General features: G+C 45.9%; 2 protein-coding genes across 2 annotated transcripts; both read left to right on the forward strand.

Annotated features, from left to right (window-relative positions):
- Positions 1 to 13,163: 13,163 nt before the first annotated feature.
- SOS2 (SOS Ras/Rho guanine nucleotide exchange factor 2) lies at positions 13,164 to 57,534 on the forward strand. The gene is made up of 23 exons (XM_063118240.1): positions 13,164 to 13,435; positions 20,367 to 20,492; positions 21,239 to 21,370; positions 21,917 to 22,081; positions 22,403 to 22,606; positions 24,380 to 24,523; positions 26,466 to 26,576; positions 27,696 to 27,794; positions 31,713 to 31,840; positions 32,713 to 33,368; positions 33,513 to 33,594; positions 37,238 to 37,360; positions 38,683 to 38,786; positions 39,773 to 39,989; positions 41,482 to 41,601; positions 42,782 to 42,944; positions 43,883 to 44,000; positions 46,381 to 46,553; positions 48,168 to 48,284; positions 49,920 to 50,181; positions 53,046 to 53,090; positions 54,924 to 55,033; positions 56,434 to 57,534. The coding sequence occupies exons 1-23, from the start codon at positions 13,355 to 13,357 to the stop codon at positions 56,932 to 56,934; spliced, it is 3,981 nt and encodes a 1,326-aa protein (XP_062974310.1). The 5' UTR covers positions 13,164 to 13,354; the 3' UTR covers positions 56,935 to 57,534.
- A 6,997-nt stretch (positions 57,535 to 64,531) lies between these two features.
- VCPKMT (valosin containing protein lysine methyltransferase) lies at positions 64,532 to 72,104 on the forward strand. Its single transcript, XM_063118507.1, has 6 exons — positions 64,532 to 64,800; positions 66,456 to 66,566; positions 67,405 to 67,477; positions 70,148 to 70,267; positions 70,428 to 70,532; positions 71,694 to 72,104. The coding sequence occupies exons 1-6, from the start codon at positions 64,532 to 64,534 to the stop codon at positions 71,706 to 71,708; spliced, it is 693 nt and encodes a 230-aa protein (XP_062974577.1). The 3' UTR covers positions 71,709 to 72,104.
- Positions 72,105 to 108,838: the final 36,734 nt, after the last annotated feature.

Genomic DNA, 108,838 nt, shown 5'->3' on the forward strand with positions numbered 1-108,838 from the left:
CTTCCGGGATTCTGGAGGAGCAGGCTGTTCACTGCCCTTCCGAGACTCAGGCACAGCAGGTAGTTGGCTGTCACTTTGGGATTCTGGAAGAGCAGACTGTTTGCTGCCCTTCCGGGATTCCAGCACGACAGGAGGTTCACTCGCCCGTCGAGACTCAGGCAAGGTGGGTTGTTTGCTGCCTCTTCGTGATTCTGGAATGGCAGGTTGTTCACTCTCCTTTCGGGATACAGCTGCAGCAGACTCTTGGCTGACTCTTCGAGATTCATGTCCGGCAGGCTGCTGCACCTTTACTTCTTTTTCATATTTAGGACAGGTTGATTCTTGAAGCTCAGGTTCGCCACTCCTTGACAATATTTCTGTACTGGTGAGCTTCTGTTTTTTCTCCCTATAATTCTGAAGCCAACTCTCATCAGTCTGTTGGCTTTGGTTTCTTAGTAATCTGCCGTTTCTTCTGTTTAACCAGGTGGCTTCCTCTAATGAAATGAAGCTACACGTCTGTTGAGAAAATGAAGCTTTTTGTCTCAGAAGTATCTTACTATCAGAAGCAGTCGTTCCCTGGGGCTCGTTTTTATTGTCCATCTTGTATTCTGCTCCTAGAGGCTTCTGGCTGCCACGTGAAGAGTCCTGCTCCATAGCCTGTTGATTAAGGTGGTGGCATTCTTGTAATTCAAGTGACAGGCTGCTCTGGTGGGATTTTTCTTCAAGCTGATGACTATTACCTTCAGAATCTCTGAACCGAGGCAGGGCGCTGTCATGGTGGAGTTGTTGAAAGTCAGTCTGCTTGCTTCCATGATTGGAATCTTTTAATTCAAGAGGGAGGCTACTCCGGTGAAATTCTTGTAGCTTGTATTGCTGGCTTTCAGGGTGAGAATCCTGCAAATGAGCTGGAAGACTACCACGGTAGACGTCTTGAATATTGCTCCTACGGTGGGAATCTTGAAATTCATGTGGCAGTCCACCACTGCAGATTTCAGGTTCCTGAAGGGGCTGTCTGCCAAAACAAGGTTCCTGCAACTGAACTGGAAGACTGCCTTGATCATCTCGTTGCAGGCCAAGCTGCTGGCTGCCACTGTGGGAATCCTGCAATTTAACTGCTGCATTACTTTTGGCACTGCTAATGGTATCTGTCTGTAAACTTCTTTCAAACAATTGTTTCCTCAGACTCTGTGCACTGTCTGTTTGCTGAGCCTGGTCAACCTTATTTTTGCGTACCTTTCTACGTCGCTTTATTTGTTGTTCCTCTGACCTGGTTTTTTCTGCTGCCAGTACTTGGCTACTTTGGTAGGACTCCTGGCCCAGCCTGGAGTCTTGCCTCTCCAGATGTTGAATACTGCGTCGAGATTCTTGTACTGTAGGCTCCTGACTAGCTCGCCTTGATCCCTTTCCCTCTGGCTGCTGAATGCTGTGGCGAGATTCTTGCCCTGCTGGCTGTTGACTGGTGCGTGATCCCTTTCCCTCTGGCTGCTGAATGCTGTGGCGAGATTCTTGCCCTGCTGGCTGTTGACTGGTGCGTGATCCCTTTCCCTCTGGCTGCTGAATGCTGTGGCGAGATTCTTGCCCTGCTGGCTGTTGACTGGTGCGTGATCCCTTTCCCTCTGGCTGCTGAATGCTGTGGCGAGATTCTTGCACTGCTGGCTGTTGACTGGTGCGTGATTCCTTTCCCTCTGGCTGCTGAATGCTGTGGCGAGATTCTTGCACTGCTGGCTGTTGACTGGTGCGTGATTCTTTCCCCTCTGGCTGGATACTGATTTGAGATTCTTGTGCTTTAGGCTCCTGACTAGCTCGCCTTGATTCCTTCCCCTCTGGCTGCTGAATGCTGTGGCGAGATTCTTGCCCTGCTGGCTGTTGACTGGTGCGTGATTCTTTCCCCTCTGGCTGGATACTGATTTGAGATTCTTGTGCTTTAGGCTCCTGACTAGCTCGCCTTGATTCCTTCCCCTCTGGCTGCTGAATGCTGTGGCGAGATTCTTGCCCTGCTGGCTGTTGACTGGTGCGTGATTCTTTCCCCTCTGGCTGGATACTGATTTGAGATTCTTGTGCTTTAGGCTCCTGACTAGCTCGCCTTGATTCCTTCCCCTCTGGCTGCTGAATGCTGTGGCGAGATTCTTGCCCTGCTGGCTGTTGACTGGTACGTGATTCTTTCCCCTCTGGCTGGATACTGATTTGAGATTCTTGTGCTTTAGGCTCCTGACTAGCTCGCCTTGATTCCTTCCCCTCTGGCTGCTGAATGCTGTGGCGAGATTCTTGCCCTGCTGGCTGTTGACTGGTACGTGATTCCTTTCCCTCTGGCTGCTGAATACTCTGGCGAGATTCTTGCCCTGCTGGCTGTTGACTGGTACGTGATTCCTTTCCCTCTGGCTGCTGAATACTCTGGCGAGATTCTTGCCCTGCTGGCTGTTGACTGGTGCGTGATTCCTTTCCCTCTGGCTGCTGAATGCTGTGGCGAGATTCTTGCCCTGCTGGCTGTTGACTGGTGCGTGATTCCTTTCCCTCTGGCTGCTGAATGCTGTGGCGAGATTCTTGCCCTGCTGGCTGTTGACTGGTGCGTGATTCCTTTCCCTCTGGCTGCTGAATGCTGTGGCGAGATTCTTGCACTGCTGGCTGTTGACTGGTGCGTGATTCTTTCCCCTCTGGCTGGATACTGATTTGAGATTCTTGTGCTTTAGGCTCCTGACTAGCTCGCCTTGATTCCTTCCCCTCTGGCTGCTGAATACTCTGGCGAGATTCTTGCCCTGCTGGCTGTTGACTGGTGCGTGATTCCTTTCCCTCTGGCTGCTGAATACTCTGGCGAGATTCTTGTAGTGTGGGCTTTTCCATTTCTGTATCCCCAGAAGAAATTATCACTGCTTCAGCATTATGTATTCCTTTTTCTGAGTTTCTGAGTATCACAGCTTCATGAAAAGGAAGTAGAATTTCTTCAAGTGTTTCTGGGCCCCAAACAATACTTGTTTGCTGAGCACTAGATACCACATATACACCTGTTCTTTCATTAAACCACATTGGTTCCTCTGTTATGCCAGCTTTGTTCAAGGCTTGTGCCTCAGAAGACTTTTGGCACTGTAGGGCCTGGGCACGGATGGATTGCTGACTGCTGTGCTGAGATTCCAGCTTTTCTAGTTGTCGACTACCACGGTGTGAGTCTTGCCTCTGTAGTCGTTGACTACCATGCCAAGATTTCTGACCCTCCACTTGTTCGCTCCCATATCCAGATTCTTGAGCGACAGTTTGTTCTCTTTCTCTGTCTTCAGGAAAAACAATCTCCTGTTCAGAGCACACTCGAGAAGACTTTTGGCTTTGTATAGGCTGTTGAGTGATAGATTGCTGACTGCTGCGACGCGATTCCTGGCCCTGGAGTCGAGGGCTGCTACAGCAGGACTGTATCCTAAAAGATGTTGCACTGCCTTTCACGCTGCCAGAAATGTCTGTCTGCTGGCTTTGGTCCATCAGTTCTTTCTTCTGAAAAATGCTCACTTTGCTGTCTGTCTGCAGAGACTGCTCCAGCACATCTTTGCCTGAAACGCTTCTCTTCACGACTTCTGGCTCCATGACTGGCACAATACCCCCACTTTGCTGGTGTTGGATTATTTCACTGTTATTCTCCTCATTACTTTCATCATTATGTTTCCACTCTTCGACATCTAGCTTGTCCTCATTCCCAGGGATTACCCGGTCAAGTGCGAGTTCAGAATCATCCATTCTTCCATTTACCTACAGGCTACTAAATTAGTTGTTGAGGCCCGGACGCAGCAGCTCTTGCAGATTTGGCAAGCCAAATCTCACCCGCTTGCCTTCTTCCCTTCCTCTGGGCCAATCTCTTTTCTTTTAAAGGGCTACAAATAAAGGAATCGTGAGAGCTACCTTGTCTGATCCAGCTTCATGGGGGTTGTTTTATTCTTTTCATCTGGACTGCGGCTTGTAAATAGGTTGTATCATTGTCTAGATGGTTGGTAGACCTTTCTGTGTTTCTTAATTCTATTTACCGCCAGCTGGAATCATGGCCCTGATGTCAAAGGAATGGCTCTGGATTGGTTGATCCCCCCTCTGGTGCTTTTCCTGTTCTCGCTCCAACTGCCTTTGTTCTAGAAGCTTGAGCGGGTGCTCTATGACATCAATGGACTCAGCTCCAGCTCCACCAATCAGCTCCATCCCTTGATCTTATTATAGCAGAAGAAGGCCAGGTCATAGGTACAGAGTTCTTCATTTTTGCCATTCAAGCACAGAAACTAAAGCCTTAGCTGATCTACCTATTGAGATGTTGTATCATAATCTGACGTCTGCAGAGATGGACTTTATGAGGAGGTAACTAACAACCACTTCAATTAGCAGAACTTTAACGTGTGCTGTTAAGATGGTTCGTTTCTTTAGATATTACTTGAGGTTGGTGGGTTTGCGGAATGAAGGGCTGGTTACCCGTTTATTTATTTATTAGATTTATACCTGCCTTTTTTTTCCTCCTTAAGGAACCTAAGCTGGTGTACATAATCCTCCTTCTTCTCTTTTATCCTCACAACAACAACCATGTGAGATAGGCCGGGTTGCGAGTCTGTGATTGGCTCAAAGTCACCCAGTGAGTTTTTCCTCCTTAAGGAACCCAAGGCAGTATATATAAGCTGCCTCCTCTCCATTTTAGGTGGAACTTCTGCTTCCAGATCTCAGCTTGGTTGGACTGAAGAAAGTTTTTGCAGTCCCAAATGGCATCAAGCAGAGCTCAGAGTCTGAGCCAGTTCCCTCTCCTTGATCTCATTCATGCTTTTTTCCTTATTATCTGGGGGGAACGGACCCACCTCACATAAGGACAACAGGTGTCCCTCTTTATTCTTCTATCGTCCCTTTTTCTTGTATATGTGTATTTTATTTTTAATTTCAGATTTAGACTGCAAACCAGCAGGTAATACTATCTCTAAGAACATAAGAAGAGCCCTGCTAGAACATCTAGTCCAATACTCTGTTCACAAAGTGGCCAACCAGCTGTCGACCAGGGACCAACAGAGCAGGACACGGTGCAACAGCACCCTCCCACCCATGTTCCCTGGCAATTGGTGTATATAGGCTTGAAGCCTCATATACTGGAGGTAGCACATAGCCATCAGGACTATATTTATTTATTTATTTATTTATTTAAAACATCTCTTGGCTGCCTTTCAGGGCAGAAGCCCTCCCAAGATGGCTTACAATACATAAAATACAATGGAATAAATACACAGTAAAATAGCAATTAAAACATAAAAGCTAACTAGTAGCTGTTGATAGCCTTCTCCTCCAGGAATTTATCCACCCCCCTTTTAACGCCACCCAAATCCGTGGCCATCACTACATCTTGTGGTAGCAAGTTCCACAGGTTAACTCTGTGTTGTGTGAAGTACTTCCTTTTATCTGCCTTGAATGACCCCACCCATCAGCTTTAGTTACCTCCTCATGGGGTGATCCTGCTGGCTTCTAGGATTACGAGAGAGGGAGGAAAATGTCCCCCTATTTACATTCTCCAGAGCATGCATCATTTTGTACACCTCTGTCAAGTCTGCCCTTACCTCCTCTTCTCCAAGCTAAACAATCCCAGCTGCTGTAATAAATTACCATAATAACAACGAGGGCACCCAAATAAACAGAAAAAGGGAGGTTGGCTTCATATGAATCCAGAAACACCAGTAAAAAACACCAGAGACAAGCAACAATGCAATTGTTTAAATTAGCTCCAAAATTGGAGCAATAAGTTTTATAATGTACAAGGGATTTGATACACAGGATTATTTAAAAAAATGCATATTACACAAACTCAACCTTAACAATATCTGGTTAATTTGATTCATTGCCAAATTAATAGATCTGGAACTCTACAAAATTAAATGGAAGGCTGAATTCAGTGGGTAGCCTGCAATTGAGGCAAGTCATGCTGACCAGCAATGAAGTTCTAGGCCAGCCCTTGCCCAAACAGGAGCCCTCCAACTGTACAGGACTGCATCTCCCCTAATTCCCAGCCACCATGACCCATGAGAATTTCCAGCCAGCAAGTGGCCTACAGAGGCACACTGCCTCTAATATTGGAGGTGATATATTGCCATCATGCCTTATCTGCCAGTTTACATGGGGTTGCTTCCTACAAGAACTGGGGTCACTCAAAGATCCGTTTTAGAAGCAGTGCTTTTCAACGTCTCATAAATGATCTGGATTTAGAGGTGAGCCATGAAATGGCCAAGTTTACTAAAGTTATTTAATTATCATTGGCAAACCAGGGTGGTAAAAATAAAAAAAGCTTTAAGAGAATATCTCCAAAATTGGTGAACAGGCAATAAAATAGCAAAAGCAATTTGTGTAAGTGTAAAGTGATGCACATCGGAGCAAACATTCCAGCTTCACATATACTTGGAAGGAGCCCGATCTGGCAGTGACTGACTAGGAAAGAGATATTAGGTACTTCCTAATATGTTGGATAGCTTAATGAATCATAGAATCATAGAATAGTAGAGTTGGAAGGGGCCTACAAGGCCATCGAGTCCAACCCCCCCGCTCAATGCAAGAATCCACCCTAAAACATCCCTGACAGATGGTTGTCCAGCTGCCTCTTGAAGGCCTCTAGTGTGGGAAAGCCCACAACCTCCCTAGGGAACTGATTCCATTGTCGTACTGCTCTAACAGTCAGGAAGTTTTTCCTGATGTCCAGCCGGAATCTGGCTTCCTGTAACTTGAGCCCGTTATTCCGTGTCCTGCACTCTGGGAGGATCGAGAAGAGATCCTGGCCCTCCTCTGTGTGACAACCTTTCAAGTATTTGAAGAGTGCTATCATGTCTCCCATCAATCTTCTCTTCTCCAGGCTAAACATGCCCAGTTGTTTCAGTCTCTCTTCATAGGGCTTTGTTTCCAGACCCCGATCATCCTGGTTGCCCTCCTCTGAACATGCTCCAGCTTGTCCTTGAATTGTGAAGCCCAGAACTGGATGCAATACTGTAGATGAGGCCTAACCAGGGCCGAATAGAGAGGAACCAGTACCTCACGGGATTTGGAAGCTATCCTTCTATTAATGCAGCCCAAAATAGCATTTGCCTTTTTTGCAGCCATGTTGCACTGTTGGCTCATATTCAGCTTGTGATCTACAACAATTCCAAGATCCTTCTCGTTTGTAGTATTGCTGAGCCAAGTATCCCCCATCTTGTAACTGTGCATTTGGTTTCTATTTCCTAGGTGTAGAACTTGGCATTTCTCCCTATTCAATTTCATTCTGTTGTTTTCAGCCCAGCACTCCCGCCTATCAAGATCACTGTGAAGTTTGTTTCTGTCTTCCAGGGTATTAGCTTTCCCACCCAATTTTGTGTCATCTGCAAATTTGATAAGCATTCTCTGCACCTCCTCATCCAAATCATTAATAAAAATGTTGAAGAACACTGGGCCCAGGACTGAGCCCTGCGGTACCCCACTCATTACCTCCCCCTAGTTTGAGAAGGTTCCATTGATAAGCACTCTTTGAGTCCGATCCAGTGTAAAACAGCTGTGAAAAGGGAAAATCCATGCAGGGAAAAGACTGAAAATAAAACTTAACATCCTACCCAGGAATGGACTACAACTCCCATCAGCTCTAGCCAGCATAGCCAAAATGATGGAGGTTGCAATACAGTACAAAGTGGTGCTAACCAGCATACAAACTGCAATCCTAAATATGAACCAAAATTAGGGTAATGGATTCAAAGAAACATTTTAAATAACAATAGTGCCACAATTTATTAACAATGTAACAGCATGTAGGTAACAATAGAGTACTGTCATGACACAGGCTCTGAACAATAGACCCGCCCGCGGCTACTCCCTGCTCAAGCCAAGCTTGATACCACCGCTTGATACGCCTGAGGCAAGGGATAAAAACCACCTTCCTCCAAACGATGTGGAGAAAGGGGTTTAAATGGAGAAGGATTTCAATATATAAAATAAAACACTGTGAGTTATATGTGCTGAGGTGAATTATTGTCAGAGTGGGTGCTAAAAGTGTAAACTTCAGATGATAAATGCCAAACAGACACGTGGGATTTTTGTGGTAGTTAAAAACAAAATAATTAAAATTTATTTATAAAAGTTCACAAGCTTTGTTTCAAATAAAACATTTAAAAACCTTTTTTGAAACCTTTCATCCAATCCTTTCACTCATTTGCGTACGCACTTTCCTTTCCCTCACACAATCACTCTTGAGCTTTCTTTATTATCTGTATTGATTAATATACGTCAACTAGGTGCACACCACACTCCAAAGACACCACTCTCTACCCTGAAACTCAATTTCCCAGAACTTAGGTACCCTAAACCCAGAGAGCACTAAAGACTCTAAGACAGCCTTCCTCAACCTGGGGCATTCTGGGAGTTGTAGTCCAACACATCTGGAGCGCCCCAGGTTGAGGAAGGCTGCTCTAAGAGTACCTAACAAGGCCCACTCATTATTATTATTATTATTTATTTATATAGCACCATCAATGTACATGGTGCTGTACAGATTACACAGTAAATACTCAATCCCCTCGTCCTTCCCTTATATATCACTCCTCCCCCTCCCAAGACATTCTAACTCCGCCCACTCAGGCCAACATTCTAAACTCACCACAGACTTACAAACTGCAGACATACATTTGGGAACTGACTTGTGGGGTGTAACGCCACAAGTACGTGTCAGATACTGTAAACTAAACAAGTGTCTTATCAAGCATTTCTCAACTCAAAACATCTTTTGTTTGGTTAAGTCTCTATTGTTAACTACCTGCTGTTACATTGTTAATTGTGGCACTATCGTTATTTAAAATGTTTCTGTGAATCCATTACCCCAATTTTTGGTTCATATTTAGTGTTGCAGTTTATTATTATTATTATTTATTTATTTATATAGCACCATCAATGTACGCTGTTTGTATGCTGGTTAGCACCACTTTGGACTGTTTATTCCAACTGCTGCCTTCTATTTCATATACTGGGGGTTGCAGTACCGCAACATCTGGAGGACCACAACTTTCCCAGCCCCACATTATACGAATCTGTGGTGTGACCACACTTGAAATACTGTGTACAGTTCAGATTGCTGCATCTCAAAAACGGTATTGTAGAGCTGGAGAAGTTGCAGAAACTACCGTGTGAGGAAAGACTACAATGTTTGGGGCTTTTAGTTTAGAAAAAAAAGGGGGGGCAAGAAAAAGGAAACATGGCTGAGGTTTATGAAACTATACATTGTGTGAAGGAAGTTCATAGATTTTTTTCCTTGTCTCAAAATAATAGAACCCCGGGCCATCCAATGAAGCTGAAACAGTGGGAGTCTTGAGATAGACAAAAAAAACACCAAACACATTTTCACACAGGGCTCCATCACACCATTGTTTTTATTGCACTTTCATCATACCTGGTTTGCAGTTTTGCAGCACGGGACTCAGATGATGTAATGCCTGTCCTGCAGACACCCCACCTCTCCCCCTCCCTTTTTCGTGTTTTCCTAGAGAGGGGAAAGTCTGGATTATTTTCCCCAAATGGAATTAAAGCGCCCTTCAGCCCCCCTGTAGTGCCGTGGTCTCACCATTTGCTTTGTTGGGGGGTATGGGCTTTGAAGGGAGAGCTTGCTGACGAAAGGGGAGGGCGGGGTGGTTTTCCTCAACAACCGTGTCGAACGAATGGACTTATGCTGAGCCGGTCCAACATACTTTTGCTGCTCCAACCCCACCCTTCTTGCCCACCGCTCCCTCATTTTTAAATATAGAGATGAAACTTAGGGTTGTGGGAGCTCTTAAGAAGGCCTTTAGGCATGTAAAGTTTGAATCAGATCAGTTCATCCCTTGATTTTTTAGGAATTTTTTATTCTCCCTCCCCTAAATCATTCCTTCCCATTAACACACACACACACTTCTCTCTGATTCTGTGCAGGGTTGGTTTTAAGGCAGAATCGGTGTGTGTGTGTGTGTGTGTTCAATGGAGCTCATTTATTAACTGGGCTTGAGTAGATTTACTCAGGAGCAGATTTCAACTGCATTTTCATCCAAGTCATACTAAAATCTGATGCATGTTTACCTTTGAATAAACCCCATTGAACAGAGAGAGAACTGACTTTTAATAGTGTGCCATTCTGAACTGGAAAGAAGTGCTCTGCAACCCTATGCTTACTTTTGATGTCTTACTTCCGTTTACTCAGAGAGTTCACTGGTATAGCGACTATCGTGAAAGGGAGGAGCACTTGCCCCGCCTATGAAACAGAGGTAAAAAAACGTGCAGGCAAACCAGGGAGAAAAATAGGTGTGATGGAGCTCACAGTGTGCATTCTTAAAACTACAGAATTCGCTAGCACAAGATGTGATGATGAAGGCCACCAATTTAGATGGGGGATCAGAGAAATTCATGGAGGATACGGTTATTCATTGTTGCCTCCAGCGTTAGAGGCGGCTTGCCTCTGAATGCCAGCTACTAGGGAACAGCAGCATGAACAGCCTATTGCCTTCGACTCCTGCTTGCGGGCTTCCCATAGGCCAGGAGTGGGAAGACTTCAGGCTTGTGGGATCTACTTCATTTTGACTGGAACGCACTGCAGTCCACCAACCACAGCCAGGTGCAAAAGCAATGCAGAACTTGGAGGCCAGGAATTTGGTGTGCTGGTTTTTGCTTGTTTGTTCCAGAACTGAACTCATTGTTCTACCACGAAAAGTTCCACTTCTAGTTGAAGAACCATGAGTGGATTTTTTTTTAATGGGAAGTATTAGCAAGGATTTCTCCTGTTTAATAGCAAGAAACAAATTACTCTCCCTCTCTCCCCCAAGTTATATTGCTTGAAATGAAGAAAACTTGAATGGTAGGTAGTTTTCATTTCATTAGTATAAGTTAGGGTAAGAGGGAAGTAATTTTGTTGTTGCTAACGGGAGAAGCCCTCGCTGATCTACTGCAAAACTCCCAAACCTACCAGTAGATTCCGATCTGTTTTCTGTCCACCTGGTTGACTACTGTGGGGAACACTTGGGCCTTTAGTTTGCCCCACCAAGTCTGCTTTTCTTTGTTTCTATCATGTTCTTACGAAGATTTTGAGGAAATGGGTTCACTCAGGTTACAGGCCTACTTATCTATTTATTTTATTACATTTATATACCGCCCCACAGCCGAAGTTCTCTGGGTGGTTCACAAAAGTTAAAAACAGTAAACATTAAAAAGGTATACAAAATTTTAAAAACCAGCAGAAACATACAAACAACAGTATAAAAACAACAATATCCATTTAGGGTCCGTTAAAAAACAAACTTAACGTTGTTAAATGCCTCTGCATTTAAACAGGCTGATTTTTTTCATATGGTGTATCAACAGACTCCCAGAGCTAAAATCTAGGGCTGTGCTCCGCTTCGGGTCAGAGAAGCAGAAGCGGACCAGGGTGCTTCGCCTCCCCTTAAGGCGGAGGCGAAGAGGATTGGGGGTGGGTGGGCAATGAATCAAATTAATCAGGCATTTTCCTATGACTTCATAATATTTGTTTGATTTGTACCTCACCTTTCTACCAAAAAATGGTACCCAGTGCATTTTTATTTTGGAATATCTGGTGGATCAGATCCTTGTACATTTTTAAATGCGGGCTGATCAGTTGCTAACCCTTTGCGCAAATCACGCCTTGAAAAGATTTAAAGGCAGGTTGCAAGCTGGCTCCTTCTGGGTGAGTTTTTAAAACTGCTGAAGCAGCCCCCACCCTGAAGTGGGGGGTGTGGGTGTGGGTGTTTTGCAGTCTTGGGAGCAGATGTGGAGGGGCCTGTTCTCTGAAGGGGTACGAGGCGAGCATGCATGGATGACAGAAACTCGGCTAGCAAGCCTGCGGAAATCACTGAACTAAAGAATTCACTACCACAAGATGTAGCCATGGCCATTAATTCGGATGGCTTTAAAAGGGGGTTAGACAAATTCCTGGAGAAAACTATGCATAGCTACTAGTCCTGATGGTTATGTGCTACCTCTAGGGTGAGAGGCAGCAAGCCTATGTGAACCAGTTGCTGGGGAACATGGGTGGTGGGGTGTTGTCACATTGGGTGACCCTATGAAAAGGAGGACGGGGCTCCTGTATCTTTAACAGTTGTATAGAAAAGGGTATTTCAGCAGGTGTCATTTGAATGCATGCAGCACCTGGTGAAATCCCCTCTTCATCACAGCAGTTAAAGCTGCTGGAACTGTACTACAGGGACCAGGTACAAAAGAGAGCAGGGCTCCTGCAGCTTTAACTGTTGTGATGAAGAGGCAATCTCACCAGGTGCTGCAGGCATACGCACGACACCTGCTGAAATACCCTTTCCAATACAACTCTTAAAGATACAGGAGCCCTGTCCTCCTTTCCATAGTTGCGAAAGCAAGGAAAACCCCGTGGGGGAGTAAAAAAATAGCCAAAGGCAAGGGTGGAAGCAAGTAATCTTCAACAATATTATTAGTAAAAGTTTTATTAAAGTGCCAGGTGCCTACGCGTTTCGAATGCAGTTGCGTTCTTCCTCAGGGCTTTATAACATTCGTGAAGTTGTCTGCAGAAGCGGGTAGGCTAGGCTAGGCTAGGGTGCAGTTGTCTAGCTTCTGCAGACAACCTCACGAATGTTATAAAGCCCTGAGGAAGAACGCAACTGCGTTCGAAACGCGTAGGCACCCGGCACTTTAATAAAACTTTTACTAACAATATTATTGTAGAAGATGACTTGGTTCCACCCTTGCCTTTGGCTATTTTTTACTCCTCCTTCCCATAGGGTCACCTTATTGTCACACCCATGTCCTGCTTTGTGGGTCCCTGGTCGACGGCTGGTGGGCCACTGTGTAAGCAGAGGGCTGGACTGGATGGACGCTTGGTCTGATGCAGAAGGGTTCTGATGCCCCTGCCTGGCTTGCTACATGCATGAACAGGGCTGCTTGCTGCAAGTTGCCCGGGCTGCTCTCTGCAAAGCAAGCCCCCCCCCCCCCCCGGCCCGCATCGGCGTGGGGAGGGCGGGGCTGCAGCGCTAAAACAGAAAGGAACAGGACGCGGGAGGGAGGGAGGAGGCGCTCCCGCGGCCCCGCCCCTCTCCTCCCCAGGCCTGCCTGCCTTCCCCCGCCCGGGCCGCTAGAGGGCGAAGCGACGCCGCGGCCGGCCGGCTCGCCTGCCTGCCTGCCTGCCGAGCGAGGCCGGCCACTGCGCCTGCGCACTGCGCCTGGGACGGAGGCGGCCGCGGCCCAGGCTAGGCGAAGCGGAGCGGCGGCGCCTGCTGCGGCTTGCGGCGGGGCCGGCGGCCTGAGGGACGCGGATGTGACCGCGGCTGGCTGCGCCGGCGGGTAGGGCCGGGGAGGAGGTGAGCGGCGTCGGCGTCCCTCTCCGCCTCTCCCTCATCCACCCCGGGGCTGAGAGGCTGAGGGGACGCGACCCAGGGCTATGCAGCCGCCCCCCTACGAGTTCCTCAGCGAGGAGAACGGGCAGAAATGGCGGGGGCTCCTCGTGCCGGCCCTGCGCAAGGTCAGTCCCGCCTTCCCGGCGGCGGCGGCGGCGGCGGCCCGTCACGGGCGCGCTCCCCACTCGCTCTCCGTCCGTCTGTCTGTCGTGTGCGCGCGCCTCTCCAAAGCGGGGAGGGGGCTCCCTCCTTCCCCCACCCCCACGACGACGGCGGCGTGGACCCCCCCTCCTGCCAATCAGCCAAGTGCTCCCTGCCCCCCCCCGTCCTCATGCCTCAGAGTTTACCTCACGTAAAGGCTCCCCTCCCCCTCCCCCCGCCAGGGAACGCCCCCTTCCTCAGCTTCCTCCAATGGGGCGGCCCCGCCTCAGCCTCCCCTCCCCCACGCCAAGTGCTCCCCATTCTCCCAGGTGACACCTGAGCGGCTCCCATCCCTCCGCCAACCACCTGAGCCCCCTTTCTCCACAGCCAAGGGCCTTCACTCCCCCCAACTCCTCTCTTGGGCGGTTCTGCCCCCCCCCCCAGTCCTTTGAACCCCTCCCAGTTCCTCTGCCAAAGGCCTCCGTAAGCACTTGCGCTTCTTGCTTCAGTTGCGTTTCCCGGCTGCAAGCCCAAGTGCTTCCTGTTCTCCCTCCAGCTCATGCCGGACATCTTCCCCATATCTCCAGTCCCATTGTTGTGCTTGATAGGGTCTGTCTCTCTACCCCATCCCGGTGGCATTCCCACAATCAAACCTGTGTGTGTGTGTGTGTTTACACCATTCCTTTTTTCAGTACAGCAGTCTCCTTATGCATCCTTTCATGCACCCTTTATTCCATCATTATTGAAACATCTCAGATTCTTTTTTTTTTAAAAAAAAGGAGCAAAAGGTGGTTTTTTGGGGGGGTGGGAAGGATGCTAATTACCATATTGGAAAGGTGGTAATCCCTTACTATAACACACGTGTGCGTGCTCCTCTGCCCCCCCCGGACCGTAAATGTGCAAGTTGCCCATTGTTGCCATTACAGATCATAGAATCGCAGAGTTGGAAGGGGCCTACAAGTCCATCAAGTCCAACCCCCTGCTCAATGCAGGAATCCACCCTAAAGCATCCCTGACAGGTGGTTGTCCAGCTGCCTCTTGAAGGCCTCTAGTGTGGGAGAGCCCGCAACCTCCCTAGGTAACAGATTCCATTGTCATACTGCTCTAACAGTCAGGAAGTTTTTCCTGATGTCCAACTGGAATCTGGCTTCCTTTAACTTGAGCCCGTTATTCCGTGTCCTGCACTCTGGGAGTTTCGAGGATCTCAAACACACTATGCCTTCCTGACATTTTGGATTCAACTCTCATCAACTTCAAAGTGATCTTGATAGGCTGGAGTGCTGGGCTGAAAACAACAGAATGAAATATCTAGGAAATAGAAACCAAATGCACAGTTACAAGATGGGGGATACTTGGCTCACCAATATTACAAACGAGAAGGATCTTGGAATTGTTGTAGATCACAAGCTGAATATGAGCCAACAGTGCGATGTGGCTGCAAGAAAGGCCAATGTTATTTTGGGCTGCATTAATAGAAGTATAGCTTCCAAATCACGTGAGGTACTGGTTCCTCTCTGTTCGGCCCTGGTTAGGCCTCATCTACAGTATTGCTTCCATTTCTGGGCACCACAATTCAAGAAGGATGCAGACAAGCTGGAGCATGTTCAGAGGAGGGCAACCACGATGATCAGGGGTCTGGAAACAAAGCCCTATGAAGAGAGACTGAAAGAACTGGGCATGTTTAGCCTGGAGAAGAGAAGATTGAGGGGAGACATGATAGCACTCTTCAAATACTTGAAAGGTTGTCCCACAGAGGAGGGCCAGGATCTCTTCTCGATCCTCCCAGAGTGCAGGACACGGAATAGCAGGCTCAAGTTAAAGGAAGCCAGATTCCAGTTGGACATCAGGAAAAACTTCCTGACTGTTAGAGCAGTACGACAATGGAATCAGTTACCTAGGGAGGTGGTGGGCTCTCCCACACTAGAGGCCTTCAAGAGGCAGCTGGACAACCATCTGTCTGGGATGCTTTAGGGTGGATTCCTGCATTGAGCACGGGGTTAGACTCGATGGCCTTATAGGCCCCTTCCAACTCTGCTATTCTATGATTCTATGCCAGCATGGTCAGGTATCTTGTGAGTTGTGGTCCAAAACACCTGGAGGGCATCAGGTTGGGAAAGGCAGCACTGTGCTCTATATCAGCCTCTGTCTCTATGTTATGGCCTCCATTTTTGAATTTACATGATATTCTGCTTGCCTACGGTTGTAATTACTATTTCCAACACAGACTTTTGGAAAAACGTGCTGTTGCTGCTGTTATGCAGTCACAAGTATGTATTTGTGTCTGTATGCGTGCGTGTGTCTGTCTCCACCATTCCTTGCATGCATAATCCCATTCTCATCACTGCACAGGTGCCTTTTCCCACTTTTCATACCCTTGTTACTTACAATTCTCATTGAAACTTCAGCTGAACGCACACAAACACACACACTCAACATGCTGTTATCAAAACACACCCTCAATCCACATGTGATTTAGATACCATCCTATATGCACTCAAATTATGCCAGGGTGTTGTTCTCGGTTAAACGCACTTCCACTCTCTCCCTTGCATGGGCACCCCTCCCATATCTGTCTCCGCGGTGTATTCATAAACAAACCAATCACCGTGATCTGAACAATGGTTTTCCACATTTCTGTTCTGAGGGTGCTTGAGTAAACTTGTTTTATGTGTGGCAGTCTCTGAATGTATTCTGCAGCCCCCAGCACTCCATAGCAGAGGGGAGCATAACCTCAGTGCCTAAATTCTCTTCTGACTGTGTGTGTATGTGAGAAAGAGAGAGGAGAGGCAGAAATTGAGCTTTACTTGCGTTGCTTGGTGCTGACAGCTGTCGGAAACAAGAGATTGGTCTAGGTGAGGGGCTGCTCAGGACTAGTGTAACCCTTCGTATAGCCCGGTCGTTGACATGGGCCCTTTCTGCCAGTGATGGGGAACGTGTGTGTGAGTGGCCTTCCAGACGTTGTTGCCTTGCAATCATCCCTCATTCTTGGCTATGCTAGCCAGAGCTGATGGGAGTTGAGGGCAGGACCTAGTGCTGTCATTCTGCTGACAGAACTGCTTCCGTCAGTGGAACCAGGGCGGGGGCAATTCCCTCTGTCCCCCTCCACACGTCCTCAAACCTGTTCAGGGAGCCCAGAAGCCCTCCAGAGCATGCTTTCAAGCAGGGTGAAGGGCTATAAGGTGGAGGGAAAGGAAGTCCTGTTGCTACTCACTTTATTTTAAACGAATTCCAAACTCTAGAATATGAATATAATATCCGTGAGAGAAAAATTCCTACAGGAAGCTGGTTTCTACCTCCGTTAATTTTGTGAGGATTAGTTTACACGGACAAATAGAATGGATATCATAGAGCCAAAAATGGCTTCTGCTAGATTAAGTGTGCAAGGTTTCTTCTGCTCTTGCTATGTCCCCAAATCAAGCACAATGCATTTGCACCAATATTTGCAGTTTTCCTTTTCTTTTCTGCACTAATTTACACAAGGTAGTAGCCAACAGTGACCAGCAAAAGCACTAATGACATTGCACAAGCGTAAACCAACACTTGAGCAATGTGCAACAGGAAAAAGTGGTGGTTTGCCACCAACATTGGGTAGAGCGGAAGCAAAAAATAAAATAAAGTGGTAGAGTAGAAGCAAAAAGCTTCCCCCCGCCCACAACAAAGGATGTGCTTCTTCTGAACTTTATTTTAAAGAAAAACTGCCCCTTTTTTGCTACCAAGCCACTGAATTTCAGTAGCAAAGTACCACTTTTTCCCATTGCATTGGCAGATGTTTGGTACATTGTGCAAGCGGTGTCATTAGTGCTGGGAACCAGTTGGATACTACTAATAATATGTTGCTACTTTCCGTTTAAAAGGTGAGTTATATAGGCAAGAGATATTGTGACAGCTACAGCTATTTGTAGGACTGTAAAAGTGTGTGTGACAGGCAGAGTAGAAGATGGGGGGACGTTTAGTACATCATTAAAGATGCGTTCAAAATAAATCAGCAGGTGTTTAAGAAAGTGGAGGGCCAGGATCTCTTCTCTATCCTCCCAGAGTGCAGGACACGGAATAATGGGCTCAAGTGACAGGAAGCCTGATTCCTGCTGGACATCAGGAAAAACTTCCTGACTGTTAGAGCAGTACGACAATGGAACCAGTGACCTAGGGAGGTTGTGGGCTCTCCCACCCTAGAGGCCTTCAAGAGGCAGCTGGACAACCATCTGTCAGGGATGCTTTAGGGTGGATTCCTGCATTGAGCAGAGGGTTGGACTCAATGGCCTTGTAGGCCCCTTCCAACTCTGCTATTCTATGATTCTATGAAAATGTCATTAAAAATTAATCCGTATAATTTCCAAATAAGTTGCCACCTGTAGTTGCTGGGCATGTCTGACTCCTCCATCTGTGTTTTGTTGTATAGTTACTTGAGGGGGAAACACACTGGCTGAGTTCAGACGACATGCTAATCAACGGTTGTTTCCAATTCTGTTCCTATTACCCACCCACCCCAGTTGATTAGCGTGTTGCCTGAACTCAGCCACTGTGTTGAATATTGTAGAGTTGAGCTTTAATTTACACTTGTAGATGGATTTTTAAAGTAACACTTACATCCTGCTTTTCCCTTGGGTATTTCAAAGTAGGTGATGCGAGGCTCCCAGGAAATCTCTAAACCAGGCACTCATCAGACTGAGACATGATTAGCTTTAACAGTAAGCATCATGTGTCCTCAGCCCATCTTGTGGAGAGGTTTAGTAGCGACCTGTTAGCCTTGTGCCAGCTGAAATAATTTCTTTCTTGGTAGAAAGCTCAAGAAACAGAAGGTTGTGTTTCCTTTTGTCACACACACAGCTGCAGTGCCTTTGCCTCAGCTTCGAACTTATACCTGCTCTTTCTCAGGAGGCACAACATTTGGGGTGACATAAGACCCTTCTCAGCAGAGAAGTGCACAGATCACATTGACCCATTAATTGTTTGTCATTATCAAATATCACACAGCATTTTTAAACATGAAAGTGGGGGCTGTGAAGTTCATTTTTTTATTGCATTTCTACACCACCCAATAGCTGAAGCTCTCTAGGCAGTTTTACACACATGCAACTAAAAGCCAAATTGCACCTTTTATTTCTTCTAGGCTAAAATAGCTCAAGAAGTAGCTTTACTAGTTTTTGTGGATGAATTGGCTTTTTACAAGCATGAAGTGCCATATAGGTCTGCAGTTTTAAGGCTGCAGTTTTATGCCCACTTACCTGAGAGTAAAGTCCATTGAACTTCTACTTCTGAGTAAGCTTGCATAGGATTACTCCATCAAAGAGTAGACCAAAAGGATAAGCTGATTTATCAAAATATTTACAAGGTGCAGGTACAATTTAACTAATAACAGACCCTGAGGTGTTTCAGTTCTTCCTCTTCAGATATATGAGAAGTTTCCAGTTCAGTTCCTCAGTTTTGCTTTCTCTTAAGCCTACATTAACTATGTGCTAACTTATTTTTAACCTATCAAACAGTTAAATATTACATTGGAATCTGCTCACACCAGGGAAAAACGTACCCCATGCAGAGCCTTTCATTCCTGAACCCTAAAATCTAATAGCTGCACAAGCTTAGTACTAAGCAGATGGCAAGACTACAGATGGGCGGAGAAGTTCATCAAGGGGAAACCATGCAAATAAGGGAGCATGGGAGAGGCACAATACACTTTCCCAGCACGAAATACAAATCAGTAGCATGTCCTGGGGGAAAGGAAGAAGTTAACAACTTAAGGAAGACGTGGATGTCATTGAAGTTGTTAGAGTAGTAGATAGTAACCTGACTTCCAATTGTGAACAATTTTGGGTTATGTATCTTACGTTCATCATCTAAATTGCTGTTGTGTTCTCCCCAATGGTGTGTTTGAAGGAAAGATCAGGGCTGATTGCTTTAAGACAGGGATGGGGAACATGTCCGTCCCGTCCCCCCAGATTTTGTTGGACTGCAGTTCCCATTTGGAAACAGCATAGCCGAAGGTGTGGGATGATGGGAGCTGCAGTCCAACATCTTCTGAAGTTGAGGGCACACGTTACCCATCCCTGCTTCAAGAGTTTCTCAGAAAAACAACAACTCTTCTTTTTGTTCTAATGTGAGAGCTTTCAAGATAAGAACTCTATGCTCTGGCCAGTGTGTGTTTAAACAGACCTGCTTTGTTGGACCTCTAGATTCCCTGTGTCTCCACAGATATGTACTTGCTCGGATCCTTCGGTCGTCTTTGGAGGCCCTCCTATGGGAGCCCACGCTACAAGAGAGAAGGCCTTCTCAGTGGTGGCACGCCACTTATAGAATGCCCTCCCCCAAGATTTGCCTGGTGCCTGCATTGTTAGTTTTTCAGTGCCATGCAAGGACCATTCTTTTATAGATTTAGTTCTATATTTTTATGGCTGTTTTTCTATTCCTGTGTTGTTTGTTTTGTACTGTGTTTTATTCTTTTGAATATTCATGTTTTATTTTTATATTTATAGCTGTTTGTATGGCATTTTAGTCTTTTAGCTGTTTTGTAATTTCCCCTGAGAACGCTGGTTATTGGGTAGATTAAAATTATAAATAAATATATCTAAAAGAGGAAATTGCTGAATTCATTCCTGTTTTTTAGAACAAGGAAAATAGTGAAAAGTTCCCTGTTAAACATACTTGCTGAATGATGTGCAATTCTTTAGTAGCATTTCTGCATCACTTTCACAAATTAGGGCTTTAGACAGAGATAAGGAAGGAGGTGGGATTAGGCTTTTAGTTAACTGAGTAAAAGTTTGTCTATGTCCCTTTACGTAAGCATTCAGTTCTCATGTTTTATTTGGGGGTATGCAGAAGAAATGGCTCTTGAAATGATGACAAAGACTGTGTTGTCAGTATCTCTGTGTTGTCAGTCTGTCTTCTACTTGAATAAAATAAACAACAATATTTGTTTAGGTTCAACAGCAAGTCCATCCCAACCTTTCAGCCAAGGAAGATTCCCTCTACTACATCGAGGAGCTGATCCTTCAGCTGCTAAACAAGCTATGCATTGCGCAGCCACGGACTTTTCAAGATGTAGAGGTATGAATGGTAATACATGTAAAGGAAAAAAAACAGGTGTTTCCTCACAAAACAATGCTGGTCGAAGAAAGAGGAACTGGAAAACCTCTACTGTCATTTAAGCTGAATCATGGCCAGAGCAAGCCTGCTGGAGAGAGTGTTCTGTTTCCCTAAACAAATAAAATAGATACCAAAACTCACGCTAGTGCAGATATTACAACTCATGGTTGTGCAGTGCAGTTCCAGCCCCAGGGTTTTAAGAGCAGGGCAGCAGTAGCCTTCTATGTCAGCAGCATATTAATCAGCATTGCGAGGTATACGCTATCGGCTACCGTGAGCGTAAAGAGAGTAATGGGAGGGTGTAGCATTTGAGAGCTTCTTTGCTTGGAGAATTAACTGTAAACCTTTGTGTTCAACGTGCTGTATTTAATAACTGTGCTGGGATGAAACATATTGGAGAAACTGCTTTTTTGCTGTCACAAATGAACCTGTGGAAGGTCTGTGATGGGCAGTATGCATTTTCTTGACCTCTCATGATGTGCTCAGTTCACTGCACTGTGCTGCTTCCCACTCAAGCAGGAAAAACGCAGGAAAGAGTTTTGAAAAGCAATTTGAGAGAAGAACAGGCAGTGGGAACTAAAAGCTGTTTGGAGGGGAAGGGTACTGCCTCAAAGAAATAAATCCAACACTGTTGTGGCCATTGAAAGAAATAGCGTGTGTGTGTTTTCTTTGAGAGTGTGGCAACTGTTTTCAACTCCCTTTCGCAGGACCGAGTTCAAAAGACCTTTCCTCACCCAATTGACAAGTGGGCAATTGCAGACGCCCAGTCCGCTATCGAAAAGCGAAAGCGAAGAAACCCTCTCTTGCTGCCTGTGGACAAAATTCATCCTTTGTTAAAGGTATGTTTCACAAAGGGCTACCAACTGGCTGCAATCCTATGCACACTTACCCGGATGTAAGTCCCATTAAACGCCATGGGATTTAATTCCCAATAGACATGCATAGAAATGCACTGTTAATATGTCTATTCCTCAATGAGGAAGCACAATCAGCTCCAGTTGCAATATTTATAAATAGGCTTCCCTCTTGCTCAGTGGTTTCACAACAAACAAACAAACAAAAAAACCTGCCCCATGTTTTGAGAGAAAAAGTGAAACGGGGAAAAAGGATGTTGGAAGGGATGGAAAGGCCATGAAACTCTCTGTCCTACATGCAGAGGCTAAAGGGCTGCAATATCCCCTTCCTGAGCAGGCAGTGGCTGTTCTGCAATATCAGTGGCTGCTATTTCTTTAGGACAGCGTTCATGCTTGGACCCTGCTCCTTTTAAATACATACTCCGAATCTGTGCCACTGTCATCTTTTCCCCCATCCACCTGTCTGCCTTTGCACATATGAAAGCAGAACACATGTAATTTTATGCACATTCTTTTTGTGTTAACTTTCAGGAGGTTCTTGGTTATAAAATAGATTATCACGTGTCTCTTTACATTGTGGCTGTTCTGGAATATATCTCTGCTGACATCTTAAAACTGGCTGGCAATTATGTTTTCAATATACGGCACTTTGAGATCTCCCAGCAAGATATTAAAGTATCAATGTGTGCTGATAAGGTAAGGTGCCATGGGAATTCAGGGCTAATACAAGCACTTCATACGCATCCAGATTAATTACGTGTTTGGATTATTATTCATATTTTGTTACTGCTTAATAATTGGCATCTTGCCATGATTTTAGAAATCATCCCATTTCATTCAGTTGTAAGCACTAAACCAGAATCTACCCCAAAGCTATTGTGAAATCTTTCCCCCACACCCCACAAAATATTAACTTAGCCAAAACAGTGTTGAATTCGGTGGTTATCAATCAGGTTATCAATTCGGTGGTTTTTAATAAGGGGACATTTGATCATGTATAAAATGTGTCTTTCTTAGGTATTGATGGATATGTTTGATCAGGATGACATTGGCTTGGTTTCTCTCTGTGAAGATGAACCCTCTTCTTCTGGTGAACTCAACTATTATGATCTTGTCAGGACTGAAATTGCAGATGAAAGGCAGTATTTACGGGAGCTGAATCTGATCATAAAAGTATTCCGAGAAGCTTTCCTGTCTAACAGAAAGTTGTTTGCACCTAATGTAAGTCAGTCTTACATCTAACTGTTCTGTGTTGAAACCCATGTGCACTTTGAGCTACGATTAGCAAAACTGATAAAGTGGAAAACATTTTCCTCCAGACTTCTTATTCGGAGTATACAGTTTTTAAGGAGGAGAAAATTGAGTTAGGACAAGCTAAGCCTCAGAACTCATGATCTGCCAGTAAATGAATGTGAGTGCGGACCTTCTCATGTAGACCTAAGAGCAATGCCTTGGGTCTTGAAGAAGCCACCTGGTTTGCCTCTTGAAAGAAATGGTTTTAAAAATAACATTTTAAAAAAGGAATCCTTCCTTTCTCCAGTGACCCACAGCAGCTTATGTCATTCTGATACAACAGTAAAAACTAGTAGAGAAAAATTTATGTTTAAAAGCCACAATTGAAACCCAAGCATAAGGTGCCTTTGCAAACAGGAATGAAATCCTCATATACTCCTCAAAAAATAAATAAATCCAATTCCATCAGAGACTGGACAATGGAACCAAAGATACCCAACAGTCCGCGAAACACAACTGGAAGAGATTTAACAAAATCTATATATCCCTAATTTCTACTACGAAATTGGGTTTTTTTTCCACTTAAAAAAGGAAGTGGTATATGAAACAAGGCCCTTAGCTAGACCTATCTGTTAGTCTGTGACGGAGGGGTGAAGATCTCGCAATGCTTTTATCACGAGATCCCCACTCTGTTTACACGCAGCGCGTGACGGCTTCAGAGGAGAGGCGTCGCGCCCACCAATTTTTTTTAAAGGAGAAGATGCGTATGAGCGCTCGTGCGCTCCCCCTACCCCACCCCCGATGGGTGCAGTGCTCCTGAGGAGCGAAGATCTCGCAATGCTTTTATCACGAGATCCCCACTCTGTTTACACGCAGCGCGTGACGGCTTCAGAGGAGAGGCGTCGCGCCCACCAATTTTTTTTTAAAGGGGAAGATGCGTATGAGCGCTCGTGCGCTCCCCTTACCCCACCCCCGATGGGTGGAGTGCTCCTGAGGAGCTCTGCATGGCTCCTCGCGAGGGACCGGGACAAACTGTGACGCCCAGCCACAGCTCGGGCTCAGCCTGGGACCGCGGAAAAAACGGCTCAAAGGGTAGGGTGAGATCCCGTGGCAAGGGAAGGCTCATCCCTCCCTGATCCCGGGATCCCTGTGTGTCATGTGGACGCACAGGGACAATCCCGGGGATCACCCCAAGATTTTGCCCCGTCTAGCTATGGCCAAGGACACATCTTCAGTTCATAATGAACTGGGGCCTCATGGAGAAAGGTATTCTGTGGGATAGTCGTATAGGCGGTATCCAGTGCTCCTACTGTGCCCCCACTTGAACTGTTGCGCAAACAGGATCCACCTCTCACACAAAAGAAAGCGGTTCATAAAGTAACCCCGGAAACAAGTGGAAATGCTTGTTCCCAGATTGGGGTGGGTCAGCAGAATTCCCCTCTGCACTCTCTGCTGAACTGCCCAATCCTGGAAACAAGTGTTTCTGCTCGTTTCTGGTTGCTTTTAAGATCGCTAGCACTCCATTGCGTTAGTGGTTGGTCCCGCTGATGCATGGGCAGACATGGATACTGCACATAGCAGGCTATTAAAATGCTGTGAGTTGCACGGTACTCTTACAGTCTGAAATGACCTACGATGTTTCCCTCAATCTCCTCTCCATTTAGTTGAAATCCCCGCACAGTTTTTGACTCAAACAGCTGAATGTTTAAATGGAAGTAGAGAATGACATGCACACATTTCAGTGGGTTCTCTTTTCCTCAGGACATCGACATGATATTTAGCAACATCTCAGATATCCATGAATTGACAGTGAAGCTCCTGGGATTAATTGAAGACACAGTGGAAATGACAGATGAAAGCAGTCCTCACCCCTTGGCTGGCAGCTGTTTTGAGGATCTCGCAGAGGTGAGTTGGCAAAGCTATTCAGCCTGTTATGCTGGTGCGTGTGGCGACTTCGAAGCTCCTGCCGCATTAGAATGTGTTTCTTCTGCAATGGAGGATCCACGCACACACAATAACATAAGCTTTTCGCCCATTAAATACAGGTGCCTTTGCCTATTTCACGAGACATAAATGGATATATAATTGCGGGTATGTGCTTGAAAAATGTAATATGTAAGCCTTAAAATCCTCTTACTTGGAAAGACTCCAAACTGTTAACTGTCAGCTCCTTCAGTGTTTGTTTGAATTTAAGAAATATAGTAAAATAATAATAATAAAAAGAAATATAGTAAATTATATGTTGTGGTAGATTAACTGGATACATCCTGGACTTCTTTCCATAATGAAGGCATTGGTGATGTGTCCAGATAATGGGCCTTATTCTGTAATGACCTCTTTTTGTCACATTTATCTGCGTTCCACCAAGGCGAGACATACATTATGGTGGGACATGGAAGAGGGCTTTCTCTGTTGTGACACCCTGCTTGTGGAATGCCCTCCCCTTGGAGGCCTGACTGGCGCTGACACTGGCTTCATTTCAGCGCCAAGTTAAAACATGGGTTTTTTCAAAGCCTTCAAGGGCTAAATTCTCCATGGTTACACATAGTTTAAATAGATTTTAATTGTTTTATTGCTTTAAAAAAATTACTGGTTTTAATTTGTTAACGATTTAATACATTTTTAGCTGTGTAAATTATTTATGTTGATATTATTCTGATTTTATCTGTATGCTGCCCTGAGATCCCAGAGATAATAGGGCAGGATACACATGTTTTAATTAATAAATAAATAAAAATACACCCATAGAAAAGTCATTGATTAAACGGTTTGCCTGCTGCTTCTCTAGGTAATTGAGGTTTTTTTGTTTTTGTTTCTGACGCACTGATTAATAGTAAGAGGAGAACATGCAATTTTTGGTCATGATTCCTCTTCCTTTCCCTAGTTTACTAAAGTAAGTCTTGATAAAATAGACTATGGACCTGTTCAGGCGACACGCTAAGCCGTGTTTAGGCCGCTAACTTTTTTGCAGCAAATGTGTAGTGAGTATGTTTAAACCGTGGTTATGTAGCCACCATGGTTAGAAGTGGTTCTCATGGCACACTAAGCCGTAATGTTTAGCTCAAAATGCTTAACCACTGTGGCTTAATGTGTCAGCTGAACAGGGTCAGTGACTCCGTTCAGAAGTTTAGTGGTTGAGAATACCCTCTCTCACACAAGTTTCTTCCCCCGCTTCTTAGTTTTCGCTAACCTTATCAATGACATTCAGTTTAGAAAATCTACAATTTAGTGACTTTCCTTCAAACTATGGTTAGTGTGTTCCAACAGTAGTTTGAGCTTAGTGCTAAGCATGGTTTGCAAGTGTAGACATCTTTGCAAACTATGGTTTATGAAATCATGAAATAGCTGGGAGAATACTTGCATAAAGTCGGAGTAGAGAGGCACGTGAGTTACAGCGACATTCCCAGTCTCCGAAGCATAATTTCCCATTATGGCTGAATTGAGCATATGTAAGCTGGAAGTTCTCAACCATCATCTGTATAATTAACAAATGATGAAGGAGCTGTAATGCCTTGAAGTTATATGTGTCCTGTGCAAATCATGGACAACTTTTTTACATTATCCAATTGTGCTTGGACAATATCCCTATTTGTTAAAGAGGTTTATCCATCTTGCATGTTATTCTACCTGACTTGGATGCTTTTTTTTTTTAAAGACTTTCACATCGTTAAGTAATGTTGACTTTATCCAACCCAGGTGAGCCTTCAAGAGACACTAAGCAAAATAGGCAAAGTGGTGTTTCATTGCCCACATATAAGGAGAATTATTATACTCCGTCCCCTGTGTAGTTGGCATTTTCTCCAGATAATGTGTGTTTTACCTTGGAATCTTTACTTTCTTTTCCTAGGAACAAGCCTTTGACCCATATGAGACCTTGTCTCAGGATATCCTTTCACCCCAATATCACGAGCGTTTTAATAACTTGATGGCCAAACCTGCTGTTGCCCTACACTTCCAGGTAGGAGTGTGTGTATTTATTTATGTAGTATATCCTTCCTGTCTTTCAGTCAAATTATTCTCAAGGCAGTTTATGATAAATTGTAATACAAAAAAACCCAGAATGCACTCACTCACTCACCCCAGCCCTTAGTCCACTGAGTGGAGGGACTTTGGCTCAGTGGTAGGACACATGTTTTGCATGCAGAAGGTCCCAGGTTCAAGTCCAGACATCTCCAGTTAGGGCTGGAGAAATCCTGCCTGAAACCCTGGAGAGCCATTGCTGCCAGTCCGTGTTGACAATACTGAGCGAGATGGACTGATGGTCTGACGCCGTATAAGGCGGCTTCCCATATTTCTATGTCTGATGCAGGGATGGGGAACCTCTGGTCCATTGTGGAGAGGGAGGTCTGGAGAAGGACTGAGCCACAGGGGAAGGCGATGGAGGAGTAAAGCTGGTGCCTTGTGGGTTTCGCTCCGCCCGGGTTTCTCTACCTACTTTCCCTTCCTGACTGTTAGAGCAGTACGACAATGGAACCAGTGACCTAGGGAGGTTGTGGGCTCCCCCACACTAGAGGCCTTCAAGAGGCAGCTGGAAAACCATCTGTCAGGGATGCTGTAGGGTGGATTCCTGCACTGAGCAGGGGGTTGGACTCGATGGCCTTGTAGGCCCCTTCCAACTCTGCTATTCTATCATTCTATGAAAGCCCAGGTAGAACGAAGCCGGCTCCCTAACCCAGGCTCCAGCTGGTGCTTCCGCTAGGTACCTGTTGACTTGCGGGGCACAGAGACGGGGACAGGGGGACTCATTTGGCCCATGGGGGAATCTGGGGGAGGGCAGTTTGGTTCCTGGACTCAAACTGGTTCCCCAACCCTGTTGTAATGGATAGGGTGCTTGTCATGCTTCGTCTTGGTTCTGCAGTGCCAGAGCAACTGGCAGTTGGATTCAAGTGTTCTTTCTCTAGGACGCAGGGAAGCCAGGGAGCTGGTTTAGATGGTCAGAAAGCCACCCTGATTTGCTTTACTACCATGGTAGATTCATTAAGCCTCTCCCAAAGACCAGGAAACAACTTAATACAATTATGAAAATCGACTGAGTTCTTTTCTACCCTCTGAAATAAGTCTTATTTGTTTTATTCAGTCAATCGCTGATGGTTTTAAAGAAGCAGTACAGTACGTCCTTCCACGGCTCATGTTGGTTCCTGTTTATCATTGTTTGCACTACTTTGAATTATTACAGGTAAGAAAATGCTTTGCAAACTGTTATGACTTAACTGTTCAGAGATCTTGCTTTTATCATTTTAAAACACATTAGTGGGCTCCAAGAATTTAGTTTTAAATGAAAACTTTTAAAACGCTTCACCCCTCCAGTCACCCCACTCCTGAGCCAAGCTTTAGTGCATGTTCACTACTGACCTGGTCTGCACGTAATGATGACCCGTTGGTTTTTAAAGGGATGGGTTGTCGTGCATGCGTGGGGATGGCAGCAAGCCCACCTCTTCCACTCCTGTTGCATAACCCATGAATGGCTCCTTCGTAGGTTGTAGAGCATGACATATTTATTTATTTATTTACAATATTTATATACCGCTCCCCATTCAAAATTTCAGAGCGGTGTACAAGATAAAATAAAATAAAAACAGAATAAAACAACTTAAAATAGATTTTAAAAGAAGCAAAATGTACAGTGACCCGTGAACTGGTCACTAAGGAAAGGCTTCCTGGAATAATTATGTTTTCAGAAGGTGCCGGAAGGAATGCAAAGTTGGTTCCATAGGAGGGGGGCTACCACGCTGAAGGCTCTTCCCCTGGTGGACTCCAATCGGAGGATGGGTCTATGTGGAACCATCAGGAGAAGGCCCTTGGATGACCTCAGTGACCGGGCAGGTTGGTAGGCGAGAAGGCACTCTCTCAGGTATCCTGGTTCCAAGTTTAGGGCTTTGTACACAAGTACAAGAACCTTAAACCTGGCCCGGTAGCGAATAGGCAGCCAGTGCAGTTCCCTCAGCAGAGAAGTTACATGCTGGAAAGGGGCAGCTCCAGACATAACTTTGGACCACGGAAGAACACCCCCCTCCCCCAAAAGCTAAAATTCCAGTGCCATGTCCTACAGGAATATAATAAGAATAACATCTACATGAAACCATTGGGAGAGGTTATCCAGAGATGTGGGCTGAGGTGTCATCAATACGCGGATGACACCCAGCTCTACCTCTCCTTTTCACCAAACCCAGGTGAGGCAGTGGCTGTTCTGAATCAATGCCTGGGTCCGGTAATGGACTGGATGAGGGCCAACAAACTGTGACGCAATCCAGACAAGACGGAGGTACTGTTAGCGGGTGGCTCGTCTGTCTGGCTAGGCGATGTTCAACCTCTTCTGGAGGGGGTTGCACTCCCCTTAAAGGATCGGGTCTGTAGTTTGGGTTTGCTCTTGGATCCAGAACTGTCACTTGAAGCACAGGTGAATTCAGTGGCAAAGAGCACCTTTTATCAGCTTAGGCTGATATACCAACTGCGCCCTTATCTGGATAGAGATAGCCTAGCTACAGTTATAAAAGCTCTTATAACCTCTTGTCTGGATTACTGCAATGTGTTCTATATGGGGCTGCCTTTGAAAACAGTCCAGAAACTTCAGCTGGTACAAAACAGGGCAGCCCGTTTACTAACAGAGACTGGCCGGCGAGATCACATCACGCCAGTCCTTTTACAACTTCATTGGCTGCCAGTCCAGGTCCGGGCCTGATTCAAAGTGCTGGTTTTAACATTCAAAGCCCTAAACGGTTTGGGACCAGGTTATCTGAAGGAACGCCTCCTCCCATATGTACCTGCCCAGACCCTAAGATCATCTTCAGGGGCCCTTCTCCATGAACCCCTTCCAAAGGAAGTGAGGCAGGTGGCTACTAGGAGGAGGGCCTTCTCTGCTGTGGCACCCCGGCTGTGGAGGTTTGCCTGGCACCTACGTTATATTCTTTTTGACGCCAGGTGAAAACTTCTTTAATTTTCCCAGTATTTTAACAGTTTATCATCTTAGTCTTTTAACTTTGCTGTTTTAAACCTATATAAATCTCTGCATTGCTGCTCGGTTTTATCCTGGTTAGGCTTTTATATTGTACTGTTATACTGTGTTTTTACACTGTTGCTTGTTTTATACTTCATGGTTTTAATTTTTGGAGACCCTTGGCTATCGGGCAGTACAGAAATGCAATAAATAAATAAATAAATAAATAAATGTGAAGCGTAAGAGAATGGACAGCTTCTAGCCAAAGTCTTATAATTATAGTCCTGGGTTTACTCAAAAGCTTTCACTTTCACCATTACAATTGCTTGTAAAATCTTGTTTCCCTCTCAGTAGATACTGTAATTGAAAATGGATTTGTAATATGTGCAGGAGGAAGTGAATAATTCATTGGAATGCCCAACGTTTAGTGACTTTAGTTCAAGGAATGTTCCATGTCAAAACTGCTTAGCGTTTTGTCATAGAATTGTATGAGACCCAGTGTATGATTTTATCCAGTCTCCTGCTATAAAACAGGGTATCCTACTATGCTTCTTCTGTTGCTGAGCTCCTCTTTCACATTTTTTCGTGACCCTGCTTTCTCCTCCGGTTTTTGGAGGAATTTGGTGAAATATTATCCTTTCTGAGATAATTATGAATGATTTAAAAGTCTCATATAACCTCACTCCCCACCAACGCTGTTTCTCCAGGTTAAACACATCTAATTCCTTCCACCTTTCTTCAAATGATTTATTTATTTATTATGTTTATATACTGCCCCATAGCTGAAGCTCTTTTGTATGTGTTTACAAAAGTCTTTTAGAGTTGGTTTACACATTTACCATCTGGCAAGGCTGTACATGCACTGGGACAATGGGCCCATGTGTCCATCCCCCACAACTCCCGAGATGGTATAACTAGTGACATGGGGGCTATGCAAGTATGGTTGAGCCCACTAATCCTTTCATTTCAAAAAAGGGGGCTGGATTGCAGAAAATGCAGACACATTTAGCCACGAGTGTGCTGCGTGAAAGGAAGGAATTGGAGATGGCAGAGTTGTTCTAGACCAGCCTTCCTCAACCTGGGGCGCTCCAGATGTGTTGGACTACAACTCCCAGAATGCCCCAGCCAGCTGGCTGGGGCATTCTGGGAGTTGTAGTCCAACACATCTGGAGCGCTCCAGGTTGAGGAAGGCTGTTCTAGCCGTTTACCCGAAATAGTCTAGGATTTTAGAAAGCAAGAAACAATATATTAGAAGCTTGAAATGGAGCAAAATTGCATGGGCCTTTATGAAGCTCAGCTATCATCTTTCTCCTAAAATTCAGTCGTCCTTTATAAAACTACAGTCTTGGAATTTTAAAATGCAGGATGAGAAAAGCCAAGCTCTGAGATCTGAATATGTTAATCAAAAGTAAACAAATCTGCAGATGTTTATTTCATATAATATGGTCTGCTTCTGTGTTTAAAGTTGTAATTTGGGGTGGGTGGGAATGGAAAAGTATATATTATCACATGTCCTTGTCTACAAATGTATAGTAATGCATATGTATGTGTGTGTTGAGACCTTTAACCAAAAGTCACAGTGCTCTATGGCTGGCATTAAGCCCCAACCCCCAGATGGGGAAAAGAGTAAAGAGACAACAAACCAGAATTTAGGGTACGCAAGTATGCAATTTATTTTTTAAAAAATAGACAGAATAAGTACATGAACAGCATTCAGATGGAACTGTTAATTATCTCTTTAAATCTGTAGAGCAGATAAGAGGCAGGAAAAGTCCTGCCTGAGCAGTGGGCAATGGATGTAGAAGGCAGAGAAGAGAAACTAATGCCAGATAGGGAGCAAGAAGACAAATTTGACGCTTGTAGGACTGTCATGCCATTGCCTGCAATATGTATAGCCTTGATTTTCATGATCACGCTAATCATTCTTAGTCACTTGCCCTTTCTGATATATAGACTAGAGCAATGATGACCGAGTGGTATACATAGATGGTTAAAAAGCGCTCGTTTTATTCAGTGGTTATTCAGTGGCTTGGAATGGTTATCTTGCAAAATCTTACGCAGTTTGGATTTTCATTATTTGTTACTGAAATATTTATATAAATGTTTCCCCCCTCAACGATAGCTCAGGCTTGATGAACTTGAATGTCTTTGCCCTTTCAGCAATTGCAAGAATGTAGTGAAGACGAAGAAGACTGCGAATGCTTGAAACAAGCCATCACAGCTCTCCTGAATCTCCAGTGTAGCATGGAACGTATATATAACAAACACTCACCTAGACGCCGCCCTGGGTAAGAAAATTAGCCCTAGGGTGGACTGGGAAGCGGGTGAGGCCTTAAGGAACAGTAGCAAGTAGGGCGCATTTGGAGGGGAAGGTAGATTGCATCGAGGGAGTTGTGTCTGTGACCTATGAACTTGCCTAATGTATCAAAGCCCTATGAAGAGAGACTGAAAGAACTGGGCATGTTTAGCCTGGAGAAGAGAAGATTGAGGGGGAGACATGATAGCACTCTTCAAATACTTAAACGGTTGTCCCACAGAGGAGGGCCAGGATCTCTTCTCGATCCTCCCAGAGTGCAGGACACGGAATAACGGGCTCAAGTTAAAGGAAGCCAGATTCCGGCTGGACATCAGGAAAAACTTCCTGACTGTTAGAGCAGTACGACAATGGAATCAGTTCCCTAGGGAAGTTGTGGGCTCTCCCCCACTAGAGGCCTTCAAGAGGCAGCTGGACAACCATCTGTCAGGGATGCTTTAGGGTGGATTCCTGCATTGAGCAGGGGGGGGTTGGACTCGATGGCCTAGTAGGCCCCTTCCAACTCTGCTATTCTATGATTCTATGATTTAAAAAACAAACATTTTGTAAATGTACACATCAAGTTTATGTACCCAAGTGGGAACTTGAACTTATCAAGCATACATTCAGTGTCAAACCAGGCTGTATAGCCAATGTGCAATATCAGTGATGCCTCTGTCAGTCTGGGTTGGATGTGGTTCCTTGGTTTTACTTTGATGTTCTTTTTAAAATTGTCTTTGCGGTGGTTAGCTTGGCAAGAGGTATATTTAAATCAAAGCACATAGCCCAATTTAAACCGTGATAATTTTTCCTGCTGATAACTCCCAGTATTGGAAAGAATCTGATCTAATATAGTATGTGTTTTAGGGAACCGGTGTTTTGGTTCTACAACCGGCAAGTGAGAAGCAAGCACCTGGCCATTAAAAAAATGAATGAGATCCAGAAAAACATAGACGGCTGGGAAGGCAAAGATATTGGTCAGTGCTGCAATGAATTCATAATAGAAGGGACGTTGGCCAGAGTCGGAGCCAAACATGAACGGCACGTATTTCTCTTCGATGGCTTAATGATCAGCTGCAAAGCGAACCATGGGCAGTCCCGGCTCCCAGGCTACAGCAACGCAGAGTACCGACTCAAGGAAAGAATCATAATGAGGAAAGTCCATATAATTGATAAAGACGACACGTGTGAATACAAGAATGCGTTTGAATTGGTCCCTAAGGATGAGAACAGCTTCATCTTTGCAGCCAAGTCCGCCGAAGAAAAGAACAACTGGATGGCGGCACTGATTTCCCTCCAGTATCGCAGCACCCTAGACCGGATGTTGGACGCGGTGCTGCTGCGGGAAGAGAATGAGCAGCCCCTGCGGCTCCCCAGTCCAAGCGTCTATCACTTCGCAGTGGAAGACTCCGAGGAAAACATCGTTTTTGAGGACAACCTTCAGAGCAGGAATGGAATTCCCATTATCAAAGGCGGAACTGTGGTGAAGCTCATTGAAAGGCTGACCTACCACATGTATGCAGGTATCTGGTTTCCCTATCTGTCGGATGTATAACAACTTTCCTTGCATTGCTGGCTTATGGGAAAGGAACAGTTGTTAATTGAAATGTAGTTAAGAGATCTTTAATTTGGGACTGTGTTAATCTTATTCCTGTTTGCCTTTCTAGATCCCAATTTTGTACGTACTTTTCTTACCACGTACCGCTCCTTTTGTAAGCCGCAAGAACTCCTAGGTTTGTTGATAGAACGGTAAGTAGAAACCTGCCCAATCATTTTATGATTAACTAGCTGTACCCGGCGTAATGTACGCCGTTGTAGCATATCTTAAAGTTTATTAATTAAATATCATCGCGGGGGCGGGGGCTGCTTGGAGGCCGCTGATACTGCGCCGTCTGGCAGACCTAGGGGGCAGGGAAGTCGGGGGGAGGGGGAGCAGGTGTCCCCCTCTCCCCGGGGTTCCTGTCAGCCTTAGGCCGCCCGCCCAGCTCGCATGAGATTAGGCCGGGGCCTGGGCTCACAGCAGGCAAGCAGCCTCCCACCTGGCCACCAAGGGCCCCGGCTGTACCTCGCTCATGCTCCGGACCATGGCGATGCGCTCTTCGTGGCGGGGGGAGCGAAGAGGCAGAAACGGGGGTAGGATTACGTTGGAAAGCAGAGGAGTCGGGTGAAGGGCTTAGCAACCTGTATCAGCTGATGTTGCACGTTGTTACTGTTGCTTAGCAACCTGTATCAGCTGAAGCCTGTTCGGAAACATACCTAAGCGTTTTATATAGAGAGATTTTGCTGTTACATTTACAGTATGAAATGGCCATTTTGGAGGTGTTTGCAATAAGTTTAAATATTGGCACATTCAATTTGGAGCAGTCTATTCTAAAGGATTTTCCAAATTCTTTTCTGTTCACCAGAGTCCCTTAAGTGCTTGATTAAATAATGCTTTTTCAAAGGCTTGTGTGGTCTGTCAATACAATGCTAAAACACTTTGGACATACTGAAAATTGAATATGTATTGAAGAAATCAGGCTACTGAAGGTTGTTGTTTTTTTTCGCTCTTGCAAAAAAATAAAATAGTGGAAAGAAGGGAAAGGCAAAATTTGGCCTGTGATCAACTCGGTTTTGTTGAACACGTTTGGATCTTAGTTTTTCAGTTAGGTTTATAAAACTTCCTGCCTATGAAGAAAGACTTACAAATGAGAGGGAAGGGAAGAGAGGGGGTTGCTGGAACCCCACCAAGTTTTTTAATGTGGTTTTCTGAGACAGGCTGTTAAGAAGCAATTGTATCAGAAGTGTTAAGGCTCATCCGAGCTTCCTCCTAAACCTTCTCCTCATCTCTCATTCTCTCTTACTGTCAATGATGTAACGCTTACTCCGGTCAAGGAAGCTCGTAGCCTTGGCTTTATCTTCGACTCCTCGCTCTCCTTTATTCCTCATATTGAGGCAGTAGCTAAATCTTGTCGATTTTTCCTGTATAATATTGCCAGGATTCGATCATTTTTGTCTGTCTCTTCCGCCAAGACGCTTGTTCATGCGCTGGTTATTTCACGGTTGGACTACTGCAACCTTCTTCTCTCTGGCCTTCCTTCTTCTCACATCAGTCCGTTGGTTTCTGTTCACCACTCTGCCGCAAAGATCATCTTCTTGGCTCGCCGCTCCGACCATGTTACTCCGCTTCTGAAATCTCTTCATTGGCTTCCAATTCACTTCAGAATCCAATATAAACTTCTCCTGTTAACCTTCAAAGCTTTTCACGGTCTAGCTCCTTCCTATCTCTCCTCTCTCATCTCACACTATTGCCCCGCTCGTGCTCTTCGCTCCTCTGATGCCATGTTTCTCGCCTGCCCAAGGGCCTCTACTTCCCTTGCTCGGCTTCGTCCATTTTCTTCTGCTGCCCCTTACGCCTGGAACGCTCTTCCAGAACATTTGAGAACTACAAGTTCAACCGCAGCTTTTAAAGCTCAACTAAAAACTTTTCTTTTTCCTAAAGCTTTTAAAACTTGATGTTGTGCAGACTTCTGCTGTTACTTTCTACTGTTAGTTTTACCCTACCCTGTGCCTGCTTACCCTACCCTGTACCTGTTTGCATTCTCTTCCCCTCCTTATTGTTTTACTATGATTTTATTAGATTGTAAGCCTATGTGGCAGGGTCTTGCTATTTACTGTTTTACTCTGTACAGCACCATGTACATTGATGGTGCTATATAAATAAATAATAATAATAATAATAATAATAACAAGCTGAGAAGAGATATTTCACTACAGCAGCAAAATGCCACACAAGACAGGGGTACAGATGTTATTCTTATTGTTACTAGTGTAAAGCCCTTGTTGCAATGAGTGGACCTGCTGGTTTCCCCTTTTTCGCCCGTCATTCCCCTCACCACAGACGGGTAAATTTGACCGCTACATAGTGAGGTGTGCACGTGGCGTGGCCTCAACCCCTCTATCGTGAACCCTGATTGGACACCTCTGTCCCCTTCCCTGTTGGCAGTGACAGCCTAACCGCATTGCTGCACCAGGAGCCCGCCTTCACGCCCCACCGATTGGCCGTGCAGGTTCGTCCATCGTCCTGCTAGCGGAGGGGACACCCTGCCTTTTTCGTGTGGAGAAAATTAATTGCTGTTATAGCTCGAGCTGTGAACCTTTTCCAGACTTACACATTTTCCCGCACGCCTACACTGCTCAAGCTTCAGCTTAAAACAAAAATGAGCAAGATCGATCTGGTAGATCTTGAGTAATAGACCTTACATTACCGTATTTTTATATAGATTTCCTGTTTATCTGCTAAAAAGCCATCAAGGCAGTGTACAACGATATACGATAGCAGGCTCTAAGGAGAAGATGCAGTGGGATTTGAAAAGAGACTCTCCCGTTCCAAAGCGGAACAGCAGTTCTAGGGCAATATCCAAAGCTGTCCTTATGCTAGTGCAGCCTTCCTCAACCTGGGGCGCTCCAGATGTGTTGGACTGCAACTCCCAGAATGCCCCAGTGGCTGGGGCATTCTGGGAGTTGCAGTCCAACACATCTGGAGTGCCCCAGGTTGAGGAAGGCTGTGCTAGTGGGAATTAACTCTAGCGGCTGAAACTAGTCTTTCCAGAACACAACAAGTCAGCAGAGTTTGCAGAACGGACTTCCACTTCTGGAAGTCTTCTGGAAGCCCTACTTTCAGGGTTTGATCTAGAAGGCACTAGCGTCCTGCTTGGCTAGTGATGGTTCTCTCAAGCACATTCTTAACAAGCGCTGGCAGACTTCCAGTGTTGGAAACTACCCATACTGTTTAATCATTTTTATCTAACAACTGTAGAAATGATCCGTCAAAGTATAGCATTGTATACTCATAACCAGTTTTTTGGGGGCAGGAGGATAATGATTCCTCAAATGTTCTGTTTCATAACGTTTAATGTCACATTGGGAACTGCAGTCCATTTGTACAACACATAAAACCTGCTGATTATGCGTGCATTAAGACGTCAGTTCTGGTCTTTTAAGCTAAAGATGGTACCTTCAGTATGTCTCTCAGAGCTGAATGATCTATAAAGCGGGATCCAACAGGACAAAGTGACTGTTGGGATCTTGAGGAAGTGGAATCTCTTCCACAGCTGTGTGAAAAGAGACAGGAATTCCTTACTAACTTTTGCTGTTGAAAAAGTATTTGCTTGATGCAAAAAGTGGATTATTAGTGTTAGGATGGAATTAATAAATAACAGGCTTTTTTGCAGTTTAGAGAATTTAGTGCCCTAAAACCAATAGTGTAAATCTGTCTTCAGTTACTACACAATGCTGGCATATTAACTTTCCCCTGTCCCAATGATGGACCAAAATGTGCTTTAAGGTAATTCTCCTTTAATTGTATTCTGGATCTACTGTAATTCGTGTTTCAACTTCTTTTTATTACTAGATTTGAAATCCCAGATCCTGAGCCAACAGAAGCGGATAGACTGGCGGTAGAGAAAGGAGAACAGCCAATCAGTGCAGACCTTAAAAGATTTCGCAAGGAATATGTCCAGCCAGTGCAACTCAGGTTTGTGCTTCCTCTTCTTTTTCAAGCTCCAGCTGTAACGTCAGGTGAGAGAACGCAGGGTAGGATTACTGCAGGCGAGACAATGCAAGACCTCCCCCACAACACACACGCAGTTATCAGTCCACAGATGCTTGACAACCAACTTTCAATAACTGAGGGCTACAGTTACTTCTGAGTCCTGGACTGCGCAGCTAGAGACAGGTTTTTGTGAACCATAAAGCTATTGGAATCCCTTCTCTCCATTTTATTGTTCAGAGACTTACTTTATATCGTTAATTCATTTGAATGTTTTGCTTTCCCACCCCCTCCCCCTCCTTTGTGAAATAAATCCTAGGTCTTGTTTTATAAGTTACTGGTTTTTCTTTTCAGGGAGCAGGGGTCCTTGCGGGCTAGAGGCACAACCCGGAAGTTTGCAATTAGGGTGGATTCCTGCATTGAGCAGGGGGTTGGACTCGATGGCCTTGTAGGCCCCTTCCAACTCTGCGATTCTATGATTCGTCTCCCTGTCCCATCCCATTATTGTATGAAACCAGTTCCCATGGTTTCCACCAGCCCACAGGGTTGCTGGTAGGGAAAGTGGAGTTACACCAAGTACTAGTAAAACTCCAACAGATGATTTGCAACTAGGTGGGTTGGGGGAATGCCATGCCATGCTGTTTGGCCATTTAAAAGAATGAAAGTGTTTTATTCTGTTTTTATTTTCATTTTATCTTGTACATTGCTCCAAGATTTTCAGTGGGGAGCGGTATATAAATATTGTTAATAATAATAATAATAATAATAATAATAATAATAATAATAGAAAAGGAAATCCATATTACCCACTATTGAGTAGTCCAACCAGGACGTTTCAAATTGCAGTCATATTAGGAGGTGGTCTTGGAGAAATGTTGCATTTCCGAGAAACTATATATAAGTAATCCAGAGCTGGGTTAATGGGATATTTCTACACTAGAATTATAACTTTGAAGGAAGTTGGAAATCTCTATAAATTGATTATCTGGAAAGTCGCTAAAAACTGTCTGAGGCTCTAGAGACGAGTGCATAAAATACTGGAAAATTTATTGTGGCATTGTGGGAGAGACAGAAACCTTCACCAAAATTGGTGTAAAAATGATGGTCTCACTTCCTCTGTGAAAGACAAACGGTGTAGCCTTGGGAATCAGGCGTAGTAAGGACTTTTTAAATCGAGGAAATAATTTTATAGCTTGCAAGATTATCCGTATTTCAAAAATCAGGAAATGCTATCCTCCACTCCGCTTGCTTTATTGTTGGTTGGAATGATGGAATTTCTCCCTTCATCTCTCTCTTTCTACCCCCAGGGTATTAAATGTGTTTCGGCACTGGGTGGAACACCATTTTTATGACTTTGAGAGAGATCAGGAGCTACTTGATAAACTGGAAACCTTTATTTCCACTGTGAGAGGTAGGTGGCTCAAATTAGTCATGCTAAGTTTGTTTGAACCCAAATGCTCCACCTCAGTTGGCTTGTAGGTTATTGCCCGATTTCTCACATTTCACTTTCTATGAAATCTTGAAAGTTCTTCTTGGGCTGTGCTTACTCATGCTTGAGAAGAAACATCAGGAACAACTTCCTGACTGTTAGAGCAGTACGACAATGGAACCAGTTACCTAGGGAGGTTGTGGTCTCTCCCACACTAGAAGCATTCAAGAAGCAGCTGGACAACCATCTGTCAGGGATGCTTTAGGGTGGATTCCTGCATTGAGCAGGGGGTTGGACTAAATGGCCTTGTAGGCCCCTTCCAACTCTACTGTTCTATGATTCTGAAATGGTATTTATAAGTAGTACAAAGCCATCTGAAATGTCGATTTCCTTTCTAATTCACTTTCTGTTTTACAAAAGGAAAAGCATTGCACTGCGCACAGCCATGATCTGAATCTCTTTGGATCTTTGTTTTGCTTCTTCCAGAAAAGTACACATTTTAACTATTTACAGTACTAATATTTCACACGCAACTTTATTCCTACCCAGGCGCAATGCCTTTGTAGGAAAACTGTGTACGTCGTCATGTTTTCATTCAGCCAGCCAGCCAATGTGTGTGCATTTGCCAGATGTGAGGACGCGCATACCATTTTCCTACGTGAAGGTATAGCGGCGTAGGAATCAATCTCCGAAAGGTGATGGTGTGCCTAAAGAAGTAGCTCTTTAGCTTGCATTCATATATTTAAAGAGTTTTTCTTGAGCTTATTCTGCAGAGTTGGTTACATAACATCAGCATATTTTCCTTCATAACTTAATGTATACGACACGGTTCGGAGCCTCAGGCTAGGAGGGCCGAATCCAATTCAGTCCTCCAAGATGGCCGTGCCCTCCCCCCGCTCCAAATCCAACGAGCATTTTTGTGCAGTCCCCCCCCCCCCCCAATTCTAAAAGGTTGAAATTTCTTCCAGGCAAATCGATGAAGAAGTGGGTAGAATCCATTGCCAAGATTATCAGGAGGAAAAAGCAAGCGCACGCAAACGGCGTTAGCCACAACATAACTTTTGAGAGCCTTCCGCCCCCAATTGAGTGGCACCTTAGCCGCCAGTTTGAGACCTTTGACCTCATGACACTGCATCCCATAGAGATCGCCCGGCAGCTGACCCTCCTGGAATCTGATCTCTACAGGTAAACTATTGTTTTGTTGGGTGCTGATTACCTGCGTCTCCTAATTTGAACTACAAAGTGCTCCTCACTTTGATTCATCGTGCAAAATCATTTTGAATGGTATAGAGCAGTCTGATGACTGTCAGCATATGCCGAGTGTGCACATATCAGCACCTGTCTATTATTTATGTTACGCACCAGTAGGGTGCAATGAGCTATTGTTGCATAGTGGCTGAGACACTGAGTGGTCAACCTTGAGCTCGGCTGGGTAGGGGAGGACCTTGATGGTAGATCACATACTTTGTGGGAGTTCAATCCCTGATCTTTCCAGTAGAAAGGATCTTGGGTAGGAGGACTGGGAAAAAATCCTGCCTAAAAATTTTGAGAGTTGCTATCAGTTAGAGTAGACAGACTTGGTGTATACCCCACTGATATGCTGTCAGATTTGGTGCGGTGGGTGGGGAAATTGAAGACGGTTTTAATGTTACCAAGTAAAAAGACGGTTTTAATGTTACCAAGTACTAAAAGGGTCAGATTTAGTTTGCAAGTGCTTTTATTTAATTAATTAATTAATTAATTAATTACATTTATATACCGCCCCACAGCCGAAGCTCTCTGGGCGGTTTACAACAATTTTAAAGCTTGGTAGCAGTTTGCCACTGAATTTTAGTGGCAAAGTGCCATGTTTTCCCCCCCAGAGTGCATCCCCAGACCTCCTGCAATTGCCCATGCCTGAGCTAAGTAGACCAGTGGTCTAATTAAGTTTAAGGCAGCTGCAGCTTCATATGTCCCATATGATCCGGGAAATCCCTGGTTGGACATCTCTGTGCCTACCACCAAAATGTGGGATAAGTACTGAGCCACCTTCAAGATTACTGAGAAGATATTTGCCAAGTGCTTTGATCATTCTAAATGACTACATAAATGTTAAATATTATTATAATTAAGCCCTACAAAGCAAAACCAACGACCGATGATAGTGCTTCTAGTTGATAAATTAAAATAAAACCTTGGTTGTTTTGTTTTGGAGTGCTGTTTCATGCTCATTGCATCGCCTATGTATCAGTTTATAATTAAGCGCTCAAACAATTGGCATTTCTGAAAGGATTAAAAGAAACGTCAAAAAAATCTAGCACTCCGCTGGAGTTTATTGTTCCATTCCATAGATATTATTTTTCTTGTATAAATGATATTATACAAAAGAGGCTTTTATTGCCATAAAAAAAGAGAAAAGATCTGGAATGATGGCATCAACAGAGCTCAAATTTAGAAGAATTGGGATAACATAAGAGCGTTGCGGGATCAGACCAAGGGTCCATCTAATCCAGCACTCTGTTCACACAGTGGCCGACCAGTTGTTGACAGGAAACCCACAAGCAACAGCCCGCAGTAACTGACCATAAGACCACAGTATCACATCTCTAGGTTGTCAGGTATCACCTGTATGGTATTAAAGCCTGGACTCTCCCTCAACTTCCTGCATCACATGTTTTTCTTCCCTTTCCTCCCCCAGGGCTGTCCAGCCATCTGAACTTGTTGGGAGTGTTTGGACAAAAGAAGATAAAGAAATTAACTCTCCAAATCTACTAAAAATGATTCGGCATACAACAAATCTTACGCTTTGGTTTGAAAAGTAAGTGGTGTATTTAAACCAAAAAGGACTAGACGTTCCAAATCAAGCAGGCATCACTTATCAGCTGAGGGGTTGCTCTAGTCATAAAAGGCTTAGAGGACACACCGGTAAAGAAGATAGTCAAGAACTTCATTGTCTCTCACAAGCAAGAACAAAATAGTCCTCACTATCCAGGTGTAACACAGTCCTGTGCCACCAGCTGACTAAAATATATAATGACATCATCCATACAAGTCCTAACTTTGGAATCCATGAAATGGATTTTAAATATTCTCACTAGTTGTTAAGCACAAACCCTTCGCAAGAGGGTATAAGAGGCACCACCGCAAAATTGGTGCTCAAGTGGAACTCACCAGTATTGTGGGGACCTTGCTTTTTCCAGATTAATCTGATTATAGTCTTTCAAAGCATTTCTACGGTTCTTATTTCCATCACTGTTTTCATTATGAAATAATCTAGAGTAATAAAACATGATGAACGGTGCAACCAATCCATGTTTGTTCCTGATTATTCTTTTTCCAATTGCCCTCTCATCAGGTGTCCTTATGAAAGTGGTTTGTTAATTCTTTCCCCCACTTCAGTAGAGGCTTTTAAGTAGAGGCTGGATAGCCACCAGTCAGGGATGTTGTCGTAGTGAATTTCTTATACCTGCAGAGGGTTGGACTAGATGGCCTTTGAGGTACCTTCTATTAAAAGAAGTTTTGGGTGGGGTTTATGCACACCTTTTCTCCAGTTCCTTTTAAACAGCTTTCTAGTCATGTTCTCAAATTACATTTTAAACTATGAGGAATTGAAAATAGCTTTTGGGTAAAACATCTTTTTTAAAGTATGTGTATGAAACTGCCAGGTACGTCCTTTGGGACAGCAGATCTAATCTTCATTATGTTCTAGGGTGGTTTTTTGCAGAATTATAAACCCAGTGCATCATACTGAATCAGTATGGAATAATAGATAGAAACTGGAGTGGAACCAGAGTGACCCGAATTCAAGTTACTGCTTGGCAGTGAAAGTCATTAGGTGGCCTTAGGGAAGTCACTCAACCTTGGGCTAACCATTCATCATGACAATAAGGGGTGCATAATCCTCCTATATATCACAAGATACAAATGTGACAAACTTTAAAGAATGTAAGAACGTATTCTGCTTCTCTCCATCCTCCCCCTTCCTTTTGTAAATTTAGGTGTATAGTGGAAACTGAGAACTTTGAAGAGCGAGTGGCCGTATTAAGCAGGATTATAGAAATCCTGCAGGTTTTCCAAGACTTGAATAATTTTAATGGTGTGCTAGAGATTGTCAGTGCAATGAATTCTGTCTCCGTGTACAGATTAGATCACACGTTTGAGGTAAGTCTTGGCGGCTGCACCAGTGTCACAAGTGTAACCGCTTGCTTTAAAATACAATTGTCCATATTTGATGGCAGCTGAAGCTCAGTACAACTGTGCCTATTTTTATTCTGCAAAAATATTATTTATTTATGTATTTATTACATTTCTATACCGCCCAATAGCCGAAGCGCTCTGGGCGGTTCACAAAAATTAAAACCACAATAAAACAACCAACAGGTTAAAAGCACAAATACAAAATACAGTATAAAAAGCACAACCAGGATAAAAACCACGCAGCAAAATTGATATAAGATTAAAATACAGAGTTAAAACAGTATAATTTAAATTTAAGTTAAAATTAAGTGTTAAAATACTGAGAGAATAAAAAGGTCTTCAGCTGGCGATGAAAGGAGTACAGTGTAGGCGCCAGGCGGACCTCTCTGGGGAGCTCATTCCACAACCGGGGTGCCACAGCGGAGAGAAATATGCAGAGAGTGAAGGGTAGAATGGCTTTGATTACAAAGAGGTTATCCATCAAGAACCTGGCAAAGAAAGTGATACTCTGGGTAGGTTTACTACATTTTTCACCAGATTTTTTTTTCTTAAACAGATTTAGTAGCTCACTAGAACGAGATACACCCTTGCTTTATAAAATTCAGAGAGATCTTTTCATAGCTCCGTTTACTTTCTGTTCTGCCAAATTGAACCCTATAATAATTATTTTGGTTGTTTCTGTATTGTGCTTTAGATGTGATATGTTTACCATTGCCAGTTGCTCTGTGGTCTTACGCTCTATATCTGGGGAATTAGTTTTGGCAGACCATAGAGCTGACCATGGAACCAGGTTTGCCAAATAATAATAAATGCAGAGATGAGGGGAAATAATCCATAGCATCTTATGTGATCCAATGTAAATATAGAAATGTATGGCTTTGTTTTTCTCTCTGTTAAATTAGGCACTGCAGGAGAGAAAAAAGAGAATTTTGGATGAAGCTGTAGAATTAAGTCAAGATCACTTTAAAAAATACCTTGCTAAGCTTAAGTCAATCAACCCACCCTGTGTGCCTTTCTTTGGTAAGTTATACTACAGTAGCAGAGTTAAGGGGCTGTTTGCTACATCAAGGATTTCATCGATAAATAATAACTTTTTGAATAAAAGGGATCATATTACATTTACTTCTTTTTTCACTTTCTGGTGGATGGACACGGTTGGATGCAACTCATTGATCCAGTTCCCACAATCATGCCGAGGAAAATAAGCCTTGGGTGGCTTACTTGCTCCACTGCAGAGGCCGGAGGGATTTGCATTATTACACTCGCCAGCGTGGGTCTTTGCGTCAGGGAAGCCCATGTTGGTGGCTTCTTGCTGTGATTAACAAGCCATCCAGAAATCCATGGCCTGTTTTAGGATTCTAGCCACCCTCTCCAGGTTCACACAATGCAGCAAGCTGCACCAGCAATGGTAATTATGCAAATCCCCCCCCCCCCTTGCCATGCAGAGCAGGGGAAATAAACCACTGCAGCTAATTTTCCCTGCCGTGATCGTGTGCACTGGGCCTTTATGTCTCGCTTCAAAAAGTTACATGGCTGTTCTTGATTCGCACTCAAGACTTCCTCCTTCTCCTCCTCCACATTTCTATACCAACCAGTAGCTAAAGTTCTCTGGGCAGTTTACAAAAGATTAGAACAGCAAAAATACATTATAAAACAAATTATACAAACCATTTACATACAATTAAAAACAACCAAGATTAAGAAGCCTCAGGGCTAGTTAAAACCTTATCATCCTTCCTTTTTTCCTTTATTACATTTCTATACCATGCATTAGCGAAAGTTCTTTGCGTGGTTTACAAAACAAAGCTTAAAACCGTAAACTACATAGCATAGTAAAACATAATATAAAACCATATGTTTGAAACAGATTAAAATGGAAGTTGCACTGAACGAAAGGTAAAGAAGGCTGGTTGATGACAAACTACATTCTGTCACAGCCTCTCTTCCCCTATGCTGTCAAATGCCTGGGAGTAGAGGAAAGTCTTAACCTGGCGCCAAAAGCTTGACAATGTGGGTGCCAGGTGGACCTCACTGGGGGAGAAGTGTTCTATAATTGGGGGCCGCCACCAAGAAGGTCTTCTCCCTTGTTGCTATCCTCTGAACCTCCTCCCTAAGAGGAGGCACCTGGAGGAAGGCCTCAGGTGACTATTGTAGTGTGTGGGTACGTTCATACTCGGAGAGGCACTCCGTCAGGTATTTCAGTCCTAAACCATATCTTAGAGGGATAGTCTGATGCCATGTATGTTTTCTTCTATGTAAACGCAATGCATATCATTGCATCTTTTCTCATTACTAGCTGTACCCGGCGTAACGTACACTGTTATAGCATATCAGCCTTGGGCCGCCTGTCTAGTTCGCATGAGATTAGGCCGGGGCCTGGGCTCGCAGCAGGCGAGTGGCCCCCCACCCTGCCACCAAGGGCCCTGGCCGTGCCTCGCTTATGCTCCGGACCATGGCACTGCCCCTTTTGTAGGGGGTGGGGAGCAAAGAGGCAGAAAGGGGGTAGGATTACTTTGGAAAGCCCGGAGGAGTCAGGCGAGGGGCTTAGCAACCTGTATCAGCTGACATTACACATTGTTACTGTTGCTTAGCAACCTGTATCAGCTGAAGCCTTTATGGAAACGTACCTAAGCGTTTTATAGATAGATAGATTTTCTTGCTCTTCATTCTCACTTTGTAATGATGATCGACATTGCACTTGTAGGGTGTTCAGTGCACCTTACTGATGTGATTTTGCTGAAATACTGAAAACAACTCCGTAAAGTCGTTCAGTATTATTGTCAGGAAGGTGCCGGCACAAGGGCTAGAAGAGAATGGCTTTGCCTAAAGCTGCCCTAGTGAGTTCATGCAATGGGGAGATTGGAACAGTCAGAGTGCTCCCCCTCTCAGCCACTCTGCTCTGCAAAAGGTAAAGTGATACCTCGGGCGCAGTTGCGAATCAGAGACTGATATTTCTCAAAGAAAGGACTTCCTTTCCTATCCTGGTAGTGTTAGTCAGATTAGGGTGACCATATGAAAAGGAGGACTGGGCTCCTGTATCTTTAACAGTTGTATAGAAAAGGGAATTTCAGCAGGTGTCATTTGTATGCATGTAGCACCTGTTGAAATCCCCTCTTCATCACAGCAGTTAAAGTTGCAGGAGCTGTACTAGAGTGACCAGATACAAAAGACAGCAGGGCTCCTGCAACTTTAACAGTTGTGATGAAGAGGGGATTTCACCAGGTGCTGCCTGCATACAAATGACACCTGCTGAAATTCCCTTTTCAATACAACTGTTAAAGATACAGGAGCCCGGTCCTCCTTTCCATAGGGTCACCCTAAGTCAGATGGCAGGAATGTGGGCAATCGTTTAAATAAATAGTAATAAATAATAACCTCCTTATTCCCTCTCTCCATTTAGGAATATACTTAACAAATATTCTAAAGACAGAAGAAGGGAATCCCGACTTCCTTAAAAGACAAGGGAAAGGATTAATCAACTTCAGTAAGAGGAGGAAAGTGGCTGAAATCACAGGAGAAATCCAGCAGTATCAAAACCAGCCTTACTGTTTACGGGTCGAACCAGATATACGGGTAATTGGAAAGTGTTTGCCTATGAAAGTGGAAGAGAGTGTTTTGGTATTCTGCTGAGGCTACAACAGCGAGAGCAAATGTGAAACTGAGGTTGGACCTAGCAGGACGTCTGTCAGAAAGCGTTCATGTTCCAAGCTGTACATAGTGAAAGTATCCAGTACTGAGACTGACCTGGGGTTGCTCCACTCTGAGCTCTACTCGTTAAGCTGAAGTGGCTATTTGTGTCCTGAAATTGAAGTGATAGGAACGCCAGTCAGGAGCAGCAATCAGCGAAACTAGGAGTTCTTCATCTTTCTTATACTAATCTGAATTCAGTGCAGAACATTGGATTCACTGAACTCCCCCCACCCCCATCCTCTGCAACACCCCATGGATGTGTACCGTTTATGCGTCATGTTGGTGCCCTATTTTTGTTCTTTTGATTTTCACGGAGAAAATGTCAGATAGTGCGAGCAAGTCCTATGATTTAAATCGGTTCTCAGTTCAACCAGGATGATCAGGGGTCTGGAAACAAAGCCCTGTGAAGAGAGACTGAAAGAATTGGACATGTTTAGCCTGGAGAAGAGAAGATGGAGGGGAGACATGATAGCACTCCTCAAATACTTAAAAGGTTGCCACACAGAGAAGGGCCAGGATCTCTTCTCGATCCTCCCAGAATGCAGGGCATGAAATAACGGGCTCAAGTTAAAGGAAGCCAGATTCCAGCTGGACATCAGGAAAAACTTCCTGGCTGTTAGAGCAGTACGACAATGGAATCAGTGACCTAGGGAGGTGGTGGGCTCTCCCACACCAGAGGCCTTCAAGAGGCAGCTGGACAACCATCTGTCAGGGATGCTTTAGGGTGGATTCCTGCATTGAGCAGGGGGTTGGCCTCGATGGCCTTGTAGGCCCCTTCCAACTCTGCTATTCTATGATTCTTGTGGGTTTGGTCACCTATAACCTCCTCTGTTTGCCTGTGTTCTTTCCCCCTTTGCTCCCTTCTCTCCAGCTATTTTGTGGGTTATACCTCCCCTGGGCATCTTCAGAGCTCTAGAGTTGGGAGCAGGAAAGGATTCTTTTTTTAAAAAAATGGTGTTGGCCAAGCTGTTTCTTGCCGTGTCGTTTTGGCTCTCAAAAGGTAGGAAGGGAAGAAGGGAGCCTACCCTGTGCTCCTCCATCACGGTGCCTGGCAACTGGGCACAGAGCTTTATAATATGCTCAGAGGCTTGAAAGGAAAGTGAACCCTTTGTGCAGCCTCCATAGGATGAACTATTGAAACGGTTAGAAGCTTTTTTCTTTCAATCTAGAATACAGGCAGTGAGTTGCCAGAAATAGAAAAGAGGAACATTTCTTTTATCGCCTCTGTCCCTTCCCTGCCTTGCCCAACTACTAAAGAAATCATACGTAACGCCCACATTGCTAATGAAGTTTGAGCCACTTAAATATGATACAATGCAAACAGACAAAACAGTCTTTATAAAACTGGGTTTCTTTACATCTCAGATGGTTCTGCACATGCCTCTATTTATTGGAATTTTCTGAACTTCTCAAAGGTGCCTCTGTTCACGGACGCATCCGAGTTGGCAAAGGGGTCCTTTTATGAAGTTGGCTCAGAAACATTTCTTGTCATTTCAGAGGTTCTTTGAAAATTTGAACCCCATGGGAAGCTCTCCAGAAAAAGAATTCACAGATCATTTGTTCAACAAGTCGCAGGAGATTGAGCCTCGAAATTGCAAACAGCCTTCTAGATATGTAAGTCTCTTGGGAAGTATAAGTCGCTGCTTAAAAGTGCATGTATCTGATTTGCACTTTAATGGTGTGCATGTGTGAATTTCCTTCCAAGGAAAGGTACTGTTAGCTGCTTGTCTGAATTGAGAGGGGGCAGGTACCTCCTCCGCATTCTTTCCCAGGCTAGCAAGTGCATAGTGGTATATAGTCCAGGTGCTTCCTTGTTCCTATAAAGGCGCCAAGGACAACTGCAGTACATACCACTGGAGCTGTCTTTCTAGTCACAGGAAAGGGCGCAGGTGGAGGGAAAGGATGAACACAGTGAAGGTGAGGAAAAGAATAAGAAGAAGGAGATTGGATGGTGGGTTTCTTAAAAATTTATATACATTATTTATTTATTTAAAAGATTTGTATCCCACCCTATATCACTAGGATCTCAGGGTGGCGTACAGATAAAATTATACAATCTAAAACAATAAATATACACAGCTAAAAACGAATTAAACCATGAAACATGTTAAAACCAGTATATAATTTTAAAGCAGTAAAAACGATTAAAACAGTTAAAACAATGTGCAAGCCAGGTGAATTTAACCGCTAAAGGCTTTGTTAAAAAGCCATGTTTTTACTTGGCGCTGGAATAAAGTCAGCGTTGGTGCCAGTCGGGCCTCCAAGGGGAGGGCATTCCACAGCCAGGGTGCCACCACAGAGAAGGCCCTCTCCCTTGTCGCATCATAGCGTATGTGTTGCATTGGTGGGATGCAGAGAAGGGCTCCTCCAACAGATCTCAAGTCTTGGGCAGGCATATCTAAGGAGAGGTACTCCCTCAAGTATCGAGGTCCCAAGCCGTTTAGGGCTTTAAACCTTTCTATGCAAGGTTTATATGCAAGGTTGACTTGAACATTAGAGTACAGCAAACTTTTATACTCTCAAATAATGGCAACACACAATAGCTCTAAAATGTGACATGCTATACTTTAGTGTGGAGAGCCCTGAATCGCTGGGGGGAGAAATCTGTTGGATTGCAAATGTGTTCTACACGTTTATGCTTGAGATATTCTAAAGGATCAGAAGGGCTTTTTGTTCTGTTTTCCAAAGGAGAGTTCCATTTCAAAGCAAAATGCAAATTTCTACTTGCTGCCATGCCAAAGAATATTTCAAAAGCCTGTAATCAAATGCAGTCTGAAGGCAGATATTGTTGACTTGTTTGTAAATTAGCATTTTATTCTTAAAACACAATATTGCTTGAACATGAAAAGCACTTTTCGTAACGATTTAGCGTGATTAAACGTTTTCTGTACTGTTTTGTCTCCTATGCGCAAGGCAAAACAGCCCGAGGAAAGTAGCAGATTTAAACTTTGCTGTTTTAATCTCATATTTTAACCTATATCAATTTTTTTGTTGTGTGGTTTTATCCTGGTTGTGCTTTTTATATTGTATTTTGCATTTGTGTTTTTAAATTGTTGGTTGTTTTTATGCTCTTCATGGTTTTAATTTTTGTGAACCGCCCAGAGAGCTTCAGCTATTGGGTGGTATGGAAATGTAATAAATAGAATAAATAATGCACAAGGCAAAATAGCCCAAGGAAACTAGCAAGAGCAGGAGGAAAGGGTGCGTGTGTAATTTCCTTTCTCTCCCTCTCCCTCTCCCTATCTCCAGCCCAGGAAAACAACCTACTCTCTGAAATCTCCTGGAATAAGGCCCAATGCAGGCAGGCACGGCTCCACATCTGGCACGCTGAGGGGCCACCCAACACCTCTCGAAAAGGAGCCCTATAAGATTAGTTTTAGTAGAATTACTGAAACTGAGCAGGAGTCTGCGGTGTCGGCACCAACCTCGCCCAGCATGCCATCCACTCCGCCGGTGTCCGCGTCTTCTGAACTCAGCGTATTCCTAGACATTGATCTCAACAGCTCTTATGGTGCGTGTTCTGAGTCGCTCTCAATTCGTTAGCGGCACTGATAAATTGAGCTGAATGTCTTCCTGGTGTCTGTGGGTTGGCTGCTCCACTACAAAATGGGAAATCTGTGGTGGAGATTCCCTTTTTATGAAATCTGGAGGATGGCCAGGTGTATTTTGAACATTGCTTTCTTGCTTGCTTGCTTGCTTGCTTGCTTGCCTGTATCACTTTTTCTGGTTTCTCATTTGTGGAATTGCTCATCTTCATCATGTCTCTCATCTTCATCATGTCTCTAAGCAGCTTCTCAAAACCTCTCTCCTCCTTTTCCTCTCCCTCCACACCCCCAAATCCTGACTTGTCTCCTGTTCTTCTCCCTGAGGCTCTTATTATGACTTTATGGAAGGCACCTGTCTTGGTTTGGTTGTAGAGTGCTTATAATTTCATAATTAATTGGTTGAGAGATTGTCTTGTCCAAAACAGCCTAGTAAGATACATTCAGGGCTAGGTGTAGATTTGAACTCAAGGCACTCACATTTCAACCCTGTGCTCACTCACTGTAATCCAGTGTTAAGCTCCAAAGACAAATGTTCACAAAACGGGGAGGAGTGTTGTTTTGGAGGGCCCGCTCTGGTTCCTCCCATCTCAGCTGCTGCCTTGCTCTGGATTGAAAGTTAATTGAAGCGCAGGAGAGGAGCAACGGGCAGGCTGTCGGCTTTGTTTTGGGCATCTTTCTCCCTCTCCCCAAGTGCCCGGCATGATCTGATTAAATGTTAGCTTATTTTTGTAAGGTTTTCTTCACACTTTGTTTTGAACTCAGCTACAAAACCTATTGGAAAAGATCTTGAAAGAATTTTTAAGGCAAAAGGTTCTGCTGGAGCAAATGGGCTATTAAGTGCCCAAAGTACTCACAATGTCCCTTGCGTGGAGGGACAAGGGACATGATGGGTGGAGTTCAGGTGGCAGGTAGGTATGTCCCTTCTGACTTGGTTCACACGATCACCGCAGCCCACGATGGCCTATTAGTGCCCACGGGAACAGAATTGCTCATCCAAGCCCCCTTCTTGTTATGGCAAGTTTTCTCTTGGTTGTTGGGAACAGCTAGTGAGCCACCTGGCAATTTTGTAAACTGCCCAGAGAGCTTCGGCTATTGGGCGGTATAGAAATGCAATAATAATAATAATAATAATAATAATAATAATAATAATAATAATAATAGTAGCCCTGCTACTCTTCATGATCTTGCAAGTGCCGTGTAAATTCTCACTCATCCCTTCTCACCCTCAGAATGGAATTTATTTATTTATTTATTTATGGAAATCTTGGGGAAAGGACACTGGAGAGTGCCCTGAACGTGTTCACAAGTTGTTGTTGTTTTATTTTCACTCCCATGCAAGTGGCAGGAGCGAATGATGGTTGCCATGAATGTTGCATAATTTCCCCCTCTCTTCTCCTGCTGTGCTATGAACTTTGTGTAATTTCCCCCTTCGTTGTACTGCTCTACCATGAATTTTCCCTTTCATTCTACTGCTCTGCTCTGAAATTTGAGTATTTTTTGTGATTCTGCTCACTGCCCTCATGTACATCTGACAGATAGCAATAGAGACCAGCGGAGGAAAAAAATGACAAGCATGGAGGGTGGTTGGGAGCCAAAAGCTGCTGGCGGCTGCAGGGGAGAAGGAGCTTTAGGGTGGGTGTAATCACTTCGGTGTAAGGGAAGTGTTGAAGTGGAGGACATTGACGAGGGGAATACGGGTGTGCTTGGATAAATAGCAGGCAGGCGGTCTTTCGCTCTTGCACAATACCACACCCCCAAAACTTCCTGACTGTTAGAGCAGTACGACAATGGAACCAGTGACCTAGGGCGGTTGGGGGCTCTCCCACACTAGAGGCCTTCAAGAGGCAGCTGGACAAGCATCTGTCAGGGATGCTTTAGGGTGGATTCCGGCATTGAGCAGGGGGTTGGACTCGATGGCCTTGTAGGCCCCTTCCAACTTTGCTATTCTATGATTCTATGAAATTGTTGTTGTTGTTTTAAAAAAAGCTTGTGAATGCATTCTCACATTCAAAAGGTTTTGAAGAATTATTTCCTTTTTGCGATCTGATGCAGGGGTGTTTCCCTCGTCAGCCAACAACCCCACTGAACCAATCTGGAAACAAAGCCCTATGAAGAGAGACTGAAAGAACTGGGCATGTTTAGCCTGGAGAAGAGAAGATGGAGGGGAGACATTATAGCACTCTTCAAATACTTGAATGGTTGTCACACAGAGGAGGGCCAGGATCTCTTCTCGATCCTCCCAGAGTGCAGGACACGGAATAATGGGCTCAAGTTAAAGGAAGCCAGATTCCAGCTGGACATCAGGAAAAACTTCCTGACTGTTAGAGCAATACGACAATGGAATCAGTTACCTAGAGAGGTTGTGGGTTCTCTCCTATACTAGAGTCATTCAAGAGGCAGCTGGACCACCATTTGTCAGGGATGCTTTAGGGTGGATTCCTGCATTGGACGGGGGTTTGGACTCAATGGTCTTGTAGGCCCCTTCCAACTCTGCTATTCTATGGTTCTATGAATTGCAGAAAAGGGTGCTGGTGTAGGGGACGAGGAATCGGGGATTTCTGCTGCAAAGGCCCCTGGGATACATGTGAGCAATGGTCAGGAGGACTGATGGGAAGCCACCGAGGGGAATGACGTGTCTGTTGGAATAAGGGACAAGCCACTCCACATCCATCCACCCTGGCTTTTCCTCCAGGTGGCGTAGCATGACGCACCGACTCGCCCTGCATTTTCTGCGTCCGTTAGCTGTATCTTCAAAACTAATGGATGCTCTGGTAGATGCAATGATCTTGCGGTCCATGCAAATGACCTCCTTTCTGCCTTACCTTTACAGGTAGCAGCAACAGTATCTTTGCTCCTGTCCTTTTGCCACAGTCAAGTGAGTACCTTGAGCTGCCTCTGCAGAATTCCACAGGCTCTCAGCATGATGATGACGAGGATGTACAAGCGTTGAGGTCTAAAGAGATGCTCCTAATATATAGGGAGACATACTTTCTTCATTCCCATCAAAGGACACAACTGTAGTTAGACGTTCTGTGGCGGACAAGCCTTCTCTTTTGAGAACAGGGGGAATAAAAAGCCACGATATATAAATCGGATTTTTAAAACATTTGAATTGATTTGATTTGATTTTTTTTTTAAAAAAAAAAGCTCCATAAATAAAATACGACATTTCTCTCTAACTTAAAAAAAAATAACATAATTACAATTCAGTCTCATCATAAAAATGCTAAACCGATACTTACAGTCTTTATTTCAGTTTTTCATCTTGTGAAAATGGCTCTTTCCAGCCTAACAAATAGCTTTTGCTTCTTGAAAGTTCTGAGGTAGATAAAGATTGTTTTGTTCTATTCCCATGTTGTGGTGGAGTTGAGTCAAGGAAGGCAGAGGAGTTAGCTAAGGTAGGCAATATAGCAGGGTGGAGAAAAATCAATGCTTTAGAAAATCCCCCCAATTTTTATTTTTAAAATTTTACGTTGGGGTTTTTTTCCAGCACAGTACCTATCAGACCTTGCTTTGACCTATCAGTCATCGGGATTTCATTTTTGTTTGCTACCTTGCTTTTTGTGAGGGCAAGACTGGGCCAAGATAGTGTGAAACAGTAACATTGGAAAGAAAAAGTCCCATTGAATTCAGTGGAACCTATTTCTGCGGAGGCATGTATAGGATTGTGCTGTTAAAGCTGCCAAAAGGTTTGGCTATGAAATGTAATGTATAAAATAAACCCAGACTGAATAGAAATGTAATAAATAAAATAAACACAAGCTGTCTTAAGAAAGAACCTGTATGGGAATATTTTGAAACACTTCCTCTATAGATAAAAAGGGAAACGTGAAAAATATATACAGTGAGACTTTGGGCTCATCTACACCAAGCAGGATATTCCACTATGAAAGCGGTATATAAAAGGCAGGAGCCACACCACTGCTTTATAGCGGGACTGAAGTGCACTGACAACTGTTGGAGCCCATGACACATCTACACCAAGCAGGATATTCCACTATGAAAGCGGTATGAAAGTGGTTTATGGCATGTGTCAATGGGCCCCAACAGTTGTCAGTGCCATATCGCTATAAAGCAGTCGTGTGGCTCCTGATTTTTATATACCGCTTTCATACCACTTTCATAGTGGAATATCCTCCTTGGTGTAGATGAGCCCAAAGAGATGCAAAGCCTGCTAGTAAGAATCAAACAATATAAATAATACGCTATTTAATTGTAAATTAACATGGCTTAGTGATCAACTTGCACCATTGTGCAGGAAATAACATGAAAAATTTTCCATGGGAAATTTGATTTGAACTGTGACCCCCTTTCTTGCTGTGACCCTTTTTGAGAAACAAGAATAAACGGGGGAAATGAGAGGAAGTATCCATTTCTTTATGCCTTCATTTCAGTCCTGAAAAAAATTGCTTAATTTCTATGGACATTGACCATTGGAAAAAAGAGATTTATGTGTGTCCTGGTTGTTTCAAAAGCTGGGCAAATTCACAGATTTATTGAATTCCCTTATGGCTGGACTCGAAGGCCTTGTAGGCCCCTTCCAACTCTACTATTCTGTGATTCTGTGCAATGCTGGAACAATATTGACTGCCTTCTGAATGGTTGTAAGGGTAAATGCAGTCAAGAAGTGAGGCCTCCGTGATAGAGAGCAGCAGCAGCAGTGAGACGCGGGCTTCTCTTCCTTACTCCTCTCTCTTCCATTCTTCAGAATCATTCTTCAGCTCATGTGGGAGCCTGCATAAGCTGAGCGAAGAGCCTCTGGTTCCTCCTCCTTTGCCTCCTCGCAAGAAATTCGACCAGGATTCTTCTAACTCAAAGGTATATGCTCCTAGGAAAGTGTCCTTGTCGATTGAGGACCGAGCAGGGATCTTGAGGCTACATGAGATTGCTTTCTTTCTGCTTCAGCTTAGTATACTTCCATATTACGTTTTTCTTTCCTTCGTTTTTAACCAGGCCACGTGCCGGCCTCTCCTAGGCGCCAGCAGCCTTCTGAAAAGGAGCTGGGCTTTGGGGGGATGTTAAGATATGCCTCTCCGAGGCTGTGTTCCTTTCCTTTGGCTGGAACTTCAATACCACCAGGATAGAACAGGTGTGGTGTGGATCTGTATGTCTGAGGGGTTGCAGTTCAAGTCCAAAATTGACAGAAGTGAGGTGTGAAGACTGATATCCTGAGAATATCCGCTTTCTGTTTGGAAAAGCAAATTTGCAGAGAAAAATCATTATCGAAACATAATGAAAGACTGTTGCAGGCTCTCAATATTTTTCTTTCTTTCATGTTACTCTGTGAGGCATTCTGGATGATTACTATGTGCTACCTCCAGTATTCGAGGCAGTAAGCCTGGCTGGGGAACATGGGTGGGAGGGTGCTGTTGCCCCACGTCCTGCCTTGTGGGTCCTTGGCCGATGGCTGGCTGCCCACTGTGTGAACAGAGTGCTGGACTAGATGGACCCTTGGTCTGATCCAGCATCATGTTAGGCCTTCTGAAGAGTTTCTGGGGATGGACTCAGAGGAGGAGGAAGCAGAACCGGTGCAGACAGAGGCTAGTGTCACGGCTGCTGAACTGGGGCCAGCTGGGAGTGGGGCCAACTCAGAGAATGAAGGGGAGGCAGAGTCCAGTTCCGTTCCAAGAGTCAAAGGCTTATGAGAGGTAGAGAGAGTCCAAGAAAACAGTCCAGAAGTCCAGGGATACGAGCAGGTCACGAATTCCAAGCCCATCCGAAGTTCAACCAGGATACAAGGTCACCAAGATCCGAAACAGGAACCAAGAGCTTTCGCCAGGATGCTTAGTTAATCTCTGGCAAAGTTCCTGTTGCTTCCCAGCTCTCTAAATACCCCTCCCTGGCAGCTACAGGTGTTCCCTATTGAGCTGGCGTCTAGCATAAATACACAAAGACCTGCGCTGGGCTTCCTTTTCCGCCCCATGCTGCCTAAACAATTGTGCAGGTAAGTTTGTTGCTTCTCCCTCTGTGTCTTCTGAATTGGCCAAACTCCCTGCTGGTTTAATTACCGGCACACTGGTACTTGACTCTGCCTCCACTTCATTCTCTGAGTTGGCCCCACACCCAGTTGGCCCCAGTTCAGCAGCCGTGACGCTAGCCTCTGTCTGCACCAGTTCTGCTTCCTCCTCCTCTTGAGTCCAGCCCCAGAAACTCTTCAGAGGGCCTAACACATCAGGGCTCTTCTTGTGTTCTTATTATATTTTTCTCTTGTGTTTCAGGGCAGTTCCAAATCTGACGACGACCCTCCTGCAATTCCCCCCAGGCTGCCCCCGCCTCCAAAGATACAGCCACGAGTCCCAGCTTACACCGGCCTGTTTGATCAGCCACTGCAGAGCCCGCCGCCTCCGCCTCCCAGAGACCCCCTTCCCGACACCCCTCCTCCCGTACCTCTTCGCCCTCCAGAGCACTTTGTGAACTGTTCGTTCAATCTCCAACCGCCGCCCGTGGGACGCTTTCACAGAGACCCCGACCGGCTCCGAGAAGCCGGCACCTGCCCGAACTCCCCTAACACCCCTCCCAGCACTCCGTCGCCTCGGATCCTGCGTCGCCTGTGCGTGCTCAGCCCCAACTCCAACAACCTTGCCGCTCCCCCGGTCCCGCCGCGTCAGAATTCCAGTCCTCAGCTACCAAAACTGCCACCAAAGACTTACAAAAGAGAACTCTCCCACCCCCCTTTGCACAGACACTCTTTGCTAGAGAATGCGGAAACTCCTCAATGACCCTTCGCCACGGTAGTCATTGACACTGGAATAGTAACTGTAAAGTTCCCATTTTCTTTTTAATTTATTCCAATAAGACAGTGGATTTGAGTACTTTGACAAGTAACACTTGTTCCCAGAGTGCTGCTGATCAAGACTCGGCAAAAACAACTCCCCCCAATCCTCCACGCCCAGCCTTCGGACCCACTGCAACAGCACTCTCCTCAGGGGATCAGCAGCACTGCCTTCTCCTCCTCCTCCTCCTCCTCCTCAGTGCCGACACTTTTGCCAGTACAAAGAATACCGATTTTTGCACTGTAAATGACACACTACACTAATTTTAAACTGACATCAGTTCACTGCACTGAGCCAAAAAAAAAAACAACGGTTGCTGGTGGGATTTTTACTTTCAAACTGGAGCACGAGCGGCCTTCTCTACAAGCGTCTTTTTGCAAGGGCACAACCCACGGGGCCGTTCCCCAGAGCAAAGCCCCATTGAGAAAGGGATGGATTTCCCCACTTCCCAGTGGGTCGTGCCCGTAGCTGGTGGAATTCTCACCCAAGTATGAACATGTAATTCAGGTTTCTGATATCTTCAACCTCTTTGTCTGCCTGCCTGCCTTTCAGAAAAAAAGAAAGAGGTTTGTGAGTGACCTTTACTGCTGTCCTCAAGCGTTTGTTGATACCGTGTCTTAATTTCCATTGATTTTGCTGCTGAAGACGAGAAAGGGCAAGTGACTGAAGAAGAACAGAACATACTACGAGGGCGCTGGTCGTGGAAGCGAAGCCCAGTTATTTGAAGACTATTTAGCATGTGTCGGGTTCAGTTGTGCCTTTTTTTTGTTTGGGCAAGCGGAGTGTCTTAAGCTAAAACGTTGCCTGCTGTTTCGGCGAACGAAGCTATTATGCCATATTATGTACAGTTGTTTATAGTGTATATTTACAGATTAATAACCTGTATACATTTCTGTGACTTGAGGCCTGTTCTGCAGCCTGTTACTTCTGTGCACTGTATGCTGTTGTAAGTATTTTCCGACATACCAGGAACAACATTTTGCCTTCCGGACTCAAAACAAATTTCATTTAGTTTCTCACTTCCGTTTCATTAAGGGGGGTCCCTTTGGAAACGTGGTGTTCAAACCAGCAGACGCCGAAGAACTTTACTTGGACTTTTTGAAGCTTAAAAAACACACACAGATGAGACCTTCCTTTGTCCAGCTTAACTCCACATTCTTTAGTTGAAGCTGGCACATGAAATGGGTCTGGTTCAAGTACTGTAGAATCCAGAAGCCTTTTTTTGACTGGTCTGTGGCCTTTTACTGTGCTTTGTATCAGAGTTCTTAACCAGATTAATAAATCAACCCGGTCTTAATTTGTAAAAGGGTCTGATGAAGTTATATTTCTCTTGTCACGTTAGAGAGGGCAAGCTGAGCCCTGCTCATTTGGACCAGAAATGGTTCAAGACATTTTGGTGCCAGAAGCAGAAACTCCAGATCATTTCTCCTCCCTGCCCACAAGTATGGAGATCATAGACCATTTACTACCAGGTGACTGTACCAAATCCCCTCCTCAATATGAGCTGCCTTACTCATTGTAAGAGCAGCCCTAGTTGATGCTTTCCTTGGGCTGGTTTCAAAAGCAGGTTTAAAAAAAGTTACAGGATGAATTTCATAGAATAGAGTTGGAAGGGGCCTATAAGGCCATTAAGTCCAACCCCCTGCTCAATGCAAGCATCCACATAAAAGCATACCTGACAGATGGCTGTCCAGCTGCCTCTTTAAGGCCTCTAGTGTGGGAGAGACCACAACCTCCCTAGGTCATTGGTTCCATTGTCATGCTGCTCTGACAGGAAGTTTTTCCTGATTTCCAGCCGGAATTGGGCTTCCTGTAACTTATTATTATTATTATTATTTATTTATATAGCACCATCAATGTACATGGTGCTGTACAGAGTAAAACAGTAAATAGCAAGACTCTGCCGCATAGGCTTACAATCTAATAAAATAATAGTAAAACAAGGAGGGGAAGAGAATGCAAACAGGCACGGGGTAGGGTAAGCAGGCACAGGGTAGGGTAAAACTAACAGTATAAAGTCTGCACAACATCAAGTTTTAAAAGCTTTAGGAAAAAGAAAAGTTTTTAGTTGAGCTTTAAAAGCTGCGATTGAACTTGTAGTTCTCAAATGTTCTGGAAGAGCTTTCCAGGCGTAAGGGGCAGCAGAAGAAAATGGACGGAGCCAAGCAAGGGAAGTAGAGGCCCTTGGGCAGGCGAGAAACATGGCATCAGAGGAGCGAAGAGCACGAGCGGGGCAATAGTGTGAGATGAGAGAGGAGAGATAGGAAGGAGCTAGACCGTGAAAAGCTTTGAAGGTTAACAGGAGAAGTTTATATTGGATTGAGAAGGGATCCTGGCCCTCCAAGTATTTGAAGAGTGCTATCATGTCTCCCCTCAGTCTTCTCAAGACTAAACGTGCCCAGGTCCTTCAGTCTCGACTCACAGGGCTTTGTTTCCAGACCCCAATCATCCTTGTTGCCCTCCTCTGAATGTACTGCAGCTTGTCTGCATCCTTCTTCAAGTGTGGTGCCCAGAACTGGACGTAATACTCTAGATGAGGCCTAACCCATGCCAAATAGAGGGGAACCAATACCTTGTGCAATTTGGAAGCTATACTTCTATTAATGCAGCCCGAAATAGCATTTGCTCTTTTTGCAGCCACACCACACTGTTTACGCATATTCAGCTTGTGATCTCAAACAATTCCAAGATCCTTCTCGCTTGTAGTATTGCTGTAACTGCATTTGGTTTTTTACCTAGGTGTAGAACTTAGCATTTATCCCTATTAAATTTCATTCCGTTGTTTTCAGCTGAGTGCTCCAGCCTATCAAGATCCCTTTGAAGTTTGTTTCAGTCTTCCCAGGTATTAGCTATCCCACCCAATTTTGTGTCATCTGCAAATTTGATCAGCATTCCCTGCACCTCCACATCCAAGTTATTAATAAAAGTGTTGAAGAGCACTGGGCCCAGGACTGAGCCCTGTGGTACCCCACTCATTACCTCCCCCCACTTCAGTTTGAGAAGGTTTCATTGATAAGTACTCTTTGAGTCCGATTCTGTAGCCAACTGTGAATCCACCTAATAGTTGTTCCATCTAGCCCACTTTTAACTAGTTTGCTAATCAGAATGTCATGGGGCACTTTGTCAAAAACTGCTGAGGTCAAGATATATGTCCACAGCATTCCCACAGTCCACAAGGGAAGTTACCTGATCAAAGAATGTGATCAGATCTGTCTGGCAGGATTTGTTCTCGACAAATCCATGCTGGCTTCTAGGGGGAGATTGTTGTGATGTGTGTGTAAATAATAAAGAAGGGAAAGTACCTTATTCATGTATTAGACCAGCCAACTATTTCGTTTAATACGTGCATATAAACGTACAAAGGTGATCATGGGAGGACTAGAGAACAGATTTTACTTTTTTTAGGGAGTAGTGATTACTTGTTGTATTGGTAGCCCTCCAGGCAGGGCCGGATTAAGGCCAGCTGATGCCCTAAGCACAGCCCCATAACGGTACCCCCCTTGACCCTTCCATTGTTAGCCAGCAAGACATTAAGACTCAATAAGTGAGTCTACAAGGCCTGAGGGGGCAGGAAGAAATGAATCTGAGCGAAGGCTGAACCCAGGACAAGAGGAGAGTGTCTTTGGTCTTGCAGGGGAAGATCTGATGGGCAGCAGAGAGGAAGCAGGCTTGGCTTTGGGTTGTAGGCCTTGATCCTAAACGCAGAGTAAATAAACCTTCATTAAAGAAACACCATAAGTCCCTAGTGTCCTCCTCTCTAGGATGCTGGAGTCTGTGTAAGTGCTACAAGTTCACCCCGCTCAGGACTGGAGTGCAGGAGTGTAACAATATGTTCTTTAATGTAGTGACCATTATACGCAAACATGGGCATATGGTGAGCCATTACACCACAGCTTGCACATAGACGCACTAAAAACCTTAGAAAAAGTATTTTAGCATTCGTATTCCAAGATAAGACATCAGGTTCTGGATGTGCCATTAGTACAGCCTTTCATTGAATATTCACATTATAGCAATGATTTCAGGTTTCTAGTTATCGATAGCATGTATGCTCACAGATGTAATTGGTGCAATCACAGCTACTTTCTTTCAAAGAAGGCAGATGGATTTTTAGGCTGAACACTGTGCGACTGAACAGTTTGAACATGTGTTCAGAATTGTCATCTTTTTTGGAAGGTGATTCTGTGACACACACAGACACGCACACACACAAGAATTTCTCAATCAGTAAATCACACACAAGCCCAAATAATTTTTTACACCACTTGGCAGAACAGACTTCAATGCATTCCCTATTCAGTCACACAACCCCATGAAAAGATTTTTACATGAATGTATTGGGCTCTGATGGGAATGGGTTTTATTAAAACAAAAATTTTGCGCTGAGGGAAATGATCCTCTACCCGCACAGAAATGAACAAAGGAGATCATCAACCAGCAGCAGCAAGAAGCAGATCAACCCACTCGTCCCCACTGCCGCTGCCTTCTTGGCTGTCCAGAATGCAAGCCCTTATAACACAAGCCCTTGTGAACCACCCATAGAGCTTTGGCTACTGGGCGGTATAAAAATGTAATAAATAAAATAATAAAATAAAATAAACAGGAGTCCAGCAAGTGGGGTGGCAAGCTCCTAGTTTTGGGGGGGGGGCACTTTCCCCCCTCTGCACTCCCCAGGCACTGCCACTGCATGAAATAACGGGCTTAAGCTACAGGAAAGCTTCCTAATGGTTAGAGGGGCCAGAGGTGGTGGGTGCTCTGTCCCTGGAGGTATTCAAGCAGGGACTGGATGGCCACTTGTCAGGGATGTTTTAAGGATTCCTGCACTGAACTCAATGGCCTTGACGTCCCCTTTCAAGTCTAGGATTGAGATTTCTTAGTAATAAATGACATCAGAAATGAAAGAAATTGAAAAAAATGTATTTATTTTTGGAAAACAAACCTATCACACTTTTGATGAATTCTACTCCTGGGGCGAATGGGAGCTCCAAATAACGAAAGGAGGAGGCCTTGTTCCACCTGGTCCTTCAAGGCTGCCTCGATGGTTTGCATTTTTTTTTTTTAGGGGGAGTGGGGGAGATGCTATTGATGATTGATTGTGTGTCGCTTTGACGGCCACGAAGGGGCGGGAAAACAATACATAAATCATAAGAACATCAGAAGAGCCCTGATGCTGGATCAGACCGAGGGTCCATCTAGTCCAGCACTCTGTTCACACAGGGGCCAACCAGCCATCGGCCAGGGACCCACAAGGCAGGACGTGGGGCCACAGCACCCTCCCACCCATGTTCCCCAGCAACTGGTGCTCATAGGCTTATTGCCTCAAATACTGGAGGCAGCATGCAACCATCAGGGCTACTAGCCATGGATAGCCTTTGCCTCCAGGACTTGATCCAACCCCCTTTTAAAGCCATCCAAATGGGTGGTCGTCACTACACCTACTGTAGTGTACATCACTTTCTACTGTCCTATCAAGGGCAAGTAATGTCCTTGATAGCACACATTCTTTTCTCACTTCTATTCTCATTGATTCTGTTCTCTTATTGAAAGCTATGTACATGACTCCAAGCAAAGAAACTTATTCATAAATGCACACTAGAGAGTTACATGGTTTACCGCTTCCAGTGTGAATTACATGGCCGTCTTACACGTTCCATGTGACAAGAGAGGAAGAGATGAATGACATGGTTTTCCTTTTCCATGTTTTTCTGGATCTTATGTGAACAATGGATATGTCTGTATCCTGGCAGGGAAATACATCTTCTCTCTACACATTGGGAGATGTTGTAAATTGGGGGTTATAAACATAATTTCCTTGCATGATACCTAGGAGAACGGAGGGAGGGAGGGAGGGAGGGAGGGCAGGCAACCTTTGCTGCTTCTATGGAACATCTTGTGGTCCACAAACAGCTAAAGCCCCTCTCTGACATTGAAGGAAATAAGTCCCTAAATTGATATACAGGCTAATATTAGTGAAGATTTGTTAGAGAAATGTTATACTGTGATTCTTCAAATTCTTAATAATAATTGTATGGTCCCACTGGCATTAATTTGCATAATTTTGATAGGAATGTAGCAAACTGCCTTAATCCTGTTGTTTAAACGGATACCGTTGTTTTTATACTGTTGTTTTTGATGGTTTTAAATTTTTTATATTTTTAATGTTTACTGTTTTTAACTTTTGTAAACTGCCCAGAGAGCTTTGGCTATGGGGCGGTATATAAATGTAATAAATAAATAAATAAATAAATAAAATACATCTTGTGGTAGTGAGTTCCATAATTTAACCCTGCACTGTGTGAAGAAGTACTTCCTTTTATCATCATCATCTTATTTAAGCTTGGTTGTTTTGAGGCACTTTGATGCACTTTGATGTGCAATACTACAAACAAGAAGGATCTTGGAATTGTTGTAGATCACAAGCTGAATATGAGCCAATGGTGCGATACGGCTGCAAGAAAGACAAATGCTATTTTCGGCTGCATTAATAGAAGTATAGCTTCCAAATCACGTGAGGTACTGGTTCCTCTCTATTCGGCCCTGGTTAGGCCTCATCTAGAGTATTGTGTCCAGTTCTGGGATGCACAATTCAAGAAGGACGCAGACAAGCTGGAGCGTGTTCAGAGGAGGGCAACCAGGATGATCAGGGGTCTGGAAACAAAGCCCTATGGAGAGAGACTGAAGGAACTGGGCATGTTTATCCTGGAGAAGAGAAGATGGAGGGGAGACATGGGAGCACTCTTCAAATACTTAAAAGATTGTCACACAGAAGAGGGCCAGGATCTCTTCTCGATCCTCCCAGAGTTCAGGACACGGAATAACGGGCTCAAGTTAAAGGAAGCCAGATTCCAGCTGGACATCAGGAAAAACTTCCTGGCTGTTAGAGCAGTACGACAATGGAATCAGTGACCTAGGGAGGTTGTGGGCTCTCCCACACTAGAGGCCTTCAAGAGGCAGCTGGACAAGCCTCTGTCAGGGATGCTTTAGGGTGGATTCCTGCATTGAGCAGGGGGTTGGACTGGATGGCCTTGTAGGCCCCTTCCAACTCAACTATTCTATGATTCTATGTTCTAATCCCCACTTAGGGACCTTGGGGGAGCGGGGAGGTCTTCCTTCTCCGAAAGGTTGGGTGACCACATGAAAAGGAGGACAGGGCTCCTGTATCTTTAACAGTTGTATCGAAAAGGGAATTTCTGCAGGTGTCATTGGTAGGCATGCAGCACCTGGTGAAATTCCCTCTTCATCACAACAGTTAAAGCTGCCCTCTTTTAAATCTGGTCACAGTATAGCTCCTGCAGCTTTAACTGTTGTGATGAAGAGGGCATTTCACCAGGTGCTGCATGCCTACCAAAGACACCTGCTGAAATCCCCTTTTCTATGCAGCTGTTAAAGATACAGGAGCCCGGTCCTCCTTTTCACGTGGCCACCCTACCGAAAGGGCCACCTGGAGCGGCTGTGAAAGGGGGAAAGGAGCCGCCCAGGCCCTCCCCTCCGTGACGGCGGGGAGGGAGGCGGGCGGGCGAGCGAGCGGGGCCAGGCCGGGCCCATGTCGTCGTCGTCGTCGTCGTCGTCGCTGTTCGAGCGGGAGCTGTGGCGGCGGGACGGCGACGGCGCCTTTCGGCTGGCGCAGCGCTCGGCCGGCGGGACGGGCTCGGTGGTGTGGGACGCCGCCCTGGTCCTGGCCCGCTTCCTCGAGAAGAGCGCGGCGCAGGCGGGCGGCGGGGCTCCGCCGCGGGGCCTCCGCCTCCGCCACAAGGCCGTGCTCGAGCTGGGCGCCGGCACCGGCCTCGTGGGCCTCATGGCCGCCAGCCTCGGGTACGTCGCGGCCGGGCCCCGGGTGGGCGGAGGGAGACGCCTCGCCTCAGCTTTCCCTCACGACCGACACAGCAGGCAGGCAGGCAGGCAGGCCCTGGCGCGCAGCAGAGGCCTCCTGCCAGGGCCGCCGCCGCCGGGTCTCCCTCCGGCTCGGCCTCCTCGTCGGGCTGGTTTCCCGGCGGAATTGCTGCTGATTTGACAGGCAGGAGTTCAACAGGGAATGCTGCATCGCCCTGCAGGGTGTGTGTGTGGAAGCTTCTCCTGTGGAACTTCTGCCTGGCAGCAGCTGTTTAAATGCTTTAGGGTGGATTCCTGCACTGAGCGAGGGGCTGGACTTGTTGGCCTTGTAGGTCCCTTCCAACTCTGCTATTCTATGATTCCAAGTGATTGTGAATACAGAAGCAAGGGGAGTGGTGGTTACTCCAGATCTTTTAATACAGAATATGTGTGTGTGTGTGTATGTATATATATATTTACCAAGAAACGTAGAGCCAGAGACAAGAGAAGATGGAGGGGAGACATGATAGCACTCCTCAAATACTTAAAAGGTTGTCCCACAGAGGAGGGCCAGGATCTCTTCTCGATCCTCCCAGAGTGCAAGACACGGAATAACGGGCTCAAGTTAAAGGAAGCCATATTCCGGCTGGACATCAGGAAAAACTTCCTGACTGTTAGAGCAGTATGACAATGGAACCAGTGACCGAGGGAGGTTGTGGGCTCTCCCACACTAGAGGCCTTCAAGTAGCAGGTGGACAACCATCCGTCAGGGATGCTTTAGGGTGGATTCCTGCACTGAGCAGGGGGTTGGACTCGATGGCCTTGTAGGCCCCTTCTAACTCTGCTATTCTATGATTCTATGAAACGCCCGGCACAGCTTGTTGAGGACAACGTGACGAGCTCACTTTGGGATAGCTACGCCGCTTCCATCCATCCATCCATCCATCCATCCATCCTCATACTTGTATTTATATATATATGCTTTAGGGTGTATTCCTGCATTGAGCAGGGGGCTGGACTTGATGGCCTTGTAGGTCCCTTCCAGCTCTGCTATTCTATGATTCACCTCCTTGAACGCTGGGATCCACGCATTTCTCTCTCACACACCTTTGGGTCCGATTTTCCTCCCCCTCATTCAGAGATATAAACTAACTATCCCAACCCAGAGAAGGGCTGGCAGAATAGTTCTTCGAAAGCAGGCTGGGTCACATTTCCGTAGGGTGCTTCCAGGTGGGCAACTCCATCCATTTTTCCTTAACAGATTTAAATCTGCAGTAAGGAAAAAAATGGAAGAAGCGATGGGAAAACACAGGCAGGTCACGAGCAGAAGAGGACTTACACTGATGGTGCTATATAAATAAATAAATAATAATAATAAGTAGGGTGCTGGCACAATAAAAACATTTATTTTCCTGTCGATCCCTTTCTATACAGAACTCTTTTACAGGGCTTGTTTTTGTTTTTTTAATTGCGTACGCCTAGTTCATTTCCCACAAAGTGGATCTGTTGTCATTTTATGTGTGGGGCTCTAAGCACTGTTGAATTTAGTTACAAAACTTCCACTCAAACTGAGCGAGGGGTTTTGAGGATGTGTGTTGTGTGTATAACAAGACCGGTCACGAACTGTGTTGATCTGCCCCCTCCACCCCTTTCTGCAGGGCAAACGTTACCGTTACGGATCTTGAGGAAGTCCAGGACTTGCTGAAAATGAACATTGAGACTAATCGGCATCTTATCACAGGTTCCATTCGAGCCAAGGTACTGAAATGGTTCGTATGAACTTTTCGTTTTGTAATTGAAATTCCCCTAAGAGACTGAAAACCAGGCTTGGTTAATGGGGGCCCATTTTAACCAGAGAGAGGAAATCTTAAGAGGTCTGTATTGGGAAAGCCCAGTCAGATATGGACTCAGACTGCTGTTAATTTACCCAAGCTGTTCCTTACATTGATTTCATAGAATCGTAGAATCATAGAATAGCAGAGTTGGAAGGGGCCTACAAGGCCATCGAGTCCAACCCCCTGCTCAATGCAGGAATCCACCCTAAAGCATCCCTGACAGATGGTTGTCCAGCTGCCTCTTGAAGGCCTCTAGTGTGGGAGAGCCCACAACCTCCCTAGGTCACTGGTTCCATTGTCATACTACTCTAACAGTCAGGAAGTTTTTCCTGATGTCCAGCTGGAATCTGGCTTCCTTTATTCCGTGTCCTGCACTCTGGGAGGATCGACCTAATTGAATGTTTTATTTAAATATCTGAAATTTTAAAGCTTTGGGGGTGGGGTGGCTAGAAGTTGAAATAAACAGGCAGATCAATGGAGGGCCTGGTTCTGTGGGTCGGGATCTTTACCATCGGCTTGCCCTGGCATTTCTGCTGCGCTTTCTACCACCCACCACCCTGTGTAGGTACAGGATGAGGTGCAGAAAAGCCTACTATATATACACCATCACATGTATCCCTATTGTAATTGCACTTTCCTGTGCATTTTAATTGTAAACTGCTTTAGGAGCCGGTCTTGGCCGAAAATCAGGGCATGATTAAAATAATAAATAAATAAACCGAATATTCTTCCCCTATGGTGGGAGTGGCATCCATCTCTACATCTTTTCTAGGGGAAAAGAAGTAACAGACTTCCTTCCTGCACCTGATTACATACTGATGGCAGACTGCATCTACTATGAGGAGGTAAATCACTTCTTTTTTAGGGGAAGGGCTGTAGCTGAGTGGTAGAGTCCCTGCTTTGCATGTAGAAGGCCCCGGGTTTGATCCCTGTGTCTCCAGGCAAAGCAGGAAAATCTTCTGCCTGGAACCCTGTAGAACTGCTGCCAGTTAGTGCTGACAATACTGAACTAGATGGACCAAGGGTCTGATGCAGTCTAAGGCAGCTTCCTGTTTTCCTATGGTCTTCTCCCCACCCCCTACCCCCCCACCCCAAGTTAAAGAGGGAATTCTCGTGCTGTGAGGCTTGGGAGAAAGTTTTATGACACGTCACGCTTCCAGGCCCCTGTGTCAACTTTCCTGTTAGCAAGACATCTCAGCGCCTTGGATTTTTCTATTCTACTAATGCAACCACTCTAAAAACTGCATTTTCCAATGGGTTTTGGGGTTTGAATGTGGATTGGACTGAGCATATATTTTGCAGATTTTGCTCCTGAAGAGACTAGAAGATTAAAAGATTGGGGAAGGCTATTCTAACAATTATATAATCATTAGTTCCTTAATAAGGCTCTTGTGGCATGAATGAGATGTTTTCTAAAACACTTTGAACATTTACAGGTTGTTATCCTATGACAGCCCCTGCAAGGATTTCAGGCTACACTCATATGACTGACTGGAGTCATTCGAAAACCAGATTTGTTTTCTTGATGGATCTGAGAATTCTGCCCTCTAGATTGCTAGAGCTGAGCCAAGATCGATTAGAAAATGATTTTCTGAGAAATGCTATTTCTTTTTCAGGCGTCTCCCCAAACCATTGGAAAATTACCTCTGCAAGGGAATATTTAGCAACCCCCTCCCCCATTTCACTGCCTTCAGATAAAGTGGAGAAGTTCAGACATGACTATAGATCCAGCCCCAAAATATTAATTATTGTTGAAAGAAGCCGTGAGCCTGGCTCCTATCCTTCCCAGTCCTCCGTCACTTCCTTCGTCCACCAGCATGAACTAATAATACCGTTTCATTCTGTATTAACTGAGCTGAAGTTTCTCAGAAGAGAAACATTTATTTGAGGAGAACCCCACCAAGAACATTAAGTGAAATCCCCCCTCAAATATCACTGCCTACTCATAGGATAGATAATTTTGGGGAGACTATTTCACTTGGCTCTAGAAATAATAGCCCTCCTGTTGTTCACATGATCATTCATCCAGTGATCAACAGCCCTCAGAGTTGATAGCGTTTTCAGCTTGCTCTAACTCCTAATTCTCACCTGGAACATATAAACCAGAAGTTCCAATTGATTGGCAAGTAATTTTCCCAGATAACTGTGTTAGTGAGCCCACAAAAGAATTACAGTAAGCCTGTTCAGATGCCACACTATGTTTAAGCATTTTGAGCTAAACATTATGACTTAGCGTATTGTGTGAACCATTCCAAACCATGGTGGCTACATAACCACAGTTTAAATTCACTCACTAACCATTTGCTGCAACAGGGGCCTTAGCTAGACCTAATGTTTATCCCGGGATCATAGAATAGCAGAGTTGGAAGGGGCCTCCAAGGCCATCAAGTCCAACCCCCTACTCAATGCAGGAATCCACCCTAAAGCATCCCTGACAGATGGTTGTCCAGCTGCCTCTTGAAGGCCTCTAGTGTGGGAGAGCCCACAACCTCCCCAGGCAACTGATTCCATTATCGCACTGCTCTAACAGTCAGGAAGTTTTTTCTGATGTCCAGCTGGAATCTGGCTTCCTTTAACTTGATCCCGTTATTCCGTGTCCTGCACTCTGGGAGGATCAAGAAGAGATCCTGGTCCTCGTCTGTGTGACAACCTTTTAAGTATTTGAAGAGTGCTATCATGTCTCCTCTCCATCTTATCTTCTCCAGGCTAAACATGTCCAGTTCTTTCAGTCTCTCTTCATAGGACTTTGTTTCCAGACCTCTGATCATCCTGGTTGCCCTCCTCTGAACACGCTCCAGCTTGTCTGCGTCCTTCTTGAAGTGTGGAGCCCAGAACTGGACGCAATACTCTAGATGAGGCCTAACCAGGGCCGAATAGAGAGGAACCAGTACCTCCCGTGATTTGGAAGCTATACTTCTATTAATGCAGCCCAAAATAGCATTGGCCTTTCTTGCAGCCATATGGCACTGTTGGCTCATATTCAGCTTGTGATCTACAACAATTCCAAGATCCTTCTTGTTTGTAGTATTGCTGAGCCAAGTGTCCCCCATCTTGTAACTGTGCCTTTGGTTTCTATTTCCTAAATGTAGAACTTGGCATTTATCCCTATTAAATTTCATCCTGTTGTTTTCAGCCCAGCACTCCAGCCTATCAAGATCACTTTGAAGTTTGATTCTGTCTGGGGTCATCCCTGTTCATGTAAATGACACACAGGATATCCCGGGAGCAGGCAGGGAGGATCCCGGGAGGATCCCAAGATAAACCATAGGTCTAGCTAAGGCCAGGGTTAGCAGCCTAACCATGGCTTAGCATGTCATCTTTGCTAAATGTCTTGATACAATTTGGATTATCCCTTTACCCACTGAAGTATTACAGGTAGTGAAATGAGGTTTAGGGCGCAATCTTATGCATGTTTTGGCTGGCTGTGGGATGCTGGAAGTTATGGGACCTGTTTCTGTCTAAACATGTGTAGGATTGCGTGCTTCATGGCAAATCCTTTCTCTTTTCATGGGCAGTCTCTGGAGCCGTTGCTCAAGACCCTGAAGGACCTGGCCGGACCAGATACCTCCATCCTTTGCTGCTATGAAGAACGGACAATGGGGAAAAACCCAGAAGTGGAGAAAAGATACTTCGAGGTGAGCCTTCTTTGTGCTTGTAGGTGGGGCTCTTTTGACTATGGAGGAAGTATCCCATGGTGATTCCAAGGGTATTTCTGTGCCAGGATTCTAGAGCTAACATGTTGTTTCACGGCTTGTGATTTGTGAACGTTGATTCTGGTGCAACTTTAAATTGCAGCTTCTTCAGAGGGACTTTGAGATGGAAAAGGTCCCCCTGGATGAGCACGACGAGGAGTACCGGAGTGAGGACATTCACATCTTTATTATCCGGAAGAAGCAAAGGGTAAGTGCTGGCCATAGCGGTGGCCCGCTGGAGATGTGCCGGCCTTTGCTCATGGCTGCAAACACGTTTTCTTCCGTTGGAGCCAGTGCGATGACGGAGGGTTTTTTTTTTTTTCACAATCTGAATCCTGTCTAGTTTGAGAAGTGGGGCCCAACCAAAATCTCATTTCTGTATCTCCATCCTCTTCCCTGCAGCCCCCTGTGACTGTTAGCCATTGGCCCAGTGCAGATGTAATGCTGGCTCCCTCCAAACCATGGTTTGCGAATTGGGAGCCAAGCGTAGAGCTGTGCACTCCCTTCCTCCCCCTTCTTCCCTTTCAGGTGCAAAACCCCCTCCCTGTCTTTGCCTCAACTGTGGTCCTGCCCTGAGGGCATGGCTAATGTCAACCAGGTTCTCGTATAACTATGGTTTGCTAACCCACTTAAAACCGTTATTACAAATGTTTGTTCATAAAGGAGCCCTGGTTAGCATCTGTACTGATGAAACTGGCTTAAGCTGACAAGGGAAGGGGGAATTCACGTTAGAGGGTCTGGTTCCGGTCTTAAAGGAACTGCACTGGCTGCCTATACGCTTCCGGTCAGAATTTAAGGTGCTGGTAATGACGTTTAAAGCCCTAAACGGCTTGGGACTTCGATACCTGAGAGAGCGCCTCTTGTTATATATGCCTGCCCGAGACCTTAGATCTGTTGGAGGAGCCCTTCTCCGCATCCCACCAATGCAACATATACGCTATGATGGGACAAGGGAGAGGGCCTTCTCTGTGGTGGCACCCCGACTGTGGAATGCCCTCCCCTTGGAGGCCCGATTGGCACCAACACTGATTGCATTTCGACGCCAAGTAAAAACATGGCTTTTTAACAAAGCCTTTGATGGTTAAACTCACTGGCACATTGTTTTAACTGCATCTGTTGCTTTTAAATTATATATTGTTTTAACTTGGATCATGGTTTAATTTGTTTTCTTAACTGTGTATGTTTATTGTTTTATACTGTGTGTTTTTATCTGTATGCCGCCCTGAGATCTTAGTGATATAGGGTGGGATATAAATGTTTTAAATAAATAAATAAATTTGCAAACCATAATTTGCTGGGAGCAAATGGGAAGAAACTAGTACAATTGTTTGTTTTAGCCAAAGTTTGTTTGTTTGTTGACATTTCCCAGCATTTCCCGTCATGACGTCTTTGATACTGTTTTCTGACGGGGAGAGTTCTGAAGGAAAGACATGGAAGCTTTAAGAAGCAACTACGAGTTCCTCACAGGTCCTCCGTAGAATGTCTCTACGGCAAAAGCGGTCCAACAATCATCCTGCTAAGTTGACACATGCAGTGAGTTTCCTTCAGAGAGCTATAAACACAAACGCAAAGGCCTCGGGTTATCTGTCAGCATGGAAATCGGCTACAAAAGAAAGGCAGACTTGTAAATCAACTGAATGTGTAGATATGTAATGCAGAAAGCTAGATGGGTGATTTAGCACATGTATTTATGCGCACTGCCCAGCCTCTCTTGGGTAATGATGTGTTTCCTTAGTAACAATTTATTAGAAATTTTATTAAAAGATACAATGCTTTATTAGACTTTGGGTGATCTTAATGTGTCAATATGCACAAACTTAAGACCTGTTTTAGAATTTGTAACTTTTCCATTTTCATTTGGGGTGATGTGGGGGCGGGGGGCATATATGCACTTACACGAGGCCTCAAACATCCAAACTCACCATTTAATCAATCCCAAATTGAGCAAACTTCTGATACGATAAGAGCCTCATGTGGCGCAGAGTGGTAAGCGGCAGTTACTGCAGCCGAAACTCTTCGATCCCAGCGGAAGCTGGTTCTCAGGCAGCCGTCTCAGGTCGACTCAGCCTTCCATCCTTCCGAGGTCGGTAAAATGAGTCCCCAGCTAGCTGGGGGAAAGGGAACCGCGACTGGGGAAGGCAACGGCGAACCATCCCGCTACAAAGTCTGCCAAGAAAACGTCAGCGAAAGCAGGCGTCCCTCTAGGAGTCAGCAATGACTCAAGTGCTTTCCTTTTTCTTTTTTCCCTGATATGATAGATGATGATGACAGTAACCTACATAAACCGATATGTATGCATGACGCAGAACTCCAAAATGAAACAAGCAGTGGAACAGACTTGGCCTGTTGCTGATTGGTTTTGGCTCAGTTTATAAGTGGTCTTGTGACATGTTCTTATTTGTCACTGAAGTTGGTGTTTTATGCCAAAGGTTTCACATTTTAAAATCTGTTCATAATTCTTTAAATCTATACATTTATAAACAGGATGCACCGTCACTGGTCATTTGTTTTGGAGTAATAACTTATGGGGGCGTTTTGACTTAAAAGAAAACCAAATTTCTAAAGATAACATTAATTAACAGCATAATTGGTGTTAGGTCTCTCAGTCCAAAAATGTTCCAGTTTGATACAAAGCCTCCTTTTTCATATGCCGTCTTGTTACGTAACTACGTATCCATCAATCAATAGGACAGGATTTCCTTTTAAGCTTTTATTCTCTGCCTCTGCTTGATGTACTGCTGTTCCAAATTACCCACCCCTTGATATCCTTCCGCATTAACAGGGAGCAAATTGCTTTGTGGGATGCCCTTTCATCACTCCCTCTTTCCCTGGAGGGAAAACAAGCCAGGGAGATGTATTTTCCCTCCCCACTTATGCCGTTTGCAAGACACGTAGTTAGCTCGCCGGGCGTGGGTTGTGGTGACTGTGATGTCCTGCCCACCTGTGATGGCTTGGCTTCACCTGAGATGCCCACAAGCTACCTACCTAGACTATCCACGCCACAAGCACCCAGGACCACTTCAATCCCCCCTCTGCTGATGTCGTGTGTGAGGGTTTTGGCCTACTGCTGCTACTCCTGTCTCGTGTTTATTCGTTAGGCCCCACAACACCATAGCCCAGCAACCTGGCCCTCAGTTTCTCATTCTGCTGCTACCATTAATTGATTTCTCCTCAGTCACTCCTCCACAGACCACACCAGTATTTTGAAAGTAATTAATATTTATTAACATAAGTAAGTGCGTGTACATAAGCTTATTGGTTTCCTCAGTTGAAATGCATACATTTACAAGGCTTCTAAGCATATTGGTTTCTATCAGTTATTTATTTATTTATTTATTATTTATTTATTTATTTATTTATTTATTACATTTTTATACCACCCAACAGCCGAAGCTCTCTGGGCGGTTCACAAAAATTAAAACCGTAATAAAACAACCAACAGGTTAAAAGCACAAATACAAAATACAGTATAAAAAGCACAACCAGGATAAAACTACGCAGCAAAATTGGTATAAGATTAAAATACAGAGTTAGAACAGTAAAATTTAAATTTGAGTTAAAATTAAGTGTTAAAATACTGAGAGAATAAAAAGGTCTTCAGTTGGCGACAAAAGCAGTACAGTGTAGGCACCAGGCGGACCTCTCTGGGGAGCTCGTTCCACAGCCGGGGTGCCACAGCAGAGAAAGCCCTGCTCCTAGTAGCCCCCTGCCTCACTTCCTTTGGCAGGGGCTCACGGAGAAGGGCCCCTGTAGATGATCTTAAGGTCCGGGCAGGTACACATGGGAGGAGGCGTTCCTTCAAATAACCTGGCCCCAAACTGTTTAGGGCTTTGAATGTCAATACCAACACTTCGAATTGGGCCCGGACCTGGACTGGCAGCCAATGAAGTTGTAAAAGGACTGGCGTAATGTGATCTCGCCGGCCATTCTTTCTCACAAGGTTCCACTATATACTACTACTTATATACTCAACTATCTTTAGACTCAGAAAATCATCCACTTCTCTCGTATATCGCTGTTCTCCCCACAGAATCATCTACACATTTCTTAATCCTGCCTTCACTCTCTACCCCACTTCTGCCCTTCACAGAATCACCATCATCATCATCACCCTCACACCTTCTACCTCTCCTTCAGCTCAGCCTATCTATATAGCTACATTTCTCCAGCGCCCCCCACTCTCACACAGCCAATCATTCAAGCATTCAACGCCCCCAAAACAGATTATAAGTACATTGAGGCCTACTTACTTCCTGGAACATTATGCATAATATAAACCATAACTTTGCATATATATATATATTACACTTAATGCATAATAGGCAGCTGAACATCACATTGACACCCAAACATGGCAGGGGGGATTTGGCTGGGGGTGGAGGGGCTGAAACCTTAGAACAACCCATGTGTTGCAGGGGGTGTTATAAACAACCCCCTGTGCCTGGTGAGGGTAGTTATGCTAATTAGGCAATTCGTGCAAACCTGCCCAGAATGTTTTACAGGACACTTTTAAAAAGTAATGCAAATCTTTTCCAGTTTTTGAATAAAATGTGTGAAGACTTTTAAATCTGTGAAGACTTTGGCTCAATCTAATTAAAAGTTCATCCTGATGAAGGCTGCAAACCTAGGGACACTGTGTAAGCCCTTCCCACTTAGTGCAGTGGGACGCGCGCCCCCCAAAATGTCAAAGTAGTACCTGGCCTGTGTGTGGCGCTTTTGAGTGTTAGCAAAATGTACAGGTCACATGATCTTGTAACCCTTGCAAATACCATACAGAGAAGGTCAGTAGTCTTGTCCCCGTTTTGCAAATTGGGGAGGGGCAGGTCAAGGCTGAGAGAGAGAGAGAGAGAGAGTGGTTTGCCTAAGGCACTTGCTGCGTTCGTAGTAAAGGTGACATTTGCATCAAGGGCTCCTCAATTGGACTTGTGTGGAACAACCCATGCATGTTCTAAGAGTCTAAACAGATGACAGAAGTTCCCAATGAGGCTGCCACAATGGCGGCCAAAGGAGAACTGAGGGAACAGGCGTGAGCCTGCTAAGGATATGAGCACTGGGACAGCGGCGTGTGTGTGTGTTCCAGCCCAACATACTTCAACTATAGAAGTTTCCCAAAACGGAGCTCCGGGCAGGTACAGAACCCATCTATATGATGCCCAGAGACCACAAAGAAGAACCCAACAAGATCGGTAAGTATTATGAGCTCCATGTTGCAGATGAGGGGAGCGGAGGCTTTGAGGTTTGCCGTAAGACTAGATGGTCTGTTCATAGTGGAGGGTGAGATTTGAACCTAATGGTTCATAGAATCATAGAATAGCAGAGTTGGAAGGGGCCTACAAGGCCATCGAGTCCAACCCCCTGCTCAATGCAGGAATCCACCCTAAAGCATCCCTGGGAGATGGTTTTACAGATGGTTGTCCAGCTGCCTCTTGAAGGCCTCTAGTGTGGGAGAGACCACAACCTCCCTAGGTCACTGATTCCATTGTCGCACTGCTCTAACAGTCAGGAAGTTTTTCCTGATGTCCAGCTGGAATCTGGCTTCCTTTCACTTGAGCCTGTTATTCCGTGTCCTGCACTCTGGGAGGATCGAGAAGAGATTATGAGTTGTACCTTCGCCTCTTCATCACTTCCACTGCTACTTGCGTGCAGCCCTTGTGAGAGGACCTTTAGACTCATTTGGTCTTAAAGGGAACCTTTGGACCCCTTGCAATTTGCTTGTGAACCCATCCTGCCTCTGCCTTCTAAGTAGAGGCCGGTCCAGCAGGGTCCTGGAGCAAATGGGGCTATCTGCCAAGGTGGGGCTTTGGTGCTGTAGGAGAAGAGATGGGCTGTGTAAAGGTCAGGCAGCATCAATCTCCAGGTTAACACAGCATGGGCAGCAATGCTGCAGTCACAGAGCAAGGGGCTGTAACTCTATGGCAATGACCATGGTTGGAGAATGTTTGGGCCGCCAGGTTTTGGACTGCAATGCCCATCATCCTCAGCATTGGCTACACTGGCTTGGGTTGATGGAAGAGGCAGTCCACCAACGTCTGCAGGGCCACGTGTTCCACAATCATGTCCTACACAGAGGAGGTCCTAGCATCCGCCCCTGGCATCACCGCTTAAAATGCGCGTAAGCAGTAGGTCCGGCAAAGCCCCCAGCCTGGGACCCTGGAGAGCAGTGGACAAGCCGGATGGAGCCAGACGTCTGACTCAATATTGGGCCATTTCATGACTTCCTCTGGGAAAATCTTCAGCAGCACCTGTTAGCTTTAGAGGAGACCATCCGCACAGGTAGGCATTCAGTAGACGTCTGGAGAAAGGGTGCAGCTGACTACAAAAACTGGTAGCTTTTGATTCACCCGCTGATTTAATATTGGATTTTAACCTGCCCACAAGGAGAACGTTTGCAGCAGACATACAAAAAGGATGATGGAACCAGTGACCTAGGGAGGTTGTGGGCTCTCCCACCCTAGAGGCCTTCAAGAGGCAGCAGGACAACCATCTGTCAGGGATGCTTTAGGGTGGATTCCTGCATTGAGCAGGGGGTTGGACTCGATGGCCTTGTAGGCCCCTTCCAACTCTGCTGTTCTACGATTCTATGAACCAGTCAGATTACCTATTGCCTTGGACAGGGTAGTTGTATTCACTGGATTTCTATCTCTGACAATGAAAGTGTCCTTTCATTCAGCTACTAGTTTGTTTGGTGGCTAATTTTCCCATCCACAAGGGGGCAGTATAAGACAACACGCCTACTGCAGCTTATTCCACGCTATTTATTTATTTAAAACATTTATTTCCTGCTCTATATCATTAAGATCTCAGAGCGGCGTACAGATAAAAACATACAGTATAAAACAATAAATATGCACAGTTAAAAACAAATTAAACCATGATAGGGAGATAGAATTCTGTTTCAGTTTGCAAATCATCTGAAATTTGCCCAGCTCACAATCCCAAACACAGACAGGAACACTTTTTTTTGTAATGTTCACACAGCCCCAAACTTACAACCACGTTAAAAAAAAGTTGTTTTTAAAACATGTGCACTTTGAAATGTATAATAATAATAATAATAATAATAATAATAATAATAATAATAATAATAATAATACCACCACCACCTCCTTCAGAAACTGGGCTTGCCAAAACACATCCACACCAACTTTAAGAATACTTAAAACATGCTCAATTGTCGGGAAATTTCTGAATCTGTAAAAGACAGCATGACTTGGCAAAGCCCATCATGTCCGTCTAGAAAAACCACCATGAGCGAGAAAGAGATAATAATAATAATAATAATAATAATAATAATAATAATAATAATATTGTATACTTAATTCAATAAAAGAAAAGTGACCCTTTTGAAAAATGTGGACTTTCTCCATTCAAAATGTGCTCTTTTCCTGTTTGAACAAACCAAAACAACATCACAAATGCAAACGGAAATAGAGCCAGTGTGGTGTAGTGGCTAAGGCGTTGGACTGGAAGTTCAGAGATCTGGATTCTAGTCCCCACTCACCCATGGAAGCTCACTAGGTGACTTCGGGCCAGTCACAGACTCTCAGCCCAGTCTACCTCACAGGGTTGTTGTTGTGAGGATAAAATGGAGAGGAGGAGAATTATGTACACTGCCTTGGGTTCCTTGGAGGGAAAAAGGTGGGATATAAATGCAATAATAATAAATAAATAAATGGGAGTGAGCCAACTGAGCTTCTAAATGAAATTTGAAGAATGTTGGTGATCTTGAACATCCTTGGTTCTCCCATTCCTATTCCAGGCTGGCTAAAGGTTACAACTTTCCAGGGCGGTGGGGCATACGACTTGCGTACTACAAAGGGGGCTACACCACGTTCACTGCCGGCTGCATGGCTTCTTCCACAGTGTCCATTCCTGGCCAATGTGCTTCGGTGAGGGTGCTGCGGATGTTCAGAATCGCCGCTCGCTAGAGAGAAGTTGGTGGCCCAGCTACGTCCCTATCTAGACAGGGATAACCTGGCTTCAGTTGTCCATGCTCTGGTAACCTCCAAGTTAAATTACTGCAATGTGCTCTACGTAGGGCTGCCCTTGAAGACGGTTCGGAAGCTGCAGCTCGTGCAAAATGCAGCAGCCAGATTGATTTCGGGAACCAGAAGGTTCAACCATATAACACCTGCTCTGGTCCGCTTGCACTGGCTGCCTGTATGTTTCCGAGCCCAATTCAAGGTGCTGTTTTTGACCTATAAAGCCTTACACGGCTTGGGACCACAATACCTGACGGAACGCCTCTCCCGACGTGAATATACCCGGTCACTACATTCAACATCTAACGTCCTCCTCCGGGTGCCTACTCCGAGAGAGGCTCGGAGTGTGGCAACGAGGGACAGGGCCTTTTCGGTGGTGGCCCCCAAACTATGGAACGATCTCCCTGACGAGGCTCGCCTGGCGCCAATGCTGCTATCTTTCCGGCGCCAGGTTAAGACTTTCCTCTTTGCCCAGGCATATGGCGGCACATCTTAATCACCCACATGTTTAATTTTTTAACGGTTTTTAATGCTTTATGTGTGTATGTTCTGTGTTTTAGAATTTTAAATTTTGTATACTTGTTTTTATCTCAATTTTAGAATTTCTGTAAACCGCCCAGAGAGCCCTGGCTATGGGAGCGGTATAGAAGTGCAATAAATAAAATAAAGAAATAAATAAGGGCAGGAATGATGGTTAAATAGGTTCACGTCTGTGGTGCAGACCTTTTGTGGGGAGGCGCTGCTGTAGAAATGTTATTGCGTTTGCTCAGTTGTCGAAGTCGCAGAGCCCGGCCCTTGTGCCACGTGTGGTTTTACGAAGGCAGAAGTCTCTATGGAGGATTCCAGACAAGGTTTCCATTGTGCAGTCCCCCTGCCTTGTTCACAGAAGGTCCAGATGATGTCATTTTTCCAATGGTAGCCCTCCTGTGTTTTCCCACTGCAACTCCCTCTCCTAACAACAACAACAACAACAACAACAACAACAACAACAAAGTTACCGAAGAAATGATGGAATAGGTCCATGTTGCCTTTTGGCTGGGGCCGCTAGGAACTCCCTGCCTGGACGCCCCTCTAGCCTGCCTGCATGGTAGAAGCTGCCCCATATTTTGGAGCCTGGGGCCATCTAGGGTGATCTCACGAGCCTGCCCGCGTGGAACGTGGTTCCCGAGAATTCAGGGCAAACACCAAAACAGAAAAGGGAGCATTGTCTGCTGGATTCCTCTCTCTTTCGACCCCCCAGGAATTTAAACCCGTTTGACTGAGAGTGTTTCTGGCAGATTTTGTTCCAGCAGAGACTGGAAGATCAAAGGGTTGGTATAACTTGCTCTCAGCCTTGTTCACAGATCTGTGATGGAGCTTTGGGGATTATTTTTGTTACCTTTGCCTCTGCCTGTCTTCTGCCCCCCACCCAAATGTCAACATTTAGATTCTAAACTCACTGGAACCAGGGACATGTCTCTTAATTAAAAAGGTATGTCAAGCAACCAGGATGATCAGGGGTCTGGAAACAAAGCCCTATGAAGAGAGACGGAAAGAACTGGGCCTGTTTAGCCTGGAGAAGAGAAGATTGAGGGGAGACATGAGAGCACTCTTCAAAGACTTAAAAAAGGTTGTCACACAGAGGAGGGCCAGGATCTCTTCTCAAACATCCCAGAGTGCAGGACACGGAATAACGGGCTCAAGTTAAAGAAAGCCAGATTCCAGCTGGACAGCAGGAAAAACTTCCTGACTGTTAGAGCAGTATGACAATGGAATCAGTTCCCTAGGGAGGTGGTGGGCTCTCCCACACTAGAGGCCTTCAAGAGGCAGCTGGACAACCATCTGTCAGGGATGCTTTAGGGTGGATTCCTGCACTGAGCAGGGGGTTGGACTCAATGGCCTTGTAGGCCCCTTCCAACTCTACTATTCTATGATTCTATGATCATTTACATATAGGGTGCCCTCTCTCTCTCTCTCTGGCCTCATCTACACCAATCAGGATATTGCACTACGAAAGTGGTATGAAAGCGGTATATAAAAGGCAGGAGCCACACGACTGCTTTATAGCGGTATTGAAATGCACTGACAACTGTTGGGGCCCATTGACCCATACCATATACCGCTTTCATACCACTATATCCTGCTTGGTGTGGCTCCTGCCTTTTATATACCGCTTTCATACCACTTCCATAGTGCAATATCCTGCTTGGTGTAGATGAGACCTCTGTCTCTGTCTCTCTTTCTTTCTCACTATATACTTAAATTTTTAGGGTGACCATATGGAAAGGAGGACAGGGCCCCTGTATCTTTAAGAGTTGTATAGCAAAAGGAATTTCAGCAGGTGTCATTTCTATGCATGCAGCACCTGGTGAAATCCCCTCTTCATCACAACAGTTAAAGCTGCAGGAGCAGAGTGGGTTGGCTGTGTGAACCTTAGCCAAAGACACATTCAGTTTCACAATGAATTCCGGTTAACTGGCATTAAAAAAAACAGTGGTGAAGATGACCTGGATGGTATCCACTGAAAAAAACGTTAAGTTAAAGCCGTGTCACTTGGGCTGAAATATTATATGAGTAATGCTATTAGAGGTGAAAGGTGTTCTTGAAAGTTTTTACTTTGAATATCTGATAGACATACACCTAAAATAAAACGACAGACTTAGCTTTAATTAGCAAATGATTCAGGACTTATCTAGCCCAAAAAGTGTAAATATAAGCCTTTTTTGTATGTTTTAATTTTTTTAGGAACATTTAGTAACAACAAGGTAATTAAGGCTATGAGCCCTAGTTTATGGAAGCCAGCTATGAGGTAATCGCTACACATGGTATGTGCTAATTTTGGAATAGGAGAACTTCTTACTTGATAGCTGAATGGCCTATTCAGAACTGAATGGGGAAAGTGGTATTTAGAATAAGATATCTCCTTATTAGAAGTCTAAGGACTAGACATGTTTAGGGAATTCTATTTCCTCTCAAGCTATTAAGATCTAAGAATCTTAACAATCTTATTTATTTATTTTTTACCGTTTTTTATGTTTTTGATGGTTTTTAAATTTTGTATACTTTTAATGTTTATCATTTTTAATTGTTGTGAACTGCCCAGAGAGCTGTGCGGCGGTATAAAATTTAATTAATTAAATAAATAAATAAATAACCCGCCTCTCCCTCCGGATCGAGGCAGGGAACAACATTAAATGCAAAAATACAATAAAATGCATAAAACCGATTAAAAATGCATATAAAACAGATACGATATTAAAATAACAATCAAACATAGAATCATAGAACCATAGAATCATAGAATAGCAGAGTTGGAAGGGGCCTACAAGGCCATCGAGTCCAACCCCCTTCTCAATACAGGAATCCACCCTAAAGCATCCCTGACAGATGGTTGTCCAGCTGCCTCTTGAAGGCCTCTAGGGTGGGAGAGCCCACAACCTCCCTAGGGAACTTGTTCCATTGTCGTACTGCTCTAACAGTCAGGAAGTTTTTCCTGATGTCCAGCTGGAATCTAGCTTCCTTTAACTTGAGCCCATTATTCCGTGTCCTGTACTCTGGGAGGATCGAGAAGAGATCCTGGCCCTCTTCTGTGGGACAACCTTTTAAGTATTTGAAGAGTGCTCTCATGTCTCCCCTCCACCTTCTCTTCTCCAGGCTAAACATGCCCAGTTGTTTAAGTCTCTCTTCATAGGGCTTTGTTTCCAGACCCCTGATCATCCTAGTTGCCCTCCTCTGAACACGCTCCAGCTTGTCTGCGTCCTTCTTGAATTGTGGAGCCCAGAACTGGACGCAATACTCTAGATGAGGCCTAACCAGGGCCTTAAAATTCATCTGGGTAGGCCTGCCAGAAGAGGCTAGTCTTTATAGCTGTCCCAAACTTGGAGAGAGAGTTAAGTTGACAAATCTCTCCTAGGCATCTGGGAACGACAGAAGAGAAGAGAACTAGTTTTGGCTGACTGTTCTCCCCAGAGGACCTGAGTGTGCGGGGCGGACTGTATGGGAGAAGACGATCCCGCAGGTAGCCTGGACCCAAACCATGTAGGGCTTTAAAGGTGATGACCAACACTTTGTATTTTGCCCGGAAACTAATTGACAGCCAGTGGAGTGATTTTAATGTTGGGGTAATATGCTCACCCCTAGATGTACTGGTGACCAGCCTGGCTGCCATATTTTGAACTAGTTGACGTTTCCGAACTAGGTACAATGGTAGCCCTATGTAGAGCGCATTGCAGAAGTCAAGCCTTGAGGTTACCAGCGCGTGCACAACCGTCTTTAGGTCTTCCGACTCTGGGAAGGGGCCCAGCTGGCGTAACAGCCGAAGCTGATAGTAGGCACTCCTGGCCATCGTGTCCATCTGGGCTGTCATTCGGAGCGACGGATCCAGGAGCACCCCCAAATTACGAACACAGTCTTTCAGGGGGAGTGTAGCCCCATCCAGAACCGGTTGTCACACCTCCAAACCTAGGTCAGAGCCCTTGACAGCAAGCACCTCTGTTTTGTCTGGATTCAGCTTCAATTTGTTCTTCCTCATCCAGCCCATTACCGCCTCCAAGCATTCATTCAGAGGAGACACACCATCCTTAGCTGACGCTGTTGTCGAAGGCATAGAGAAGTATATTTGGGTGTCATCAGCATACTGATAGCACCCCGCCCCATGCCTCTGGATGATCTCTGCCAGCGGTTGTGCATGTAAGATGTTAAACAGCATTGGGGATAGGATGGCATCTTGTGGTACACCATATGACAGCTCCTTCTTTGAGGAGCCGCTATCCCTGAGCATCACCATCTGGAACCTCCCTGAGAGGTAAGACCGGAACCACTGGAGCGCAGTGCCCCCAATTCCCAAACAGTTCCAGAAGGATGCCATGGTCGATGGTATCAAAAGCCGCTGTGAGGTCCAAAAGCACCAGCAGGGAGGGACACGCTCCCCCTGTCAATACTCAAGCGTAGATCATCCGCTAAGGTGACCATAGCAGTCTCAACTCCGTATCCTGTCCTGTAGCCAGCTTGAAATGGGTCCAGAAAATCTGTATCATTCAAAACTGCTTGGAGTTAGAAGGCAGCTGCCCGCTCAATCACCTCGCTCAAAAACGGACGATTTGACACTGGTCTGTAATGATTAAGGTCCAGGCAGGGCTTTTTTAGAAGCGGCCGTACGTACCACCTAATGCTTTGTTTCACAACAAGCAACATTTTTATTTTGTTTTACGGAAGTTATAGTTTGATGTGATGTTACAAGAATATTTCTAATAAAAATGAAAAGTGGATCAAAAGAGTTTCCCCTTAATCATTCTTTAGTAGTACAAAAGCAAAACTGAATCTACCAGGAACAGTTATTGCTGCATGCTTTGTTTCAAGTATATCAATCCGCTCTAGATATTTAAGCATCCTAAAGACTGGAACAGTTGTTCAAAAACACTCAGCAAAAGCAAATCCATAACACAACCGATTAACCTTCGGTATATCCACAAATTGGCAACAAGGGAGAGGGCCTTTTCGGTGGTGGCCCCCCGACTGTGGGATGATCTCCCCGACGAGGCTCGCCTGGCGCCAACGTTGTTATCTTTTCGGCGCCAGGTCAAGCCTTTTCTCTTCTCCCAGGCATTTTAACAGCATTTAACAACGTTAAGTTTGTTTTTAATGGACCCCAGAATGGTTGTTTTTAAATGGATACTGTTGTTTTTATACTGTTTTTTATGTTTTTGATGGTTTTTAAATTTTGTATACTTTTAATGTTTACTATTTTTAATTGTTGTAAACCGCCCAGAGAGCTTCGGCTGTGGGGAGGTATATAAATGTAATAAAATAAATAAATAAATAAATAAATTGCCCTTTCTGAGAAATCTTGCCCCTCCCCCCACCACCTTGAACCCCCCTCCCGGAAGTGTCGCCCCTTGTCCTGAAATGGAAAGTCATGGTATTTGGCAAAGTAAGTGATGGTGTGGTGCCCACGAGGAGCTGGGGCAAACCAGTTTTGGAGGGTTGTGGACACTGCCTCAACTGCGGAGCTGAACATACAGCTTTTGAGGGTGGGGGGGGGTTTGAGGATCCTTTTAATGGGGTGCCCAGTGAGGATGTGGGAATGTTATTATTATTATTATTATTATTATTATTATTATTATTATTATTAATGTATTTATTTATATAGCACCATCAATGTACATGGTGCTGTACAGCGTAAAACAGTAAATAGCGAGACCCTGCCGCATAGGCTTACATTCTAATAAAACCATAATAAAACAATAAGGAGGGGAAGAGAATGCAAACAGGCACAGGGTAGGGTAAATAGGCACTGGGTAGGGTAAAACTAACAGTATAAAGTCAGAACAAAATCAAGTTTTAAAAGCTTTAGGAAAAAGAAAAGTTTTTAGCTGAGCTTTAAAAGCTGCGGTTGAACTTGTAGTTCTCAAATGTTCTCACACTGACACCAATGGGTGGGAAAATCACAATGTTCCTGGGCTGGTGGGGTTTTTTTTAATCCTCTTTAGGGGTGGGGTGAAGGAACCATGGGGCTTTGGATCTCCAATCTGCCCCAGCACTCTGCTTCCCCCCTACTGCTGGCAAAACAGATGGTGGTTCATCTACAGAAGTGGAAATTTCCACTAGTGTACCAGGGACTCCTCTGGGGGTGTTGAATTATGATGACATATACGGAAGTGTAGCGGCACTGGAAAGGCAGACTTTTCACTGCAGGGAAATGACTGAGAGAAGGAATGATTTAATAATTGAGAAAGAAAAGGGTATTAAAATTATGAACAAACAGAATTTGAAGCCACCCCATCCCCATCCCAACACAGAATCTCTGACTTCCTACATGCTTGCTACAGAATATGGATGCTAAGGCCTTAGCTAGACCTGAGGTTTATCCCAGGATTGTCCCGAAGCCCTGCCACCATCAAGGAATGCAACGGGAGGGTGTTTCCCCTCTCTATTCCATCCCTCCGAGCTGCTCAAATGCTTTTCCGCAAGGCCAGGTGAGGAGGAAGCTTGGCTGTTCACAATTCCTTAATGGAAGCAGGTTCCTTCTCACCCCCTCACCCCCCAGCCTCCTCCTCTGTTGATCCCCATGGAGGAACATGGACTGCCTGGGTTGCTAATTGAATCGCACAATTGTTTGTCCTTCCCATAGTTGCAGCCTGGGCTGGCTGAGCGTGCTCACGAGGGAGGGAGAAACCGTGCCAAGGCCTGCGTGTGGCATCTTGGTTACATCTGCACAAATAAAGAGACAAACAGGATGTGATTATGGGGGATGAGGAGAGGAGAGGAGAGAAGAGGAGGCCGTGAGTGGAGAGTCTAGAAGAAAGGACCCATCTCCCCTCCCTGAACACATCTCCCGCCAGGCCAAGGGGGAAACTTCCAAAACTCAGATTTCAGTTCATCTTGTGACCTCCTCCACCCAAGGTGGGCATGTGTCCTCTGTTACAGAGGACAGTCCTGTATTTGATGGGCTTTTAGAGGACCATCCTCTATTCTGCAGACACCCTCTGTCTGAAGAGCTGCCCTGCCCAAGTCCAGTACAAAGATAAAGAACCATCAGGAAGAGCTCAAGGGCCGTGAAGTTGCCACCAACAGCACCTGGACAGCAGACTGAGCAAGGCCTCCAGGATACCTGGTCACAGCATTCCACACTGTGGCGAGATGTATTGGATTTCGAGTTCAATCCTATTTCAAAATGTGCATTGATGCATATAAATCCAATATGCAAATGCTATGCAAATTGGTGTCCTCTTTTTGGGTGGAGTGATGTGTTTCCTCTTTGGGGGGGGGATCTTAAGTGGCCGCCCCACGTCAATCCCTGCCTCACCGACCTCAGACATGATGGTCGTAAGTATTGGCACATCTCTGTCAAGTGTTTATTTATTATGATGTTTATAACCCTCTTGCAAGGAATCCAAGGCAGCTTATGCGTCCTACCTCCTCTCCATTTTAACCTCAACAATAACCCTGTGAGGTAGGTTAGGCTAAGAGTCAGGGACTGGTCCAAAGTCTCCCAGTGAGCTTCCGAGCTGAGTGGAGACTCGAACCTGCATCTCCTGAGCCCCACTCCAGCACTCTAACCACTACACCGCACTGACTAAGCACAGAACCGAACAGCTCCACCATATGCCTTTGATCGGTAGTGCTAAAAGCCCTCCGTCATGTCTATCTGAAGTTCCACTTTCTTCAATAGGTCTACAAGACTGGATACGATCAAATATTTCAACAAGGGAAATCAAAATGGTTCACAAAAGTAAAAATGGGTAACAGTGAAAACATCCCAATTCTAAAGTTCCCACTGCCCAAACTAGTGAAGCAGCTGGGTCTCCTCCAACTATGACTCAGGGCGGTTCCAGCTGAGGCTTTGATGGAGTAATCGCCCTGCCCCAGACACAGAATTGTATGGGGGGCGGGGGAAGGTTTCCAGATGATGTCCAATCCATAACCCTCCTGCGTTTTCCCACCACTTTTCCTGTATTTTTTCTTACCCCCCTAAAAAAAACCTGTTATGGCGTTAAAGACAGAATAGCTGCACAAGACCTCATTAGGGTGTACTTCTGCACTCAGCCCTGAGCCTGGATGCCCAGGTTTCGGCGGTGGCCAGGAGTGCATTTGCACAGTTAAAGCTAGTGCGCCCAGCTGCGCCCGTTCCTTGAGATGTCGGACTTGGCCACGGTGACACATGCCTTAGTTACATCCCATTTGGATTACTCTAACACCCTCTACGTGGGGCTGCCTTTGAAGACTGTTCGGAAACTTCAGCTGGTTCAAAGAGCTGCAGCCAGAGTGTTGACCGGGGCTGGTTACAGGGAGCAGACAACTCCCCTGTTAAAACAGCTCCACTGGATTCCGGTCTGTTTCCGGGCACAATTCAAAGTGCTGGTTATCACCTATAAAGCCCTATATGGCTCAGGTCCAGGATATTTGAAAGACCGTATTCTCCCTTATGAGCCTGCCTGTGCTTTGAGATCTTCTGGAGAGGCCCTTCTTTCAGTTCCACCATCTTCACAGGCGCGCTTGGTGGGAACATGGGAGAGGGCCTTCTCGGTGGCTGCTCCGGTGCTCTGGAACTCTCTTCCCAGGGAAGCTAGACTGGCCCCCTCCTTGATGGGCTTTTGGAAGCAGGCAAAGTCTCCAAGGACAGACAAAACTTGTTTGTTCCAGCAGGCCTTTGGTGAATAATCTGGGCCTCCGTCTATGTTAAGGACTTGTAAAATTGTCATGTATTTTAAATGTTTAATGTTTTAGTATTGTAATATTTTTTTAAAAAAATTAACTTTTGTATATTTCTTTTCATAGGTTTTAAAATGTATGTGTTTTAAATTTTGTAAGGCTGCCTTGAGGCCCAGTATTGGGCAAAAGGTGGGATACAAATACTAATACTATTACTAATACTAATACTAATACTAATACTAATAAGACGAAGACGAAGAAGACGAAGAAGAAGCACTATATATGGATCCAACCCATTCTAAAGCAACACGTTTCAGAAGGGCTCGTACAGAAACACTTCTGGTGCATTGGACTCCGAGGATCATGAGTTTGGTTGTCGTTCTACCGCTCTTCATGGCACCCAAAATAGTCGCTGGAGGATTGAGCTCTCTTTTCCCTGTCTTGAGCAGATGAGAAGGGTCAGAAGAGGCTGTGAGTTAGGAATCCTTCCAAGAACTTTAAATGCATTAATTTTATTTAAAAGATCTCTCTCTCTCTCTCTCTCTCTCTCTCTGTACACATACATTTAAATTCAGAGTAGTTTAGACAGAGATAAAACAACGAACATCCTCAACTAAAAATAACAAGCTTTTCAAACGCCTTGGAAAAATAAAATAAGGTCTCTTATCCAGTGCCTAAAACACAACATCTGGACGCATGAGGCTCTCTGGGCTCCGCCAGTGAGAAGGCCCCTCCCCTTGGATGAGAAGGCCTCCGAAGGTTCAGGTGGGAGAAACCACTCCCACAAGTCGTCTTTAATTTCCGTCAGGGGTGGGCAGCCTGTCGGCCTCCATATGTTTGGTCTGCAGTGTTCATTAGCACTATCCGGCACAGCCAATGGTGGGGGCTGATGTGATTTAAACCTTTTAGCCACTGTTGTTTAGCAGTGAGAATTTAAGCAGATGTTTAAAAATGAAACAAAACGGCACTCGGGCGCTGTTTGTGGGAAGCATCTCTGGCCTCCGCAGTGATCAGGGTGTGCACGCGCCTCTGTCGGGAACACCAGCCTGGCATCGCAGCCTGCAAGTCTTTCTTGGTTACGTGGCCCATGCTGTGCCAGACGTCACGGCTGCTCTCATTGTCACAGGCAGGAAACAACGAGAGCCTTTGAAGAAGCGCACACATGTGCTCTCTTTGGCTCATTGTCTGCTCTCAGCCCAAACTCCCCCTGGCCCTGCAAGGCCTGTCCGATGACATGTCTGTGATAAAGGACTCTCCTGTTGACACCCACCCACGCCTTCCCCTACCACAAAAGCCACGACAGAAAGCAATGGTGTGGACATAAACATCGATAGCTCTCTGCAGTGCTGTGTTGGAAAGTTTTGAAGGGCAGCCACTCACCAGGGCAGCTCCATAGCCACGCCCTCCAAGGACAGCCCCATAGCCACGCCCTCCAAGGACAATCCCATAGCCACACCCTCCAAGGACAGCCCCATAGCCACACCCACCAGGGCAGCCCCATAGCCATGCCCCATAGCCACACCCTCCAAGGACAGCCCCATAGCCACACCCACCAGGGCAGCCCCATAGCCATGCCCCATAGCCACACCCTCCAAGGACAGCCCCATAGTCACACACCCCAAGGACAGGCCCATAGCCACGCCCTCCAAGGACAGACCCATAGCCACGCCCCCCCAAGGACAGACCCAAAGCCACGCCCCCCCAAGGACAGACCCATAGCCATGCCTCCAAGGACAGCCCCATAGCCATGCCCCATAGCCACACCCTCCAAGGAGAACTCCATAGCCACACCCTCCAAGGACAGCCCCATAGCCACACCCACCAGGGCAGCCCCATAGCCATGCCTCCAAGGACAGCCCTATAGCAACACCCTCCAAGAACAATTCCATAGCTACGCCCTCCAAGGACAGCCCCATAGCCATGCCCACAAGGACAGCCCCATAGCCATGCCCCATAGCCACACCCTCCAAGGACAGCCCCATAGCCACGCCCTCTAAGGACAAACCCATAGCCACGCCCCCGAGGACAGCCCCATAGCCACGCCCCCCAAGGACAGCCCCATAGCCACGTCCTCCAAGGACAGCCCCATAGCCATGCCTCCAAGGACAGCCCCATAGCCATGCCCCATAGCCACACCCTCCAAGGAGAACTCCATAGCCACGCCCTCCAAGGACAAACCCATAGCCACGCCCTCCAAGGACAAACCCATAACCACGCCCCCCAAGGACAGCCCCATAGCCACGTCCTCCAAGGACAGCCCTATAGCCACGCACTCCAAGGACAGGCCCAAACCATGCAGGCAGCTGGGTGGCTCCAGATCAAGGGCCATTTTGGAACCATTTTCATCTCCACCAGCAGCAGGTCTTGGGTAAAGCGAATGGATCTCCATGGGCCATTTAAGATCAAGCCACCAAGAAATACGGCGCATGAGAACAGGGGCAGCTCGGGGCAAGACGTTGCTGCTGGGGAATCCCCTTCCTCCCTCAGCCACGGTGAGAATTGCAGCTGGGAACGGGGAAGCTTGGAAGGAAGAGGTGAATTCAACGCCCAGCCATTCGACCCTGTGCGCCCTGCACCGCCACCGGCTCTCCGTGGTGAGCCGGCCTTAGCTGAATTCAGCACGCCGGCTTTAGGAGCAAGAGTCAGCGTGGCCCCACCACCACCGCCCAGGATTACGGTAAAAGGTGGTTGCCGCACTTCCGGAGGCTGGGTTTCATTCATTTATCTACGATGGCCCGGTTCAGACGACACGTGAAGCCGTGGTCAGGCCGCTAACCCTTTTGCAGCAGATGGTGAGTGTGCGTAAACCCTGGTTACGTAGCCACCATGGTTAGGAACGGTTCACACCACACACCAAGCCATAACGTGTAGCTCAAAATGCTTCACCACCATGGCTTCGCGTGTCGTCTGACAAGGGTCAATATTTATATACCACTCCCTGTCGTAAGATTTCAGAGTGGTGAACAAATAGATTAAAACCAGAATAAAAACATCCTTAAAATTACCTTTTTAGAAGATGAAAGTGTAATAAATAAAGGAAATGGACGTGTTCCTCGCTCACACATTTTATTTTGCCCTGAAAGTTTCCCGAAGCAACACTCCCAGGGATTAATGCAAGGCGTGCAAGAGCAGAGCTGCTGGTTCAAAGCAAAGCACTTTGCAAGATGATGCCTCAGCAAACTTGGGCCACAGCTAGACCGAAGGTTTATCCTGGGATCATCCAGGGTTTGCCCCTGCCTGAGCACTGGATCCCCTGTGTGTCACCTAGGTGAACAGGTTTGACCCCTGGACCATCCAGGGATAAACCTTAGGTCTAGCTATGGCCTTGGTTAAAGAAAGCCTTGCAAAACCTGAGCTGTGACATCGCCCAATGCTTCACTCCTTGTCCTACGTTTTACGGTAAACTTGCCAGGAAGCCAAGGATTCTGCCATGCACGCATCGTTACACTCAGCCTTTATTAATTTGTCTTGCAGGGGTGGGCCTGTCCTGGCTTCCTTAGGGAAGGGGCTGTAACTCAGTGGCAGAAAGCACCTGCATCACATGCAGAAGATCCCAGGTTCCGTCCACGGCAACTGCAGGTAGGATTGGAAAAAGTCCTGCCTGAATTCCTAGGAAGCTACTGCTGCCAGCCAGGCTCCAGAGTACTGTAGCGACCCATGTTCCTCATTTGCACGACGGGCTTCTGTACCAAGAAAACAACCGCACTGAGCTATCACGCTTTGCCACCATGCTCTAGGCCAGCCTTCCTCAACCTGGGGCGCTCCAGATGTGTTGGACTACAACTCCCAGAATGCCCCAGCCACCTGGCTGGGCCATTCTGGGAGTTGCAGTCCAACACATCTGGAGCGCTCCAGGTTGAGGAAGGCTGGCCTAGGTCATTTTGGGTTACTTTTTTTTTTAAAGAGCCATCGATACGTTTTATTTCTTTAGACATTCATTTCCCCTACTTTTAAAATAAAAGTGGGGACGGCTGATTCAAGTCCCCCGTTCAAGTTCCACTGCATTAAACAAGCTATTTCTTTCCTTAGAGCAGACCTGTCGGTGCACACCTAAAAGCAGTGTAATGTGTGAATCAACCCGCCGTCAGAATGGGATGTGAAGGAACACCTCCTCCCATATATGCCTGTCCGGACCTTAAGATCATCTGCAGGGGCCATTCTCTGTGAGCCCCTGCCAAAGGAAGTGAGGCAGGTGGCTACTAGGAGGAGGGCTTTCTCCGCTGTGGCACCCCGGCTGTGGAATGAGCTCCCCAGAGAGGTCCGCCTGGCGCCTATACTGTATTCTTTTCGTCGCCAGCTGAAGACCTTTTGATTCTCTCAGTATTTTAACATATAATTTTAACTCAAATTTAAATTTTATTGTTTTAATTCTGTATTTTAATCTTACATCAATTTCTGCTGCGTGGTTTTTATCCTGGTTGTGCTTTTGATACTGTATTTTGTATTTGTGCTTTTAACTTGTTGGTTGTTTTATTATGGTTTTAATTTTTGTGAACCGCCCAGAGAGCTTCGGCTATTGGGCGGTACAAAAATGTAATAAATGAATGAATGAATGAATGAATGAATGAATGAATGTGCTTTGGAGTTTCCAAGGCAGCCGGGCTTTGCATCTTTAGCTGGAGACCTCGCGTTGTGCCTTTCACAGGCCTCTTGCCTTCAGCCCAAAGACGCTCACTTTTCCAGACATGATTCTGACCCCCACCCCCCACAAAACCAATCAACGGTAACGGCAAGCCGTTCAATTTTCTGCCTGTCATTTTCTATTGGTCACAGCTTTTGATTTGTTTTAGTTTCCAACAGATTGTTAATAGCAAAGGCATCCCAGTAGAGATGCCGTAAAACATCCCATCAAGGTGAGGAGCGCAAAGTGTCCGTTGGCCCGGCTGTTGGCCTGGGGAAAGCCGGACGGATCATGAGGTGTGCCCCGGGGTCTGGGTCTGTCGCCGTGAGCTGGGTGTAACAGCACTCCTGGGAAGCCCATGAATCAAAGGAACGTGGCCTTGCATTCTTAAAGCATTGGCTCATGGTGTGCCTCATGCAAAATTCAGGAGATGCCTGCAAAGGTTTGTGCTTCTCCACAAAACACTGCCGCCAGGTGCAACCCTCAAACTACTGGGGGTCTACGGGCTCTCCATAGGGCAACCAAAATGATCCAGGGGCTGTGAGCCTCTCCCCTACGAGGGAAGGTTACAACAACCGGAATTGTTTAGCTTGGAAAAAAGGAGACTAAGTGGAGACATGATAGAGGTGTACAAAATGATGCATGGTGTGGAGAATGTGGATAGGGAGACATTTTACTTATTTTATTTTATTTATTATTGCATTTATATCCCGCCTTTTTTCCTCCAAGGAACCCAAGGTGGTGTACATAATCCTCCTCCTTTTCTCCATTTTATCCTCACAACAACAACCCTGTGAGGTGGGTTGGCCTGACAGTGTGTGACTGGCACAAAGTCACCTAGTGGGTTTCCATGGCTGAGCGGGGACTAGAACCCGGATCTCCCAGTCTGACACTTTCGCCACTACACCACACTGGCTCTCCCTCTCTCAAAATACTAGAACCCAAAGGGGTTATCCCACTCACAGACTGGACTTTGGGAGATCCAGAACAGATAAAAAGAAGTACTTCTTCACACAGTGCATGATTAAACTACGGAACGCAGTAGCACAAGATGTAGTGATGGCCACCAATCTGGATAGCTTTAAAAGAGGGTTGGATAAATTCCTGGAGGCGAAGGCTATCAACGGCTACTAGCCCTGATGGTTGCATGATGCTTCCAGTATTTGAAGCAGTAAGCCTGGGTGCACCAGTTGCTGGGGGACATGGGTGGGAGGGTGCTTTTGCCCCTGTGACCTGCCTTGTTGGTCCCTGGCCAATGGCTGGTTGCCCCCTGTGTGAACAGAGTGCTGGACTAGATGGACTCTTGGTCTGATCCAGCATCAGGGCACTTCTGATGTTCTTCTGATGATTTATGTGTTGCTTTCCTGCCCCTTCATGATGAGGAAGAGGAGGAAGAGGAGGAGCAGCGGCAGGTGACAATGGTGATTAGAAGGGAGGGGGGCCATGAAGGGCATCTTTCCCAAGCCCCCCCTCCTAAGAAAACTTGGAGCCAACTCTGGCTGCAAGCAGAAATGCAATTGACCTTCCTCACTGTTTGGAGTATTACACTGTTGGGGATGGTGGGAGTTGCTGTCCAACACATCTGGAGGACAAGTTTGGGGAAGAGGCTGGCCTGGTGTGACCGCCACCTGCGTCCTTAACCATCCAGGAATTATCATCACCAAGAAAGGCTTGGAGGGTTTGTCTTTCATCAGCCCTTGACAGAAACCCCACAGAAGATGATCAAAAGCAGAATGTGGGATGCTGTGCTTGTGTGTGTGTGTATGCTGATATCTTCTCTATAATGGCGCTCGATTTAGAATCATAGAATAGCAGAGTTGGAAGGGGCCTACAAGGCCATCGAGTCCAACCCCCTGCTCAATGCAGGAATCCACCCTAAAGCATCCCTGACAGATGCCTCTTGAAGGCCTCTAGTGTGGGAGAGCCCACAACTTCCCTAGGTAACTGGTTCCATGGTCGTACTGCTCTAACAATCAGGAAGTTTTTCCTGATGTTCAGCTGGAATTTGGCTCCCTTTAACTTGAGCCCGTTATTCCATGTCCTGCACTCTGGGAGGATCGCGAAGAGATCCTGGCCCTCCTCTGTGTGACAACCTTTGAAGTATTTGAAGAGTGCTATCATGTCTCCCCTCCATCTTCTCTTCTCCAGGCTAAACATGCCCAGTTCTTAGGATATGACCCAGCCTAGTCATTGATGATATTAGAGGAGGGGGAATGAATCCAAATGGGAAATTAGCAGGAACACGAAATGCTTTGAGTTGAGCCCCCGGAGTACACTTTCTGCCATGGGAGCATCAGGACTGAAAAAGACTGGAGTCACTCCCAGACTGGACTTCGGGTATAAAAGGCAAGCTGCCATGGGCTATGATCCTTTATGGACACAGAGTGACACTGGTCTCTCTCTTTTGGGGGGGGGGTGTTTGTGGCTCCATGGAAGCCCACCTCCACCCCATCTTCATTTCATTGGATGTTATCTCAATTTTGCTGCATCCCATTGGATGGGATCTGAAAAACCAGGTCCATCAGGCAGAAAATCAGACCCAGATCATTGAGCTGGGAGCAGGATAGGGGCAGGAAGAGGAGAAGACGGTCCAAAGCCCAACGGGTGTTCATCGGTGGGAGCAGAATCCCAGAGTTCCTCTGACCGATGAGCAAATGTATCCTGGAAACCTTTGGAGGTCAGGGAGTAGCCCCACAGCCCTGTCTGGCCAATGGTGACGTGGCATGGCTGCCTGTACTTGCCCCCTCTGGTGGGCAGATGCCACACTGGCTGTCTCCCCACCTGCCATCCTCGCTCTGAGTTCAAGTCCTGCCACAGAGTGGCTTCTTGGCTGAACCGGCCTTAGGGATGATTTGGAACAAACTCTCAGGGTGCTGTTTGCTTCTTCCAATTTCCCTTTGAAGTTGTTTCTGCTTTAGTAAAATGACCCAAAGATGAGAGAGAGCTTATTTCCCACATGGAAACATCTAGTCCGGAGTGCTGGACTTGAGGGACCCTTGGTCTGATCCAGCATCAGGGCTCTTCATATGTTCTTATCCCACCCTCTCAAATAGCTGGCACTCACAGAACCTGGAGGTGGCCCTTGATTTATTGACGCGCTTATCTTGGTGAGGAATTTGGAACGCAGAAGCCCATCGGTCGAGGTATTACTGGTGGACACGCTCCTGCACGCACGAACGGATGCTCAATTGGCTGAAACTCTCCAATTTCCTGCAAGGCATTGAAGCAGGACCCTCTTCCCTTCTATGGAGGCTGGACTTTTACACCCTCGATCCCACGCAGGCTTACTTAGAGGAAAGTCCCAGTTCAGGGAGACAGACTTCCTCGCTACCAGGGTCTCAAATGGACCTTCGGAATAATGCACCAACACAGAACGTTGTGTTGGCTGCAACCCATTCTCTATCACCCAAGACTGTAGGACATGAAATAATGGGCTTAAGTTACAGGAAGGCAGATTGAGGCTGAACCATTAGAAAAAAATGGCCCAGGGAGGGGGTGGGCTCGCCATCTCTCATAGAATCATAGAATAGCAGAGTTGGAAGGGGCCTACAAGGCCATCGAGTCCAACCCCCTGCTCAATGCAGGAATCCACCCTAAAGCATCCCTGACAGATGGATGTCCAGCTGCCTCTTGAAGGCCTCTAGGGTGGGAGAGCCCACAACCTCCCTAGGGAACTGATTCCATTGTCGTACTGCTCTAACAGTCAGGAAATTTTTCCTGATGTCCAGCTGGAATCTGGCTTCCTTTAACTTGAGCCCGTTATTCCGTGTCCTGCACTCTGGGAGGATCGAGAAGAGATCCTGGCCCTCCTCTGTGGGACAACCTTTTAAGTATTTGAAGAGTGCTCTCATGTCTCCCCTCAATCTTCTCTTCTCCAGGCTAAACAGGCCCAGTTCTTTCAGTCTCTCTTCATAGGGCTTTGTTTCCAGACCCCTGATCATCCTGGTTGCCCTCCTCTGAACACGCTCCAGCTTGTCTGCGTCCTTCTTGAATTGTGGAGCCCAGAACTGGACGCAATACTCTAGATGAGGCCTAACCAGGGCCGAATAGAGAGGAACCAGTACCTCACGTGATTTGGAAGCTATACTTCTATTAATGCAGCCCAAAATAGCATTTGCCTTTCTTGCAGCCATAACACACTGTCTGGGGCTCTTCAAGCAGGGCCTGGATGGCCATCTGTCGGGAATGCTTTAAACTGGTTTTTTTCCCCCCATTGGGCAGGGTGGTGGTGGACTTGATGACCTCAATGGCCCTTTCCTAGACTAGGATTCTATGGTTAGAACCTAGAGCAGCCGTCTCTCTGTGGCTACTGGTCATGAGAGCCGAAAACACACCCGTCATTTTCAGCAGGAAATGGAGGTCACTGTCCTGCCTGAGGCATCTGGTTGATGACCGGTTGACAGGCGTGCTGAGCTAGGTGGATCGCTGGCGTGGCTCCGGCTGTCTCTGAATGACATGTGCCTGGTGTTGTGCGGCGCGTTCCCGACCCACAAACATGCTGAACTTATTTACGGGAAGCTGTGCTGTTTGAGCTGGTATTTGCTGCCAGTGCGATTTCCATTCAGCCCTCTGTCAGAGGCAGGCTGCACTAAGTCGCCTGGGTGTGATCCCTGCATTGATAAATGGCAGCGAGCGAGGGGTGGGGCAGCCGAGGGCACCCTGATGTGCCTCTGGCGGAAGGCCATCTCTCTCTCTCTCTCTCTCTCTCTCTCTCTCTCTGTTCACCACAGCGAAAAAAGAGGAGTCCCTGAGCTGGCTGGGACTCAATCTGCTGATAAAAGAGTCAAGGAGGCTTGCAGCCAACCTGGGTTGAAATGGACAGATGTGAGGAACAAACCAATAGAAAATCAGCAGGAACATTCATCCCAGCCGACAACGATCTCACCCTTCCACATCATACCTTTGATGTGAAGCGCACGTCCGTTCGTAACATCCAGCAAGGGCGATCCACGTGCAGAAGCAGCGCGCCGAGTTACACTCGAATCGCTGTTCTGCATCAAGGTGCCCAGCTCAGGTGGTGGGATTGATGCCTCATTTGCTGTAAATGGTGATGCATCCGTGGCCACCAGTAATTATGTGGGACCAGTTGCCCCTCAGGGCTAGGAAGGGGCAGTAGCTCAGTGGTAGAGGGCCTGCTCAAGCCCTGGCATCTTCAGGTAGATCTGAGGAAGCCCTGCCCCACGCACCCTGTCAAAAAACTCATAGAATCATAGAATAGCAGAGTTGGAAGGGTCCTATAAGGCCATCTAGTCCAACCCCCCTGCTCAATGCAGGAATCCACCTTAAAGCATACCTGGAGACTGAGAGCCACTACAACTCGTAGTAAGCAATGCTGAACTCGGTGAACCAATTATCCAACTCAGTCTAAGGCATTTTCCTATGACTACATCTGTCCTGGGGCCTGTGCCATTCCTCTAAGCAACATCTGTTTCTAACAGGCCATGCAACAATTTATTTGACCTGGCTAGGAAGATTCACAGCAGATGATTATTTTGGGCCCTGCAAAACATTTTGGGGGATTCCTCTAGGAAATGTCTCTAAATTGACACAGAATAAGCATGTTAGGAGAGATTCTCTCCCTGTACCTCCTACCTTTTCCAGAAGTATTAGAGGTATGGGTCAAAATTACCCACCCTTCCCCCCCCCCCCCCGTGCCCACAAAATAAGCCCAGGCAAAAGTTGTGCAAGCACACCTCTCGTGTGCCACAGGGAAATACCTTCAGCATTCCAAGGAAGTATTATTATTATTATTATTATTATTATTATTATTATTATTATTATTTATATAGCACCATCAATGTACATGGTGCTGTACAGAGTAAAACAATAAATAGCAAGACCCTGCCGCATAGGCTTACATTCTAATAGAATCATAATTCATAATAAAACAATAAGGAGGGGAAGAGAATGCACCAAACAGGCAGTATAAAAGTCAGAACAAAATCAAGTTTTAAAAGCTTTAGGAAAAAGAAAAGTTTTTAGCTGAGCTTTAAAAGCTGCGGTTGAACTTGTAGTTCTCAAATGTTCTGGAAGAGCGTTCCAAGCGTAAGGGGAAGTAGAAGAAAATGGACGAAGCCAAGCAAGGGAATCACTGCTTTTAAAACTCAGCTAAAAACTTTTCTTTTCCCTATAGCCTTCAAATATTGAGTTTGTTCTGACTCTATACTGTTAGCTTCTCCCTACCCGGTGCCCTGTGCCTGTTTGCATTCTCCTTCCCTCTTTATTGTTTACTACAACTTATTAGATTGTAAGCCTACGCGGCAGGGTCTCGCTATTTACTGTGTTATCTGTACAGCACCATGTACATTGATGGTGCTATATAAATAAATAATAATAATAATAATAATAATAGAGACTCTTGGGCAGGTGAGAAACATGGCATCAGAGGAGCGAAGAGCACGAGCGGGGCAATAGGGTGAGATGAGAGAGGAAAGATAGGAAGGAGCTAGACAGTGAAAAGCTTTGTAGGTCAACAGGAGAAGTTTTTATTGGATTCTGAAGTGAATTGGAAGCCAATGAAGAGATTTCAGAAGTGGAGTAACATGGTCAGAGCAGCGAGCCAAGAAGATGATCTTAGCAGCAGAGTGGTGAACAGAAACCAATGGACTGATGTGAGACGAAGGAAGGCCAGTGAGAAGAAGGTTGCAGTAGTCCAACCGAGAAATAACCAATGCAGAGAAATAACCAGTACAGAGGTGGTGGCCCAGGACCTACCATGGGGAAGGGTGGAGTGTTTTTGGTTGACCATGGTAGACTCTGTAAAGATCGATGCACACACTGATTGTGCTATATTTATTACATTCAACCGACCCATATGTGATACAAAGGGTTGCACTATTCGCAGTAAAAGCAAACAGATGTAGAGCAAAGTTTTTAGATACTATTGGTGTGAGTTGTTATAAAGATTCAGAAATATAAATGAAATGTCACTGAGAAGCAATTAAAGGTTTCTGTATGTCCGCTGTGCTCCCATCTTACTTATCCTTTCAGTAATGCATGTTACGAATTTGATAGCTCTGTAATTTTAACCATATGCAATTTTTAACCTTTTGTACTACAGTAAAATGTCAAGTTTGTATGTGTTGCAATGATCTGTGGATTGAGCAATAAACGTGTTGTTGTTGTTGAAAATAAATAATAAATAAAAACCAGTCTTCCCCAACCTGGTGCCCACCAGATATGTTCAGAGGAGGGCAACCAGGATGTTCAGGAGTCTGGAAACAAAGCCCTATGAAGAGAGACTGAAAGAACTGGGCCTGTTTAGCCTGGAGAAGAGAAGATGGAGGGGAGACATGAGAGCACTCTTCAAATACTTGAAAGGTTGTCACACAGAGGAGGGCCAGGATCTCTTCTCCATCCTCCCAGAGTGCAGGACACGGAATAACGGGCTCAAGTTAAAGGAAGCCAGATTCCAGCTGGACATCAGGAAAAACCTCCTGACTGTTAAAGCAGTACGACAATGGAATCAGTTACCTAGGGAGGTTGTGGGCTCTCCCACACTAGAGGCCTTCAAGAGGCAGCTGGACAACCCTCTGTCAGGGATGCTTTAGGGTGGATTCCTGCATTGAGCAGGGGGTTGGACTCGATGGCCTTGTAGGCCCCTTCCAACTCTGCTATTCTATGACTCTATGATTCTATGTTGGATTGCAACTCCCATCTTTTCCCAGAGTTGCAGTCCAACCATCTGGAGGGCACCAGGTTGGGGTGGGGTGGGGGGCTGGTGCTTTAGGGATAATAACCATTCACACCAAAGAGATAGCAGTCCAACCAGTTGAGTTGGGCTTGGATCAGGACCTCGAAACATGTGGGTTTCACATAGGCATCACAACTTACATCCATGGTAGTCCTTTCGCCCCAATCCCCACTGGACGCCACCTAAACCAGTGGACTGACCGTGTCACCGGCCCCAACTCCTGGCAGCAATTTCCATAAAAGATTTCTCTGTTGCGTGAAGAAGTCCTTCCAAATCAAGGTCACTACACTCTGACCCTCGATTCCACTATACCAAGAGAGGGAGAAATGGAGCACCTTCTCCAGAAGCTAAAGTGGAGATGGACTTGGTGGTGCTCTTGCTGTCAAAACAGATGGGACTTTTTGTCCTGCTTCATCCATGTAAAACGGCTGCTTGACAGATGTTTGAATGTACCATTACCTGCCCAGAGCTTTCAGGATCGCGCGGGCTAGGAATTGAAAAGGCGTCCATTCATATTATGCCAATGATGTTGTTGGAAAAGAAGGCCAACTGATGCTCCGTGCTTCCGCTGAGGGCACCAACAGCCGCGAACGCTGCGGAGAACCTCTCGTGCTGCTGTGATGGGGGGTGATTAATACTTTTAAAGCCTCCTCAGTGGGTTATAATGAGCCTGCTGCTTAATTAAAACCATGTCACAGCATGCTGAATGCCTGCGTTATGGCCAACCAAGGGAAAACAATCAATTGTTTCATTCCAGCTAATTGTCATCTCTTCAGTATTCATCGCGTTACGGTTGTCATGATCCGGCAATCCCCGTTCCATGAGCAGAAGAGAACCCAGGCAAAGTGCTGGGATGTTTCACTTCTGTTTGCTCCTCCTTCCTTGCAGTCTTTTCTGCTCCAACCAGGTGGAAATATATCCCCCTCCCCCGGTTGCCTCCACCAAAACAGACTTAAATGTCTCTGAGACTCAGGCATCTATTTTAGGTAGGGTGGTGTTTGGCTATTAGACATGGGGTGAGTAAACCCCGCCCCACCCCACCCCTCCAAAAAGATAACAAAGTTTAAAATGTTAAGAAAAAAATGGTTATAGGGAAAAATAGTAAAAGCTGGACGTGTATGTGAACATGTGTGTAAATACACCCCCCATATGAGCAATAGGATAATAAGGGGTAAATATATCCAGCTACCCTAATTAGACTGTGTCCCTATTTTATCCAGTCCCCTTTATTTTATTTTTTGCATTTATATCCTGCTTTTTTTCCTCCAAGGAACCCAAGGCAGCGTACATAATCCTCCTCCTCTCCGTTTTATCCTCCTAACAACCACCCTGGGAGCAGGGCCGGTGGCAGACTATTTTGCGCCCTAGGCAAGGCGAGCTACTTGCACACACACACACCCAAATTGCGCGGAAGTCCGACCGTGTGCATGGAGTGGAGAGCTGGGACTGGCTCACTTCGATTTGGGACTGAGCCGTCTGGAGTTCACCGGGACTTACTTCCGTGCGAACGCAACCCGCTATGCAGCCTGGCGTCCCACCCCCCACCCCCGCACGTTTATTCGGGGGAATAAGGCTTCTGAGTAAGGAGGCAGAGGCGGATTGGGCCACACTGGTGCCTCCCAGTGCAAGGCTTTCTCGGATGCAAGTCCCATTGATCCACGCACGCAGGATCGGGAAGCAGGAGCGTTTGCCTTGCAAGGAGTCCACAAGTCCCTAGCTTTCCTGGGGGAAGGGAGAGGGAGTCCCACTTGCCCGCCTGCCTGGACATCGTGGCCTGTTTGAGGAGAGGCGACCTGGTGCCCTTTCCTCGGGAGTAAGGCAGAGGCTGGCTTGGGCCAGGGACGAGCTCACCACGGGCTTTTTCTTCTGGCAGCAGTGGCCTCTTGGCTCTGGGAGGGCGGCTTCCAGGCAGGTAGAGTGGCTCTGGGACGGCGGCTTCCAGGCGGAAGTCCGAATGTGGAGTCGCCGCCACCCCACCCTAGCGTCCCTGGCTTTGCTTCAGCTGGGTGGGCGTGGGGCGCCATCTCGCCTGCCCAGGCCCAGCTGAATCCTCAGGCTGGGCTGGGCCAGCTGACAGCCAACAACACGCGTGAATGCTGTGCTGCTCCCGGCGCCCCTCTTAGCTTGGCGCTCTAGGCGGCTGCCTGAGTGGCCTCTATGGTAGCACCGGCCCTGCCTGTGAGGTTGGTTGGGCTGAGAGTCTGTGACTGGCCCAAAGTGGGTTTCCACGGCCGAGTGGGGACTAGAACCCAGATCTCCCGACTCCCAGTCCAACACTCTAACCACTACACCACACAGGCTCTCCACGCAATACCCTGCTGCTGCCATCCACTTGGCGATCTCTCAATGAATTCTCCAGTTCCAGCAGCTGCTGTTCTTCTTTCTCTTGCCGTAGGCTTTTATATCATAACATTATTTTTCTTCCCCCAACTCCAACCTCCAATCAGGAAGGTGCTCTTCTTTGCTCATTTCTGCATGGCTGGATAGGGAAAGTTAGGAGTTGTGCTCCAACACACCTGGAGAGCACCCGGTTGCGGAAGCCCTGCTTCAAAGCCGTCTTGCTGAGTCTGCAGCCATCGCCACATCCTGACACAACGAACGCCGCACATCTCATTCTCTCTTACTGTCAACGATGTCACGCTTACTCCGGTCAAGGAAGCTCGTAGTCTTGGCTTTATATTTGATTCCTCGCTCTCCTTTATTCCTCATATCGAGGCAGTAGCTAAATCCTGTCGTTTCTTCCTGTATAATATTGCCAGGATTCGACCATTTTTGTCTGTTTCTTCTGCCAAGACTCTCGTTCACGCACTGGTTATCTCTCGGTTGGACTACTGCAACCTTCTTCTCTCTGGCCTTCCCTCGTCTCACATCAGTCCGCTGGTTTCTGTCCACCACTCTGCCGCTAAGATCATCTTCTTGGCCCGCCGCTCTGACCATGTCACTCCACTTCTGAAATCTCTTCATTGGCTTCCAATTCACTCCAGAATCCAATATAAACTTCTCCTGCTGACATTCAAAGCTTTTCACGGTCTAGCTCCTGTCTATCTCTCCCCTCTCATCTCACACTATTGCCCCGCTCGTGCTCTCCGCTCCTCTGATGCCATGCTTCTCGCCTGCCCAAGGACCTCCACTTCCCTTACTCGGCTTCGTCCTTTTTCTTCGGCTGCCCCGCTCTCAAGTGTTTCTTCCAGAACACTTGAGAACTACCAACTCAATCACAGCTTTTAAAACTCAGCTAAAAACTTTTCTTTTCCCTATAGCTTTTAAATGTTGAGTTTGTTCTGACTCTATACTGTTAGCCTCACCCTACCCGGTGCCTGTTTACACTTCCCTGTGCCTGTTTGCATTCTCTTTCCCTCCTTATTGTTTACTACAACTTTATTAGATTGTAAGCCTATGCGGCAGGGTCTTGCTATTTACTGTGTAATCTGTACAGCACCATGTACATTGATGGTGCTATATAAATAAATAAATAAATAAATAAATAAATAAATAATAATAATAATAATAATAATTGTAGTTGCTGTTGTTTCCACGAAGCAGAACTTCCTTTTCTATATGGGGAGAACAACATCTGTGTGTCCACTTCCTACACAAGTGTGCATAACATAAGCCCCTTTGCTCTTACCAGCTGAATTGTGCCAGTTCCGACCCTGCCCTTGACGCGGCTCTGGGTCTGTCTATTGCCCTGCCCGGGTACAAGAACATTTGGGTTATGACTCTGGCAACAATGACCCCACGACCACACCTATTTGTCTAGCTCAGCCTTCTTCAACCTGGGGCACTCCAGATGTGTTGGACTGCATCTCCCAGAAAGCCCCAGCCTGGGGCATTCTGGGAGTTGTAGTCCAACACATCTGGAGCGCCCCAGGTTGAGGAAGGATGGTCCAGCTGCACTTTCAAGTTCAGTCTTATTCTGATAAAATTCTTTTAAAGAAAGAAGGCGAGACAATGTGAAGGGAGAACTTGGATGCTAAGCAGCTGACGGTGGCATTGACTTTGGTGGGCGCCCACGTCCTTTGTGTGATGCAGGAAAGAGACTGACAAGGTGGTACTGAAAGTCGCCAGGCTTTGTATGCCTTTGGTGATTTCACTCATAGAACTGTAGAGTTGGAAGGGGGCCATCGAGTCCAACCCCCCACTCAAGGCAGGAATCCACCTTAAAGCATCATAGAATCATAGAATAGCAGAGTTGGGAGGGGCCTACAAGGCCATCGAGTCCAACCCCCTGCTCAGTGCAGGAATCCACCCTAAAGCATCCCTGACAGAGGGTTGTCCAGCTGCCTCTTGAAGGCCTGTAGTGTGGCAGAGCCCACAACCTCCCTAGGTCACTGATTCCATTGTCATACCGCTCTAACAGCCAGGAAGTTTTTCCTGATGTCCAGCTGGAATCTGGTTTTCTGTAACTTGAGCCTGGGCCCAGTGCTCTTCAACATTTTTATTAATGATTTGGACGAGGATGTGCAGGGAACGCTTATCAAATTTGCAGATGACACAAAATTGGGTGGGATAGCTAATACCCTGGAAGACAGAAACAAACTTCAAAGTGATCTTGATAGGCTGGAGTGCTGGGCTGAAAACAACAGAATGAAATTTAATAGGGATAAATGCCAAGTTCTACATTTAGGAAATAGAAACCAAATGCACAGTTACAAGATGGGGGACACTTGGCTCAGCAATACTACAAAAAAGAAGGATCTTGGAATTGTTGTAGACTGCAAGCTGAATATGAGCCAACAGTGTGATATAGCTACAAGAAAGGCAAATGCTATTTTGGGCTGCATTAATAGAAGTATAGCTTCCAAATCACATGAGGTACTGGTTCCTCTCTATTTGGCCCTGGTTAGGCCTCATCTAGAGTATTGCGTCCAGTTCTGGGCTCCACAATTCAAGAAGGACGCAGACAAGCTGGAGCGTGTTCAGAGGAGGGCAACCAGGATGATCAGGGGTCTGGAAACAAAGCCCTATGAAGAGAGAGTGAAAGAACTGGGCATGTTTAGCCTGGAGAAGAGAAGATGGAGGGGAGACATGAGAGTACTCTTCAAATACTTAAAAGGTTGTCACACAGAGGAGGGCCAGGATCTCTTCTCGATCCTCCCAGAGTGCAGGTCACGGAATAACGGGCTCAAGTTATAGGAAGCCAGATTCCAGCTGGACATCAGGAAAAACTTCCTGTTAGAGCAGTACGATAATGGAATCAGTTGCCTGGTGAGGTTGTGGGCTCTCCCACACTAGAGGCCTTCAAGAGGCCGCTGGACAACCACCTGTCAGGGATGCTTTAGGGTGGATTCCTGCACTGAGCAGGGGGTTGGACTCGATGGCCTTGTAGGCCCCTTCCAACTCTGCTATTCTATGATTCTATGATAACGCATTGCAGTAATCCAAACGAGAGGATATCAGAGCATGGATAACTGTAGCTAGGCTATCTCTGTCCACAGTTGGTATATCAGCCTAAGCTGATAAAAGGTGCTCTTTGCCACTGAGTTCAGCTGTGTCTCAAGTGACAGTTCTAGATCCAAGAACTGGTCTTTACTCTCTGATAATGGTGTCACTGGTCCTTCAGTGACAGCAATGGGAAAACTCAGGCCGTTTCAGCCTGAGTGTTAGAAGTTGCCAAAAAAAAACAAAGTCCAGCTGCCTCGGATACTCAGCCTGAGGCCACCACCATCACCACAGCCTGCCCTGGGAGCTCACCATGAGCGAAACCAAACCAAACCTTGCCACCAATTGCTCTGGATCCCTGTGGAGGGAAACACTGCTTCCTTCCAGCTGCCTTCCTGAGCTCAGTGGCGACCAGATCTGCTGCTGCCACAAGCTGCTAGGCCATTCTGGAAGGATGAAATATTGGGCTCTTCCAGCCTGGTCTCCGTAATGCAGGGTAGGGCAACCGGATGCCCTCCACTGGCCATGCTAGCCGGGGCTGATGGGAGCTGGAGTCTAAAGCATCTGGACTGCACCAGGTTGCCTACTTGTAAGAGATATTTCTTCTCTATTCCCAAGTCACGGAGGACTTCATTGTTTGAGTTAATTGTTGTTGGGAGCTAATTTCTCCATTTTCGAAGTATCTATTCCCCTCTTTCTCAGAGCACAGGTATAAATCTCCTGTGCATGCACTACCCCTCTGGTAAAGGGTCAAAGTTTGTCATTACACATATACCCATGCAAGTTAGATTACTGCAATGCACTCTACGTGGGGCTGCCTTTGAAGACGGTTCAGAAGCTGCAACTCATGCAAAATGCAGCGGCCAGATTGATTTCGGGAACCAGAAGGTTCGACCATATAACACCTGCTCTGGTCCGCTTGCACTGGCTGCCTGTATGTTTCCGAGCCCAATTCAAGGTGCTGGTTTTGACCTATAAAGCCTTACACGGCTTGGGACCACAATACCTGACGGAACGCCTCTCCCGACGTGAATATACCCGGTCACTACGCTCAACATCTAAGGCCCTCCTTTTTTTTTGCATATAAATTTTTATTTTTCTACAATACTTAAACATACACATTTACATTCTCACACAAAACAACAACAACATACTACATAATGTTGAAATGTTGAATACATAATATCTTATCTAAATAACATAATGAAGATTAACATACAAGTGCACCCCCCACCTCGGGATCTCATTCCTGATTCCAAAATCTCATACTTTCTTCTGCTGCTGGTTTCCCACTTCCCTTAGAAAACACAAATATTAGTAACTGTTTCCAAATTATGGTCCTCCTCCGGGTGCCTACTCCGAGAGAGACTCAGAGTGTGGCAACGAGGGACAGGGCCTTTTCGGTGGTGGCCCCCAGACTATGGAACGATCTGCCTGATGAGGCTCGCCTGGCACCAACGCTGCTATCTTTCCGGCGCCAGGTTAAGACTTTCCTCTTTGCGCAGGCATATGGCGGCACATCTTAATCACCCACATGTTTAGTTTTTTTAGCGGTTTTTAATGCTTTATGTGTGTATGTTCTGTGTTTTAGAATGTTAAATTTTGTATACTCGTTTTAATCTTAGTTTCAGAATTTCTGTAAACCGCCCAGAGAGCCCTGGCTATGGGAGCGGTATATAAGTGAAATAAATAAATAATAAATAAATCTGGACAAGGATGCACAGAAACACGGCTGGTCTCCGCAAGTGACACCAAAAGCCATCCCTCCAATTTGTTTGGGAGGCAGAACGCACCTTGCGTTGGCCTTGATCTCTCACCTCGCCGCAAATAATTGAATGGGAAAATATTCGTTTCTTTTTAGGAAGAGACAGACTGCCTCTTCTTAGATGCTTTGCTGGAGGGAGCCACCCAAGTTTTATCAAGGTCATGCTAATAAGCTGATGCTATTAAAAGCAGGAGACGGCACACCGGCTCAGCAAGAAGCCGGGCTGTGCAATCCTGCCTGGCTTGTGAGACCAGTATTGTTTGGTGCCAGCTGGGTTAAGAACTGCTCACACATTAATTAGCAGCGGGATCCCAGCTTTTAAGTCAAAGGCGGGAGATGCTCTCTTTCAGCGGCTTCTGAAAACAGGGCGAGGGGACCACTCCACTGGGAGGTTGGACCGCTTCAGCGCTGGAAAAGAGCCCAGCAAGTCCGGAAGCACAATCCTGTGCTTGATTGTATTCAGACATAAGCTCTCTCCCTCCTGAATTCAGTGTGACTTGCTCTGGAGTGAAGGATGCTAGAATACGGGCTAGTGACCATAAATGGATAGACGTGAACACATTTTGATGCCTGAGACGGGGAGGTCAAAGGACTCTAATTAACATGGGGCACAATCCAGTGGAACGTTAAGAACGTAAGAACACAAGAAGAGCCCAGCTGGATCAGACCAAAGGTCCATCTAGTGACCAGCCTTCCTCAACCTGGGGCGCTCCAGATGTGTTGGACTACAACTCCCAGAATGCCCCAGCCAGCTGGCTGGGGCATTCTGGGAGATGCAGTCCAACACATCTGGAGCGCCCCAGGTTGAGGAAGGCTGATCTAGTCCAACACTCTGTTCACACAGCCATCGGCCAGGGACCAACAAACCAGGACCTGGGCGTAACAGCACCCTCTGGCCCATGTTCCCCAGCAACTGGTGCACGCACGCTTATTGCCTTGAATACTGGAGATAGCACACAACCATCAGAGCTAGTAGCCCTTGATAGCCTCCACCTCCTGGGGCAGCCCCATGGAAGGGAACAGCTGTTTCTCCACAGCCACCATGCTGCTCTTGCCCCGTTCCTCTTCATGGCCATGAGCTGTGCAGGACTTCCTAGGTGATTAAGATCTGTGGGCCTCCATTTCCTGTCATGTTGAAAGAAAACCTAAACTCCGCCGCCTTCTAGAGCACAGGTGGGGAACCTCCAGCCCGTGAGAGAAGTACAGGCCGTCCTTATCTGCTCCATCAGCTTCCCATACCTCTGATCCATCCCACCTTGCATGGTTTTTTTAAAAAAGCCTCACGGAAGTGTGCATGGCATTTTGGGGGGAGTCACTGCTGGGAAGGGATGGGCTATGCTGCAATGAGACTTTTAAAAGTGTGTGTGTGTGTGTGTGCGCGCGTGTGTGTGTGCGTTAGCCTCACAACAACCCTGTGAGGTAGGTTAGCCTGAGAGTCAGTGCTTGGCCCAAAGTCACCCAGTGAGCTTCATGGTCAAGTGGGGACAAGTACCCAGATCTCCCCAGTTCAAGACTCTAGCCACTATACCATACTGCTGCCACATGCCAGCAGTTGGATGGCTCCGCTTGCTGTTGGCCCACGGCCTGTGACATGCTTGCCCAGAACCAATTCAGCCCTTTGGCTGAGAGAGTTTCCTCCCCCCATGTTCTAGAGCAGTGGTTCCCAAACTTTTTCAGGTCACCATCCCCTTGGTTCCACAAACTCATGCCCAGTGCCCCCTACCCTACACTATAAAAATCATTATTCAGAATAGCGGTTTTCAACGACCCACTAAGGAAGATAACAACAATAAAATTCAAAACAGTAACAATTGAATATTTATTCAAAATCTGAAGCCGCAGGCTTGCCGAGGGAGGGAGGGAAAAGAGAGCGAATGCCTGTGTTTTGCAGCCGGCATGGCGGGGCACACCAAGCAGGGTACGTCTCTTCATTAGTGTTTTG

The sequence above is a fragment of the Elgaria multicarinata genome, chromosome 2, assembly GCF_023053635.1.
Source record: "Elgaria multicarinata webbii isolate HBS135686 ecotype San Diego chromosome 2, rElgMul1.1.pri, whole genome shotgun sequence".
Taxonomy (NCBI): domain Eukaryota; kingdom Metazoa; phylum Chordata; class Lepidosauria; order Squamata; family Anguidae; genus Elgaria; species Elgaria multicarinata.

Coding starts and splice junctions, on each gene's coding strand:
- SOS2 (XM_063118240.1), top strand. CDS start 13,355: ATGCAGCCGCCCCCCTACGAGTTCCTCAGCGAGGAGAACGGGCAGAAA. Junction 21,371..21,916: donor AAATTCATCCTTTGTTAAAG/GTATGTTTCACA, acceptor GTTAACTTTCAG/GAGGTTCTTGGTTATAAAAT. Junction 24,524..26,465: donor GTTTTGAGGATCTCGCAGAG/GTGAGTTGGCAA, acceptor TTCTTTTCCTAG/GAACAAGCCTTTGACCCATA.
- VCPKMT (XM_063118507.1), top strand. CDS start 64,532: ATGTCGTCGTCGTCGTCGTCGTCGTCGCTGTTCGAGCGGGAGCTGTGG. Junction 67,478..70,147: donor ACTGCATCTACTATGAGGAG/GTAAATCACTTC, acceptor TTTCATGGGCAG/TCTCTGGAGCCGTTGCTCAA. Junction 70,268..70,427: donor TGGAGAAAAGATACTTCGAG/GTGAGCCTTCTT, acceptor TTTAAATTGCAG/CTTCTTCAGAGGGACTTTGA.